The following is a 143358-nucleotide window of genomic DNA, read 5'->3' as shown; positions in this document are numbered from 1 at the left end:
TGCATAGGGCAATACAAAGCCTTGTGTTTCGTGTCTTTTAACATAAATGATGTCACCCATATTCTGCAACTTGGTTTTATCACAAAACAATGCATCTTGGGCTTCTTTCTTTATTCATCTCTGGGGCTTCCTAGGCCTGTTTAGTTGCAGGGTAGTATTCTACCTGTCTTAGTCATCTAGGGCCGCCAGAACAAAAATTATGATAAGTGGGTGGCTTTAAAGAACAGAAATGCATTTTTCTCCCAGGTCAGGAGGCTAGACGTCTAAATTCAGGGTGGGGCTGTAGACGGAGGTTTTTCTTTGTCTATTTCAGCTTCTAAGTAACCAAACCAAACCCCTTGCCATTGAGACAACTCCAACTCACTGTGACCCTACAGGACAGAGTAGAACTACCCCATAAAGTTTCCAAGGAATAGCTGGTGGATTCAAACTGCTGACCTTTTGGTTAGCAGCTGAGTGCTTAACTATTGTACCACCAGGGCTCCTTCTCATAGCTGCCAGCAATCCTGGGTGTTCCTGAGCTTCTAGGTGCATCCGCCATGTGTGTCTGTCTTCATATAGCATCTTGCCCTGTGTGTGTGTGTGTCTTAGTCACCTAGTGCTGCTATAACAGAAATACCACAAGCGGATAGCTTTAACAAACAGAAGTTTATTCTCTCACAGTCTAGGAGTCTGGAAGTTCGAATTCAGGGCATCAGCTCCAGGGGAAGCCTTTCTCTCTCTGTCGGCTCTGGAGGAAGGTCCTTGTCATCAATCTTGCCCTGGACTGGAAGCTTCTCAGCACAGGGACCCTGGGTCCAAAGGACTCATGCTCCTGGCTCTACTTTCTTCGTGGTATGAGGTCCCCCTGTCTCTCTGCCCGCTTTTCTCTTTTATATCTCAAAAGAGATTGGCTTAAGACACAATCTAATCTTGTAAATTGAGTCCTGCCTCATTAACATAACTGCCTCTAATCCTGCCCCATTAACATCATAGAGGCAGGATTTACAACACCTGTGAAAATCACATCAGATGACAAAACGGTGGACCATCACACAATACTGGGAATCATGTCCTAGCCAAGTTGACACACATTTTTTGGGGGGCAGGCACAATTCAATCTGTAACAGAGTCTCTTTGTCTATTCTGCTCTTTCTGTAACTCAGAAGTGATTAGCTTTAGGACCCACCTACTCTGGCATGAACTCATTAGCATAACAAAAGAAAAATCCCTATTTCCAAATAGGATCACATCCTCAGGTGCAGGGGTTAGGATTTCAGCACATATTTTGGGGGGACACAATTCAATCCCCAACACCAGCAGATGGCTGATCTGTGGATTTTCCATCTGGACTTGATGAGCATTTAGGCTTTCCCCCATTCTTCTCAGTCACCAATGATGTTACAGTGTAATATTCTAGTCATTTCATTTTCTTTCTCATGTGAGCACCTTCCTGATTCTCACTGGGACCCCAGATTATTGCTTATATCCCTCAGCCAACGCGTGCAGTGGAGGCCTAGGGCTGGCCATGCTGTTGGCCCCAGGACGGTCAGAATCTTCCAGTCTCTGGGGCCCAAAAGTCATTTAGCGCAACCCTTTTCTGAGGTTTGTTTCCCATTTATACAACACCCAAACAATTGCTCACTGAGTCATGGCTTAAATACCTTCAGTAATGAAGCACTTACCATGTCCAAGGGACAGTCACTAGTGGTAAGGAGGATAGGGTTTGCATTCAGACTCTCCTGGCCTGAGGCCCTTGGGAATTTGGAGTCTGACCCTCGGATTCCTCATCTATAGGTTGGGGTGGCAGCGCCTGCCTCCCAGGGGTGCTGTAAGGATCGGATGGGATGGAGAGTCAGTGTGCACTGCCAGCTCACTGTGGGGGCCTCGCTTATGTTATTAGCTCTTGTCTTAGTGACCTAGAGCTGCTCTAACAGAAAGTCCACAAGAGCGTGGCTTTAACAAACAAATTAATTTTCTCAGAGTTCTGGAGGCTGGAAGTCCTAATTCAGGGCACTGGCTCTAGGGCAAGGCTTTCTCTATCTGCTCTGGGGGAAAATCCTTGTCTCAGCTTCTCCCGGTTCCTCGGAGATCTCTACGTGGCATCTATCTTTCCCGCATTTGTGCTTCCTTTTCTGTGCCTCGTCACCTCTTTTTATATCTCAAAAGTGGTTAGGTTTAAGGCTACCCTACACTGATATGGAAACCCTGGTGGCGTAGTGGTTAAGAGCTATGGTTGCTAACAGAAAAGGTCAGCAGTTTGACTCCAGCAGGCGCTCCTTGGAGACTCTATGGGGCAGTTCTACTCTGTCCTATAGGGTCACTATGAGTTGGAATCGACTCAGTGGCAATGGGCTCGGTTTTTCTTTTCTTTTTTTTTTGGTACACTGATATGGCCTCATTAACATGACAAGGAAATTCTATTCAGAATGAGATTACCTCCACAGGTATACAAAAAAAGCCCCTCCATGCCGTCAAATCAATTCTGACTCATAGTGACCCTATAGGACAGAGTAGAACTGCCCCCATAGGGTTTCCATGGAGTGGCTGGTAGATTGAAACTGCCGTTAGCAGCTGAGCTCTTAACCACTGCACCACAGGACGCTCCACGGGTATAGGGTTTAGGATTTACAACTCATAGTTTTAAAGGACACTATTCAATCTATAAGGGCCTTGGTAGTGCAAATAGTTAAGTGCTCGGCTGCTAATCGAAAGGTTGGTGTTTTGAGCCCACCCAGCAGCTCCAAGTGAGAAAGAGCTGGCAATCTGCTATTGTAAAGATTACATCCTAGAAAGCCCTATGGGACAGTTCTACTCTGTCAGGAGTCAAAAATCAACTCAACAGCACCCAACAATAACAACAACATTCGATCCATAACAGTTATGGGGTTCCCACCAGCCCTTCTGAGGCTGCTGTTTGGATGCCAGGTTGGCCCCACCCAGAGCCCCCTCCTTCCTGTCCCATCCTGCTCCACCCACTTGTCCTCGTTTGTCCCTACTGATGGGAGGTTACAGCTGAGGAACATTTTCCTGGCATGTCTGCGAATCTGAACTTGGCATTTCCCTTATGTAATACAGGACTGGAAATTCACCTACTGCCAAAGTCGCTGATGGTCAGTGTTCCAGGATCCAGAAAGATTTGTATCAGGGCCAGCTCCTTCCCTCTAACTCCTCCTGGCGTAATCAAGCTGAGGTTGGAGGAAAAGAAGACAGATGAGCGCAGTGCAGACTTCCCACCCAGGGTCTCGGCTCCAAGGCAACACAAGGGATCCGAGCTGCACCAGGCCAACAGAGAAGCCCACAGTCCTCGGGTGTCAACTGAGTAACCATCCCCAGCCCAGAGTCACAGCAAGGAGGACCTGAGCTAGGGGAGCGTTTGGGAGATGGCCCTTCAGTAATACGGGGCACTTTCCTGCCAGTACCCTGCCCCCGAGGGGTTCATGGGCACCAGGGAGTGGTTGAACAGTGGACTTGGTGTTGGCTGACTTGACCTTCATTTATTTACTGTGTGATATTGAGGAAGTCGTTTACCCTCTGTGCCTTAGTTTTCATCTGTACAATGGGCACAGAACTGCTGTCTCAGGGTTGAGCAGCAGTGTGTGTGTATAAAAGTCCTTGGTGATGCTAACAAGATTCTAAAGCAACAGACAAATGCCAGGCCTTACTGTCAGGATACTCTCAGAGGGCAGAAACGGGCTCACACCCTGCTCAGAAGTTCAAGGTGAAGGAAGTGGGGGCCCAGACAGAAGGTAAGGACAAGGGCTATAGGGCATATACATGAGAGACAGGAGGGAAATGTATAGCTGGAACGGAACACAATAATGTTGTTTCAAGAGCCGATTTCCTCTTCTCTCCCTTTTTACTTATGGCCATATTATTCCTCAGCCCAATGTGGCCCAGACAGGCTGCGGGTGTTGCCTAAAACTCCGTGAGGCTCAGGCTCTCCCCATTCTGCAGCAGGCGGCCCCGAGGCTCCCACACTGCACTGGCCACCGGCACTTGGAAGAACACTCAGTGGCTGCGGCACTGTGATTCTCTGGCTCATAGACTCTTCCGGTGGAAAAGTTCCATCCGCTCGCCTTGATCTGACCCATAGGGCTCTGACCCGCCTCACGCTCCCAGTGACCTGGACCCTGGGAAAAGCTCTGGCTGCTAAAGGGAGGACCCCAGCCCGCCCTGGGCATCAGGCCAGCCTCTGTCCTGAGGAACAGAGGAATGAGAGAGACAGAAAGATAGAGAGACAGAGAGAGAGAAAGAAAGATAGATAGAGACAGAGAGGTGGGAAACAGAGAGAAAAGGATGGGGGAGAGAGACCAAGGCACAGAGAAAAACAAACAGAGATACACAGAGATCTAGAAAGTCAGAGATATGAAGAGGAAGCAATAAGAAACTCACATAGACCTAAAGGGAGACACGTGGACAGGGAAGGGTGGAGCCACACTGAGAGAGAGAGACCCCAGCATGAGATAGAGATTCAGGAAGAAAAAGTCAGAGACCTAGAAAGACAGAACTAGAGAGTGGGCCATGGCACAGAGCAGAATTCCCAACAACAAATTTGTTGAAGATTATTCCATGGGATGTTAGTAGGTGTTCTGGAAAAAAAGAAAAAAAGTTCTGTGGGTCAAATAACTAAGGTGCAAAGCACAGGGTTAAAAAACAAGAGCCAAAAAAAAAAAAAAAAAAAGTTTATTTTTCTACAGGACTTCACAGTGCTTTTAACAGGCTCATGTAGGTGCTGCCATCTCCAAGAGGGGGCGCTAGGCTTTCCGAAGGAATGTGACAGACCTCAACAATCTGGTATTTGCCCAACAAAAGACACTTTGAGATAGGCCGAAAAGGTGATTCAGAGGAAAACATGGACAGAGAGACAGAACCTTAGAGATAAGAGAGGGAAACCGACAGGACACAGACAGACAGAAGTGAAGAGAGCTGAGACTCGGGGTGGGGGCGGGGGGAACTGAGATGGAGAGACACAAACCGAGTAATCTAGAACTCAACGCAAAGACAGGGTGAAAAAACACAAAGGCAGACGCAGAAAGAGAAGAGCAGAGCTGCAGAGAGAGAGGAGTGATAAAATAGAGACAGAGATCCACACTACCAGGGCCATCCTGAGCTTAAATCCAGAGAAGTTCTTGCTTGTTATGAAGTGGAGAGGCCAGCAGACTCAGATCCTCCTGAAGTTGGCCCAGGTGCACCTCCCCTCTCAGTGGCAGCCTAGGGCCTGTCAGAGCCTGTGGACAAACTCCCTGGGGAAGAGTCTTCCTCTGCAACAAAACCAATTAAAGAAGGCCTGAAAAGTACAGCAACCCCACAGCTGACCAAAGGCCACAGAAGGCGTGAAGTTTCTGAAATGTTCCCTGCTTCTGGAAAACTGTGATCCTGCATTACCTGTCGCCACCACAGTCATGGCCCGGCTTCCGGAGGACAAGGCTGAAATTAAGCTCCGAGAGTTAATGAGCTGTTTTCAAATGATTTGTCATTAATTTTATGATTTTGTGAGAGCTTTCAAGACAAAGATCAACTGGGTGGCTTTGAGGCTGTATTTCACCAGCGTTAATGGTGACTCAACCCAATAGGCCACCCCTTTCTTTTAATGCCTTGGATTCTCATCTGCTCTGGCAATGAGTGGTTCTAAGGGACTTCTCTGGAACTGTCGAGTTGACACCTTGGTAGATTTATGTGTATCTTTGTCCCTTGCAACCCCGCCTGTCTCAATTTCTGCTCCGGAGAAAATGTTACAGAAGGTTCTGAGTCCTTCATTTGCTGCCTGGGGGTGTGGGGGGGGGGTAGTTCATGGTGGTCATACATCTACTCTCTTCTTCTTGGGGCTAGCCCTGCTCAATTCACTTTCTACAGGTCATTATCCAAGGAGATCTTTCCAAAGACTTCTCCCCTGCTCAAATGCCTTCTATGGCTCCCCTTTGCTACCCAGTCTACCTGGTCATCCTTCAGGCCTGAGGAGACATTTAAGCAGAATTCCTCACTGTCTTGACTGTGCCCTCTTGCATACTCATGACAACTGTTTCTCTTGCCTTCCCAATATTTTCTGAATATTTCTTCTGCACTGGCTTGGCCAACTCTGACCTATCACACCTGAGTTGTACTATACTCTGCACTGCACCTTATAATCTGTTTACTCTCGACATTTTACTCAACAGACTCTTGACATAAAATCATCTACAGCCCTGTTGTCCTGTTGGCCAATAGTGAGAGGCACATCTGGGAAGAGTCTATTGCATTCTGCTGCTCTCCTTTCCCCTCTCTGGGGACAATTCCCAAACCTCCAGCCACTAACTCTTCCCTGGGCTCCAGTCCCATTGAGGCACCTCCCTACCCACCAAGGTGTACTATGGGAACTTGCTTAAACTTTTTTGGTGTTAGTTGATTTTGAGTTATTGTGACCTTTTGTATAAAGAATGAAACCTTTCCCAGTCCTGCACCATCTTCAAGATCATTAGTATGTTTTAGTCCATTGCGTCAATTCATCTCGTTGAGGGTTTCCCTCATTTTCATTGTCCCTTGACTTTACCAAACATGATGTCCTTTTCTAGCAATTAGTCTTTTCTGATGACGTATTCAAAGTAAGCAAGTCCAAGTCTCACCATCCTCGCTTCTAAGGAACATTTTGGTTATATTTTTTCTAAGACTGATTTGTTCCTTCTTTTGGCACTCCATGGCATATTCAGTATTCTTTGCCAACACCACAGTTGGAACGTGTCAATTCTTCTGTCTTCCTTTTTCATTGTCCAACTTTTTGCATGCACACGAGGTGATTGGAAAGACCACGGCTTGGGTTAGAGGCACCTAAGTCATCAAAGTGACTTCTTTGCTTTTTAAAACTTAAAACTCGAACTTACTAGGCACAAAATCAAACTCATTATCTTCATTCCCTCCTACATTCTGCCCCTAGAATTCCCAATCTGGATGAATGGTATGAGCAGGTTCTCAGTCTTCCAATTTACAGAGCTCAAGTCTTCTGGTGTTCCTTCTCCCTCACTACCCACATGCTATAGGTCATCAACTCCAGTTCGTCTACTTCAGAAATTTATCTTATGCCTGTCCTCTTCTCCCCACTACCGTCTGCCACTCCCTAAGCTAGGGTCTCAACATCTTTTGCTTAGGCCACTGCAACAGCTTGAGTCTTTTCACCTCCTCTCTTTCCCCTCTCCCATCCATATTCCTGCCACTATAAAGCCGATTATGTCATTGTCTTGTTCAAAAACCTCAGTGACTGATAACATTTATACCCCTGAACTTGACCCACACCACCTTCATGATTTACCTTAGACTTGTCTCCCATCCCTTCCCTACTATATTTCCATACCATTTCTCAGACACGCTTGGCCCTTTTTCACCTTTGCACATGCTGTTCCCTCTGCCTGAGATGCCCTCACCACCCCCAATTCTGCTTCTGCCTCACTTTGCTCATACCTCCATGTTAGCACTAACAATATTACACTGTAATTTATTTGTGTGTTTCTCTCCACCAGCCTGGAAACCCCTTGAGATACTATCCCAGAGCCAAGTGCAGAGGCCATGCTCTATAAACATTTGTTGAGTGAATGGATGGATGGATGGATGGGTGGACAGACGGATGGACGGATGGATGGATGGACAGACAGACGGAAGGATGGATGGATGGATGAATGAATAGATGGGTGGAAGGGTGAATGGATAGATAGATGAATGGATGGGTAGATTGATGGGTGGATGGATGGAAGAATGAATGATGGACAGATGGACATGCAAGTAATTACCAGTCCCAGGCAGCATGGTGCAGCGTGCCAGATACTGCCATGGCCTGTCACCAGCCCATAGCTGCTCAGAGGAGGAAGGAACTGCAGTTGGGCTGCAATGCTCAGCTCCTGGCTCCCAGGGTGGACTCAGCTTCTTCCAGCTATTAACTCACTAAACAGAGGTTCTTAACCTGGGGTCTGTGGACCTCTAAGGGATCTATAGATAGAATCCAGGTGAACTTAGATGGGAAAAATTATATTGTAGCCAACAAACCACAGGAACATTATTAGTTCTTTAAAACCAAGAAAATCACAAATATTTTTGTATCACATTCTAGTTGCCGCAGATATCTCAAAATATCATTTATGCTGATCAGTACTTTGATTTTAGGATTATTATTAGACTTGCTGCTCAATCTTGTTATCAGCACACTGAAAAGGAAGCGCATATATCACTAATCACAAATTGATTTTCGCAATATTTTGAGTTTCATTTCAGCATCACTGCTGTCCTCTGTAATTCTATTTATTTTATGTTATGCATTTATAAGTGTTGTTCTGAGGAAGGGGGTCCATGGTACAGAGATGGTTACGAACACCCGCCCTGAAGAAGAAGTCAAGGGCACAGCCCAGAGTGTCTGGGGAGACCAGGAAGGGAGCTAAAACCTAGGGCTTAGAATGCCCTGGCTGGGCTGACAGCTTCTCACCCACTGTTCCCCTGAGTCTGGCAGCATAGCAGTCCAGTCTCACTTGGGGTGGGGGCCGGATGTGAAAGGAGAGCTGGAGCCAACCACTGAGAGCCAACAGAGCTGGGCCAGGCTTGCAGGAGATTTTCCATTCCCTCCTTAGCACCCCCACCCTGCTCCAGACAGTAGGCTCCAGCCAGTAAGCATTCTTTGAGTGGAAATTTTGAGACCTGACATTCAAAAGAGAGTTTTCTCCAAGGCCTAAAGCAGGGCCAGATTACCCAATAAGCAAGGTAAGCAAGGGCCCAATTGTGCCTTCCTACCAATCTGCAGTGCATAATTTCACCTGTCCTCCACCACCTCAAAGACATGGTGAAAGCCCTGTGAAATTGCTCACCACAGATTAGCAAGTAATTACAATTAAGCCCGTGCGTACTTTGCTCAGTGCAAACTGGCACATACCTCGCTTACTGGTTAATCCGCCCCTGCTCCAAAAGGATAATTCCTAGGCACTTAGTATCTCTTAGAGCTATTGATCAAAGCTTGCCACAGCTTAGCAGAAAGGAACATAAAGACAGAAAGGCCTGGAATTAGAGGAGCTAAGATGGTGTGAAATTTTTTTTTTTTTCAGATGGTGTAGTAGATGCTGTAGTGAGTCACCCAGATCCCCCCTGCAGGATCCGGGCACTCAGTCTCCCAGCTGCCAGGAGTGTGCTGTCTGCTGATGGCTCAGAGCTGAGTTCCTTCCCAGGAATCTCCTTCAGCTGAAGGGAGCTGCCTTACCCTAAGGCCACTCCCCATCTCCAGAAAGTCTGCCTGTGATAACCCAGCAGTGGGGAGGTATGAAGGTCCAAACCCCTTGCCTCAATGTGGATCACTCTGAGGGACCATCCCAGCTCCGGAGCCCCTGTGGGATGGAAACCTCTACAGCATCTCCATCATAACTCAACTTCCCTTTCTGCCCGATCCGGCTCCAAGACAATGGAGATAGAATTACTGAAGGGTCTCCGAGGCAAAATTAAAGATTTCATTATTAATGACAAGCACACAGTTTGTGATGCAGGAGGGTAGCAATAAACCGTGAACACCTGACTGGGGAAGCCTATAGGATCTTTCTCAGAATGTTTATAAAAACATGCAATAAAATACAGAGAATTACAATTTTAGCTTTGGGTAAGTAGCCAATAGATACATGTTAGTGCCCCCACATCACAGGAGACTGTGCCTGCTGGACTGGTGACAGTGGGTGTGCTAGATTAGGCACAAGTAAGACTTTGATGGAGACTGTCAACTGTCCCCAATATTTCCTCTTTACTTTTTTTTTTTTTTAATTTTTTGTAATAGAATCACCACTCACTCCCAATTTTAGTGGGGGAATGTGGCCACCAGGTTATAGTCTACATTTCCCAGCCTCCCTTGCAGCTAGGTGTGGCCATGTGACTAAGTCCAGTCCTATAAGATGTGCATATAAGTGCTGTGTTCAGCTTCTGGGTTAGTTCCCTTAAGACAAGTCAGGTGCCCAGGACCTCTTTGCGTTTCCTCATCCCAATGGCTGGGACTGCTGCCTTGGACACAGATAGGAGCCACACGTTAAGCTGACAGAGCTAACCGCTAACAGATAACTTCACGGAGCAGAGCTGTCTGCTCATCCTGGATTGTCACTGTAACAACAAAGTCTCTGTGGCACAGGACAACAAGCATTTATTTCACTCCTGTGTCTGCAGCCTGGCTGGGAGTTGGTGGATCTAGCTGGGATCAGTTGGGTGGCAAGAGCTGTAGTTTTGGTCTGGGTCTGCTCTACTTTTTCATTTTCCTTGGACCAGCAGGTTAGCTGGGGATTGTTCTTCTCATGACAAAAAGGACAAGAGGGGTAAGCAGAAACACAAAACGCCTTTTGCAGCCTAATTTCTCTGGAACATTGTCACTTCCACCCAAATTCCACTGGCTAAGGCGATCATACAACTGAACCTTAGTACATGGTGCGGGAAGTATATCGCACCTCTAGTAGACTCATGAAGCCTGTGATGGTTAAGACCGTGTGTCAACTTGGCTGGGCCATGATTCTCAGTGTTTGTCAGTTGTATAATGTTGTGGATCACTTCCCTGTTGAAATCTGATAAGCGATCACCCCCGTGATGGAATCTGTTAAGTGGTACCAGCATGGGGTGGGGCCTGTGGTGGCTCACCTCCCCCTCAGGCTTCATCTCTCCACCCTCTGCCACCTACTTCTTTCCTGCTCGCCTTGCCAATGTTTTTGGCTTGCTCTGGATCCTACAGCTGCCTCTTGTTCATCTAACTTCCAGTTCTTGGGACTTGAGCTTGGGACTAGCAGCTTACCTGCTGATCTTGGGATTCATCAATCTTTACAGCCTGTGAGTGAGAGCCCTGCTCTCCAACCTACTGATCTGGGGTTCACCAGCCGCTGTGGCTATGTGAATCACAGACTTGGCATGTTCTAGCCTCTACAATCACGTGACCTGTTTCCTTGATATAAATCTCTCTGTCTCTCTCTCTCTATATATATATTTATGCCCTTCACTGGTTTTGCTTCTCTAGAGAACCCAGGCTAAGACAGAGCCCCCATAGTGCCGTGGTTAAGAGCTCAGGCTGCTAACCAAAATGTTGGCAGTTTGAATCCACCAGCTGCTGCTTGGAAATCCTATGGGGTGGTTCTACTCTGTCCTATAGGGTCTCTATGAATCAGAATGGACTTGACGGCAATGGGTTAGTAGACACATGGCAAAGAGAACACATGTAGAAAGGGTGATGAGATGGGGCCAATCATTTGTCATGCCACGTACATTTAGGAACCTATGCGAGAGAGAAATAAGCCCCTAGCTTACATAAGCCACTGTATTTTAGGACTCAGTTATAGTAGCTCAGCTTTTGCCCTAATGTAAGACCAGCCCATGCAGTGCCAAAACAGACAGCAGCAGGGACAGTTCAATGCTGAGTCCAGAGCCAGAAAAGCTGTATTTCACTATCTTGTCCAAGGAGCAAGCTTGGGACCAGAATCAGAGGGCCAGGCTAAGAAGGTTGAACTCAAGGAATAGGCTTGTTTGTATTGAAAGTTAACTGTGTGTTTGTGTGTGTGGAGGAGGAATGAGGGGTCAGCCTGGTTATGGGCCCATCAGTGCAGAGAAGAGGGGTAAAAAAGGAGTCAGCACTGATCTGTGCATTCAGTAAATATGGAGCACTACTACTATAGGGTCACTGTGAGTTGGAGTCAACACCACGGGAATAGGTTACACTATGTGTCAGGCACTGTGCTAGGTGTCAGAGATAGAAAGGGCATAGTCCCTGCCATAAGGAACTTACAAAGCCATATAGGTAAAATGAGTCCTTGCCTCCAAGAGAATGGCCACTAACAACCACCTTCACATCTTGCAGAGAAGTAGTGGATGATGCTATCCTCAACCCCAGATGAGACAAAGGCAACCTCAGGTACACTGACATCTCTGAGCCTATAAGTACACATTGGAGGCAAACATTCACTTTCTTTTTGAGAGACACCTAAAAGTAACCTGGAAGTATATGAGGAGATTTTCTGTACTTATGTGTGTCTTGGAAATATTATTTAAAAGGAAACTCTAGAGGTTACAACACTGTCCATTCTTAAGGGTATTTTGACCCCAGGATGACTGGCCTCCTCCCCAGCCAATTACCCATATAAACTACGCTGCTTACAGGGGTGCAGTGGGGCTGTTAAGAACATGAATTTGAAGCCAGATTACCTGGTACAAATCCTAGCTCTGCCTTTTCCTAACTGGGTGACTTGAGTCAAGGTAGTTCATCTCTATTGTTCTTTTGTGTCCCAGTGTCTTCACAGGGTGATGTAAGAATTAAATGAGTGAATATATATGAGATGCTTAGAATATTGTCTGGTGCATAGTAAGTGTGATGGTTAAAGTTGTATGTCAAATTGGCTGGACCATGATTCTCAGTTGTTTGGCAGTTATGGCATAGTTTGGCAGTTATGTGATGATGTAATCACCTTCATAATGAGATCTGATATAATGCGATCACTTCCATGATGAGATCTGTTATAAGCAGCCAATCAGTTGAGATGGAGTTTCCTTGGGGGTGTGGCCTGCATCCAACATGAGTGGACTTTCTGGCAAAGCTCATTGGTTTTTGCTCACTTTAGATCCTGTAGCTGGCTCCTGTTCATCTGACCTCTGGTTCTTGGGACTTGAGGTAACCTCTTACTTGTTGATCTTTGGATTTGTCAGCCTCCGCAGCCTGTGAGCCAGAGGCCTGCTGTCTGACCTGCTGATCCTGGGTTCACCAGCCCCTGCAGGTATGTGAGTCAAGAGAAGCCTCCAGCCTGACCCACGGACTTGGGACTTTCCAGCCTCTACAACCATGTGAGTCATTTCCTTGATATAAATCTCTATGTATATTTATACGCTTCACAGGTTTTACTTCTCTAGAGAACCCAGCCTAAGATAGTAAGGGGTGCTGTTTCTATGCTATCTAACCTCTGAGCCTTTGTCCAGTTTGCACCCCCAAAGACAAACAGAACCTAGGAGGAAACACAAACAGAAAACATTTGGAATCTGAAAAGTTGATGGAAAAAGGTTAACACATTTAGCAGATTCAAGGAAGAGGAATCCTTAGTCAGCAGTGGGAAAGCCAAGAGACAACCCAATTTATACTAATAAACCTTTCAAAGACTAAAACATGGGCATCCAGAGTTACTTCAGGAAGCGGGGTGAAGATGGGGCTAAAAAAAAGAAGGTTTGGTTGAAAGTCTGCCCTGTCCCACCTCTGAAGAAAAAAAAAAAACCAAACCCACCACCATGGAGTCAATTCCAGCTCATAGCAACCAATAGGACAGAGTAGAACTGCCCCATGGGGTTTCCAAGGAGTGGCTGGTGGATTCAAACTGCCAACCTTTTGGTTAGCAGCCGAATGCTTAACCACTGTGCCACCAGGGTTCCCCTTTGAGGAAGGCTGGAGGTTTATTTTCTGAAGAAAAGAAAACAAGTTCGCTGAACTGGAGGGACACCAGGATCAGTATAGGGATGGATTAAGTAAAATTTGCATAGCAAAGCTTGATATCCCCAGATTTTACCCCCACTTGGCTTCCGGGGTCTGGCAAGCAACATTTACCTTCCACGTAGGATATAAGGAATCTGATGAGCCTGTGAGAAAACACCTGAAAATATGAGTATTAGGATTCCAGGGAAACAATCTGGCCGATCAAAGTGAAACCCACAGTGGACAGTCCCACCCCCAGGCACTGAGCCCAATTGGCTGGTTAGTGCCCCATTTGTAAGTGTGAGTGGTCAACCAGGGGTCACTAAACATTTGATTGAGGCCAAAAAAAAAAATGTAGTTTAGGGATACATTGTCGATAAGTACAGAAGTTGTGTGTCCTTGAGCAAGCCAGAAGCTCTCTAAGCCTAAGGTCTCCCCTTCTGTAAAATGGTCAGAGCTGGAGCAGATCATAGGGTGGGGTTGGGGGGTGCCGCACCTGTATGTCCCCTGTTCCAGGACAAGGGAAATTCTCAGACAGGTAGTTTCTCTGGTCCTCAGGGGTCCACAATGGCCGAATGATGGCTGCTGGCTGCCCCGTGGCTTCCTCCACGGTCACTCCAATGTGACACAATAGGGAAGAACGAGAGAAAGACCTGAATCTTGGAAATGGTGTCCTGGTTTGCCCTGATAACTTGGGGGGCGGGAATATGTCTTTGCCCTGGATTTCCCATGAAATGCAAGTATAGGCACCATCTGAGACCCAGTCTTTACAGAGAGGAAAACTCCAGAGCATTCTTCAAAGGACAATGCCTGGCCACCCTGAGAGAGAAAGTGTCCCTCCACCGCCCCCTGCCCCCAGCCACCTTGGGCTATCTTCAACTCCATGGGCCTTATCTGCTAATCTGGTAAAAATAGCCCTCAAATTGTATTGTCAATGGGAGTGTAAGCAAAGGCATCCTTTCTTTAGTCTTTCAGACTCCTGACAGAAAACTTGAATAACAGCAGACCTGGTGAAGTCTGGGAGAGAGGGTGAAGGGAGATCCCTTTGGTGTTTTGGCCCCTGAGACTCCCTCTAAATATAGTTTGCAACTATCTTACATCAATAAGGATGAATTTTGGCTGCAAGTAATAACTCCAACCCCCGACTCAACTAGCTAAACTGAGAACACATTTGTATCTTAAAGCAAGAAGCCCAGAGGTGTGTGGTTCCAGGGTTAGCAAATTTAGAAACCCAAAGACATCAACAAAAACCCCGTCCCTCCCCTGGGTCATTCTCATAGTTCAGGTTTGGTCCTCAAGCTGGCTGCCTTAGAGAACACAGACAGACGAAGCATAGGGAATGGATTCGAGTACCAACAGGAAAACGATGGGCCCAGGATAATTCCTGCACTTCACAGAAGCATAAACTGAAGCCCAGAGGGAGTAAGTAACATACTTACGGTCACACAGCAGAGCCAGGTCAGTCTTCTTGCAAAGTCCTCTCTCCGCTGGGTTATGCTGTATCCCACCTCCTACCAGCCCTTTCTCCAACCGAAGTTCCACCCCTCTCCCCATACCCAAACCGCAAAACCAAACCCACTGTCATCAAGTTGGTTCCAACTCATAGTGACACCACAGGGTTTCCAAGGCTGTAAATCTTTACAGAAGCAGACTGCCACATCTGTCTCCCTGGGACCAATAGAAACAAGACAAACACCTTATGGGTTGAGAAGCACCATAATCTTGTATCACATGACCATCATTTAACTCTGGATATTTTAGAACAAAACCCCTACAGCCCCTACCGCCTTTGCATCTGAGAAGGCGCTGAGCCCGAATAAGGCCCCAGTAGAAATTTGAGATGGGCTGGGTATCAGTCATATTACGGAATTATAGTTCATTTTGTTAGACATGTTGGTGACATTGAGGTTATGTAAGAAAATATCCACACCCCACCCCACCCCACCCCACCCTTTTTTGAGATGCAAACAAAAGTATTTATAGATGAAATAAAATGATGTCAAAACGTTGCTTGAAAATACCCCAGGAAAAAATAGGGGGTGGGGATGGGACACCCGTTGCTATAGAGTCAATTCCGACTCATAGCGACCCTGTAGGACAGAGTAGAACTGCCCCCCAGGGTTTCCAAGGCTGTAAATCTTTATGGAAGCAGACTGCCACATCCTTCTCCTGTGGAGCGGCTGGTGGGCTTGAACCACCAACCTTCTGGGTGGCAGAAGAGCACTTAACCACTAAGCCACAGCAAAGCTGAAGCTGGCTGCTGGACACATAGTAGGTCACTGTTCTCTCTGCCTTTGAATGTCGGAAAATTTCCATAATAAAAATTAAAAATCAATAACAAAATAAGCCCCAGAGTGGCTGCTTAAGGCTCTGAGGAGTTAGTCAATGGAAACACAGGGTGCTAAAAATAGCAAAGAGATTTATTTGGTTTTTCCACATGATATCTCTGATAATTTATCATCGATGCTCATGTTTTCTTGGTTTGTTCTCTAGATGTCCTGGATGAGGCTTGGCTTAGAGGAGAAAGGAATTCCCCCTCCCTCACTTGAAAAATGCCCTTCAACCTTCTATAGGAGCTTTGGAAGGACATGCTTCTTCCTGGTGCTGCTCCGTGGGCGTCAGTTTCTCCACAGAAGATAAAGCATGGTAATACCTGCTCTGACTCCCTCACAGGGCTCTTGTGAGGGTCAGAGAAAATGCTGGAACGGAAAGAATTGAAAAAAAATTTTTTTTGATTTTCTTATTCAAAAGCGAGACATGATCATTGCAGAAAATTTATAAGCAAAGATAAAAGAAAATAAAACTCACAATACAGCCCCCCACAATGCCTCCATGTTCAGTGAAGCCCATGAGAGCTGGAACTTGATGGTACTGCCTTGTTTTTCCAGGTTTCGTGTTTGCCACCCTTGGCCAGTGAAGTTTTACCACTTTTCTATCTCTCCCTCTTAGTGGGAAATATTTGAGTTTTCCTTCTCTGACAGGTTTCCGGCTTACACAGTTTCTGGCTTTCGCAGGTATTACTGTAACTAGTGCTCTTACTTTAGTATATTATCCTACAGGATTTTTTTGTTTTGTTTTCACTGTACATAGATTTAAAAAAAATTTACAAACATAGGCTCGTACTATGCAAAATTTTATTTTCTAAAAATACATTGTGAACATCTTTTCGTATTGTCACGAATTCTTCTCTAATATTATTTTACATTTTTAATTGCTGAGTTTTCTATTATTTGGCACTACAGTAATTGATTTAACCAAATCTTTTATTGGTGGACTTTTAGGTTGTTTTCATTTTTTTTGTTATTAATAAATAATGTCACAATTTTTTGATTACCCAAAATAAATTCCTAGAAGTAGGACTTCTATAAAAAGACAATATCAATTGGAGTTAGGCCAGGAAAAGAGAAATCATAGGTATTTCAAACAGGGAGGATTTAATATAGGGAATTGCTTACTCAAGTGTTGAGCGGATGAAAGAGCAAAAAGATGCTGAGCTAAGACAGAGATTAATAACTGCAGGAAGCAGCTACCATTTACAGGATTTGGGGAAAAAAAGGGAAGAGGCGGTATTACCAGAATTTAGCAGTGTGGAAGAGGAGCCACCATAAAGCTCACACTTGGACCCCTAAAAGATAGCACTCCTCCATCAGTGTTTGGCACTCTAAAGTGGGCACTCCCTAACCAATTCTCAGACCTCTAAGGGGGTGGCCCACAACTAGACCTCTGAGAGAACACGATGTGCCTGGTGCTGGCTGGTGTTCCAATCTACAGGAAGTAGAAATGGCCTGGCTGCTACTGGTGCTGCAGAAGGTGGTGGGCAAGGCTGAGGCTGGGAGTGCCAAAGAAGCTGGAGGCTGGAGCCAGACCTGTCTCCTCCTTCTGGAGGAATACAGATCTCAGCTGGAAGCCAAAAGAGAGTCCCTTCTTTCCTCTTCTCACCTTCCGGTTCCCACCATTGCCTCCCATTGGCAGAACAGGAAGCCAGCAAGGTGGCTAAAGAACGAGTTTGCAGACTTCCAGCCCCAGCATCAGGGAGCAGAGATGGAAGGTGGGAAAAGCACGGCAATAAGAGGCAACAGATAAATAACTGATATAAAGACTTTTGATATATATTATTCCATTGTCTTCCAGGAAGGTTGAATCAACCTACACTTCTACCAGCACGCTATGAAAACACCCAGTTCCCCAAAGCTCAATAACGCTTAACATTATCATTTAAAACTTTGTGGCCAATTTGATAGGAAAAATATTATACCTTATCTACCTTTCCATTTTTTTGACAGCTAGTGATGTTGAACATATTTCTTATGGTTTGGCTATTATGTTTATTACTTCTTTTGTGAATTATTGAAGTGTAAAGCCAAAGTAATTGAAATGTCATATTTTTATGTCCTTTGCTGATTTTTATTATAATATTTGTCTTTTTCTTATCAATTCATAGCAATACTTTATGTATTAAGGGTATTAATTCTTGTTCTACAATACGTCCCGTAAATAATACATTTGCACTGTGGCTTGACATTTCGTTGTATTTATAGTGTTTTTGATGTTTGGGTTTTCAATTTATATGTGACCAAATCTATTAATCTTTTCTTTTATATTTTTGCCTTTGGTTTCATGTGTAGAAAGCTCTTCCTCAGGCCAAAATTATATAAATATTTATATTTTTGTTGTTTCTTTTAATTCAAAATTTTTAACATTAATATATATATTTTTACATTTCAACCTTTATATGAATTTACTTGTAGATATAGAGTGTAAAATTAGAAATCATTGAATAATCAATTTTTCCTCTATAATTTGGAATGCCACCTCTATCCTCTATTAAATTCATAAATGGAGCCCTGGTAGTGCAGTGGTTAAGGGCTCAGCTGCTAACCAAATGTCAGCAGTTCAAATCACCAGCCGCTCCTTGGAAACCCTATGGGACAGTTCTACTCTGTTCTTTAAGTTTGCTATGAGTCAGAATTGACTTGACGGCAACAGACACACTGGTACACATAAAATCCAAACCTGTTGCTGTCGAGTTGATTCCAACTCCTAAGGACCCCGCGGGGTTTCCAAGGCTGTAAATTTTTACAGAAGTAGACTGCCCATATCTTTCTCCCTCAGAGCTGCTGTTGGTTTAAAACCACCGACTTTTTGGTTAACAGTCAGTTGCTTTACCCACTGTACCACTAGGGCTCCTTACTAATATATATCCACAGATATATAAGGAGCCGAGATGTATACATGAATATATAAGGAGCCCTGGGGAAACCCTGGTGGTGTAGTGGTTAAGACCTATGGCTACTAACCAAAAGGTCGGCAGTTCAAATCCACCAAGCACTCCTTGGAAGCCCTGTGGGGCAGTTCTACTCTGTCCTATAGGGTCGCTATGAGTCGGAATCAGCTTGACGGCAATGGGTTTTTAGAAGCCCTGGTAACACAGTGGTTAAGTGCTCAGCTACTAACTGAAAGGTTGGTGGTTCGAATCCACCGGCCACTCCTTGGGAGGAAAGTGTGGCAGTCTGCTTCTGTAAAGATTTACAGCCTTGGGAACTCTTTGGGGCAGTTCTACTCTGTCCTATAGGGTGACTATGAGTTGGAATCAGCTTGATAGCAACGGGTTTGGGTTTTATTTTATGTTGTTGTCAGGTGCCATTGAGTCAGTTCCAACTCACAGTGACCGTATGTACCACAGAACGAAACACTGCCCGGTCCCGCGCCATCCTTACAATCCCTGTTATGCTTGAGCCCGTTGTTGCAGCCACTGTGTCAATCCATCTGGTTGAGGGTCTTCCTCTTTTTTGCTGATCCTGTACTTTACCAAGCATGAGGTGCTTCTCCAGGGACTGATCCCTCCTGACAACACGTCCAAAGTATGTAAGACGCAGTCTCACCATCCCTGCTTCTAAGGAGCATTTTGGTTGTACTTCCTCCAAGACAGATTTGTCCGTTCTTTTGGCAGTCCATGGTATATTCAATATTCTTCGCCAACACCACAATTCAAAGGCGTCAACTCTTCTTCGGTCTTCCTTATTCATTGTCCAGCTTTCACATGCATATGATGCAATTGAAAATACCATGGCTTGGATCAGGCGCGCCTTAGTCTTCAAGGTGACATCTTTGCTTTTCAGCACTTTAAAGTGGTCCTTTGCAGCAGATTTGCCCAATGCAATGCATCTTTTGATTTCTTGACTGCAGCTTCCATGGCTGTTGATTGTGGATCCAAGTAAAATGAAATCCTTGACAACTTCAATCTTTTCTCGTTTATCATGATGTTGCTCATTGGTCCAGTTGTGAGGATTTTTGTTTTCTTTATGTTGAGGTGTAATCCATACTGAAGGCTGTGGTCTTTGATCTTTATCAGTAAGTGCTTCAAGTCCTCTTCACTTTCAGCAAGCAAGGTTGTGTCATCTGCATAACACAGGTTGTTAATGAGTCTTCCGCCTGACGCCCCGTTCTTCCTCATATAGTCCAGCTTCTCGGATTATTTGCTCAGCATACAGATTAAATGGGCATGGTGAAAGGATATAGCCTTGACCCACACCTTTCCTGACTTTAAATGGCATTAATGCTCCTGGCATGGATTCCAAGTCACCAGTTCCTGCTGCCCTCCTGCCCAGAGGGACTATATGAGGAAGAATGGGGCATCAGGATTGAAGGAAGACCTTCTAGGAGCTCTTGTGGTGCAGTGGTTAAGCACTAGTCTGCTAATCGAAAGGTTGGTGGTTCTAACCTACCAGCTGCTGCCTGGAAGAAAGATGTGGCAGTCTGCCTCTGTAAAGATTTAGAGCTTTGGTGTCTCTATATATCAGAATCAACTCAATGGCAACAGGTTTGGGTTGGTTTAGGGACCTTCTGACTTCCAGAGGTGGGCCTATATCTTTACTCCTTGAATCTAGGTTGGCTTGTGACTTTTCAACCAGCAGAGTATAGCAGAAGTGATGCCATGTGACTTCTGGGCTAAGTCATGAAACCATGTGGCTTCCCCTTGTCGCTGGGGCACCTGCTTTGGGAGCCTTGAGCCACCATTGCTTATAAACTGACTACAGTGAAGCCACAATGCGGGAGAGGCTACATGATGAGACTCTATGGAAAGAGCCCAGGTACCAGCCATGAGTGAAGAAACTTCCAGATGGCTTCAGCCCCCAGCCGTTCGAGTCACCCCCAGCCTTCAAGTCTTCCCAGCTAGGGCCCCAGCCATCCTGGAGACAAGCCATCCCCTTTGTCTTCTATCCAAACTGCTGACTCACTGAATCTGTGTGCACAACAAAATGGTGGAGATTTTATGTCACTAAGTTTTGTGTTGTTGTGTTACACAGTAATAGATAGTAACAACAGTAGTCTAGAAGGAATCTAGAAATAAAGGAAGCCAAAGAGGGAAGGTTTATCAGTATTTCTCCAGCAGCTTGTGGAAGCCCCCCACCAGGCAAGCCTAGTGGCACAGGGTTGGAAAAATTCACCAGGCTTTTCCATTGCCTCAGTGAAATACCCTCCAAGGATGCACAAACTTGTTTCTTCCACCTTTTTGCCTACTAAAAACTAATGGATGACTATCTCAGCCATGGTGGCCAGGAATATTCTGGGCCCTGGACAAGTTAGATCATGCTGTAAACCAATAACCCAGCTTTCTGATTTGTACATCAGTCTCTTGTCAATTTAATATGTGTGAGTCAGGTCCCACACTTCTGGACTGCTTCAGCAGTACAGTGGAAAGGCTGGATTGAATTTCAGCTCTGGGTCTATCACTTAATAGTTGTGTGACTTTGGGCAAGGCACTGGGCCTCTGTGAGTCTCAGTTTCCCTGTATGTAAATTGAATCAAGAATATCTCCTTTGTACAGTTGTTGTGAGGGTTAAATGAGATGGTATTTGTAATGGGTCTAGCACAGTGCCCACGGCTAATATTATTCTTCATTTCTCTCCCCACTTCCAGCAATGCTGGGGACAGATCTAGACTACAGTGATCCCCAACACTCCCTCCCCGGCTCCGGGGAGCTGAGCAGAGTTCCTCTCTGACCTCTCCAGTCCTGACCACTGTGAAGCCCACACAATTGGCAGCAGATGTCATGGCTATCGACACAAGGCTGCCTTCTCCACTGACCCACAGACATTGCTTGACTCTGCTCCTGCCCCCACAGGCTGTGGCTGAAGAAGCCGAGGAGGGAATCAAATAGGAGTGGACAGGGAGGCACTGCCAGGATGATGGAGTGCCGTCTCTGGAGGTAAACAGCCCTGTCCCATCAATCGCAGGAGGGGAGGGAAGCCAAGGGCTTGGGAAATTACAGCTCCATCAGGACGCCATCATCCCCTGCAGCTCATGAAAGTGATCAACAACCCTTTGGCTCTCATTTTAAAGATTAAACAGGAGGAAGGATGACTCGTCGGATTGCAGCCCAAGCTACTCGTGGCCCTGAATGCCAGAAAGCGTGATGGATTGAGTGCCTGAGACACAGGAAGAAAACATGGATCTCCATCTATCACTGAAGGAAACCTGAGTCAGGTCCAAGGCACACATGGTCCCTTTGCCTCCCAGCCCTAGGACAGGTCCTGGGGGCCCAGGCCCAGGCTCTGGAACAAGAGCTCTGGGAGTCTGATCTGTTCAGTACACATCAACCACTTAGTAAATATTAGTTAAGGAACCCTGGTGGCACAACGGTTAAGTTCTCAACTGCTGACCGAAAGGTAGGCAGTTCGAACCCACCCAGCATCTCTGTGGGCGAAAGACCTGCCAATCTGCTCCTTTAAAGATTACAGCCTAGAAAACCCTATGGGGCAGTTCTACTCTGTCACATGGGCTGACCATGAGTCAACAATAGACACCTAACAGTGACAACAAATATTAGTTGAATAAGTATATGAGTTAACAAATGGATGAATCCTTGTTCTATCACTTTCTAGCTATGAGGCTTTGGGCAAGTCACTGCACAAGTCTAGTGGCCTGGTTGGGCCGCGGTTTCCTCATCTGTAAAATGGGACCAGAATGTCTACCTCCCCAGGGCTGCTGTGAAGATGAAATGACATCGCATGAGGGGAGCATAGTGATTGGTCTATATTACAAGGTGCTCAGACAAGGGCGAGGCCAGGTAGGATCGCCAGGGCATGAACCAAAGTGCAGGAGGGTAGGACAGGAGCCAGAAATCCAGACAGGGTAGGGGGCAGCTCCATGTTGCACAGTCATGAGGCATTCGGGGCAAAGCCAGCTCAGCTCTGGCTCAGCTCTCTACCTGCTTCTACTGCCTGTATTTGCTCTGTTTAGTGAGTCCTGCATTCTCCGTGGCACAGGAGTGGTGCTCACAAAGGGTCTGGTGGGGCAGAGGGATCACTTTGTCAGCAGTGGCTCCGGAGGTGTCATAGAAAGTGGGGCATTTATACCATCTGTGACGGGGAGATGGGGTAGGGCTGGCAGAGTACCTTCTATGGAGCCTCCAAGAGGTCAGGCTGAGGACTTCATGTTTAATGGTAAAGGCAGCAGGGAGCTACGGAAGGTTCTGGAGCAGGACAGTGGCAATGCAAAAGAAATTCTCAGCTTTGTTAGACAATCGGTGTTTCAGCTCCTCCAAATAAGGGGTCAGCAGCACAACGTGAACCCCTGGAGCAGAAAAGAGAAAGAAAATAGCAGACCCGTGGCGGCAAGAGCACTGGCCCGGTGTCATGAGATCAGGGTTCAGGCCCAGGCTCTCCTATTCAAGGGAGTCACGTCACCTCTGGGAACCTCGGCCTTGTCTGTTAACGGGATATGGACAGTGGAAGGACCGTATGTGACAGCACCAGGACGGTCCCGACCAGTCTACGTGAATTTTATTAGTATCTGAGGTAAAATAGAGAAGGAGTGGAAAACCTGGTGAAATAAATTACTTTGAAAAGGGAAAAAAGAGCCTGGCAGGACCTCGAATTCAGGCTGCTGGACGTGGGCGTCACCAGCGTGCCCGTGGGAGGCGTTCTGCCAGCGGTGTCTCCTAAAATAACTGACCCTGGTGGGAGAGTAAGCTATTCTTTGCCACCAGGACTCTTCTCCTGCCCTCCGACTTCCCCAGGCACCCAATATGCCTGGTGGCTGAAAGCGGATGGATCAGGATTTCTTTTGTCAACTGGGAACAGGTTGGACGGTTGAAGCCTTGGGCTGCCTGCTTACAGATGCCGGCGGAGCAAAGAGTCCCTGGTGATGCGAGGAGCCAACATGGCATCAGGATCACAAAACCATTCTGTTCCGCACAGATGACAGGCAGACAGGGATGGGGTGAGGGCGAAGGGTCTGGGGCCTGGGCCCGTGACATAGTGTGCTGAATGAAATCCCAGGTCCAGAAGGCAAACTCTGCAGCCACTGGCCTTGGCAGTTGTCACATGTCCCCAGAGCCTGGCAGTTACTGCCTTTCTACTTCAATAGGCTGGGCCTTAGCAGAAGGAGTGGAGGGCCACAAGCCAGCATCCGCCTCTCAAACCCTAACTCAGCAGGCAATATTAAGCCCACAGGTCCTTCGCAGCAAGTGAGGTTGCTTAAAATAAACACAATGCGAAAAAAATCTAACTCATTACTCATGGCTTCTGCTTGGACCCCCTGCAACAGCCCCTGAGCTGCTCTTTCCTCCACCTGCAGACTCATTCCCCACCCCATCTGCTGCCCGAGCATGTGGCCAGATTTCTCTCCTGACTGCAGCTCTGTTCCAGCCATTCCCCAGCTCAAATCTCTGCCGTGACTCCCCAGTGCCTAGGAAATACCTGCACAAGGCCTTCTCTCCTTCAAGGCCAATCTCAAAAGCTGCATCCTCCAGGAAGCCTCTCCTGGTTTTTTTTTAAACAGTTTCTGACTGCTCTCTTGCAGGCCCCCGTCAGTCTTTACTTGTATCAGAGCCCACCCCCAGGCCTAGGGCTGGAGAACCACCTGGGGCAGGTCACAAAGCCAATCAAGAGAAGACACAGGAAAGAGAAAAAATAGTCTTCCTGTGGAGCCCACACACACCGCCATCTGCCAAGTAAAGAACACAATTACATGGAGAGTCACCTACCAAACCCAGAGGCCAGGAGGCCAAGTGCTGGGCAGCCTATGTGTGTGTGTGCCTGTGTAAGGGCAGCCTATGTGTGTGTACCTGTGTAAGGGCAGCCTATGTGTGTGTGTACCTGTGCAAGGGCAGCCCATGTGTGTGTGTACCTGTGTAAGGGCAGCACATGTGTGTGTGTACCTGTGTAAGGGCAGCCCAGAGGCTGGGGATGTTCTAGGTCTACAAATTATAAATCAAAATATAACTAAAACCAAGCAGTTGCTGTTGCGTTGAGTTGATTCTGGCCGGTGGTGACCCCATGTGTGTCAGAGTAGAGCTGGGTGTGCTCCGTAAGATTTTCAACTGTGACCTTTTAGAAGCAGATGATCAGGCCATCCTTCCAAGGTGCCTCTGGGTGGAGTCGAACTACCAACCTTTCAGTTAGTGGCAGAGCACTTAACTGTGTGTGCCACCCCTAAGCCAAAAGATAGGATGTTAAAATGAAAAGATGTCTCAGCTCATCTAGTCCAACCCTCTCTTACACACAAGGAAAGTGGGGCTCAGAGAGGGGGCGAGGGCAGATTTCCAGTTAGAGCTCACAGGCGTCACTACTTAATTCATCCAGTCCTTTGCTCCTTGGTTCTTTCAATCATTCAACAACCTCACTAAGCCGCTGTTGGATTCTGGGCACACGGAGCAGAAGAAGTGGTCCACCCTCCTTCCCCCATGGGACTGAGAGTAAGTCTGAGGTGCGTGGAAGCAGAGGAGGGAGAGGACACCCCACTGGGCATGACAAGGTGAGGTTGGCAAGAGGTGGTCTTGGAAGGCTTCCCAGAGGAGATGTCTGGTCTGGGGTCTGAGGAATGTGTAGGAGTTTGTTGGATGGTTGTGATGTAGTATGCTGAATGAAATCCTGAGAGTCTGTGGACTCTCAGTCCAGTGCTCTTCCCCGACCCTGTATTGCAGGACCCTAACATCTCAGAACTAATTGAAGGTAGTCAGAAGAAAAGGGCCTTCTGTCATGCTGGCTTGGCCCATCTTCTGTGGAACCGTAAGCCCAAGGCTATGATTATGAATTGGAAAGGCCGAGTGTGACTCGCAGAAAGGCACCCCTGGGAGCTCAAGTGAGACCAGTGGCCACTAGGGGGCAGACCTTGTGTTAAAGGCTTGACTCCCTTAATGGAAAAGCTTTTAGTCTTCAATGGGTCCATGTACATCATTTTACGGATGAGGAAACTGAGGCCCAGGCAAACAGATCCTCTTGTACAAGGCTACACAGAAAATTAATGGTAGGACAGGGACTTAAAACAAATTTCTCAACCCCCTGGCCAATGTGCTCCCCATGGGGTATCATCAATGAAAGCAGCAGAGTTGATTCCCTGTAGAAGCCTGGAAATATCAGATCCTTCATAAAACAACAAACAAAAAAGAGCAAGAGCCTGATGAGAAATATAGTCAAGAAGAAACACAGAGCTTAAGTGCTGAGCCTAGTCAATTTGTGAAGATGTGTTTCTGAGTGTGTACTGTATGAGATCCAGTAGATTCCCATCCCTCCAGGAAGCTTTCTCTGAATCTTCTCCAGTTGGACTGGGTGCCTCCTCCAAGCAACTTTGCTACCTTGTGTTATGTATCCTTATCTATACTTGCCCTTAGCCGACTGTACCATAATTCCCTGCCTCCTTGAACCTCTTCTCCATGGGACTATAAGGTCAACTACAGGAACGGTGTCTCATTCATTGCTGTGTTCCCAATTACCTAGCATATACTGGATGCTCAATGGACATTTGTTAAGTTAATGAATGCATACATAAAAGTGTGATGCCTCTTACCCTTAACTACCTTAACCTGTTGCCATTGAGTCAATTCTGACTTATAGCGGCCCTATAGGACAGAGTAGAACTGCCCCATAGGGTTTCCAAGGAGCAGCTGGTGGATTTGAACTGCCAACCTTTTTGGTTAGCAGCCAAAGCTCTTAACCACTGTGCCACCAGGGCAAAGACAAAGAAAACATAGCCTCTTCAATGAATTGAATCTCCATCTATCCATCCATCATTCATCCTTCCATCTCTCCATCTACCATTCATCATCCGTCCTTCCACCCATTCATCATCTATCCCTCCACCCATTCATCATCAACCCCTCCATCAATTCATCATACATCCCTCCATCCCTCCATCATCTTTCCATTCCTCCATCATCCATCCATCCCCCGTCCATTCATCATCCATCCATCATCCTTCCATCATCTTTCCATTCCTCCATCACCCATCCATTCATCATCCATTATCTTTCCATTTCTCCATCATCCATCCATCCCTCCATCCCTCCATCCATTCATCATCATCCCTCCATCCCTCCATCATCTTTCCATTCCTCCATCATCCATCCATCCCTCCGTCCATTCATCATCCATCCATCCATCATCTTTCCATTCCTTCATCATCCCTCCATCCATTCATCATCATTCCTCCATCATCCATCCATCATCCATCCATCATCTTTCCATTCCTCCATCATCCATCCATCCCTCCATCTATTCATCATCCATCCTTCTTCATCTATCTGCCTGTACATCCAGCAGCATTTCTTGAGCACCACTATTGGCAGGACCCTGAGTTAAACAAAGGGGAATGGAGCCCAGTCTCCAAAGTGAGAAGCTCTGTTTGCAGAGGCCTTCGCAGAAAACCATCATCAAGGTTTTGGAGAAGACAGCAGCGCAATTTAGGGACATAATTGAATCAATACTCCCTGATCTCTGAAATCTATGTCTGTTAAGGGACCAACAAAGGACGGTGGCCAGGGAAGTGCCGCTGACAGCCTAGAGAGAGAAAACTCAGTTTGACAGCTGATGCGGAATAAGCCTGCTGGGGTGGGGCTGCTGGAACCCCCAGGGACCTTTCCATTATAACGAATCACTGGAGTTGGGGCTCCTGACCATGAATGTGATCGTCTGCTCTGGAAGCTACGGTGCAAGCAGTAGGCGCCAATGATAACAGGTCTCAGCAGTATGATAAATTCTCCTTGCCGAAAGCCTGAACTCTAGCCTGCCTGCCATGGGGGCCGTTCCCACTTGAGACCCCTCCCCAACTTGACCGAGGGCAGCAATCATGACAACAGTCATACATTCTTTGCAGCAGGACACATTCTTTCCCCTTTTGAGCTTTTTGAAGACCCTGAACAAACTTATTACCATAGGGTCAATTCTGACTCATAGTGACCCTACAGGACAGAGTAGAACTGCCCCCTAAAATTTCCAAGGCTGTCATCTTTACAGAAGCAGGCTGCCACATCTTTCTCCCACAGGGCATCTGGTAGATTCGAACCACTGACCTTTTGGTTCGCAGCTGAGCACTTAACCACTGCACCACCAGGGCTCCAGACGACCCCGAGAGGGAGGCATTACTATTCTTCCCCTTTCTCAGGTAAGAAAGCAGAGGCTCCAGAGGGTGAACAGACTTGACCAACATCATACAGTTTGTAACTGTCAGCGGAAATGCCAACTTCGGTTCCTTCTCAAAGCCTTCTGGGGAAGTGACTCAATATCGGCCTAATTAAGGCATCTTCTAATTTAGACCCAGAGTGAAAACAGCTCGGTGCTGGCCAGGGAATGAGAACAGCATTAGAACTTAGAATCAAGGCACCACCCATCTGTGGTGTTTGAGGAACCTGGGCAGGAGGTGGGGGCCCTTGGACCTGCCTTTCTCACGCACACACTAGGAGGCTAATGGAGTCTTTCTTAGTCAGAGCTCTGTAGCATCCATTTCAAAGCAAAAAGGCATTCGCAAGGGCTGCCAGTTGTCATTTTTATAATGAAATTTGCTTTCAAATTCCAAGGCCGTACTAAAGACAAAATAAAGCAAACTCAGGGGGCGGAGGCTCAGACGCTGTGGCGAGGGAAGAGCTGGAAACCTCACAGCGGCCGTCGTGACTGAGATGCCTACACAGTGCACACATACCACGCACGTGTACACACATGTGCATGCACACACACACACACACAAGCACACGTGCACACATTTTCCCAGCTGACAACCTGAAGGGCTTAGCACGCTCGCTCAGTGCAGGCAAACTGGGATCTGATTCCAGCTCTGTCCCCGACACACTGAGTACCCTCGCCTCTCTGTACCTCAGTTTCCTCATCTGTAAAATGGGCATAATGGTAGTACTTATCCTCTAGGGTTGTTAGAACTATTCTTGGCCACAGTGATGCTATGTAAGTGTAAAATAAAATAAAATAATGAATCCCAGCTTTGCCACTAATCCACTAAGTGACCTTAGTGAATACCCGCTGAACTGCCTTCCTGGCCCTCACTTTTCTGAATTGTCGTCCTGGCCCTCACTTTTCTGGAAAAATTCCCCTTGCTCCCTTCCAAATGGTTGCCAAGTCTGTAGTATGGAGGGCAGACTAGGGTGACAGCTAAGAATGTGGGCTCTGAAGTCAGACTTGTTATTGTGTGCCATCAATTGGATTTCGATGCATAGCGACCCAATGTGACAGAGTAGAACTGCCCCATAGAGTCTTCTAAGCTGTACTCTTTATGGCAGCAGATTGCCAGGTCTTCCTCCTTTGGAGCTGCTGGGTGGGTTTGATCTACCAACCTTTTGGTTAGCAACCAGCTGCTTAACCATTGTGCTACCAAGGTTCCTTCTGAAGACTACCAGGTCCAAATCCCAGCCACATCCATCTCCTAGGTTGTGTCCTTGGATTAGTCACAGGAGCTCTCCAAGCCTCAGTTTCTTCACCTGTAAAATAGGGATAAGAATTGTACCTACCCCATGGGGTGGCTTATTGGGAGGATGTAATTGACACAAGTTTGTAAGGGGCTCAGCCCTGTGCCTAACATGATTCGGCTCAATCAATGTGAACTGCTAGAATTACATTTTCATTCCAAGTGACTCTTCACCCCTGGCCATGGTCGATTGGGCCTGGCGTGGGCACCTGACCAAAGCTAAGCCAATTAGCTTCCTCCCCAGGGAGCCGTGCTTGATGCTGAGGAGGAGTGCCCTCCACCTCTCCATGGTGAGCTGGGTGCAGTGGCTGCTGTCATGAGGGCTGAAGAGCCTGGGAGCTGGTCTGCAAAAGGGGAGGCAGAGCGAGAACCCTGGTTCTTGGGGCCAAGACATCATGAGGGAAGCCACCTTGCTGCTGAGGCAGCCCTGTGTCCTTAGGACGACCTCTCTTTTCACTTCAGCTGGTTCAAGCACGCTTTGGTTCCTCGTCCTGATCAGACCTCAGTTTCCTCAGCTGTCACATAAGTGAGTCAGGTCTGAGGCTGCTGAGCCATCGTCCAGCTCTGATGCCCTGGGCATGACCTTAGAAAGCTGCAAAACCAATGGACGGGATCGTGGTGCCTGCAACATTTACAGAAAGATTTCTTGCTGTAGACATCCCTGAAGTTAGCCCTGCTTGCTTTGGATTAAGAGCCCTGGTGGCGCTGTGGTTAAGTACTTGGTTGCTAATCCAAAGGCAGGCAGTGTGAACCCACCAGCCCTGGTGGCATAGTGGTTGACAGCTGCTAACCAAAAAGTCAGCGGTTCAAATCTACCAGCCACCCCTTGGAAATCTTATGGGGCAGTTCTACTCTGTCCTATAGCGTTGCTATGAGTCTGAATCGACTTGACTGTGACGGGTTTGGTGTGGGTCTTTGGCTGCTCCTCGGGAGAAAGGTGTGGCAGGCTGCTTTCATAAAGATTAGAGCCTTGGAAACACTGTGTAGCGGTTCTACTCTGTCCTATAGGGTCACTATGTGTTGGGATCAACTCGCCGGCAATGGAGTTTCTTTGGGTTATCTAGACTTTTTCTTTACTATTTTCTGGTTAGTGCTCAGTTAGTGGCTCACTCCACTTTTTGGGCCCCTTCTACGGGTAGGTCCAGTGGTGGTCACAGTGGGGGACCTTACAGACCAGGTCACTCCCACATAGATGCTGTGAGAGTGAGAATCAGGGCTTGTTTCTCAGGATCCCCTGATTGATGCCACCTCTAGACTTTGGACTTTACCTCTATCATTCATGGTCTTGCCTTTTTTTGGTGTCTGTTTCTCTCCCAGATGGTGAGCCCTTTGAGGACAGGGTCTGTGCCACTTTCTTGTCAATGTGATCATGTGTGGCAGGTGAATGGGATGAACGAATGAGGGATGTTAACAAAATGAGCCCTTCCCGAGAAGGAAAACAGGAAGGAGAAGGCTCTGGAAACCAAGAACATTGAGGAAAGGTCTTTGACCTGGAAGAGACTTCGGGGGCTCTTACGAACTGTAAATACCTGAAGGAACTGTGTGGGAAAGAAAGTGGAGTGAATCTGAACTATATTTACTGTTTCCTGAACACCTACTACACCTCACACCCTGCGCTAGGGGCCTCTCATCATTCACTCATAGCAAACACAAGAACGAGTCCTCCTTGCACCCATTTTACAGATGAAAAGGTGGAAGCTTGGAGAGGTGAGGCGTGCAGGTAAGGAATGGAGCTGGGAGTTAAAGGTAGCTCTGTCTTAACCTCGCACTACTCCATCTTCTTGGAGACCTGGTGGCGCAGTGGTTAAGAGCTAATGTGCGCTACAGCTGCTAATCGAAAGGTCAGCAGTTTGAATCCATCAGCAGCTCCTTGGAAACCCCATGGAGCAGTTCTGCTCACTCCTATAGGGTCACTATGAGTCCATCTTCTTGCATGTAAAAAATGATGATAAGATCAAACATAACAAATGAACATAATGAAAGAAAAGTGGCTCCCCAAGGCAGAATTGACCCTGTCAGGGGGAAGTCACAGAGAGGAAGACTCTGTCTCAATCTGTGAAAGAACTTCTAAATCCACGGCTGGATCCCAAGGGAATGAGTAGTGAGACTCTCGTTTCAGGAGGTATTCAAGAAGCAATAGAAGCTGCTCACTGGGGATGATCCAAGGGCCAGTTGGTTCCTATCTCTGAAGTTAGAGTTGTTTTTCAGACTCCACAGAGCACAGTCCCCACCTCTCGCTGACAAGCCCCACCCTATGGTGGCCCACATCCCACCTCCCAGCCCCCCAGGACTCGGGAGCAGCCGCGTGACAGCTCTGGCCCACACGGGCTCCCCATTCCAAGTGGGCGGGGAGGCGCCCTGGGGAGTTCCCACGCGGGACCAGAGCATGCGCTGAGTCGGGAACTGCCTGGCTGTCACCGCCACTGCAGCCCCACCCGTGGCAGGCGATGGTGGGGCTGTGGCGGGCAGAGTAACTGCCTCCTGCCCACACTTCCTGGTGTCACAGCCCCAGCCTCTTGCGCTCCACCTCCTTGGGAGGTGTGTCTTCTAGGCGGGAACTCTGGAGTGGGGTGACAAAGACACCTGGTTCCCTCCCTGAGATGGGAGGCACCACCTTTTGAGCATCTGCTGTGAGGGGGTCAAGAAGCTGACCTTGGCGTCCAGCAGCACATTTCCCGTCCAGCCTCCCCAGGACGACAGGCAGGTCCCCCAGCGTCCCCAGAATAACCTGCTGGCCGGGGATTTTGATGAGCTGATGGCCTGAAGGGCATAGAACCGTCGGCCCACCAGGGGCAGGGGCTACTATCACTTCACCTAACCCTCCTGACAGCTCAGTGCGATGGTAAAAGTGATCTTACTTTTATAAATGAGGAAACTGAGACTCCAAAAGACAAAATTACTCACCCAAAATCATATGGCTGGCAGTGACAGAGACTTGGATTCGAACCCAGGATGGCCTCACCCCAAGCCCAGCCTCCTCCTCCATTCCAACTCTGAGGGGCACAACCCAAAGCCTGGTGCTGCCTGAGCTCTATGCAGCAACACAGCCGAGTGGAGTGGGGGGCACACCCGTCTGCTAGGTGGGGGGAGGAGGGCAGGAGGTGGTCGCTAGGATCCATTGCTCACAGGTCTCCTTCCTGACCGAAGCCTGGAGGCAGGGCTCTCAAAGAAGTCAGTGAACAAGGTTTGGGCCCAAGTGACAGGCACAGAGAGCAGACCCTGGGGTAGCGGTACCAGGAGGGAGGGTCCCCGAAGGATGGGGAGACCAGGGAGAGCAGAGGCCTTTCCGGAAGGGGAAATCAAAAAAGCCAAACCCATTGCTGTGGACTAGATCCCACTCATAGCAACCCCATGTGTTACAGAGTAGAATTTCTCTGTAGAGTTTTCTTGGCTGGAAACCCTGGTAGCATAGTGGTTAAGAGCTAGGGCTACCAACCAAAAGGTTGGCAGTTTGAATCCACCAGGTGCTCCTTGGAAACTCTATGGGGCAGTTCTACTCTGTCCTACAGTGTCGCTATGAGTCATAATTGACTCGATGGCAGTGGGTTGTTTTTTTTTGTTTTCTTGGCTGTAACCTTTACAGAAGATGGCCAGGCCTTTCTTTCACAGTGCTGCTGGGTGGGTTCAAACTGCCCATGTTTAGGTTAGAGTCCAGCGGGAAAGGGCAGGGAAAATTGGGGGCAAAGAGCCTCAGGGAGGCTCAGCCAGAGAGAGGAGACAGCAACTGCCCCGTTCCGGCCAGGCTGAGGCCCCAGTGGGGGCTCGAGAGCAGGCAGATTCAGGTTTGACACAGGCCCAGGCCCAAGCAGAAACTGAGACGCTGGGGCCTGGAGCCTATGGGTCGCTGCCCGCGGCAACAGTGGGACTGAACCTAGTGGGGCTGTGAAGACATACCCTTGGGGACATCTGCCAGACCAGGGCTGAGGGTTCTCCTTGGCAGCAGGGTGCTGAAGGCTGTGCCTTTCCTGGGTGCACAGCTCACAGGTCCCCAGGAAAGCTCAGCCTGCAAGGCCCTAAGGGGCAGGTTATGAGGGAGTCTGGCTGGCAGAAAAGCAGTGCTGCCCAGGGGCAATGAGACACCAGTCTAGGATCAAATCCCCTTCATGGCATTTCTTATCTGTGGGGCCTTGAGGAAATCACTTCACAGCCGTTTCCTCATCAGTAGGATGATGGAATCAGACAGTGTACAGGAACAGCTGATGAAGTGAGTACCAGCTTCCAGCACACAGTAGGTGCCCCCTAAAGCAGTTGCTCCTACTAAGGTCCTGCAGACTCTAGACTCTTAAACTCTCAGACCAACAAGTCTCCTTCAGGCGATACAACCGTCAGAGCAGCCTGCAGACAGAAGGGGGTCTCCCAGCCTGAGTGGACAATTGTCCATAGGCTCACGGCTCACCCCAGGGCCTGTCTCCTCTGGATAGACGCCCCCTCCTCCCCTCTGGTGGTACAGTAACTTTCCTGGGGCCACTGTAACAAAGTACCACCTACTGGGTGGCTTAGAAGGAGCTCTGGTGGCGCAGTGGGTAAAGCGATCGACTGCTAACCAGAAGGTCGGCGGTTCGAAACCACCAGCGGCTCCGTGGGAGAAAGACGAGGCAGCCTGCTTTCTTAAAGATTTACAGCCTTAGAAGCCCAATGGGGTCACTATGAGTCAGAATTGACTTGATGGCAGTGGGTGGGGTGGCTTAAAAACAACAGGAGTTTATTATTCTCTCACTGTGCTGGAGGCTAGAAGTCTGAAACCAGGGTGTGGGCAAGGTTGGTTCCTTCTGGAGGCTCTCAGGGAGAATCTGTTCCGTGCTTCACTCCTAGCTTCCGGTGGTTACTGGCAATCCTTGGCGTTCCTTGGCTTGTAACTACGTTATTCCAATTCCTGCTTCCATCTTCACATGACCTCCATGCTTGTGTCTTCTGTGCCCAAATGTCCCCCTTCATACAAGAACACCAGTGGATTAGGGCACACACCTAGGTCCCTGATGTGGCACAAATGGTCAGGTGCTTGGCTATTAACCGAAAGGTTGGTGGTTCAAACCCACCAGAGGCACCTTGGAAGAAAGGCCTGGTGATCGACTTCACAGCTGTGAAAACCCTGTGGAGCACAGTTCTGTTCTGCAACACCTGGGGTCACCGTGAGTCAGACTCAACTCCACAGCAACCAGTTTGGGTGGTTTTATACAGTATGACCCATCTTAACTTGATTACGTGTGCAAAGGCTCTACTTCCACGTAAGGTCACGGTCACAGGTATTGGGGGTTAGGACTTCAACGTATCTTTTGGGGAGGGACAAGTCAACCCAGTACAGCTGGTTTTCTCTGCCTGCTGTTCCAGGGGAGCCCCTGAGGAGGAACAATGGCTTGGCTCCTGCGGCCTAAGTCTCAGGGCTTGCCGTCCTCCCCCTCTGCTGCTCCAGCCCCCAGAGCTCAGCCTCGCCAGGGAAGTTGTGACCCGTGAGTGCTTCGAGGACTCGCTCCATGGGTGCAGCGAGGAACCTGGGTGTCGGTGCACTAGGAAGTCCCAAATGGTGGGAGTCCCATTGCACTGGGAGGGAGCTGACCGTCTTGGGGGGTGAATACCCAGGCGTTGGTAATTAGGGCTCTATGTCTGATGGATGATGCAATTCTGACAGGTCTGTGTTCAAATCCCAGCTCAATGGCCTTGAGCAAACCGCCTCCTTTTCCAAGTTGACTTTTCCTCCTTTGTCAGACTGGGTAATGACGTCTAACTCACCGGGTCATTGGGGAGATTAATTGAGACCACGTGTAAAAGTCATTTGCACACAAAGTGCCCAGCATGATGGAGTCAGACAGTTGAGCCCAGATGCTGGCTCCTCCAGTTTCTAGCTGGTGACTTGGGATGAGACATTCCACCTGTCTAAACCACAGTTTCCTTCTTGTAAAATGGAGAGAGACGTATGTTTGCAGAGTTGTTGGCAAGACAGAAATGAGATGATGTATAGAAAGCGCCTCGCATGGGAGTGGTATACACAAGGCACTCAAGAACCAAGAGTTGAAATTACGAGTGGGACAAGCATAGCCCACAGGGTGATCAAAGGCACCATCCCTTGAACTTTGTTCAGTGGGGAGAACTTCTCCCGCCCCTGGACAGGCCCTTGGCTGTTCTGCTCCCCAATAGATAATTCATTCAACATTTGTGTTGGTAACATTTGTGGTATAATATTGTTTGAGTGTCTACCATATGAAAGGTGTTCACTAGCGGCAGCGCTGCTAAGTTGAGGCTATGAGGATAAATGAGCGAGATTCCTAGCCTCCAGAAGTGTCTATTGGGGAACATAAGTAGCTCAAATACAGCTGGCAGCATCTGCCACGAAAGAGGAACAGATAAAGTGTGATGAGCCTTCAGAAGATGGAAAGAACAATTCTGGCTGCAGGTGGGGAGGGGGCCAGGGTGATAGAGACCAGGGAAGAGCTCCAGCAGGAGGTGGCACTCGAGCTGGTCTTTGAGAGATGGCATCTGTATAAGAGAGATGGGCGAGGGGCTTTCAGGGGGGCAAGCACAGCCTGGGCAGAGGCACCGAGGCTGAAAGGGGAAGAGAGGCTGTGCTGGGAGCCTTTGCCCTAAGACAGCATGTAGATACTGTGAATTCTACCCAGGCTGCAAAGGCAGGGCTGGGTCGTGATGCTCACGTTGCGTTAGGCACACCACAGAGATTGTGGAATGGATGAAGACATGAGTCAATGTCCAACTTTTCTGAGTTTCTTCAACCTATATTCTATAACGCATAGCAAAGTGACTTACAAACTTAGTTTCTGAAAACCTGCTCTGGTTAGAGGCCTGCTGGTGACCTGTCAACCACATTAAACAGAGACCTGAATTCACCACCAATAGTGAGCCCTACTGTGTGGCAGGTACTGTGCTGAGGGGATTCCAGAATCATGCCTTTAAATCTTTACAGCATCCCTCGGTAGATTTCTCACTTGTGGGAGACCCAGGTTCAATTCCCAGCCAACGCGCCTCACGCATAACCACCAATTGCCTGTCATTGGAGGCTTGCTATGGGTATTGCTATGATGCTGAACAAGTTTCAACAGAGCTTCCAGACTAAGACAGAGTAGGAAGAAAGACCTGGCAATTTAGTTCCAAAAATCAGCCAATGAAACCCTACGGGTCACCACAGTCCAATCGGCAACTGTGAGAAAGTACTGTAGCCGGGGCTGGAGGGGAGGGGAGGGCTGCATCCTCGGGGCTTCCCGTGCTGGGCAAGGAGTCTGGATTCTGACCCAAGTGCAGTGGGCAGTGTTGGAGGGAGTTTACGGATATGACTCCCACTGTTTAAAGATCAAGGAGCCCTCATGGCATAGTGGTTAAGTGCTTGGCTGCCAACCAAAAGGCCAGTGGTTTAAACCCACCAGCTGTTCCACAGGAGAAAGATGTGGCAGTCTGCCTCTGTGAAGATTTACAGTCTTGGCAATGCTATGGGGCAGTTCTACTCTGTCCTATGGGGTCGCTGTGAGTCGGTATTCAGCTCGATGGCAGTGGGTTTGGCTTGGTTTAAAGACGGCACCGGCTGCTGCATGAGGATTGGCTGCAAACGGCAGGAGTGGGAGCCGGGGGCTGAGGCAGGAGGTTGTGGCCGTGGTCCAGGTGAGAGTGGTGACAGTGACAGTGGAGACGGAGGGACGTGGTTGTATTGGGATTCACTGCGTTTGGAGGTGAAGTTAATGGCTTCTTCTAACAGAGGAGACAGGGGACCAGGGTGTGGGGGCAGGGGCAAAGGGGAATCTAAGGTAATTTCTAGATGTTTTGCTTAAGCAATAGGTCCCTGGGTGGTGCAAATGCTTTGTTCGACTACTAGTCTAAAGGTTGGTGGTTCGAACCCACCCAGCGGCACCACAAAAGAAAGGCCTGGCGATCTGCTTCTGTAAAGATTACAGCCAAGAAAACCTGATGGAACAGTTCTAGTCTGTAACACATGGGGTTGCCCCGAGTAGAAACTGACTCAACAGCAACAAGTTGCTTAAGCAACAGGGTGGACGGTGGAGCCATCGTAGGTACAACAGAATTTGGGGAGGGGATCCTGGTCAGAAGGGCTGCTTTGGCCGTGTTAAGCTGGGGATGCCTGCTCAACATCATTCTGGAAATTCTGGGCAGTAGAGACATAATGCCTGGAGCTCTGGGATCCATCCAGGTAGAGATGTCCATTTGGGTGTCTCTGGCACGTGGGTGGTGCTTAAGGCTGTGAGCCTGGGTGGGGTCACCTCAGGAGTGAGGGGAGTTAGAAGAGGAAGGGGGCCCTGGTGTACAGAGCTAAACGAGAACACTGGGACCGAGATGCCGTGGAGAGGCTGCTCAGAATCAGGGGCTGAGCAGGAGTGGCCATGGAAGTTGGAAGAGCGTCAGAAGGGGGAAACAGCCAGGTGTGGTCACTTGATGAATCTCAGGGAAATGTTAGGCATAGGCTTTGTTCCAGGGAATTGGGGCCTCGGGGGTCGGGGGAGGTACGGAGTAAAAATTAGAAAAAAAAACAAAAACAAAAACAGTTGTCTTTGAAAATGTCCACCTCGAGAGCAAAGAGGAGTGTAGTCAGATTTGGGGGCTATGTTGAGGCACCAAGGAGCCCTGATGGGGCAGTGGTTAAGTGCTCAGCTGCTAATCAAAAGGTCGGCGGTTCAAATGCATCAGCAGTTCCTTGAGAGAAAAGACCTGGCAATCTGCTCCTGTAAAAATTACAGCCTATGAGAGAAACCCTGCGGGGCAGTTCTGCTCTGTTATACAGGCCTCTGGGAGTCGGAATGGACTCGGCAGCACACAGCAACAATGACATACCTGTGGATATAATCCCATTTGGGAACAGGGTTTTCTTTGTTAGGTTAGAGGGGCCATCTCAGTGTGTCTTAAACCAATCACTGTTGAGACATAAAAAGGTCACATTAGGTACAGAAGCAAGAAAGTCTGAATGGGGGAGAGAAGGATGTCACGTGGAGACCTCCAAGCATGGCAGAGAAAGAACTCTAGAGAAGCTGAGACCAGGATTTCCCCCAGGGCAGACGGAGAGGGCCTTCCCCTAGTGCAGGTACCCTGGATTCAGACTGCTAACCTCCTAAACTGTGAGAAAATAAATTTTTGTTTGTCAAAGCCACCCACTTGTGGCATTTCTGTTACAGCTGCGCTAGGAGATCAAGACAGAGGGTTCTCGTCTTGCGGCACCATCACCAGAGTGCTGTCGTGATTTTTTTTTTTTTGGAAAACTTTCCTAATAGGCAAAGAGAAGTATTTCATCGTGTGCTTACAGCATTTCCATTTCTTTGATTAATGTTGGCGTGAAACGTTTCTCCCTAAGCTCTCTTGGCTGTCTGTCTGTTCTCGTATTGTAGCTTGTCCTCTGTGGCGTATTTACAGAGCCTCTGAGGTGGAGCTCTGTGAAGTGATGGGCACGGAGCCCATGGGGAGGGAAGCAGAGGAGCCGGGGGAGCGCGATTTGTTTTCCTGATGGTCGCAGAGGTGTGAAGAAACAAAAGACCAGGAAACTGAGTCAAGGGCCTGTGCAGCATAGTTGAAAGCTGATTTAAAACGAGGTCTCGTTTAAGCTGTCAGGGACCTCCCTCTCTCTCTCTCTCTCTCTCATACACACAGACATATACACACGGACACCGATAACACCCAGGAATTATTTACAGAGGTCTATCCCGGCTGAGGCTTTTGTGAGACTTTTATCAATTATTGAGTAACTTGATAAATAATTCAAGATTTTCCTGCTGGTTTTTTTTTTTTTAAGCATCATCAAAAACACAAGACAGCAATTCAAGCCAACACATGGCCTTCCTGAAGCTGGAATAAATCCTGATTGTATTTCCACGTATGCGTGAATGAGGGTGACAGGAGCATGTTCGTGTGTGTGTGCGTGTGTACAGGTGCATGTGTGTGTGCGCGCACACCTGTGTGCTTGCCAATGAGTGTGGATGCCTGTGTGAACAAGTGCGCAAGTGATTGCACGCATGTGGAACATGAGTGTGTGTTGAACACGTGTGCATGCATGCGCATGGAGGCATATATTCTGGGTAAGAGTGAGCTGAGAAGGAATTTCTCTGGTGGCCTTGGATTCTGCGGTTTGTTATAATTTCTTTGGTCTCTGGTGCTGGGAGCAGTAGTTCTTTCTTCATTGTGTATGTAAAGCCTTCTTAATAAAAACATCCAGAGCCTAGGTAGAGGAAATTGAAAAAAAAAAAAAAAATATATATATATATATGCCTGCATTGAGGAGCAGTGAGATGAGCAAGCAGTGGGGGGTAGTGGGGAGGTTGGAAAAAAGCAGGGATATCACCTCCTCCAGGAAGCCTTCCCTAATTCCCCAAGCTGTGCGTCTTAGCACCGTGTCTGGCACATAATAGTTACTGGGCCAAGTAATTAAAGAACAAAAAAGATTAAGAAGAAAGAGAAGTTCTTTTAAATAAAAAGACCAAACACCTACCTCACCAGCATGCTTTCTACGGTGAGTCCTTCAGAGAAGGGAGCATGGCCCAGCCTAAGGATGCGGCGGGAGATGCCTAAGGCAGCCACTTTGAGTACTCTATGTCCTGTGCCTGTTAGCTTCTTACGTTTCTGGGCTTCTGCCTAGAAGACCTTTATACTACATTCCTGCCCCACGACCTCGGGGGGTCTTGGAAGAGCTTTGAGGAGAATTGAGCAGTATGTGCCCAGGGTCCCAGGGTGTCTTAACTGTCTAGTGCTGCTATAACAGAAATACCACAAGTAGGTGGCTTTGACAAACAGAAATTTATTTTCTCATATTTAGGAGGCTGGAAGTCTGAATTCAGGGCGCCACCTCTGGGGATGGCTTTCTCTCTCTGTCAGCTCTTGGGGGAGGTCCTTATCTCTTCAGCTTCTGTTCCTTGGCTGCTTGGCAATCTTCATGTGGGGTGACATCTATCTCCTTCCCATCTCTGCTTGCTTGCTTAGTTGCTTGCTCGGTATGCTCTTTCTATATCTCAAAAGAGATTAATTAAGACACTCTACAAGAATACTGCCTCATTAACATAAGAAAGAAAACCCATTCCCAAATGGGATTATAACCGCAGGTAAAGGGGTTAGGATTTACAATGCATATTTTGGGGGGACACAATTCAATCCATAACCCAGGGCGTCATGGGGAGTGGAAAGAACATGAGACAAGGGACAGATCTTGGTTCCTGTCTGGTCTGTGTCACTCCCTGGCTGTACAGCCAGAGGCCAGCTGCCTGGTTTCTCCTAAGCTCAGTTTCCTCAAGTGAAAAATGGCACGCTCTTAGCTATGAGACAGGAGCAAATGAATACCGCAGGGTGGCGGTGAGAATTAAGTGGGCTAACCCCAGCACAGTGCCCGGCCCAAAGCCAGGGCAGGATAATAGTTCATTCATTCCATGCTCACCCCAAGGGGCAGCTTCTGGGCATTCCCCAGGCCCTCCGGTGCCATGGATTTTTGTCCAGTTCTAATACCAGTTACTGCGAAACAACTGTTAAAATCTCCAACTGTGATTGTGGGTGTGTCTCTTTCTTCGTTTGGTTTGGTCAGCTTTTGCTTTATGCCTTTCGAAGCTCTGTTATTATGAGCCAACATATTTATGTTAGTTGTGCCTTTCTGTTGAATAGCCTCCTGTATCATGAAATACAGACTAATAAGCAACATCATGATAAATGAAGAAAAGAGTGAAGTCAAGTATTTCATTTGACTTGGATCCACAATCAATGCCCATGGAAAGTAACAGTCAGGAAATCAAACGATGTATTATATTGAGTAAATCTGCTACAAAAGACTTCTTTAAAGTTTTAAAAATCAAAGATGTCACTTTGAGGTCTAAGGTGCGCCCAGCCCAAGCCACGATAATTTTCAGTTGCCTCATAGGCACGCAAACACTGGACGACGAATAAGGAAGACTGAGGAAGAATTGATGCTTTTGAATTAGGGTGTCGGCGAAGAATATTGAATATCCCGTGGGCTGCCAGAAGAACGAACAAGTCCTTCCTGGAAGAAATACATCCAGAGTGCTCCTTGGAAGCCAGAGTGGCAAGACTTTGTCTCACCTGCTTTGGGCATGTTGTCAGGAGGAACCAGTCCCTTAGAAGGACATCATGTTTGGTAAAGTAGAGGGTCGGCAAAAAAGAGGAAGACCCTCAACAGATGGATTGACACAGTGGTTGCAATACTAGGTTCAAACGTAACAATTGTGAGGTTGGCACAGGACCAGGCAATATTTCGTTCTGTTGTACATAGGGTTGCTCTGAGTCGGAACCGAATTGACAGCACCGAACACCAAGTCATGAAATACCCCTATTTCTCCTAATAGTATTCTTTGTTTTGAAGTCCACCGTGTCGAACATTAATACGGCCACACCGGCTTTCTTTGGCTTAGTGTTTCCATGGTATGTCTTTTCTCATCCTTTTTCTTGTAACCTGTCGATGTCTTTATACTGCAAGTCCATCTTTGGTAGATAGGCCTTGCTGTTTTATCCAATCGGACAATTCTTTGCTTTTTAATTGGACTCTTCATTTACCTTTAATGTAATTGTCATCATGGTTGGCTTTAAACATACAACCTCGCCACTTTTTTCTATTTATTCCATTTTTTTTTCTATTTCTCTTGTCCTGTTTCTTTCGCATTAATTGAACTGAAATTTTTTTAGTATTCCATTTTATTTCCTCTGTTGCAGCTGTAGCTATACTTTAAAAAATTCTTTTTATTATTTTTAGTGGTTATTCTGGGGATTCTAGTATACATCCTTAACTTATCACAATCCATTTAGAATTAACATCATTCCCCTTCACATTTCACTCTTCACACTTCTCAAATTTAAGAACCTTACAAAAATCCAACTACATTTATCTTCTTATCCTTTGCGATATTGTTGTCATCTATATTTGCTTCTACGTACATCATAAACCTGATACTGCAATGATAATTTTGCTTTAAACTGCTATTTGTCTTTTAAAGAAATTAAGAAAAGAAAGTAAAAGCTAATCTTTTATGTTTGCTCACAGCTGTGCCATTTTGGTGCTCAGCATTCCTACTATCCGATTGGAATTTCCATGCAGCGGGGTGCAGAATCCAACATCTCCCAGCACTGTGTCATGTCCAGAACCCCCATTCCTCTGAAGTCCTCTCTGCAAGGCCTCGTGGAGTCTTGCCCAGCCTTCCACCGAAGATCCGTGAGCACACCCACCCAGACTTCTGTGCGCCACCCCCACTGCTGTTGGATCCATCTCCTCCTCTCTGGTACCCTACTCATTCGGTTCTAGCTGCTTCAGAGCCTAGAAGTTTGATCTTGGCTTCCTCAGCTTAGCGGGACTAATATGATCTGCCTCTGCAGGTGCTCCACAGATGTTAGACTGAGTTAGCAACTGAGCGAGTGAATGAATGAATGGAAGTATGAATTCCGCTCCATCACGGTCTGCCCTTTCCTACTTAACATTCCAAAGGACAAGTATACATCACAGTTTCCCACCACTGAGCCTTTTCTTGTGCTGTTTCCTCTGCCTGGAATGTTCTTCCCCTGACCCCATCTGACCAGCAACTACTTACTCGTCAGAGACAAGTAGACAGGACTTGCTATTGGAGTCAGATACACATGAGATCAAATCCCAGCCCTTCCACTTTCTACCTGTGTGACCTTCGGCAGATTAACATCTCTTGGCATAGTTCCCCTTCTGTCTTCTTGGCCTACTCCCCCTGCTACCCTGCAGGATGGTGGTGGGGTTCAAACAAGGTAATGACCATGAAGATCCTGGCACATAGTACACGCTCAGCAAAAGGTGGCTATTATTGGCCTTCAAGGCTAGCCTCTGAGACATCTCTCCCACAAGAAGCCCTTCTGAAGACTCTATCCAGAGCTGGTTGCTGCTTCTCTCTGTCCCTTCCTGGGCGTACCCCTCAACCCCACATTATTGTGGGGTTGTCGTTGTTAGTTGCAGTCTAGTTGACTCCGACTCATGGTGTCCCCATGTGTGCAGAGTAGAACCACTTCATGGGGTTTTCAAGGGTGTGATCTTTCAGAAGCAGATCTCCAGGCCTGTCTTCCAAGGCACCTCTGGGTGGGTTTGAATCACCAACCTTTCAGCTAGTAGACGAGCACTTAACCATTTGCACTACCTGCTTAGGCCCAGTCTCCCCTGCTAGACTATGAGTCCTCCAGAGCCAGGACGGGCTATTCATCTGTGCGTCCCTGCCTGGCTCGCAGTGGGTCCCCCACGCACGCTTTCTGGCTTGGCTGAAGAGGCTATCGTCTCAGGAGCCGACTACACGGACAGCGTGGCTTATTATGGTCTGTAACATGCAGTAGAGAATTGTGTGGTTCAGGAACACCCCGCAGGTCAGCAAACCTGGGTCCCCCGCGCTTCCAGCCTTGGAAAACTCTAACTGAAGACACACGCTGCACTAAGCATTGCTTGTTCAGGGCTGGTGGAAATCCAGTACATTGCGCTTTGCCTCTAATAAGCTACTGACATTTCATTTCATAGCGTCAGCGTCTCATTATTACTCACTGCTCCTGCCATGAGAACATCAGTACCTTGTACGTGCATTAGGCTTTTGTCTTCAGCAGTGCTCTCCTGTCTGAAATTGTTCTCAGTCCGCCCCCTCCCCTTCACTGAGGTACCTGACTCCTGGTCCACTGCTCTTTCCAATGAACTTGTGAGGCACACATCGGTGATGGCGGTGACGAACATGATGATGGCGACAAAAACTCACATCTGTTGAGTGATTCATACGTTGCAGACACTATGCACATTATCTCATTTAGTCCTTATCGACCCTGAAAGATAGGTGCACAGGAGGAAATGAAGGCTCAGGAAGACGATAGTGAGAAGAATCCCTGTCTCCCTGACACCTTGTCCAGTGCTCATTCCAGCTGGCTCTTCACGGGCTCAGCTCTGCTCCTTTCTGCCTCCGAGAGCAGGGGTGCCTGGCTGGCCCCACCTGTCACATCCACGTTTCCACAGCTCTTAGAGCTCGAGGATGTGACTGTCTGGGTCAGAGTGACCGTGCCATACGCTGGACAGGTAGGGCGAGTGGGGTGGCAGGTCAGATCTGGGAGGGGTGAGGGCTGGTCCATACAACTGCGATGACACTTGTCACTAGGTGAGGGCCAGTTGGAGCCAGAGCAGACACAAGGTTTCAGTTCCCCCTTCCCTTCACAGAAGTTATCCTGAGACTCATTCTGCACCCTTCCTCCGGAGTCCTAAGCTGCCCACCGTGGTAACCAGCTCACTACAGCCCTCGTTACCGCCTTTCTCTCCTTTCCTGTCTTCCTCCCGCTGTTCACTCACCTACAGAGTAAACTCCCATCACCAGCTCCTGGCCTTAGTCTCTGCTTCCCATGGAGCCCAAAGTAAGGCGATAAGTTTCACTTCGTATTCCATGGAGTCCCATTTTCTAGATTCGTAATCTCTGTTTCTTTTATTCAACAGACGTTTTCTGAGCGCTTGCTGTGCGGCAGCCCCGGGAAGCAGCGGTGAGGCAGACATGATCTCAGGCCATCCGCCTTGGCATGGCCACCCCAGACGAAGGCACCGGCAACCGGAGCACACTGATGAGGCGACGGGAGCCCAGAGAGGGGTCTCTAAGTCAGATGGAGGTCTGGGAAGTCTTTGCAGATGGTTTGTGCCTGAGCTGAGAGGCACAAAGGGTGAAAAATCACGAATGAGAGAAATCAAGGGGCAAAGGTTGGTTTGGGCCGTTCTAGGCCAAGAGAGGTACGTGAGAGAAATAAAATGGAATGACATTGTCAAGAAACCATTGCTAATTTTTTTAACATTTCTGGAAAGCTTTTCCAAGCACCCAGCCCTGCGCTAAGTGCCTCACATAGATTAGTTCACGTAATGCTCACAACCACCTTACGTGCTAGGCACAATTACTCCCATTTTACAGATGAAGAGATGGAGGTGAGAAGTTAGGTAATTTGCCTGTGTTTACACAGCTAGTAAACGACAGAACTGTAGTTCAAACACAGGCCAATCTGATTCCAGACCCCAAAGTCTTGACCCCCAGAATGCATTTCCTTCTACGGAGCTCATGGAGAGTGGTAGGGACACAGCTGGGAGGGCAGGCAGGGACTAGATCACAGAGAGGAGTCCCTGGGTGGTGCAAAGGGTTAACACACTCAGCTGCTAACCAAAAGGTTGGAAGAAAGGCCTGGAGATCTACTTCCTAAAACATCAACCACTGAAAACCCCGTGGAGCACAGCTCTACTCTGACACACGTGGGTCATCAGGAGTTGGAGTCGACTCAGTGGCAAATGGTTAAATGATCACAGAGCTGCAAATTAGGAGTTTAACGAAAAGAAAGACCAGACTTCCTGGCCTGACAGAGACTGGTGAAACCCTGAGGAGCATGGCTCCCAGACACTCTTTCAGCTCAGTAATGAAGTCACTCCTGCGGTTCGCCCTTCAGCCAAAGATTGCACAGGCTCATAAAACCAAACAAGATTAAAGGAGGACACCAGCCCCCGGGGCAAAGGCTAGAAGGCAGGAGAGAACAGGAAAGCTGGTAATAGGGAACCCAAGGTCAAGAAGGGAGAGGGTTGACATGTCATGGGGCTGTTAACCAATGTCATAAAACAATATGTGTACTAACCGTTTAATGAAAAATGTGTTTGTCCCGTAAACCTTCATCTAAAGTACAATAAAAAAAAAATTACAAGTTTAAACGAGAGAGTGACAAGCTCAGATATTTTATTTTCAAAAGATAATTCTGGACATTGTTAGGACATTCCCTTCTGTGTTCAGGGTATGAGAAAGGGTCTTGTCCGTACTGAGCCATAGACTAAAGGACAAGGAGCATCCCTGTGAGGCCGGAGTGGGAGTGACAGCAATCATTAACGTGGTCCCCCTCCCAAGCAATGGTGACTTTCTCCCAGCAAGGTCCAGCGGTGCTTCCCCACTCAGAAATTGCCCTCCAATGCTAACCTTCCGGGGATTTTATTCAAGAAAGTGACATTTTCTTTCAGCTTTATCCCTCTCAAAAAGCCTAATAAGCATCACCTAATGACCAGCATGCAATGATATACACTATGACTATTTTTTACTAACGCTGCTCTATTCCAGAACAATCTTAATTAAGTGGAAGGTGCCAGGGGCTCTAAAAGAATTTACCAATGCCTCTCAAAGTAACTTTGATTAATAGCAGAGGCACAAATGTGTTGCCATAACTGGGTCACATGACATAATACAAATGACTATCTGTTGCTATTTTTAAGTAATGTTTATTAGAATCTCTTGGCGCGTAATAAATTTAATTTACAGCTGCTTGCAGCCTGTCTTACACATGGCCTCCTGTGGCTTAGCTCATTAACACACTCAGGGAAGAAATGAGTTTTCTCCTTAATTCTCCCATTCCATTTCTCCTTTCTAATGAGGCCAGATTGTGAAACTCTTCAAAAGAGAATTTCTCCATCGTCTCCAGTACAAATTGTCTTAAACGCTCACATTTTTTAATTATCACAGAGGCATGCAGCATAAATTCATGTTAGAGAGCTTGAGGCAGAGTGGAGAAGGAAACAGTGAGTCATCCATGTTCACGTGAACAAGAGCCCTCAGAAGGAAAGACAAGATGGACCGTTAGATACCAAGAACATTCCAGTTGGAGATTTGGAGGCCTCTCAACAAATCAAGCCAGTTTTGAAGGAAGTAGACCCAGAAAGTTCCTTAGAAGAGAGGACGGCAAGATTTTGTCTTACTTTGGACCAATCCAAAGAAAGCAATGGAGAGGGACAAACCACTAGTAAAGGACATCATGTTTGGTGAAGTACAGAGTTAATGAAAACGAGCAAAGCACTCAGTGAGGTAGACTGGCACAATAGCTGCGACAATGGGCTCAAACGTACCAACAATCATGAAGATGGCACCAAACTGGGCAACGTTTCGTTTTGTTATACATAAGGTGGCCATGTGTTGGAGCTGACTCGATAGCTACTAGCAACAACGACAAACTATCACTGACCTCTCGGAGAGATGCAGAAGAGCTCTAGACTAGGAGAACAGAGACCTGGGGTCTAATTCTGCTTCTCAAGTTAGCTTGGAAGAACTTTGAGGGACTTTCAAGCTCTCAGCAGTCTGACTCCATTTCTTGGGCTGAGGACCAAATTCAAAGACCAAACATCTCAATAGAACTATCTCGTAGAACAGAGCTCAGCAAACTTGTTCTGTAATGGGTCAGATAATAAATATTTTAGGCTTTACAAGCCAAGAGGCAAACTCAAGAATACTGTGTAGATATTTACATAACAAGAGAGAACAAATATCCACAAATTATTATTGATGCTATTCAAAATACAATATTATAATTGAGTACACTAGTTTATAGTACTACTAGTGACAAAGATTAAATTCTTTTTTCTGGGAGAGCTTTTTGTTTAATTTGGGTTCAAAGTTAATGTTCCCTGTCATCAAATTGATTGCAAATGCCCATTGCTATCAACCACTTTCGTGGGCTGTACAAAAGCAGGTGGTGGCTTAGATTTGACCTGTGGACCACAGTTTGCTGACCCCTCATATAGAATATTACCTAAGAGTGCAGGCTCTGCCGTTGACTAAAAAACAAACCAAACTCGTTGCCATCTAGTCAGTTCCAACTCATAGCGACCCTATAGGACAGAGCAGAACTGCCCCATAGGGTTTCCAAGGAGCAGCTGGTGGATTTGAACTGCTAACCTTTTGGTTGGCAGCCGAGCTCTTAACCACTGAACCACCAGGGCCCCTGGGTTCAAATACTGGCTGTATTTGTAACTATTAGCTGAAAAGTTATATAATGTCTGTGTCAGCTATCTATTGTCATAATGTTGTTATTGTTGTCAGGTGCCATTGAGTCAGTTCCGACTCATAGTGACCCTATGTACTATAGAACGAAACACTGCCCGGTCCTGCGCCGTCCTTACAATCCCTGTTATGCTTGAGCCCATTGTTGCAGCCACTGTGTCAATCCATCTGATTGAGGGCCTTCCTCTTTCTCGCTGACCCTCTACTCTACCAAGCATTATGTCCTTCTCCAGGGACTGATCCCTCCTGATAACTTGTCCAAAGTCTGTAAGATGTAGTCTCGCCATCCTTGCTTCTAGGGAGCATTCTGGTTGTACTTCTTCCAAGACAGATTTGTTCGTTTTTTGGCGTCCATGGTATATTCAATATTCTTCGCCAACACCACAACTCAAAGGCATCAACTCTTCTTTTGTCATCCTTATTCATTGTCCAGCTTTCACATGCACATAATGCAATTGAAAATACCATGGCTTGGGTCAGGCGCACCTTAGTCTTCAAGGTGACAACTTTGCCTTTCAACACTTTAAAGAGGTCTTTTGCAGCAGATCTGCCCAAGGCAATGCATCTTTTGATTTCTTGCCTGCTGCTGCCATGGGTGTTGATAGTGGATCCAAGTAAAATGAAATCCTTGACAACTTCAATCTTTCCTCCATTTATCATGATGTCCCTTATTGGTCCAGTTGTGAGGGTTTTTGTTTTCTTTATGATCTTTTTTTTAATGTTGTTAAACCAAAAACCAAACCCAGTTCTGTTGAGTCGATTCCGACTCATAGCAACCCTACAGGACAGAGTAGAACTGCCCCATAGTGTTTCCAAGGAGCACTTGGCCCACTGCACCACCAGAGTTTCCATGTTGTTGTTAGCTGCCATCAAGTCAGCTGCGACTCATGGTGACTTCATGTATAATTGAACAAAATGCTGCCTGGTCCTGTGCCATCTTCAAGATCACTGGTATGTTTGAGGCCATTGTTGTGGCAGCTGCGTCAAGCCATCTCATCGAGGATTTCCCTTGCCTTTGCTGGTGCTCCACTTTACAGGCATGATGTCCTTCTCTAGCAAGCACTCCCTCCTGACGATGCATCCAAAGTAAGCAAGTCGAAGTCTCGGACAGTATCCCGTAATCCACAGGGTTTTCATTGGCTAATTTTTGGAAGTAGCTCACCGGGCCTTTCTTCGTAGTCTGTCTTAGCCCAGCTGCTCTGCTGAAACCCGTCCACCATGGGTGACCCTGATGGCATTTGAAATACAAGCAGCATAGTTTTCGGCATCATAGCACCACACAAGCCACCACAGTGTGGCAAATGGACAGAAAATGGTGGCTAACAGATGGATGCTGTCACAATGATGTTGCAAAACTTCAGTGGTACACAGCAAGAAACGTTTATTTAGCCCATGGATCTGCAGGATCCCATTGATCTGGCCTGGGCTCAGCTGATCTGGGCGGCTCGCTCACATACATGCAGTCAGTTACAGGTTAGCTAAGCAGCTTTGCGGATGTTGGCTGGGCTTGCCCACTGTCCGGAGGTTCTGCTGGCTGTTGGCTGATCTACGGTGGCCTCGGCTGTGGCGACTGGCACGACTTGGCTCTGCTCCACATGTCCTTCATTGCTGGCAGGCTAGCCAGGGCACATTCTTCACCTTCACATGGCACAGGCAGAGAGGCAAAAGCAAGCCAACCCAGTTATACAGCATTCAACATCCCATTGGGCCAAAGCAGGCCAACAAGGCCCAGAGTCAGAGTGGGAGGGCAGAACCAGGTTACATGGCAAAGGGGGTGGACGAAGCAAGGCCACCAATGCAGCCAGTCTGACTCACTTCCTTCTGTCTCTTTCCTTATCTAGAAAATGCTGATGATCCTAGTAGCTACCTCATTCGGTTATCGTGAGGACTTAAGGAGTTAATACTGTGGTATCCTTAGAACAGGGCCTGGCAGTTAGTAAACACTCAATAAATGGTATCCATTCCTGCCACCTGGTTTACCCACTCTGGATACCGGTACTGGTAGGAGTTATGCATTCCAAGGGTCTATAGATAAAAATCTAAAGGAGTCTCTGGGTAGCACAAACAATGAATGTGCTTGGCTACTAACAGAAAGGTTGGAGCTTCGAATCCACCCAGAAGCACCTCAGAAAATCTAAAGGAGTCTCTGGGTAGCACAAACAATGAATGTGCTTGGCTACTAACAGAAAGGTTGGAGCTTCGAATCCACCCAGAAGCACCTCAGAAGAAAGGTTTGGAGATCTACATATAAAAGGTCACAGTCATTGAAAACCTTATGGAGCACAGTTCTACTCTGACACACATGAGGTCACCATGAGTCACAACTGACTTGATGGTAATTTGTTTTCTTTTTTTAATATGTAAAAGTACCTGGAAAGAATTCTTTACCCTGGGGCTATTTAAAGGGTTTTTTTTCTCTCTCTCTCTGATCAGTTAGGCAGGGATCATGGGTATCAGGGTTACCTAGTTCTACCCACTGAGGAACTGCAGAGAGCCTGCTGTGAAAAGGGGCCCTTGTGTGTCCTGAGTCATCTGTGTGTCCCACACCATCTGCATGGGAGGGCCGCTCCCTGCTACAGAGCCCTCTTCATCACATTCAAAGCTCAGTGGCTTTGCTGATTGGCTGGTATGAAGGCTTTGCTTCACTCCCCAGGTTCTGCCCGGCCGGGTGCTGTGTAGGGCACTCAGCCCCTGCCCCTCTGAGCTGAGCTCAGGGAGGCTGGTCTCTCTCCTTGTGCAGCCTGACTGTGTCAACAGAAGGGGGCTTTCCAAGCCTCCCCTAAGGAAGTAAGTGTCTCTTTCTGCTTGGAGTATGACCTCAAAAAGGGTCTCTGTTATTGGAAAAAAAAGGGATAACTTGGAGCCTCTTGTGTAACTTAAGTAAGCGTCCTTTCTCCCACACGGGCTTGGGGATTGCTGTTCAACTACTTCCTGTCTGAAGTCTTATGGGTTACTTATATTCCTCTTTAAGATAGTCAACATGTGAAACTCTGCAGTGCAAATCATTAAAAGTTATGACAGAGACTGCTCCCTCCAATGGAATCCCCGATTTTAAGCAGAGCAGGTGGCTGCCCTGAATAAGGACTGTATTTCCCAGCCTTCCTTGCAACTAGGCGTGGCCACGTGATTGTGTACAGACCAATGGGATGTTTGAGACTTCCAAAAAATGTTCTTAAAGAGGAATTACCCTTCTTTCTCTCTTTCTTTTTCCTGCTGGCTGCGATGTAGACGATGTAGACGTGAAGGCTGAGTTCAAGCAGACATCTTGGACCATTAGGTGAAAAGAAGCCTACTTGAGAATGGAGGATCAACAAGCTAGAAGGAGTCTGGGCCCTGCTCTGTGGAGCATCATACAAGCCCAGACTTTCTTTTATCAGACAGAGAAATAAACTTCTTCCTTCTTTAAAAAAAAAAAAAATTAAGCCTCTGTTAATTTGGAATTTCCGCAACTCTTGGCTGAACCTAATCTTAACTAATCCAGTGTCACTGTTGTTAGGTGTCAGCCGAGTCTCTTCCGACTCATAGAGACACTATGTACAACAGAACAAAACACTGCTCAGTCCTGTGCCATCCTCACAATCCTTGTTATGCTTGAGCTCATTTTTGTACTCACTGTGTCAATCTCTTTGAGGATCTTCCTCTTTTTCACTGACCCTTTACTTTACCAAGCATGATGTCCTTCTCTAGGGACTGATCCTTCCTGACAACATGTTCAAAGTATGTGAGGCATAGTCTCGCCATCTTTGCTTCTAAGGAGCATTTGAGTTGTACTTCTTCCAAGACAGATTTGTTCATTCTTTTGGCAGCCTGTGGTATATTCAATATTCTTCACCAACATCACAGTTCAAAGGTGTCAATTCTTCTTCAGTTTTCCTTATCCATCGTCCAGCTTTCACATGGATATGAGGTGATTGAAAATATCATGGCTTGGGTCAGGTGTACCTTAGTCCTCAAGGTGACATCTTTGCTTTTTAACACTTTGAAGAGGTCTTTTGCAGCAGATTTGCCCAATGCAATGAATCATTGATTTCTTGACTGTTGTTTTCATAAGTGTCAATTGTGAATCCAAGTAAAATGAAATCGTTGGCAACTAATCCATAGTCTTCTTTAAATGCTGAATTTTCTTATTGCACTTAAAATTTCATATGATTTACAGAAAGTTGGTGAATGATTTTAATGAGTTCAGGGGCTCTATAAATGAAGTTAAGATCAAAGATGTGAACTTAGACGATTTGTTTACCTTCTCCAGGCATCACTGATCATACAGGGTGTTAGCATGGTATTTATTACTTATACTCTCTTAAAATCTTCTCAGGCAAGGCAAGCACTACTATTATTATTCCCTTTTTACAGTTGAGGAAACTGAGGCTCCAGAAGTTTAAATAACTGTTTGAGATCACACAGTTAGATAGAAACTGTTATTCTGGACTCTAGGTCTAGACTTTCAGCCAGCTCTTGGCTCATCTGCCTTCCATCTGTCCACAGCCCCTTCATTGCATCCCTCTTCCCCACTGCTGCCAGCATGGTCTTTATACATCACCCACGTGCAATGCCACGCTCTTGCTTCAAACCGCCCAATGCCTCCCCACTGCCCCCAGAATGATTTCCAAGTGTGCCGGCATGGCCCAAGGGGCCCACCAGGGTGGAGTCTTCTTACCTGCACTCTTACTTCTCTACCCCCAACTCTCTCCTCCTGCCATGCCCAAATACACAGAGCCAGGAAATAGCAGACCTGGGATTCAAACCCGGCTCCGCCTGATACCAAGTCAATATATTTAACTCTTAAATCATAATCCCCTCCAATTACTCATTACTTTTGTAATCACACTGGTAGGTAAAATGGCAACTATGTAAGTCCCCATAGCACAGACTACAGACAGCGCAGAGGGGACAGGGCTAGGTTGGCGGGGTGTTGGGACTGGGGAAAAGATTCTTCCAGGGCAAGGTAATGGGAGCTGGGTTTCTGGACTTTGCCAGAAAGGCAGAGGGGACAACATTCCAGGGAAAGGAAGGCACACGTGAAATGGCAGGGAGCTGTCAACAGCAAAGCGTGTTCAGGAAACCAGGGTTCAGTCAACCTAAAGCAGAAAGTACAATTGTGCCAAGATGTGGAAAGCACCAGATTCTTTCTGTTCGTAGCCTGCGCTTACCTCCATCGCTGCCCTTCTCATGCCGTATTTATAAGCATCTCTTTACTCTCCCTCTTTCCCACCTGATGGGACCTCTTGGAGGGAGGGCAGGGACTCTGTCCCCCACAGTTCTTATCCCTAGTACCCAAGCCCTGGCACATAATTTGCATTCAATAAATGTTTGCTGAGTGTCTAAATGAGCAACCATACCGGGGGACTGTTGTTGTTAGGTGCCATTGAGGCAGTTCCAAGTCACAGCAACCCTATGCACAACAGAATGAAACACTGACCGGTCCTTGCGCCATCCCCACAGTCATTGCTGTTTCAGCCACTGTGTCAATCCATCTTTTTGAGAGTCTTCCTCTTTTCCGCTGACCCTCTGCTTTGCCCGAGACTGTCTGGTCAAATGAGTTCTTGCAAAATCATACTTTGAGTTCCTGGGTGGTGCAAAAGGTTAAGTGCTTGGCTGCTAACTGAAAGACTGGCACTTTGAACACACCCAGAGGTGCCTGAGAAGAAAGACCTGGAGATCTACTTCTGAAAAATCCTAGGGAGCACAGTTCTACTCTGACATACACGGGGTCACCATGAGTCAGAATCGACTTGACAGCAGCTGGTTCACATCAATCTCTGAGAAAGGTGTGCTCTTTGAAAAGTTACACAGAATAGCTGGGTGCTAGCCTGGCCAACCCTGGTGTTAGCAGTAGGCCTTCAGGATCCCGGATGCTTCTGACATTTCTGACTAAAGTAAACGGCAAAATCCTCCTTCCCAGAAAAATCTACAAAGCTCAAAGAGAGGCAGGTCTCCAGGCAAAGCCATTCAGTGAAAATCCAACTGCAAACAAGAAGACAGGGTTGAGCAAGTCCTCCATGTGATAAAAAGTCATCCAAACATTTATTTATAAAAAAGGAAAAAAACCATACTCATTGCCGTCGAGTCAATTCCAACTCATAGCAACCCTATGGACAGAGAAGAACTGCCCCGTAGGATTTCCAAGGAGCAGCTGGTGGATTTGAACTGCCAACCTTTTGGTAGCAGCTGAGCTCTTAACCACCGCTCAGCCAGGGCTTCATTTATTCATAAGGCAAGACACAAATTGTAAAACTTGGCAAATTGTCTCTGTTCATTCATCCGTTCAACAAATACGTCCTGGGCCAACATATGGCAAATGCCGTTCTTGGCTCCTGGAATAAGGTGGCCGGTTGATTTCAGTGCTCCAGAAAGCAGAGCATGAGACAAGGTGTTGGTACAGGTGATTTAATTGGGAGGTGGTTCCAGGAGCAGGTGGGAGGGAGCTGGGGGAACTGAGACAGGGCAGGAAGGGAAGCCAGCTAAGGTTGTGTTATGGAGTCAGGTACTACAGTGGGCTATTGGGCATGATGATCCGCTGGGGACCCCCAGGAACTGCGGAGACTGAGCCTCAGGCTGTCCCTGCAAAAATGAGGAAGCTGGGGCCAGTCTCCCAGAACTCACCCTGTTTCCTGCTCAGGTTGCCCTGGAGCTTGTGACTGGGATGGGGCGTGGGGGAGACACGACCCCAGCATCCACAGGAACTATCTACCACGGCTGTGCCTGAAACTTGAGGTAGGCCTAGGGAATGCAACACCTCCAGGCAGGGGACAAACTCTGCCCTCTTGGAGCTTACATTCTAGCGAAGGGAGACCCACAGGAAACAAAAGAAGCAAGCAAAATAGGCGATGTGTTAGAAGTGGTTAAGCACTACGTAGAAAACACAGCAAGGAGAATGGGAGAGTGGGTGGGTGGGCTGCAGCGTTCAACGGGGTGGCCAGGTGGGTGTCATGGGCTGAATTGTGTCCCCCCAAAATATCTGCAACTTGGCTAGGTCATGATTCCTTGTATGACTGTCTACCATTTTATGTTCTGATGTGATTTCCCTATATGTTGTAAATCCTATCACTGTGATGTCATGAGGTGGATTAGCGGCAGCTATACTGATGAGGTCTACAGGATTAGGTAGTGTCTGAAGCCAATCTTTTTTGAGGTATAAAAGAGAGAAGAAAGCAGTGCTGGGAGCAGAAAGTGTCCTTTGAAACTGAGGTTCCTGTGCTGAGATGCTCCCAGACCAAGGGAAGACTGATGACAAGGACCTTCCTCTAGAGCCGACAGAGGGAAAAAGCCTTCCCCTGAAGCCGGCACCCTGATTTCGGACTTCTAGCCTACTGGACTGTGAGAGAATAAACTTCTCTTCGTTAAAGCCATCCACTTGTGGTATTTCTGTTATAGCAGCACTAGATGACTAAGACAGTGGGTCTTGTTGAAAGGTGACAGCTGAGCAAAGACCTAGAAGAGGTGAGCCCTGCTTATGTCTGGAGAAGAGTGTTCCAGGCAGAGGTCACAGCAGGGCCAAAGCCCCGAGGCAGGAGAGGGCCTAAGGGTTTGAGACATAGCAAGGAGGCCAGAGGAGGAGCGACAGAAGATGGGGAGAAGGTAAGGTTGGTCAGGGGAGGAAGGAGCGACCTTTCCCCATAGGCCAGAAGCCCTTGGTTTGTCCACTTAATAACGCCCTATCAGTAACTCTCAAACAGTTATGGAGCTTCCGGTACATGTTGAGAAGCTCTGGTGGTGCAGTGGTTAAGCGCTCAGCTGCTAACCGAAAAGTTGGTGGTTTGAACCTACCAGCTGCTCGCGGGAGAAAGGTGTGGCAGTCTGCTTCTGTAAAGATAAAACATGTAGCCGTCGGGTTGATTGTAACTCATAGAGACCATGCTGGACAGAGTAGAACTGCCCCATAGCGTTTCCAAAGAGCAGCTGGTGGATTCGAGCTGCCAACCTCAGTTAGCAACCGAGCTCTTAATCACTGAGCCACCAGGGCTCCTGTAAAGATTACAGCCTTGGAAACTCTATGGGGCATGCCCACTCTGTCCTACAGGGTCGCTTTGAGTCGGAATCGACTCAAAGCAGTGGATTTTTCAGTACACGTTGGACACTGCCAGGCACCTGAATTCAAAGGCGATTCACACAAGAGTCCCTGCCTCCAAGGCACTCACGGTTAGTGGAGAAACTTCTCTGCTGAGCTGAAATGGACCTGGTTTCTCATGGGCTCCCTCTGTGAAGGCCCTGGGCTGACAGCTTTGCTTTCGTTCTTTCTAACATCCTCCACGACAGCCCAGCAAGGTGAATGTAAAACCAGTTGCCATCAAGTCAATTCGGACTCATGGTGACCCCGGTGTGTGTCAGAGTAGAACTCTGCTCTACAGGGTTTTCAACGTCTAATGTTTCAAAAGTAGATTGCCAAGCCTTTCTTCTGAGGAGTCTCTGGGTGGACTCGAACCTCCAACCTTTCAGTTAGCAGCTGACTGTGTTGAGTGTTTTCACTGCCAGGGATTCTAAGGTGAATGTAGTATCCCTGTTTTACAGTCGAGAAGCTGAGGCTCAGCGAGGTTAAGGGAACTTCCCAAATTCAAGCGATCAAAGTCAGAGCTCTTTGCAGTAACCCCACAACCTGCTGCCTCCCTGGCTACACAGACCCTCATAATTACAGTCCAGAGTGAGAGGTGCCACGGTGGGATGGGGGAGTGTGTGAGGTCAGAGCAGGGAGAGCAGGCAGTGAGTGACTGAATAGGAATTGGCCAAGGTGACAGGAGGAGAAGGATTTTCCACAGAGGAAAAGAAAGAGTGTGAGGAAGGCAAGAAGATGGGAAGCAGTCAGGTGCTTGCTGGGAACCACAGAAGCACAGAGTCAAAAGTATAAGTGAGTTGGGGGGCTGGGAGGCGGAGGAAGGGAGGAGGAAGGGAGGGCTTGGGCTGGGGAGAAGTGCTTGTGTGCCTTGCTAGGTTAAGGAATCTTCCTGGGAGTTTTAAGCAGAGAATAGAAATGGCCATATTTGCAGTTTAGGGTGTATGTATGTTTCTCCTCCCTCTATTAGAATGTGAGATGTCGGGTAATAGGACCTGTCTCCTTCCTCCTGAGTCTCCTGCTTGGCCCAGCTCATATGGGTGCTGAGCTGAATCAAGGAGCTGGCTCTCCCAGCTGGGCTGGCATCACTTCCTGGCGAAGGCCTGGGCCTTTGGATTTGACCGACCTGGCCAAAGGAGTGACCAGAATGTTCTCTTGGATCATAATCTGGTTGGACTCTTCTGTGAAGTAGAAAAATGGCAGAGGGTCAGACTGTGACACCGGGCATGCCCAGTGCAAAAAACTTTTTCCGAATACTGGTCCTCTCTTAGAGTTTAAGAGAGGAAGACAAGGGACGGAAGACAGGGATGGTTTTAAAGTAAAATTAAAAATACAGGCTTCTTCCTGACTCCCCCATGTCCAAACATTCAGCTACAGAGGGATTTGGACCAAAGCTTTCTTGGGGAAAGCGCTGACTCAGAATTTAGGGCAGAGGGAATATGCTCACATGTAAGGAAACCCACATAAGGATACTGCTCAGCTCCTTGATTATCTGCCATGGCGTGGGACAAACTTCAGAAGATTTGCCAAGTGATGTCTTGTGCAAAGCCCAGAAGAGACTTGGGGTTACCCCTCCCCCACACCTGATCAATCAGGGAAACGTCCTTTCTGGACAGATTCACAGCCGATATAAAGGGTAACGTTGACTGTTACATATTTAATTCAAGCTGAGGTCATAAACGATTTGGATAACAATGTTCGTTTAAATAACTATATATTTGCAACATTTCCAAACATAATTAGCCAGGACAATTTCATGGTTTGACAAGGAGTGCCCCCTTACTGGTCAAAAGCATTTCCTTTGTTGTTTGTGTGTGTGTGTCTGCTTTGTGTGTCTGTGTGTGCACATTGCTCAAAAAAACATCACTGATGCCCTTTAGCACCTTTACAAAAAAGCTGCATTTTTGTCCATCTCACCAGCCATCCGCTGGAAACCGTATGGGGCAGTTCTACTCTATCGGTTGCCATGAGTCGGAGTTGACTCGACAGCAATGGGTTTTTTTTTTTTTTTTTTTTGGTTTTTATCCTTCAAACCACCACCTGTCTGACAGTTTGCAGTACTATGGTGGCTTGCGTGTTGCTGTGATGCTGGAAGCTATGCCACTAGTATTTCAAATATCAGCAAAGTCGCCCATGGTGGACAGGTTTCAGTGGAGTTTCTAAACTAAGGCAGACTAGGAAGAAAGGCCTGGCAATCTACTTCTGAAAATCAGCCAATGCAGACCTTATGGATCACAACAGAACATAGTCCAACTCGCTTGCTTTCGACAAGTCATCAGGAGGGACCAATCACTGGAGGAGGACATGATATGTGGTAAAGCAGAAGGCCAGCGAGGGTGAAGGAGACTGCCAGTGAGTTGGGCTGGCATGATAGCTACAATGATGGATCGGAGCATGCCAGCAATCGTGAGGAGCAGGCAGAACAGGGCAATGTTTCATTCTGTTGTACATAAGGTTGCCATGAGTGGGAGCTGACTCCATGGCAGCTCATGAGCCTTCCCAAAAAAATTAGAGGTAGCGTTTTCCATTTCTTTTTCTTTTGGAGCAGTTACTCTGTGACATGCTAAGTGTTTATATGAATTCCCTCAGTTAATCCTTCCAAGAACTCTGTGATCTAAGTGTTATAATCCCTGATAGACAGAGGAAGGAATCAGGCTTCAAAGGCTTAGGAAACTCACCAAAGATGACACAGCTAGTGAGAATCAAGCAGTCTGACTCAAGAGCTGATGTTCTTGACCAGCGCGAAACTCTTCCCAGCTAAACTTAACCTGCACTTAAAGAAAAACGGTGACCAGAGGAAAACAAACTATCAGGATCCTTTCAAGTCTCCATAGCTATACAGGTGTTTCAGATTAAAAAAAAAAAAAAAATACCCTGGTGGCCATGGTTTTCTGCTTTATTTTACGCATGTGGCCACAACCTCTGAAGCTGTCTTAGTCTGCATTTCCTAGAAAAAGAGAGCCTGGAGCAAAGCCTAGGCAGTAACACGTGTTGGGGGAGATGCAATCCCAGGTTAGCAAGAGTGAGGGAAAACGGGAAGGAAGGCAGAGAAGGACGGAAAGCAAACCAAACGGGGTGCTTTACTGAGCTGGCTACAGCTTCACCAGGGAACACAGCCAGTTGCTCAGTCACACAAGACATATTTAAATAGTCCGTATGGAACCACGTATGGAGAAAGGGAGAAGAATAATCTATAGGATCTTGCTGGATCCTTGTCTCTCACTTATCAAAATTCATGGCAAGGCAGATAACACTTTGCAGTATTCCTCGACTTTCCTGAGAACTACCAGGAAAGCCACATCCCACTCCCCATGGTGTGAGGCTTCATCTGAGTCTGGGATTGGTGATAGGAGCCCAAACCTCCATGAACCTGGTCAGGCTAGGCTTGGGCCCACAGCAGCTGTGGCCCCTGCCAAGGCGGGGAAGATGGAGGCTGTGTCAAAGCTCAGCTCTCACCCTGGAGGAGGCTGAGACAGCTAGTAGTATAAGGAGACTGGGCAACGGGTTTGATGGCTGCCCTCTCCATGGAGCAGCACCCATGGGCTGAGGAGGTAGGTATGACCAAGCAAATTTGGGGAGGTGCATAAATTGCGTCCAATACAGTCCACCCCTTGCATCATTCTGAGTTGCTGACATCTTCCTATGATATTTGGATCTAATTTCAGATAAAAATATCATTAATATGAGAGGGAAGCTGCAAATCCAATTGTTCAGGGTCGTGGCCCATTATAACCACCTAAAAAGACACAAAAGGGTTACTATACCATGTTATAGTTCCACAGCTGCCGCTGGTCCTAGTTCCGTGATTGATATTCATAATCCCCCACCGGGACCACCACTGCTTTCCATTCTAGATTCCTCTCACCTATGGCCCGTTCTTCAGCTGGTCTGGGGTTCTTAACTGGAGAGTCTGCGGATGTTTCAATTGCCCATTCATGGTTATCTCTGAGCAGAGAAGTCCTAGTGAACCCTAGAGTACCAGACATACTCTTCCTTGTACTCACTGTGTAATAGCAATCCTACCTCCTCATGGTGATCAAGGATGATTACTGTGTCCATATAGAGCTCTTCCCTTTCACCGCTGGTTCACTTGCATGAAAGACCCAAGGTACTCAGCTAGTAATTACAGATCCAGTGCAGTGGAACCTTTGCTGTGTTTGCTGGTGAAAGTTGCACCCAATAGAAGCCAGGACCTCTAACCCTTCTAAGTTTGCAGGAGTAAGCAATACAGGTTCTGCAGGTATCTCGCTGGCAGTTGGGCTCAGAGGGGCCTATCCTACTTCCAGTCCTTGGCTCCCAGGCCCACATATTCTAGCTATTGGAAAAACATCACCATCTATCCATTCATACTACATCCTGGAGAACAACCCTCTAATTCCACAGGTTGTTGTCTCTAAGCGGATGCCATTAACTGAGTTTCAAAAGGCCATTCCATTAAATTGACAACAGCAACTTGAAAGATTAGATAGGAACCTAAGGGGGCAGTAAGTTTATGTTAATGAGGGAGGAATGACTCAGAGAAGGAGGGTGAGAATGGGTACACAACTCGAAGAATGTAATCAATGTCACAAAATTGTACATGTAGGAACTGTTGAATTGGTGTATGTTTTGCTGTGTGTATTCTCAACGACTACAACAACAGCAAAATAAACCAAATTTAGGGGAAAAAAAAAAAAAGACCATCCTGTCATTCAGATAAGTACTATTATGGCCATGGAGAGAGGCTGGTTGATTTTCACAGGATGAGTCCTCTTGTCCACCTGGTTGTCTCAACAATGGCAATGGATGCTCTCTGGGAACTATTAAATATGAGACAGAAAGATCCATATCCTTTGTGCCGACTCTCATGAGTTCATCCATTTATTGGATGAGGGGGGCATCCATGTTCCTGAATTTTCAGTCTTGTTCTTTCCATGTCCCTGAACAATTAGCCAACCCATTGACCCATGCACGGGAGTCAGTGTATGCCTGTACCTCCGGCCATCTTTCCTTCCACCCTTAAGTGGGAATGTAATGCAAGAGGTGTCTGTTTCCAACTAGCACCAATATGTTATGTTGACCTGGTGTGAATGAGCCTCCTGTTCTTTCTTTCTCCCTCAGACTTTCATGGAGAATTCCCCTTTGAGGCTATAGGTGTAAGTTAAGGAGGTGTTGGCGCAACAGAAGTAAGTGACAGGAGAATCTGGGTCACTTCTGTTATATGTTGGATTGCTGCTGCTCTTGACTGACCTTATGACTCAGTGACATTGTATGGTTCTTCATCAAAGGAACCCAGCCTCCCCTTTAATCAGTGGGTTCTGGGCTATGAACAAGCTGAGGTAATTTTCCATTAGTATCTGATGATGCTCTTAGATTCTTGATTTTTTTTTCTTAATTTATACAAATCAAACAACACTCTTATCAACTCTTCACCTACCTTGGCCCTAGGTACACCACAATGTCTATTATGGTTAGTGCCTATTATAGCTAATGTCTTTTACCCATTGACACAGATTTCTATGGCTCAAGGTACCCAGATCATCACTCCAGCCTTGCTGCCCATTATGGTAAGTGTACCTACTTTGTCATTCATAGTTTAGTATGCCATCTGGCCTTTGCCATTACGTTGACTCCCATTGATACTAAAAACCCAAAACCAAACCCATTGCCATCCAGTTCATTCCGACTCATAGTGATCCTATAGGACAGAGTAGAACTGCCCCAATGGATTTCCAAAACTGTAATCTTTACAGAAGCAGACTGTCACATCTTTCTTCCGCAGAGCAGCTGGTGGGTTCTGACTGCTGACCCTTCGGTTAGCAACCAAGTGTTTAACCATTGCTCCAACGTGGCCCCTTCCCACTGATACTAGGGAGTCAATTTTCTCACCATCTCCCATCACCAATGCTGCCCTTCAAAGGATAGCCACCGGTGAACTTCTCAAAGATGCCAGTCCTCCCTCACCAGTGCATTTCTTTCCGCCTCAGTGAAGGGAATGTTCTCTGGGCCATCCTGGGAAGCATAGTTAGATAGTGGGTTCTCAGGTTTTATGATTCTAATATCCGCACCTCCCTGAGCCTTCTGATTCTTTCCTCAATATTGTGCCAAAGAAGTTGACATCTCCACTTCATTTACTGTAGGCTGTTATCATGAGAACAGGCACCTTCTTGTGACGTACCTGACTCAACGACATCATTGCTTGGTGTGATGGTTAAGATTGTGTATCAACTTGGCTGGGCCAGGATTCTCAGTGTTTATATGTGATCACTCCGATGATGCAATCTGCTGTGAATAACCAATCAGTTGAAGGGGAGTTTCCTTGGGGGCGTGGCCTGCATTCGAATATAAGCAGACATTCTGGCTTTTTGCTTGCTCTGGATCCTGTGGCCGCCTTCTGTTCATCTGACCTCTGGTTCTTGAGACTTGAGCTAACAGCTTATCTGCTGATCTTGGGATTCATTGATCTTCACTGCCTGTGAGCAGGATCCCTGCCCTCTGACCTGCCAATCACTGTGACTGTGAATGGGGAGAAGCCTCTATCCTAATCCACTGACTTCAGACGTTCCAGCCTCTACAATTGCATGAGCCGTTTCCTCGATATAAATCTCTCTCTGTATATATTTATATGTTTTACTGATTTTGTTCCTCTAGAGAACCCAGACACTTGGTCTCCAGGCAAAACAAAACTTTTCTATTCTGACAAGGAGAAAAGAGTTGCTTCTACCAGCCATGGGATTCAGGGAGACTTGGGGCTCCAAGTTTTTCAAGTTTGTGCACTCAAATGTCTCTATTCCAGATCACAGGGTCCAACTCTTTCCCTATCAGAGCCCTGTCTTGGACATACGACACTTGAGTGGCTGTGCATTTAGTCTTCTTTTTAGCTCTGCCACTCTTACAATCAGATCCTAGGCCTGATATTCAGTAGTCTGTCTTGTGGATATTAAGAGATGAGAAAGTGTGTAAAGCTTTTCACAAAGCATGCCCTAAGTTGGCAGTTAGCTACTTTGAGCCTATCATTTTCTTTTTGTAGGACCTCCAGTACTGTATGAAGAAGCTACCTAACCCCACAATCCTTATGATTATCATTTCACTCACACTGATCAAATGCAGCAGCCACCTGCACCTCATTCCAATTAGCCACAGGTTAAAGCTCTAGTAGTCGTGATGTCAGGGTATGCCGGGTATGACCCTGCTTACCACCAGCAATGGGGTCCATGTTGCTTTCACGTAGATGAGAACTGTAGCTCCAGAGCCCCATCCTGAAGGTCTGCTTCCTAGGGCCACACGTGTGGTAGTAATCATCTGAGCCCTGGTTCTCTAGGAGAGAGAGCATCTGGCAATGCTTTTTCACTAGTTGTTTATTGAGGGATGCAATCTTAAAATGAGAGGAATTGAAGTGAAGCAGGAAAGGAGAGAAGTAAATAGAAGGTTGTGCATTGTTGAGTTGGCCACATCTTCAGATGAAAACATTGCCAGTTTCTCAGCCACACCTACTGGGTATCTCCTGATGGCCCAAATGGGACCTCTGCATTCCATATGCTGGACCATGCCCAGGTTTTGTCTTTCGTGGTCAAAATTTGCACCTACAAGGTTTTAACCCCTTGTATTTCATTGTGGAGTTCCCTGGCCCCTCTAGGTAGATCTGACAAGCCGAGATGTAAAGTGCTATCTGAATTCAGAAGGGGTGAAAGGAGCCAGAGCCTCCCTAGGCCCTGCCAGTACAGAGCCTGGCCCTCACCCTAAGGAAGGCTGCAATAATCATGGTGTTAGGAGGACACAGGAGGTGAGGGCAGGTGACTCTCAGGAGGTGCACAGGTTGGGTTCAATACAGAAATACTGAAGACGAAACGAATAATGCAGGCTTAGCAACACGCAAAAGGGCAGAGAGTCCATAAGTATTGAACCTTGAGTCAGGGTCAATACTTCTGAGTCCCAGGTGCCCAGCTGTGTGGTCCTGGGTAAGTCACAACATCTCTAAAGCTGTTAAATGGGATAATTACATTTACCTCACAGAGTCGTGAGAATGGAAGTAAAATACGATGTAAAGAACTATGTTAAGTGGTAAAGAGTTCTGCGTAAAAATAGCAGAGATTGTTGTCATAGCTACAAATTGCAGTTGCGTATGCGGGCACTAGAAACCCCAGTGGCGTAGTGGTTAAGTGCTACGGCTGCTAACCAAAAGGTTGGCAGTTCGAATTGGCCAGGTGCTCCCTGGAAACTCTATGGGGCAGTTCTACTCTGTCCTATAGGGTCGCTATGAGTCGGAATCAACTGGATAGAAGTGGGTTTTGTTTTTTTGGTTTACGTGGGCATTGAGCTGCAAAGGCATTAAACTATCCAGTGTTACTTTGACCTCAGCTGACCAACAGTGGCTCAATTTCTTGCCTCACTCCCCTCCTTCAAACTATTTGGTGAGAGAAAGTCACGTAGGGAGCCCCCCCAATCATTTTCTCCCCATCCTTCCTCCCCCAACAGTAGGCCCCTTAAGGGCAGTGGCAATATCTAATATGCGATTGTCCACTGTTCTGTTCGATTGTCCCCTGTTTTATACCCAGCCTGGGGGGCTCTGTTTGGCCTTTAGTAGGTGCTCATAGACACTATGTATGAAATGAATGAGTGAATGAATAATGTTCTCCCACCTCTAGTAGGTCACCTCTTCATGGAAACCTTTACTCCCCCTCCCTCCACACCCCATCCCTCTGACCTGCCACTCCAGTAAAAACCAGTTGCCTTCCAGTGAACTCCAGCTACGACTCATGGCGGCCCCCTGTGTGTCAGAGTAGAACTGTGCTCCACAGGGTTTTCAATGGCTGATTGTTCAGAAGGAGATCACCAGGCCTTTCTTCCGAGGCACGCTTGAGTGGACTTGAACCTTCAGTCTATCAGTTAGCAGCCAAGCACCTCTGCAACCAGTTAATGTGCTCAGCTGCTAACAAAAAGGTTGGGGAGTCCCACCACAGTGCAGGCCCCTTTCTCACACTACACCTCGCAGTGGGATGTCAGTGCACAGTGGGACGGCTGAGTTTAACATCTGTCCCCGACCAGACCCCGAGCTCTGGGAGGGAAGGAACAGGCTTATCCACGTTGTTCCTCAGCCTTGTGCTGGGTCGGATGCGGATCTGCAGAGCTCCCATGGGGAAGACCCTGGGGGCAGTGCTCTGTTGGGAAAGGGAGGTTTGTCTGAAAACTGGCTTGCAGAGTTTGTCGTTAGTTGCCATTGAGTTTGCTCTGATTCCTGGCGACCCTATGTAGAACAGAACGAAACATTTTCCTGTCCTGCACCATCTTCATGATCTTTGAGATGCTTGAGCCCATTTTTGAGGCTACTATGTCCACCCATCTCACCGAGGGTTTCTCTCATTTTCACTGACCATCTACTTTAGCAAACATGATGTCCTTTTCTAGCAAGGTTTGCAAAGCAAATAGTTTTTGAGTGTGTGTTTTTTTGGGGTTACTTGAGGGTGCCCACAGGCACTGTGGAAAGGTACTCAGAAAATGTTTCTTCGGTGAATGAGCTATGGTGTCTGACTCTCTCTGTGTCTTGAGCCCCTGGTGCGGCTGGCTCAACCTAAAAATAGAATTGCCCAGGCCTTGGGAACCTTCTGGAAAGCCATCCTATCAGTCAAGCGCTTGCCAAGTGCTTCCATTGGATGCTCAGGACCTGAGATACTGCCGGCGAAGCCAGCGGCAGCTGGTTTGTGAAAAAAAAAAAAAGGTAACCTGGCTACTTCCCGGGGAACCGACTTGTTGATAATCTTGCCTCAAACAGAAGAGTTTGCAGTTGGTTGAGGGAAAGCAGCGGAGAGGTCCTCTCCAGGGCTGTGGGCAGGCAGCTCCTTCCAAGCTGAATGGTGAAGGAGAGGTCGGGGGCCAGGGCTAGACAGAGGACCAGGCGCGCGGCCCCGGGGCAGGGGAGGTGGCTGCATCCTCCGGCCTCTGCACTGTAAGAGCCAGTGGAGCGCGCTAAAGGGGGTCTCCCCAAGTCAGTCCTCGCCCCCTTCCCGCCGCCTCGGGAGAAACTCAGGGAGGCAGCCAGGGTGAACAAGGAGCAATCCCCCGGGAGTTGAGGGTCCTCACCCTCCAGGGCGAGTAAAGAAAACTCAAGCGCCCACTACACAATAGCCTCGCTAGATGGAGACGCGGAATCACTGCAGCGGCGCCGGCGGCGGCGGCGGCGGGAGCGCGGGCGGGAGCGCAGCCCGGGCGGGAGGTGGCGAGGGTTGGCGCGGCTCACGTCTGTTTTCCTTTTTCGTGCAGTGTTGATTTCGCCTCCGCCCGCGGCCCTGCTGCCCGCGCCGGCGCTCCGGCCCGGCGCCTCCCGCCGCGCCTCTCGCGGGCCGGCGTGACGGGCGCGGAGAGCGGGCACCCCCGAGTCCCGGGCAGCCGCGCGGCGCCACCGGGCAGGGCGGGGACCCGGGGCGGCCTCAGCGCGGCCAGCTCGCGGCGCCTGGGAGGAGTCTCCCCGCCTCCGCCCGGCCTCGGCCCGGGCTCGGGGTGCCGCCCTCCCGGCCCGCGCGCGGCCAGGCGCCGCCCGGAGCTCTCGCGCCCCGTGCGAGCGCGCCGCGCCCGGGCCCCGGCTCTGCGCCCTGGAGGCCCCAGCCGCGCGCAAAGTTTTGCTCCAGTGCCCCGCGCTCCTCTCGGCATGTGAAACCCCCCGGCCCCTGCGCCGCTCCAGGGTGAGCACCGAGGCCCCGCCTAGAGGGCGGGGGACTGGGGAGGTGGCGGGCTTTAAATGGGGGCTGTCCGGCGGCTCCGGAGCAGAGCTGCCGCGGAGGGAGGCGGACCGCCCTTCCCGGCGCCGAGAAGCCGCTGGGGCGCTGCCAAGCAAGGTGGCATGAGACACTGGAGGGGTGCTGGTGGAGCTGGAGGCGGGCTGCGGGGGGGGCGCGAGGGAAAACGGGGGTGTGCACGGAGGTGCCTATGTTGCAGTGTACGCAGGGAGAGCCGGCGGGGCAGAGAGAGTGCACGTAGCATGTGATCTCGGGGCGGTGTGCCTGCAGGGTCAGGGAGTGTGCAGACATGAGTCGTTGAGTGTGCACGGCTGGTTCTGTGGGTGTGCACGCGGGGTGAGTGGTGCCCCGCCGGGTTTGAAGGGTGGGAGTGAGTTGTGCATGGCTGTTTCTGGGGGTGTGCACGGGGCCAAGATGTGCACGCAGGATTCTGGGGGTGTGCACGGGGCCAAGCTAAGGTGTGCACTCAGGGCTGTGGAGGTATGCACCGGGTTAGGGTGTGAGTTCTGGGCTGTAGGCTTCAGTGAGTCAGGGTCAGTGGGTGGGCAGGCTTCACTGAAGATGTCCCAGGGTGCGGGGCGTGCCCGCCCGGTCGGGCTGGTATGTGTGCAGGTGGGCGTCGGGTGTGGTGCCTGCGCGACCGCGCGTCTGACCCCATCCTTGCTCTCCTGACAGTTCGCCCGGCGAGCGGGCGCACCGGGCCGAGATGCTGCTCCGGGACCTGGTGCTGCGCGGAGGCTGCTGCTGGCCCTCGCTGCTGCTGCACTGCGCGCTCCACCCGCTCTGGGGCTTCGTGCAGGTGAGCCGGGCGTCGCCTGGGCTCAGGCTGGGTGCCGGCTAAGCGCCGGCTGCTAAGCCTCCAGCGCAAGGTGTCTGGGGTAGTGTCACTTCATGCCCATTCGCTGCCTCTGATTGGTCCCGGAGAAAACTTCAAACCCATTGCTGTCTAGTCTATTCCAACTCATAGCGACCCTGTAGGACAGAGTAGAACTGCCCCCAAAGAGTTTCCAAGGCTGTAAATCTTTTCCGAAGCAGACTGCCACATCTTTCTCCCCGGAGCGGCTGGTGGGTTTGAACTGCCGACCTTTCGGCAGGCAGTAGTGCTCTTACCAAGGGCTTAGGGAAAGAAAAGATGCTAGGGTCCCTCATACTCTGACCCTGAAAAGATTGCAAAACAAAACAAAACAAAAACACAAAACTGGAGAGAGGCTTCAGCTGTGGCCTGGTAAGGCCTTAGAACAGACAGGGGGTTAGAGAACGCTGTGAGGATAGCAGACTGTTGCAGAAATGTGGGAAAAGAAGCCTTGAGGGTTTTTTCAAACTTAAAAAAAAAAGACCAAAGAAGTCTCAGGAATATACATTCTTTATTTTTCCACCGGAACCATCGGTAAACTTCAAATTAGCCTTCTTAAATTGCCCTTCCACACAAGAGAGGGCTGTGTTGACTGTAGGTAGCGGAGTTGGAGTGTGGGCAGATTTTGTGTGTGGCCACTCATGGGGAACATAAGAAGGAACTTTCCATCCATAAGGACTGCCTGAGGATAAAAGCCCTCACCCTGGATCCCCAGACCCCAAGGCAGAGGCCAGGCAACCACCAGCTAGAGTTACTTCTCTCCAGGCCAGAGAGAGAGACAGACCAGATGGTTCCTTGCGCCTCCCAGAGTGCTTCTAGTCAGTGGTACAATGAAGTGGTAAAGAGGTGAACTTTGGTGTTGTCTCAGAATTTTCCATCCCAGCTCTGCCCCTTGCCAGCTGCCAGACTTTGGGCAACCCACTTAACTTCTCAGCCTCTCTTTCTACTTCCCCACTGTGCTGTTGTAAAGTATTTCATGGGATAAAGCAAGTAAAGACCAGAGTGCAGTGTTTGGAACCTAATAACCCCTAAATGCTGGCTGCTGCCTTTGGGAATATTAGTGATGGTAACGCTGCCCTTACATCTGGCTTCCAGGTGCTCTGTCGGGCATTTTTGAATTGCTAGTGATTTAGCAGGCTCTGGAGGACATTTTTCCCATTTTGACCACTGAGGAACCCACTCTGGAGTATTTGCAGCTTCATGGTGTCCTGATGGCACTTGGGGAGCTGGGGACTGTTCAGATGGCTGCCCTGAGTAGGGGGTGACAGGATAAAGAAAGGATGGGGCAATTTGCCAGTCTGTTGTGATCCATGTCCTGTCCCAAATGATGGGGCCCTGCTGGGAACCAGCTCTGTCCAGCCTGCTCAGATGGCAGCTTGGGTGACACTCAGAGAGAGTCAGGGGCTGTGACGCTGGGACAAGCATGCCAGCCAAGTGTGCGAGGCGGCCAGCGCACACCCCCCTCACAGCAGCTTCTGCTCTCTTCTCTGGCTTGCCTCTGTCTCACTCACATTTGTTTTCCTTTCGGAAGTGACAGCTTTGTTCAATGTGTGAAACACCAGTTATTAAACTCAGCTGTACCTCCGCAGGATTCAGGGTTTTGGCACTTCTAAACACTTGGGCGGTTTGGGACTGACTTCCCCTGTTGTTCAGCTTTGAGCTGAACTACTAATGTTAAGTTCATATATTTTTGATGTTCATTTGTTTATAGTTTTTCTTTCTTCTGTGAGAGTTTTTGGCCAGTATGGAGAGAAACTTGACGGTGTTGTCTGTCTCCAAGACTAGAATTCTGCTGCGTGAACTGTTGTTGTTGTTGTTAGGTGCCCTCGAGTGGGTCCTGACTCATAGCAACCCCTCGTGTAACAGAAGGAAACACGGTCCAGTCCTGTGCCATCCTCACAATTATTGCTACATTGGAGCCGGTTGTTGCAGCCACTGTGTCAGTCCGTCTTGTTGAGGGTCTTCCTCTTTTTCACCAATGCTCTACTTTACCAGGCATGACGTCCTTCTCCAGGAACTGGTCCCTCCTGATAACATGTCCAAAGTATGTGAGGCGAAGTAACTGGGTCGCAGCAACACCCACTAGCCTCTACTACCGCCACCTAAGGAAAGAATTACGTGAAAGCAACTTAGTTTTTAAGGCAGCGTCTTTCACCCAGGCAGTACTTAGACAAGGCATTGTGTGTGTGTGTGTGTGTGTGTCAGATGCTGTTACTGAATTCAAATCAATTTTCATGGAAATCGATTAGAACAGGGATCCTTCAGACAAGTGGAATGGTAGCATCTTGACTTCAGGTTTTGGAAAAATTAATTGACAAATGATGTGGACTGGAAACCCAGGGAAAGGGGCCTTTGGAATGAACAGGTCTGGTCTTTCAGCGGAAGAGCTGAAACCAAGGGAACACGGAGAAGAGGAGAAACAGAAGTGCACAAAGTGACGTGTTTCCCTGTAAGCAAAGGGGATAAAATCGGTTTCATCGTAGGGGGTTCTCAAATATAAAGAACTCAGAGCTAACCACGCTTTCATGAGCATTTTTCCAGAAAAATCCCCCGAAGTGGTAAACATTCGGAAGGGCGAGTCAACATCACAAAGTCTGAGAATTAGCGGGGTAATTGATGAGGCAAGAGACCTGTGGCTCCCCAAAGCACCAGGTGCCTACGTTGGAATCAGCCCAGGGTCTCTAACTGCTGTCCAGATGCTAAGAAACTTAATCATTAAAGTCAGATGGCATTTAAATTGCCAGACAAGTTGGTGGGGGGCATGTCTCAGCCTTTCCTCTTTTTTCTTTAATGTGTCTAGAATTGCGCTTTTGTGATTTAGGGTTCTTCTAAGTTCACTTCCACATGATTCCATCCTTTGCAAGTGAAGAGGATGACAGGCTGGGAAATTTATTAGGTGTGACAGCAGTGTGTCTCATCAAGTTACTGTGGTGCTGGACTGTCTTCATAAAAGATGCCAGAAGCAGTCCTCACTGTGGTTGCCCTCCTAAAGCACTCATCAGGGAGACAGGCTCTGAGCAGGGGGCGCGGAATCTCTGCGTGCTGAGGAGTAGCTACCCCAGATTCGAGAGTTGCTGAACTCCTCCTCGAGCCAGCCACTGCAGCTTCATTATTCAGCAGAACTTGCAGGGCACCTACTGTATGCCAAGTCTGTGTCAAGTATAAGTGACGGAGGGAGTCTCTGCCCTCATGGGATGGATAGTTTGGTGGTGGAGAGATAAACAAACAAGTAATTATAGGCAAGAGACCTCAGTGGAAGCCCACAGCCAGAAGACAGGACCTGGCTGAGGAGCCAGCGATGCCTTGAAGATGTAGCTCTTAAGCTGAGACCTGAAGGATGAGGAGGCAGGATGCGAAGCGAGAGTGAAGAGTCCTGGCTGAGGGAACAGTCCTGAGGCCTGAGGAGAAAATGGGGAAATGGAGAAGCTGAGAGCAGGAAAGCACCAAGTAAGGCCACTATTGTAAGCCAACTGACATAGCGTCTTGCAGTTTGAACTTGATCCTGAGGGTTATGGGGGCTGTTGAGGGTTTTAAGCAAGAGATGACAGGATCTCAGACGGAGATTTTAGAAAGCTCCAGCACAAAGGGTGGATTCAAGGAGGGAAGCAAGGCAAGGAGCAGAGGGGCTGCCATATTTAGCAAAAAAAAAATACAGGATGTCTACCTAAATCTGAACATCAGATAAACATGGAATTTTTTTTTTTTTTTTAGCATAAGTATATCCCATACTCGATTTTCAAGGGCAAGTTTCAGAGTGTCTTCTGACATCCATTTTGGTCTTTTCTTTCTTTCCTGTGTTTTTAATGACCTCTTTCTTTCTTTGTGTATGATGTCCTTGATGTCATTACACAACTCTTCTGGTCTTTGGTCATCGGTGTTCAATGTGTCAAATCTGTTCTTGAGATGGCCTCTAAATTCAGGTGGGATATACTCCAGGTCATACTTCGGCTTTCGTGGGCTTGTTCTAATTTTCTTCAGTTTTGACTTGAACTTGTAACTGATGGTCTGTTCCACAGCCGGCCCCTGGCCTTGTTCTGACTGGTGATATTGAGCTTTTCCATTGTCTCTTTCTACAGATGTAGTCGATTTGATTCCTGTGTATTCCATCTGGTGAGGTCCATGTGTATAGTCACTGTTTATGTTGGTGAAAAAAGGTATTTGCAATGAAGAAGTCATTGGTCTTGCAAAATTCTAACCTGTGATCTCCAGCATTGCTTCTATCACCAGGCCATATTTTCCAATTACCAATCCTTCTTCTTTGTTTCCAAATTTATTTAGCATTCCAATCACCAGTTATTATCAAGCCATTCTAATTGCATGTTCGATCAATTTCAGATTGCAAAAGTTGATAAAAATCTTCAATTTCTTCATCTTCGACCTTAGTGGTTGGTGCATAAATTTGAATAATTGTTGTATTAACTGGTTTTCCTTGTAGGTGTATGGATATTATCCTATCACTGACAGGGATGTACTCAGGATAGATCTAGAAAAGTTTTTGCTGAAGATCATTCAAAAGTGGTTGCAGCAGTATATCAACAGAGAACTTCTAGAAATTCAGGCCAGATTCAGAAGAGGACGTGGAACCAGGGATATCATTGCTGATGTCAGATGGATCTTGGCTGAAAGCAGAGAATACCAGAAGGATGTTTATCTGTGTTTTATCGACTATGCAAAGGCATTTGACTGTGTGGATCATAACAAATTATGGATAACATTGCAAGAATGGGAATTCTAGGACACTTCGTTGTGCTCATGAGAAACCTGTACATAGATCAAGAGGCAGTTGTTCACACAGAACATGGGCTACTACATGGTTTAAAGTCAGGAAAGGTGTGTGTCAGGATTGTATCCATTCACCATACCTATTCATTCTGTATCCTGAGCAAATAATCCTAGAGGCTAGACCGTATGAAGAAGAACAGGGTATCAGGATTGGAGGAAGACTCATTAACAACCTGCATTGTACAGATGACACAGCCTTGCCTGCTGAAAGTGAAGAGGACTTGAAGCACTTACTGATGAAGATCAAAGACCACAGCCTTCAGTATGGATTACACCTCAACATAAAGAAAACAAAAATCCTCACAACTGGACCAATAAGCAACAACATGATAAATGGAGAAAAGATTGAAGTTGTCAAGGCTTTCATTTTACTTGGATCCACAATCAACAGCCATGGAAGCAGCTGTTGAGAAATCAAAAGATGCATTGCATTGGGCAAATCTGCTGCAAAAGACCTCTGTAAAGTGTTGAAAAGCAAAGATGCCACCTTGTAGACTAAGATGTGCCTGACCCAAGCCATGGTATTTTCAATCGCATTATATGCATGCAAAAGCTGGACAGTGAATAATGAAGACAGAAGAATTGATGCCTTCGCATTGTGGTGTTGACGAAGAATACTGAATATACCATGGACTGCCAAAAGAATGAACAAATCTGTCTTGGAAGAAGTACAGATAGAATGCTCCATAGAAGCAAGAATGGCGAGACTATGTCTTACATACTTTGGACGTTGTCTTAGTTTTCTACTACTACTATAACAGAAATACCACAAGTGGGTGGCTTTAACAAACAGAAATTTATTTTCTCACAGTCCAGTAGCCTAGGAGTTCAAATTCAGGGCACCAGCTCCAGGGAAAGGCTTTCTCTCTGTGTCAGCTTTGGAGGAAGGTCCTCGTCATCAGTCTTCCCTTGGTCTGGGAGCATCTTAGCACAGGAACCTCAGGTCCAAAGGATGCCTCTGCTTCCAGCAGTGCCTTCTTGGTGGTATGAAGTCCCCATGTCTCTCTGCTCACTTCTCTCTTTTATATCTCAAACGAGATCGGCTTAAGGCTCTACCTAATCTTGTAGACTTTATCTATATGACTGCCAATAATCCATCTTATTATATCACAGTAATAGGATTTACAACATATAGGGAAATCACATCATGAGATAAAATGGTAGACAATCATACAATTATACAAGGGAATCATGACCTAGCCAAGTTAACAGATATCTTTGGGGGACACAATTCAATCCATGACAGACATGTTGTCAGGAGAGATCAGTCCCTGGAGAAGGACATCATGCTTGGTAAAGTAGAAGGTCATTGAAAAAGAGGAAGACCCTCAACGACATGGATTGACACAGTGGCTGCAACAATGGGCTTGAGCATAACAACAATTGTGGTCTGGCACAGGGCCGGGCAGTGCTTCTTTCTCTTGTGCACAGGGTCTCTGTGAGTCAGAATCGACTTGACAGCACCTGAACGACAACAACAAAACCTTCCATACAACACTTGGGATATACTAAAAAAAAAAAAAAAAAAAAAAATCCATGTTTTTGTGACATTCAAATTTAACAGGGTGTCTTATATTTTATCTGACAGCCCTTCGTAGGGGATTTCCTGCCTGGGGAGATAGGTGGTGGCCTAGTTTAGGGTGGTGGCAATGAGGGATAAATGGATGAATTCAAAGACTACGTAGGAGGCAATATCCATGGAGGGCAGAAAGCTGCACTAATTGGCCAGCTGTGGGACGGAGAGCGGAGAAGGGGGCACTGATGCTGCGAACTGGCAGATGTGGGGCACCATGCCATCTGAGTTCCCTGTATCCTCCAAGTCAGAAAGTTTCTGGGGATGGAGGGGCACATGCTAGACACTTTGAGGCACCTCTGGTCTCTCCTCAGCCATTCCTGCAGCCAGGTGGCAGAGTCATAGCGGAGAGGTGAGTTCTGTTTTCTTTTACAGCTACTTTTCACAGGTGCTAAATTTAGGTGACTGCAGGACCTACCTGTGACTACCTGGAGAACCTATCTCTCTGTGACTCTAGCCTTGACAGGATCCTGGCCCCACAAGAATGCCGCAGAGAAGGGGCAGGAAGGCAGGCAAGGGTAAAACTACAATAGAAGTGGTCACCAGAAGGAATGATAGCAGCTTTTGTTCTGTGCACTTAAGGCACGTCACTTACCTCCCTGGGCCTCTGCTTCTTCTTAGGTGAGTCCAGCTTAGAGCAGGTGACTTCAGGGTTCAAGTTTCTTCCCTGTGGAACTCACCAAGAAGGACACAGCCAGGAGCTGAAACAAAGTTTATACCTTAAAATGGAGCCAGAGTTGGGGGACAGGATATAGCCTGTATTTCTCCACTTACAGGCACACCGACCCGTCACTGCCTTTTTATGGATCACCAAATGAACCCCACTTTGGGTACCTTACTTAGTCACCCTGAGCATGTTGTCCCAGCCATTAAGTGTGGATTCTAATACCCACCTCTCCCGGTTATTCTCAGAGTGAAAGGGAAGCATGTTTCACATGTTTGACACATAGTAGGGAGAAGTAAAGACATAGACCTGCCTGCCTGCCCCTCAAGACACTCACGATCAATTGTGAGGAGACGGACATTACAAAACTAGGGAAAGTGCTAAAAAGAGAAGGGTTTCCAAGTAGCAACAGGCAGGTGGGTCTAGTCCTGGGGGCACGGGGTTTGGGGTTGCTTGCCCACGGAAGTTGTGCGACAGCTGAGTGTGAAGAATGGCTTGAAGTTGGCAAGTGGATGTTGTTAGCTGCCGTCCAGTTGGCCCCCAACTCGTGGTGACCCCGTGCACAGCAGACACAACGCTGCCCAATCCTGCACCATCCCCACGATAGGTTGCAGATCAGACCGTTGTAATCCATGGGGTATTTATTGGCCGATTTTCAAGAAGGAGATCTTTCTTCCTAATCTATCTTAGTCTGGAAACACCTCTGAAACCTGTTCAACATCATAACAACGTGAAAGCCTCCACTCGACAGACAGGTGGTGGGAGAACATGACGTACATTGGCCAGGAATCAAACCCGGGGCTCCTGCATGGAAGGCGAGAATTCTGCCGTGGAACCACAGTTGCCTCATGGCATGTGGATACGGCGTCCGAATAACCAGGGGTCCAGTTGAGTGAGGTTTGGCAGCTATAGGCTTGCATTGGATCAGACTGCCTGGAAACCCTGGTGCGATGCCCCAGCTGGAGCCCGTCCCTCAGGGAGAAGGACAGCTAGACCAGACTTCATGCTTTTGTGGTAACTGGGAAGCAGTCGTGACTCTTTCTGATTCAGTGGGGCTTTTATTCCTAGAGAGCAGAAACTGCAGGTGTTTACCACACAGTGGACTCCCTCGCTTCCTCCTCCTTCAGCCTGGCATCTTGACTATGATCTCCTCGAGTTCGACACTCTTCTACGTCTGTGCCCTTACAGTGTCTCACAGAAAATAGGTCATTGTGTTGGGCCAGGTTAAGCAAGCGTGCTCCTCATGAACCCTCGCGCATAAATTGCACCTTGGAGAGTGGAGAGTAATTACTTTGGCAATGGCATTGCTTGAAGTTCACACACTTTGTGGAATTCAGCAGAGATTCGGTATCAGAGGCCAGCCACTGGGAGCTTTCGGGCAACCCCCACGGCTTAGAAGGTCGGAATCCAGAGGACAGGCTCACTGGTGGGAGTTCAACCACCACACCAGGGGAGGAGTCGGTGGTTTGGGCCCTGGCATGTAAGGAGTTAATCGGCTCTGTGAAATAATTGCAAACCGCTCACCATCCCCGGGGCTACTCCATCCAGTGGGAGATTAGAGTGCCTTCTGGTTCTACACTCGGCAGTGGTCCTTTAAAAACACTAAAAGGCGGTCAGCAGGAGCCTCTTGGCCTCGTAGATATTAAGGTGGACTGTAAATCAACCCACCTCCTGCCGCCTTCCCCACGGCCGTGGCGCAAGCCTGTTTGCCCCTCCAGCGGTGGGGGGCTGGGCTTTTGCTACCAGGCCCGGGACACGAACAGCAAAGGGGTGATATTACCCTTCAAACCAGTTGCTGTCAAGTCAACTCTGAGCCACAGTGCTCCCAAGTGTGTCAGAGCAGAACTGTGGTCCATGGGGTTTTCAATGGCTGCTTGTTTGGAAATAGATCGCCAGGCCTTTCTTCCCAGGCACCCCTGGATGTACTTGAACTCCCAACCCTTCGGTTGGCAGCTGAGCATGTTAACTGTTTGCACTACCCAGGGACTCTGCCTTGGCCTCCGAGGGCAGGGACATTGGAGTTTCTGGGTTTGCACGCACCCAGAGATGACAGCCAGAGAGATTAATCACGGCCATCATTGGGAGAGGGCGTATGCCGGGTGGCGGGGAGGGGGGATGTGACCACCAGCTCTTTCCTTCCTGCCTTTAAATCACCTTGTTCCCTGGAAAAGATGGCATTCTGGTGTTGGGAGGGATCTTGGCAGTCACCCTAAACCAGTGGATCTCACCTGAGCTGTACATGAGAAGCTTAACCAGGAAGCTTAAGCAAAATACCAATGCCCAGTTCAACGGGCAGAAAATCTGCACTGGTCAGGGGAGGGGCTGAGTCAGGGGAAGGTTTTGTGAAGCTGCCCGGGAGATCCTAACTTGCAGCCAGGGTTGGGAACTGCTGGTCCAGCACGACGCACTCCTGCTACCCTGACCGGTTTTCAGAGGAGGAAACTGAAATGGAGATGGACAGAAAACACCAGATCAGGGCTTAAAGGGCATGGCTTCTGGTCTGGTTTTTAAATTTCAGTCTTTCATTCACCAAATATTTATTGAGGCCAGGCATTCCCATGCGTTGTAATTGTTGTCAGGTGCCACTGAGTCAATTTCGACTCATAGCGACCCTGTGTGTTACGGAGTAGAATTGCCCCATAGGGTTTTCTTGGCTGTGATCTTTATGGGAGCTGAGCGCAAGATCTTTCTCCTGCAAAGCAGCTGGTAGATTTGAACTGACAACCTTTCAGTTAACTGTTGAGCACTTAACTGTTAAAGGAGCCTCATGGCATAGTGGAGCCCTGTTGGTGCAGTGGTTAAAAGTTTGACTGCTAACCAAAATGTTGGCAGTTTGAATCTACCAGTTGCTCTTTGGAAACTCTATAAGGCGGTTGCTATGAGTCAGGATTAACTCTATGGCAACAGGTTTGATTTTTTTTTTTTTTTGATTTGATGGTGCAGTGGTAAAAGGACTTGCATGGTAACCAAAAAGTCAGTGGTTCAAACCCACCAGCCGCTTCTCAGGAGAAAGATGTGACAGTGTGCTTTTGTAAAGATTACGGGCTTGGAAACCCTGTGGGGTAGTTCTGCTCCATCCTATAGGATCACTAGGAGGCGGAATTGACTTTACAGCAACAGGCTTTAACCATTGCACCACCAGGGCTCCTGTGGGTTATAATAGTGAGAGTGAAAACAAACAAAAAAAAGGCCTGGTCCCTGTCCTCTAAAGAGCTTCAGTCCAATGGTGAAGACAGGTATGGATCAGGTAGTCACCTAAATGTCACTTTCCGTCTCTGAGTGTGGAACCTGGTGCCAGGAGAGCCTTAAAAGGAGGTCGGATTTGGCCGGAGAGGTCAGAGATGCTGCCCTAAGGAGGTGCTCACCGAGCTGGGTAGGGGCAGCAGGGGGAGGGTGGGAGACATCTGGCCCATGGGCACAGCATGTACAAAGGCTGTGTAGTGGGAGGGAGCTCGGCCAGGGTCCAGGAACTGAAAGAAGGACAGCAAGGGCAGGGCAGGTGGCAGGAGTATGGGACGAGGTGGGGCTGGAGGCATTGTCTGGGACCATAGCCTGCAGGGCCTGCGGGACCACGAGATCCCATGAGAACTGGGAAGGCGTTCCAGGGTTGTTGGGGGTGGAGGTGGTTTTGTTGGGTGTGTTTTGTGTGGAGAATACACTAAGCATTGGGCAGGTTGCTCCTATCCCCTAGGTCACAGGGACAACGGAGCAGAGGCCTGGCTGGATGAAGTTCCTCCTCCCACATGGTGGCTTTGCCTTAACAGCCCCCAGAGTAGATGCAGGGTGGCCATCTCAAGACACAGTGGGAGAGAAGACAATGGCTAAGCATAGTGCAGAAGCAAGGAAGATGGGAGAAGTGGTGGGCTCAGGTTCCTATCCTGCCACCATCTGGGTGTGAGAACCCTGGGCAGAGACTTCTCCTCTCCACCCTGGACCTCAGTTTCCACAGTTGTGCAATGGGGAGATCATGCCAGTTAACTTCAAGTTCTTGTGCGCCGCTCATCATATCCAGTTGACTTGCCATAGCTGGTCCTTGGCAGAGCTGGAAAGAAATCCTGCTTTCCAAACCTCCCACAACGTCTTCTCCTTTGAACCAACAACCCCAACTTCCTACCCATTCTCCTTGCCATGGTCTTGGGGGGTAAATGCAGTTACAGGCTGGCCAGAGGGTGGGTGGGCCCATTTCAACACCCGGTTGCCTCATTGTCTTCTCTGTCTCTCGGGCCTGTGTGCCCACGTCCACAGGTGACTCACGGTGAGCCCCAGAAGTCCTGCTCCAAGGTGACTGACAGCTGCCAGCACATCTGCCAGTGCCGACCACCTCCCCCTCTGCCCCCACCGCCCCCGCCCCCACCGCCTCCCAGACTCCTCTCGGCCCCACGTAAGTAAAGGCTCACTCCATTTTCGAATTTCTCTGTGCGTTTTCCCGGGCCGAGGGCAGCCCTGCTTCCTTTGTAATTTTCCACTGGCCGAGCAGGAGGGAAGCCAAGGGCCAACTTTTCCCTGCAGTCTGCAAAACGCCTTTCCCTAGAATGTTCCTGCGAGTTGGAGAAGGACGCTGCACCGTCTGTTAATCAGATAAGAGTCAATCTCCATCTGATGAGTGGCTCTGCCCGGACTGTTCCGAAGGCCAGACACTTCAAGGGGCAGCCACTGAGTGCTGGTTTGAAATACCCCACCCGCCCACTTTCACATTTTGATTTTAAATCACGTTTAAGGAGGCAATTAGTGTAGAACTGAAGTCGAGGCTCCGAGAGCAGTTACACTGATGCCTTTTGACCATTTGCAGCTAATTCTGCTACAAACCCTCTTTGACTTGTTTGCCTTGGACGATTTCATCTCTGAACAATTTGATCGCCTGGTCATTCAAACAAAGAAGGGTTTCTTTAGCCAGAAATGGCCTCAGCCCTGACCTCGACTTGCTTAAACTCCCTGCTTACAATTGTTGGTTGATAAGGTCTCTAAATGGAGGGTCTGTACTTGAGGCTGATCGCTCGCGTTTCCGCCTGGAGAATGCCCATGATCGTGCCTGCAACTACCTCATTAAACACACCGCCATTGGATTTATTTGGGGTGTATTTTTAAATGACCTTGATCAGCTTGTTCTCCTGAAGGCTGTTCCTAGTCTCTTGGTATCCAGTCGGGGTGCAGTGCTCAGGGGATCCTTGAAGTTTATATGAATTTCTGAATGTATCTTTGAGGCCCGCACCTGTTTCTCCATCCTTACCTGCCCCCCTGGGGCCCAGTGCTTCTCAAAGGGCAGCCCTCAAACTACCCACATGGCCTGAGATACTTGTTGTTAAGTGCAGGCTCAAACTTCGTTTCAAACCCACTGAGTTTAATTCTTTGGGGTGGGGCTTGGACATTGTCACCATAACAAGTTCTGAGGTGATTTCAAATGCAAGTTAAAGTTGAGAACCTAGGCCTCGCAGGCTGTTCCAGGCCCCACAGGAATCCTGCCTCTGAAGAATCCTTCTATGCCAGGACGCTCGCTGTCTTAGTTTCTTGTCGTTGTTGGGTGCCATCAAGTCTACTCTGGCTCATACCAAAAAAAAAAAAAAACCAGACCCACTGCCGTCGAGTTGATTCCGACTCATAGCAACCCTACAGGACAGAGTAGAACTGCCCCATAGAGTTTCCAACGAACGCCTGGTGGATTTGAACTGCCGACCTCTTGGTTAGCAGCCATAGCACTTAACCACTACACCACCAGGGTTTCCCTCTGGCTCATAGCAACCCCTTTAACAGAGTAGAACTGCCCTGTAGGGTTCTCTAAGCTGTAATCTTTACCAAAGCAGATTGCCAGGTGTCTTAGTTATCTAGTGCTGCTATAACAGAAGTACCCCAAGTGAATGGTTTTAACAAACAGAAATTTATTTTCTCACAGTTTGGGAGGCTAGAAGTCTGAATTCAGGGTGCAGGCTATAGGGGAAGGCTTTCTCTGTTGACTCTTTAACTTCTGCTTCCAGGTTCCTTGGAGATTTCCATGCGTCTTGGCATCTATCTTATCCCATCTCTGCTTCCTTAATCTGTTCCTTTTATGTTTTGTAAGAGATTGACTCAAGACACACCCTGCACTAATCCTGTCTCATTAAGATAACAAAGACAACTTATTCCCAAATGGAATTATAACCACAGATGTAAAACAAACCCATTGCTGTCAAGTTGATTCTGACTCATAGCAACCTATAGGACAGAGTAGAACTGCCCAGTAGGGTTTCCAAGAAGCAGTTGGTGGACTCGAACTGCTGACCTTTTGGTTAGCAGCTGAGTTCTTAACCACTGTGCCACCAGAACTCCAACTGTGGGCATAGAGCTTAGGATTTACAACACTATTTTGGGGGGACACAATCCATAACATTCCACCCTTTGGCTTTCCAAAATTCATGTCCTTGCCACATGTAAAACACACTCACCGTATCATATCGTCCCCAGTCTTAAATTCACACCAAGTCCAAAATCTCATCTTCTGAATGACCTAAATCAAATATGGGTGAGACTTTAGGTGTATTCCATCCTGGGGCAAAATTTCTCTTCACCTGTGAGCCTGTGCAATCTAGACTACAGGTTATTTGTTTCCAAAGTACAATGGTGGAACAGGCACAAGGTAGACATTTTCATTACAAATGAGAGAAATTGGAAGGAAAGAAAGGATAATAGGTGCCAAGCAAGTCCAGAACCGAGCAGAACAATTTACATTAGCTCTCAAGCCTTGAAACTATCTGGGCAACGTCTGCCTTCCAGGCTCTGAGTGTCGGCTAAAAACCCAGAAAAGACTACACCCTCTAAATTCTGGGTGGAGGTCCCTCAGCCCTGGGCTTCAGCTCCACCTTCCAGGCACACTGGGATGGCAACTCTGCTCCCTTGGCTTTGAGCAATCCCATTCTCCTAGTCCATCTGAGTGGTGATCCCACCCCTTCAGCCCTAGCAGTCCCCATTCTTCTGCCCCTTGGGCACGGCATCCCCACTCCTTCAGCTTTGGGTGGTGGCCCCGTCCCCTAGCACACCTTAACGGCAACCCCACGCTCCAGAACAGAGCTGGTGAAGCTCTGACTGTCTGAAACATAGGAAGCTGTGGCCCTACCCGTTGAGATCCAGGAAACAGTGGCCCCACCCTTTGAAACCAAGAAGGTTCTGCTTCTCGTGCTATCTCCAACAGTTCTATTGACCTCCAAGCTACTCCAGTGATAGTTCTTTTCTTGGAGGACTACAGATGTAGCTCCTTTGGTCTGTTTCCTGCCTGTAGAATTCCAAGAGGCAGACAGTGTTTTCTCCTTCCATTCTTTTTCTGTCCATTCAGTCTAAACCGATGAGTTTTCTGCTGTGGTAGTTGGTTAAATCCATCAGTCAGGCTTAATCTCTTCAACAAAATATTGTGTAGCCGCATCCCTGGTGAACATTCTAGGACATATGTCCTTAGTTCGTACAATAGAATTTTCAAATCTGTAAGTTATGTTTTCATTTTGTACAGTTCATTTTTAAGTCCATCTCTTTCCTGTCCCATTTTACTATAAGTGTCAAGGAGAAACCCTGTGGCCCCTTTAAGATCTTGCTTAGAAATCTCATCAGCCAGATATCTATGTTCATCATTTATAATTTCTACCTTCCACCAAACATTTGAACATAATTCAGACAAGTTCTTTGCCACTCCATAAAAGGCATTGCCCTTCCTCCATTGTTCAGTCACGTGTTCATCATTTTCTTTTAAAGCCTCACCAGAAACACATTTGATGCCCACTTTTCTAGTGACATTCTGTTGCTGGCTCCATACATATCCTCTAAGATGACAGAGACTTTCTGTATAGCTCTGCTCACTTCCTTCTGAGTCCTTACCAGAATTAACTTTGATGTCCATAATTCTACCAACAGTCTCTTCAAGGCACTGTAGGCTTTTACTATTAAAAAAAAAATAGTAAGCACCTTAAAACTCTTCCATTCTCTACTCATTACCAAATTCCAAAACCACTTCCACATTGTAGTTATTTTTTAGAGCAGCACCCTGACTTCTTGGTACCAAATTCTGTCTTAGTTATCTAGTGCTGCTATGACAGAAATACCACAAGTGGATGGCTTTAACAAACAGAGATTTATTTTCTTACAGTTTAGGAGGTAGAAGTCCGAATTCAGGGTCCTGGCTCTAGGGGAAAGCTTTCTCTCTCGGTCAACTCTGAAGGAAGGTTCTTGTCTCTTTAGCTTCTGTTTCCTGGTTCCTTGAAGCTCTCCATGTGTCTTGGCCTCTATTTTATCCTCTCTGCTTCCCTAATCTGTTGCTTTTATATTTTGTAAGAGATTGACTCAAGATACACCCTACTCTAATCCTGTCTTATTAACATAGCAGAGACAACTCATTCCCAAATAGGATTATAACCGCAGGCATAGAGGTGAGGATTTACAACACATATTTTGGGGGACACGATTCAATCCATAACACCAGGTCTTTCTCCTGTGGAGCTCCTGGGTGGGTTCTAACTGCCAACCTTTGGTTAGCAGTCAAGAACTTAACTATTTGTTGTGCTAAAGCAGAAATATCACAAGTGGGCGGCTTTAACAAGCCGAAATTAATTTTCTCGCAGTTTAGGAGTCTAGAAGTTGGAATTCGGGACACCGGTTATAGGGGAAGGTTCTTTCTCTGTCTGCTCTGGGGGAAAATCCTTGTCTCAGCTTCTCTAGCTGGCAATTCTTGGAGTTCTTGGGCTTGTAGACTGGTCAGCCTCCATTGTCTTTAGATAGTGCCAGCCTTCACCTGTGTCTACTTTCTCTGGTGCCTAATCTGCTCTTTCATATCTTAAAAATGATTGATTTAAGTCACATCCTACATGCTATGGCCTCATTAACACAACAAAGAAACTCCTATTCGCAAATGAAATTACATCCGCAGGTATAGAGGTTAGGATTCCAACACATATTTTGTGGGGGGCACAATTCAATTCTTAACACTTGCCCTCTTCCTCTTTCCTAAAGGAACCCCTGGGCTTGTACTGTGGGGCTGGCCTCAGGCACCTGTCCCCAAAATCACTCCCTTCCCTTTTTTTTTGGAATTCATCTCCTACTCCTCAGGCTCCAGGCCTGTGCTATCTGCAGGTGTGCTTATAACTAATGGGTCCATACACCTTGCTAGAGTCCTTTCAGTTCATCTCATGTGTCCAGAGTACCTGGAGGCCCAGAAGTGAAAGACTGCCTGGTCTTCTGGGATCTTTCCGATTCACAGGGAAAGGCCTCCTGTTGGTAACCCACACGGTGTGTTCTGAGAAAACACTGCAATTGTTCACAGGTAGAATGGAAATCCCCGAGTTGTTGGGCAAAACTAGAACCACAGTACATGATAAGTTTGACTTGGGTCTTAAAGAATAAGTGGGATCCTTCTGGGTTCATGAGGAAGTGGTGGAAAAAGGGCATCCAAGCAGAAGGAACATTGGAGGGATGACTAGTGGGTTTAAGGGATAATATGTGGACGGGGTAGGCTTTGAGGCTGGAGCAGTGATCAAGGGGAGGACTGTAAAGGGCTGTGTGTGTGTCTGAGTAGTAGCGCACACCTCCCCCTGTAGGTAATCATCTGCCTAACGCCATCCGCCATATCTATGTACCACCTCTTATTTGCTTTCTTTCTTTCTTTAAATAGACTCATTTTAAGTGTTCATACAAATTAGTTTTCAAAGAATCTTTTCTATAGCTACCATAAATGAAAAGCCAATATTACTTGCCACAAATAGACGGTGACCAAAAAAAAAAAAAAAAGCAATTTTTTGAAACACTAAAGATTAAAACATGAGAACAAACCAGTGTTCTAAAATTCCAATCTACTCTGAAAGGTACCGAGCATGAGGCCTTCTCTCTTTTTGTTAAAAAGGGAGAGAAGCAGTGATAGAGGCGTCAGAACCATAGTGGCACCATGCTGAGCCTTTTTCCCTCAAAAAACTAGAAGGCTCGCAAGAGAATTAAAAAGGCCAGTGTTCCTTGTTATATGTCTCACCGTTTCTGAGTGCTGTGTCCATGTAGCATCTAAAACCATCTCACCTAACTGCAGAGACCTGCACTCATCCTTTAGGAAACTCTGCTATGGACAGGGATGAACCCCCAAGGTGTTAAGCAAAGGAGGAACTTGATCCAGCATCCTCTGCTTCAGAAAGATGAACTCTCAACTCTTTCAGCAGTGTGGAAGGTAGACTGGGGGTGAGCTACCAGGCTGGAGTCAAGTAGAAGATTCTTGAGATAATTCAGGCCCTAGAGTACCCACAAGGGTGTGGCCACAGAGGGGAGGGCTACAGGAAGTACCCTGTGAGGGTGGAGGGACAAGGCTCCATGCTGAGCTTTGGGCCTGAGGGGGCTTCTGGGTGAGAAGAGAGTAAGTGGTTTGATACTCTAACAGGATTTTTCCAGTTACAGCAGCAGAAACCCATCTTGAAGTGGCTTAGCAATACAAAAGAAAAGGGGGTGATGGGATGGGGAGGGAGGTGTTTGGTTTTGGCTCATGTAATAGAACATTCAGGCAACGGATCTGCTAGATTCACCATCTCAAATGATTATTAGCTCATTCTCTTTCTCTCTCTCCTGATTTCTCCTGGGTTGCCTTTTCTCCCAGGCTGGCCTGGAGCCTGCGGCTCCAGGGTTCCATCAGTCCTACATTTAGCAACCTCCCTGCGAAGAGAGCCTCTTTTTTCCAGTGTTCTAACAGAAGTCCTGGGGCTGACTTTCATTGGACCAGCTTAGGTCCCATGTCCATCCTTGGGCCAGTCATGGTGGCCTACAGGATGATACGTGCTGATTGGTCAGGCCTGGGCCGTGTGCCCACCCCTGGAGTTGGGGTATGGAGAAGAGTCAGTTCCCATTTGAAGTGTAAGGACAGTGTAAAGAAGTGGTGGTTCTCCACAGGAAGATCGGGGTGGAGGGCTATAACCCAAGGATAAAGGCAGGGACACTGGGCAGGAAGGACGCCAGATGAACATCACAGCCATGGCGTGCCTGGAGGGTGGGAGGCACATGAGCCCAGTGGCCAAGAATGTGTGTTACACATTCTCTTGGTCCACCTAGCACTCAGCCCAGGACCCTGCACACAAAAAGTGCCCAATAAATGTCAGGCAGAGCTGTGGCTGTGTGAGCAACTTCTGGCAGCCTTAAAGTATGGGTTTCTGTCCTATAATCCCAAATGAGTTATGTTCTCCCAGATGGCTCGAGGCATCAGGGCCGTGAAGCCTCTGGTGTCATTTAGCAGGTGCACCTTGAGCTCACCAGGTGCTGGGCTGTGCTGGGGGCCGGGCAGCCAGCGGAGCTCACAGTTCAGCACCTAGCCGTCTACAGAAGGCATCCACAGGAGGGTCTAGGGTCCTTTCCCTAAAAAGAGAGGCCCAATTCCCAAAGTTGGTGGGCTAGCTCTGCCGCTTCCTCTTTGTGATTTTAAAGGGCCAGTCAGTGTAAGCCTCAGTTCCTTCTGTAAAAATGGGCTTGAGGACCGTACCTGTCCCATGGGATTGATTTAGGATTGAAAATCTGAACGGCGAAAAGTGCTTTTGGAAAGTGGATGGGTGTCTATCGCTGCTCACCATCCTGTGAAAACCATTCTGATAAGGAGCAGCCTGGGAGCTCTAGGCTTGGGGAACACAGGCTGCTACTGGGAAAATACCACTGGTTGCTGTGAAGTCTCACAGTGTTCACTGCCAGTTGCTGCCAGTCAATTCTGACTCACGGCGACCCCGTGTGCGTCAGAGTAGAACTGCGCTCCATAGGGTTTGCAATGGCCAATTTTTTGGAGGTAGATCACCAGGCCTTTCTTCCAAGGTACCTCTGGGTGAACTTGCACCTAAATTGTATCACCCAGGGACCCGACTGGGGAGAGGATATTTAATTCCAAAGTGGATGAAGGAAGGGAGGACCTGAGAAGGAATGAGGGAATTCCCAGGTCGACATTCGATTGGCAGAAGTGGAGGAGGCTGGACAGGCCATGGAAGAGAGGGCGAGTCAAAGCAAAGACCCAGAATTAGGAGCCCAGGGATCAGGGAAGCGTCTCATGACTTAGGAAGGATGAACTGCAGGCATGTGGGATACAGCGTGTACGTTTGGGACTGAGGAAGAAAGAAGCAAGAAAGAAACATCTGTGTTCATACAGACCTGTTGTGAACCAGCTTCTTCTGGTTTTTCCTTCCAATTGATCATCTTTCCTGGTAGTAATGGCTGGAAATATCCACCAGAATTATTGGGTGTCCTCCTTCCTCATCCAAACAGAACCCTGCATTGCCCTCTTGCTCGGGGTGACCAACTTGTCCCCGTTTGCCTAGGACATTCCTGGTTTTAGCCCTGAAAGTCCTGTGTTCCGGGAAACCACTCAGGCCTGGGCGAAATGGGACAAAGTCAAAGACAATGTGCTTTTTAATTTTGTTTTTTGTTATATTTGGTGTATTTTTTGTTTGTTTTGTTTTGCCGTAAGATTTTCATGAGCCCTGGCTCCCAAAACTGTACCTGGAATTTCTTGCTCTGTGGGGCCCAGCCCTGTGTTGCCCTTCTCAGCTACCCTGGGAAGACTGCTAAGACTGCTGCCCTGCTCTGAGCTCTGCCTGCCATCCAGACGGAGGAGGGAAAGGACTTGTGTGGTGGGGAAGATTCCCAAGAGCACCTCCACGTTCTGCCCCTTGCTTGTCAAGCTCTGCCCACAACCCTTCACTCTTATGCAGAGGTGGCGTCTGCCTAGGGAAGCTGCCTTTTGGTAAACTTGTGCAAGCTATGTATACCCAGAGGTCTTCAACCCTGAGTGTGCATCAGAACCCCCCAGAGAGCTTGTTAAAACACAGATGGCTGGAGGCCACCCGTAGTATTCCTGGTTCAGCAGGCCTGAGGTGCCAGTTGCCACCGAGTCATTTCCAACTCACGGAATCCCACGCGTATCAGAGTAGAACTGTGCTCTGTATGGTTTTCAGTGGCCGATTTTTCAGAAGTAAATCTCTGGGCCATTCTACAAGGTTTCCTCTGGGTGGACTGGAACCTCCAACCTTTCAGTTAGCAGTCAAGCGTGTTAACTGTTTGTATCACCCAGGGATGCCAGGTCTGAGGTGGGCCTGAAAATTTGCATTTCTAAGAAAACTTCAGGGGATGCTGGTGCTGCTGTCTGGGAAGCATACTTTGAGAACCAGCACCCTAGAGAATGACAGGTTCAAGGGCTTTGGAGTCAGACCCAGCCTGTCCACTCCTGGCTTTGTGACACTGGGCACATCGCATCCTTCTCAGGGCCTCAGTTTCCTCATCTGTTAAATGGGGCTGATGATAGCTCCCCAAGGACAGATTACTGTGAAAATGGGAAATAATACGGGCTGTACTGGGCAGATACTATGTGCTCACAGTGTCTCAGAGCCCGGCTTTCTGCCCTCCAGCCCTGGGCTGACATTTGCTGGTTAGCTAAGTGATTTGGGCAAGGTATCTGTAACTGCTCAGAGCTTCAGTGTCCACATCTGTGAAATGGGTGCCTACTCCATAGGGTTGTTGTGAGGGTTCAATGTGTGAAGCACACAGCACAGGGTCTGGAACTCAAGTAACACTCAACAAATGGCAGCTAATAACTAACAACTACAGTAACAATGATAGATCGCTAACCTTCATTTTTTTTTTTTTAACCTTCAATGGAGCTCCTGGGTGGTAGAAACGGTTAAGGCAATTGGCTGCTAACTGAAAGGTTAGAGGTTTTAGTCTACCCAGAGGCATCTAGGAAAAAAGGTCTGGAGATCAACTTCCAAAAACTCAGCCCTTGAAAACCTGTGGGGCACAGCTCTACTCTGACCCACACAGAGTCTCCATGAGTCGGAATCAACTCGAGGGCAACCAGTTAACCTTCAGATGGGGAATTGCTTAAAAGTGGTTCTGGGCAGTGTCTGCGGAGAAATCAGAGTCGAAACTCTAGGGAGAAATGGGTTGTTAGGGGTGTGCCAAAGTACAGCCAGAATGTTCCTTAGAAGCAAGGATGGCGAGACTACGTCTCACCGTACTTTGGACATGCTATCAGGAGGGACCAGTCCCTGGAGAAGGACATCAGGCTTGGTAAAGTGGAGGGTCAGTGAAAGAGTGGAAGGCCCTCAGCGAGATGGATTGACACAGTGGCTGCAACAATGGGACCGAGAATAACAATGATTGTGGGGACCGGGCAGTGTTTCACAGAGTCACTATGAGTTGGAACCGACTCAGCAGCACCTAACAACAACAGACTCCCCTAGGTCTTCAATAGACAAAAATAAAAAAAAGGTTTGCAGAGAGTTCCACTGGGTTCTCCTGGGGCAGCCCTTTCCAGGCACGTAGTCCTCAAAGTTGAACGGGGTCCCCAGGCAAATGTACTTCTGGCAAGTTGGGGTGGGGGTGAACCCTGGCAAAGGCAGAGGCTTGTGCCAGGGTCTGACTGAAAAGCCCTCAGCAGCCTGCAGCACTCAGGGCCCGGGCTTGCTCTGTAAATGTCAGCCATGGCCTCCTCATTCCCGCCCATGACTCAGACAGCTGGGGCCGGAAAGGAGACGTGCACCAGCCCTCAAGGAAAAGCGCACACACCCCCTCTGAGAGAACTGCTTCAGAGGCAGATAGAGCCCATAATAGCTGCAGAGAACAGAGGCGTGAACCTGCATCCACAGTACCTGATTTGAGGAGTTCAAAGCCCAGCTATAGATTTTGTTTGTGTGTATTTTATTCTTAGAAAAATTAAGAGAGAGGTTAGATGACTCCCCAGAGGTCACCCAGCAGGGCTGGGGCTAGAAATGGCACCACCCAGCTCCCCTCCCATGTGACAAGGGCCAAGTTTTAACAGAGAAAGAAGCAATCAGACTGGAAGTTCTAGTAAGTTTTTTTTCACTCACCCAGAAAACTAGGAAAAAAAAAAACAAACCCATTGCTGTCGAGTCGCTTCTGACTCGTAGTGACCCTATAGGACAGGGTAGAACTACCCCATAGGGTTTCCAAAGCTGTAATCTACTTTGTCCTACAGGGTCACTATGCGTCGGAATTGATTCAGCAGCAGTTTGAAGGAAGGAATCTTTACGCAAGCAGACTGCCACATCTTTCTTACGCAGAGCAGCTGGTGGGTTCAAACTGCTGACCTTTCGGTTAGAAGCCAAACGCTTAACCTCTGCACCAGCAGGGCTCCTTAGAAAACTAGAACACTGCTACTGAGGCAGAAATTCTGCTTTCCTCATCTCATTTAATCCTCAGCCCCCCTTGGTAGTACGTGGTGGATGTTGTAGTTGGGTGCCATTGAGTCAATTCTGACTCATACTGACCCAGTATAATAAAACAGAACTGCCCTAGAGCGTTTTCTAGGCTATAATCTTTACAGGAGTGGATACACTGGTTTGGTTCGAACCACCAGACTTTAGGTTAGCCTCTGAGCACTCCTTAACCATTGCACCACCAGCGCTCTTTGTAGTAGATGGTATTGTCCCCAATTTCTATGAGGAGCTTAGGGCTCAGAGAGGGTAAATTATGTGCTCCAAGCTGCCCAGCTAGTAAGGAGGAGAGGTGAGGTAAGTCAAGACCATTCCATTCCAAAGCCTGGCTTCTTCCTTCTATCTCCAGCCGAACCCTCCCCCTATCTCTGAGAGTCAGCTTCAGGGGCCCCCTTTCCTTTCCTCAAAGGGACCTTGCTTTTTCCTGCTCAGAGCCTTTGCACGTACAAGTCATTCTGTCTGTAGGGCTCCCCTCAAAGTAGCTTGCTTCTACTCCAGTGGGTTTCAGCTCAAATATGCTTTTTCAGGAAAATCTTCCGTGATTGTCACAGAGAGCGTACCACCCCCCGTCCTGGTTATCTATGGCACGGAACACACCACCCCCAAAGTTAGTGGTAAAATAAACACAGAAGGTAGTACTATAACCTCTCATGGTTCTGGGGCAATTGACTGGGCTCAACTAAGAGGTTTTGCTTGAGGTCATCCATGGCATTGTAATCCATCAGCTGGAGCTGGAGTCGTCATAAAGCTTCCCTTGTGGTTGATGCTGGCTGTAGTTTGGGTCCTCAGCTGGGTCTCTCGACTGAAACACCTATTTGGGATGCCTCCATGTGGCCTGGGCTTCCTCACAGCATGGCGGCTGGGCCCCCAGGTTGAGGGCAGAGGAAGCTTTATCACTCTTTCTGAGCTAGCTAAGGAAGCCATACAGCATCACTTCCACTGCATTCCAGTCCTCAGAATTCCATGACCACGACTGGCTTCTAGTCATGGCGGGGAGCTAGACACCGCCTCCTGATAGAGGTGTGTTGTCTTGGTTTCCAGGGGCTGCCATGACAAAATACCATGGGCGAGTGACTTATAAGACCAGAAAGTTATTGTCTCACAGTTCTGGAGGCTGGGAGTCTGAGATCAGGGTATCAGCCATGTTGATTTCTTCTGAGGTTCTGAGGGAGAATTGGTTCCATGCGTCTCTCCCAGCTTCTGGTGGCTTCAGGCATTCCTTGGCTTGTAGCTGCATCACATGGCATCCTTTCTCTGTCTCTGTGCCTCTTCTCTTTTATAAGGACACCAGTTATATAGGATTAGGAACCACCATACCCCAGTATGACTTCATGTTAACCTAACTGATAACATCTCCACAGACCCTATTTCCAAACAAGGTCATATTCACAGGTACAGGTGTTAGGACTTCAGCTTATCTTTTTGGAGGACACAAGTCAATCCATAACTCGTATCAAAGAATTTGTGTACATGTTAAAACCACACCAGCGTTCATCAGTGCACACACTCACACACACACTCTGAACTTCTTTTCCTCTGTAAAAAACCACCCCACCTTTTAAGTTTGTAGTTAACTGTTTGATTAAAGCCTGAACGCCTTGCTACATTTAGACAGTTTCTGTATACCTATCGTATCCACAGTTACAGCCCCAGCTCCTTAGCGTATGCCTGGTGCATCATAGGTGATGGTGTTGTTAGGTGCCAGCAAGCCAATTTTGACTCATAGCAACCCCATGTAGCAGAGTAGAACTGCCCCATAGAGTTTCCAAGGCTGTAATCTTTACAGAAGCAGGCTCTGCCGCATCTTTCTCCCAAGGAGTGACCGGTGGGTTTGAACCACGAACCTTTTGGTTAGTAGCTGAGAATTTAGCCACTGTGCCATCAAGGCTCTTTTCTCTTATTATTAAAAAAAAAAAAAAAAAAAAAACCTGTTGCCATTGAGTTGATTCCAACTCATAGCAACTCATACAGAGTAGAACTGCCCCATAGGGTTTTCAAGGAGTTCTTGGTGGATTCGAACTGCAGACCTTTTGGTTGGCAGCCGTAGCTCTTAACCACTACACCACCAGGTTTTCCTCTCTTATTATAGGGATACCTGATTTATATACTTAAAGAGCAGTAAATCACTCACAAATATTTACTCACTCACCAAATATTTATAGAGCACTGCAGGTGCCAAGCACCACATTGTGGTCACAGGCCAAGGATGATGCAGAGGACCAGACCGGGTGAACTGATAGGGAGAGTTCGTGGGGAAAGATTGGGACTCCGTTTTCTCTCACATGGAGTTTGAGTTGTGTATGACATCAGGGGAGGCAGGGCACATGGAAATTGCAGTACAGAACCCCCAGGGAGTCAGCCGAGAGGTGGGGCATCTAACCCAGGCAGTGCAGAGATCAGAGAATGTGCCATGGAGTTGGCGATGGCTAAGCTGAGATGCAGGCTGGGAGTAGAGGTGGGGAAGAGGTGTGCTCCTGGCAAAGGGAACAGCAGGTGCAAAGGACTGGAGACCCCGGAGAGCCTGGTGCATCCAGGGGTTGAGAGTGTGTGGGGAGAAATGTCCTAGGGGAGTAAGGGCAAGGCAAGGCCTGGTGACATGCAGGAAATTTTGGACCTTGTCCCCTGGGAAATGTGGAATCCCTGAGGGTCTTAGTGGAGAGGTAGGATGAAAGTTGCCTTTAGAAAGCACTGGCTGGTGGCTCGATAACAGGAGATGGAAGGCAAGGAGAGCTGGAGTCCCAGGGAAAGAGTGTTGGCCTGGGTCATGCAGTGCCTGTGGACGTTGAGGGGGAATGCGGGTCAAAAACCTTCAGGGCTCAATGACTACCCAGCTGTGGGGAGTCAGGGCAAAGGAGGACTCTGAGTGCTATGTCTGATCACATAGGGTGACGGCGACACAGGAGGGAGAGCGTGAAGAGCAGGAGGTCATGCGTCCCAGCTTTTGTCTGGTGGCCTTGGAGGGGCCTGGGACAGTGGGGGAGGGGTCAGCCACATGGGTCTGGAGTTCAGGGGAGCAGCCTGGGCTGGTCCACTAGCAGCAATGGTGCCAAAGCCACCAGAGACCACCGAGGAAGAGTGTGGGGAAGAACAGATGAGGATAGAGCTGAAGTTCATGAGCAAGAGGATTCTGTCTTAGAGGAGCCTGAGAAGGGGCAACCAGAGGGGAGGAGGACACCAGAGGACATGCCAGAAGCCTGGGACTGAGGGATAGAGCTGAGCACTGGGACATGCTCACTGGATTAACAACTAGATTCTCCTGGCTGAACCCTCATGACTGACCTCATTCCACCTGGCAGTCATGGCTCTTGCTGCCAGCTGCTGCGTGGAGAAGAATGAAGGAGGAGGTGGCATTAAGAGCTCCACATGTAGGAACCATAGCAGCTCTGGAAGGTGGGTGGTGATGAACACTAGTATAATCCAGGGGGGCTTCAGGGAGAAGGTGGAGCTCACTGTGGGCCTGGAACGTGAGAGATCTGCTGGGCTTTAGGAAGGTGAGCAGCCCCCCAGAGTGGGGAGTGGCATAAGCAAATCAGGAAGCACACATGGGCATGACTGGGGCAGCTGAGGGTCCCCCACCAGAAGGTCTGGTCAGCACTGTCACAGGCATGAGTGGAGATGGGAGCATCCATAGCAGAGTCACCAGGATGCTGGGAACTGAGGCTTGGAGAGGCAGTGCTGGGGCTGGCATTTTTAAGTGTCCGACACTGTTCTAGGAGCTTGGGATATGCCACTGAACAAAAAAGATAAGCTCTGCCCGTGCAGAGGTGACGTTCTGGCAGGGATTGGGGCGGTGGGGTTGGGGGGGAGCGGGTGGCGGTGAGACCAGAACACAATACCCGTGATAAACTAGGTGAGCTGTATGTTATTGTTGTTGTTAGCTGTCAGGGCGTCAGTTCCAACTCATGGCGGTTTTGGCTAGCAGAAAAAAACGTTGCCCAGTCCTACACCATCTTCATGATCATTGGTGTGTTTGAGTCCATTGTTTCAGCTACTGTGTCGATATATCTAATTGGGGGCCTCCTTTGCCTTCACCGACCCTCCACTTTACCAACCACGACGTCCTTTTATAGTGATTGGTCTTTCCTGATGACGTGCCTGATGTAAGTGAGTCGAAGTCTCACCATCCTTGCTTCTAAAGAGCGTTCTGGTTGTATTTCTTCTAAGACTGATTTGTTCATTCTTCTGGCAGTCCACGGTGTATTAAATATTCTTCGCTGACACCACAGTTCTAATGTGTCAATTCTGCTGCCTTCCTTTTTCATAGTTCAGCTTTTGCATGCGTATGAAAAGATTGAAAAGGCCATGACTTGGGTCAGATGTACCTTAGTCATCAAAGTGACATCTTTGCCTTTTAATACTTTAAAGAGGTCTTTTACAGCAGATTTTCCCAGTCCAATATGTCATTTGATTTCCTGAGTTCTGCTTCCATGGACATTGATTGTTGATTGAAGTAGAAGGAAATAGTTGACAACTTCAATTTTTTCTCCATAGGTTGTTAGAAATGTTTAGTGCTGTGGAAAAGGGAAAAGCAAGGTAGGGCAAGGGGGAGTCAGGCCAGGTCACAATCTGCACTTGGGCGTTCGGGGTGGAAGCTGATCTTTGAGCGAAGGCTTGGAGAAGGTGAGGGAGTGAGCCAGGCCAAGTTTTGGGGAATATGTCCCAGATTGGGAGAACAGCTAGTGCTAAGGCCCTGGGATGGGAGCGTGGCTAATGCAGCTAAGGAACAGCAAGGGGGGTGGAGTGGACAGAGTGGGAGGAGAGTAGCTGGGGAGGACACAAGGATGAGGAGGGGCAGATGGAGTGGGCGTCCAGGCCTGCTGTGAAGGTGATTTTTACTAAGTGAAATGGGGAGTCCAGGCAGGGCTTGGAGGAGAAGAGGGACATGATCTGATTGCTCATAACAGAGTCACTCTGGCTACTGTGTTGAGATTAACCCATAGGAAGTCAAGGGCAGGAGCAGGGAGACCAGTTAGGAGCCAGCTGCAGTAATCCAGGGGAAAGGTGTTGGACTCTCCGACCTGGCAGGGGGTGAAAATGGCAGGATTCAGAAGGGAAGCCCATTTGACTTCTGAATAACCTGGCTGCTGATGGATGGTATTCTGGGGACCAGAATAGGGGGCAGAGGGTTCAGCTGGACTCTGCAGTTACTCCAAAGCAAACAGCAGCAGTATTTTCCCCAGAGTGGCCCCAGGGATGGTAGGGATGGGGCTGTGCTGGATCCAGGACAAAACCATCTGATTTCATCTCCCAAGCAGCCTGATTCCAATAAGGCTTTGATGAAGTGGCCTCTTAAATGGCCTGGTACTGGTATAATTAAAAAGGAGAAGTGATTTCTGCATCTGTTGTCACACTAGTGCTTTGGCTGTGTGGCCAAGAATGCTTCTTCACTGTCCTTAAGTGCTGCAGTTGGGCCATGAAGCCTGGGTCTGCCAATCTGCGTCCTCACTCGGCCCTGGGACAGGTCTTCCTGAGGCCGCCTCACAGGTCCTCCATGCTATGTCCATCTCATTAGGGCAGAGGCCTATCTGACTATTGTGAGAGGGCCATGTCTTTGGAGACCAGGAGACAGTCAGACTATGTAAGAAACATGGTACTAGTTTTCTATGAAGTAAATGAACGTTGACAAATGCAAACAAAAATAACAATACATAGGCTAAGTATGCTCAAGAGCAAGAAGCCAAAAAGTTCACAACCCAAAGCTCTGGTAATTTTCTTAGTCAAGAACCAAATGAAACTAGAGTTCAGATGCCCAGTGGGAGATCATTTCAGGTGTTCAAGGGACATTCACTCATTCATTCATTCCACAGACATCTGTTGAGTACCTACTCTCGGCCAGATGCTGTAGCTGGGGCTGGGGATAGAGTGGTGACTACAGGGGAAGAAATGCAGGCTACAGAGAGGGTGCTACCTTTGATAGAGTGGCCAGGGGAGGCCTCTCTGAACTGGCTGATAAATGAAGGAGAAGAAAGAACTAGCCCTGTGAAGAATATGGGGGTAGGGGAGCAGCCTTGAAAGAAGAACTAGCACATACAAAGGCCCTGTGGTAGGACAACTATCGTGGCTTGAGAAACCCAAAGAAGATCGTGTTGCAGGGGTATAGCATTTGAGGTGGAGAGTGTCATAAAATGAGGTTGAAGAGGTTAGTATCAAATCATGCAGACCCTTGTAAACCATTAGTTTACATAGCACAAAACTGGATTTTCTTCCAAGTGCCATCAGAAGCCATTAAAGAGGTATTGGCCATGGAAGTCACACTAACCAATTTGCTCTTTAAGGCAATCATTGGCAGCTGAGTGGAGGAGAATGGGTTGGAGGGGCCAGTGGGCTGGGGGAGACCAGTTAGGAGCCTACTATAGTTGTGATGAAGATGGTGGTCTGGATTGGAATGGTGGCTGTGGAGAAAGAGAGATGAACAGATCCCAGATGCAGTTTGGAGACAGAGCCAGCAGGATGGGATGAAGGAAGATGGAGAGTGAGAGGTAGGGAAAGAGTGGAGCTACGTAGGTGAGAAGTTGATGCCAACTAGTCTGCCAAGAGTTTGGTGGTCTGGGGCCATCTGCTGAGTAGGGGCATTGACTTATTCAGCTCATGGATATCAGAATGCCTCCTATGTGCTGGACACTGGTGTCACAAACCCAGAGATGAGTAAAAACTGTGCCCTGCCAGGGCAAGGAGCTCATGGGCCAGGGCCCAGGGGAGAGGGGATGCGAAGAGGGCACAAGCTTCTATCCAGCAGAGAGTGTAATGGATACAAAGTGCTGCAGGAGCACAGAGGGAGCGAGCCCTTCCCTGAGCCATCCGGGGTGGCTGCTTGGAGGAGGTAGCATTGAAGTGGGTCTCAACGAGCAGTCAGGATTTTGAAGAACAGTTGCAGGGAGGGGTATCAGGGTTGGTGGAGGAAGCACTCCAGGTGGAAGTAACAGCATAAGCGAAGGTGGGAGTCAGAGAACATCGAGGCCTTTTAGGAGCCCGAGTATGACAGCATTTATCAGGCGTGTGGGATGCCGGGGGGGGGGGGGGGCGGGTAATGGGCGTGGAAACTGCATCTCAGGGTGGGTGGGCCGAGGAGTTTATATGTGATTCTGGAGGCGCTGAAGGTTTTTGAGCCATTGAGTTAACCATCAAAGTGGTGCTTTAAGACCATTAATCTGAGAGATGGGAAGGAGGCCGAGTCGCCTGCGCATTTGCGTGTCTGTGTTCAGCTCCTTGCTGTGGCAACCATCTCTCTCTCTAAGATTGCGCCAAGATGTTGGCCTTGTTTTGTTCCCCTTTCCAGTCCAGTTTATGGGGACTTGATTTATGCTGCCTTTCCATCCCATTCCTCCCTCTAAATATGGTTAGGCTGCAAATGGAGACAGTGTCTGCTGGCCTTGCAGTGTTAGCCACGCAGCTGGTCAGTTTATCAAGACTGGCTGTACCTGGCCATCAGTTGGCCCCTGCAGCAGGAGCCCAGGAAAGGTTCAATTCTCTTGAACCAGACTGTCTAGGAAGCTTCTGGACTGTGATGTTTGCAGTGCTGCCAAGGTCCAGGACAGGGTGGTGAATACCATGTCTTTCTTGGAAGTTCCTATTCTGGGGGGGCCTCCCCCTCCCCGAGGTCTGCAGCTGAGATTTTATGAACACGATGCTCAAGCTGGTTTATGGGGCTGCCAGCCGCAGGGCGGCTGCTTTCCTTCCCACTCCACCAGGAGAATTGCTGGCTTGAGAGATTTTAAAATCTGGGCTGAAATGCAAAGTCACCTAGAATACTCTTTTTCCTTCTGCTCCCTTCCATTTCAAGCCCTCTCATACTCTGTTTTTTCCACGTTTGCACTTGAATACACACACACACAAACACAGTCAGTACCCATGCCCTCTGTCACTTTCTTTCCCTTGAGCTAACTTTTATCCTACCGGTGGTACTCAATCAGGGCAAAAACACCTGGTGGCACAGTGGTTAAGAGACTGGCTGCTAACGAAAAGGTCAGCAGTTTGAACCCACCAGCCGCTCCTTGGAACCCCTGTGGGGCAGCTCTGCTCTCTCCTCTAGGGTTGCTATGAGTTGGAATAGACTTGATGGTAATGGGTTTTTAGGGTGCATTTAAGGAGCCTGAGGGCACAATGGTTAAAGTGCTCAGCTGCTAACCCAAAGGTTGGTAGTTCAAACCCACCAGCTGCCCTGAGGGGGAAAAGACCTGGCAATATGCTCCCATAAGGATTACAGCCTGGGAAACTGTATGGGGCAGTTACGCTGTCCTACAGGGTCGCTATGAGTTGACATGGGCTCGACAGCACACAACAACGGGTGCATTTGGAAATGCAGGAGTGTTCGTTTCCTGGTTGTCACAGTGCCGCCTGGGGAGTGAGTGCCACTGATATTCAGAGGGCAGGGGCCAGGAATGCTGCCTTGCAGTACAAGGGACCGTTTTACACAACAGACAACTGTCTGTCCCCAGGATGCCAATAGGGACCCCGCTGAGAAACTGCCAGGCCATCAAGCCTTGTTTCAATTCCTAACCTGGTGCCCCACAGAGAGTTGCTGCTTTCCACTTTGGAGAAGCTCCTGACCTGCCTGGCTCCTGTGGAAGACAATTAGTGTCTCTTTTGATCATTTTTTTCTCACTGCTGTATGATACCTTTGGGCTAGTCCGGATTCATTTATCAACCACTTCTTCAACACCTGCTGCTTGCCAGCAACAGAGGGGTACAACATATGCGAGACCTGGTCCTGGTCCTCCGAGAACTTGAGGTTAGCATCGCTGAATGACCTCCAGTGGCCTTTGATGACCCCACTTACTTGCGGACCCTTGGAAGGCAGAGAATGAGTCCAATTCACCCCAGAATCCACACCCACAGAGCCCATTTTTGCACAGTGCCCTTATCACCAGGGTGTACTAAATGAATTTGTGGTACATTGAATTGGCTGTTGACATTCAGGTTGGCTAGAGGACAGGGCTCGCTGTGTCCTTCACCTGGGCGCTCGTTCTGCTCTGTACTTGTGGATGTTGGTACGTAAAACTGAACTTTTGCACATAGTCTTAGGTGGTCATGTACCTGTAGTAGGCTGTCTTAAAAGACTTAATACTTTTTGTGATTTTCGCTAGTCTGCCTGTCTTATGTCGGTCCTCTAGAAGCAGAGCCTGAGACGGGGATCCAGGGGTGTTATTTGTTGAGTCTGTGCTCTCAGAAGGAATCGATAGGGAAGTGAGGGAAGCAGGGCAGGAACAGGGAAGGAACTGAGCACGAACTCAGTTTCAGCAGGAATCCAGCTTCAGCCTGGCCCCCCAGGGAGCTGGGAGTCCTAGCACCGCAGAGCAAGTTCTGCCTTGAGGCAAGGGACCCAGGCTTTTATACCTCCTTATCAGCAAGTCATTGGCTACCCCAGCCAAGGCACCCTGGGGGGACATCAACGGCAGCTACTGCACATTCCTCTTAGAAGTGAAGAGATAGTCCAACAAGCTAAAGATTGCACCAAGCCCAACCCCCCTGCTGTCAAGTCAGTTCCCACTCATGGTGACCCCAGGTATTACAGAGAACTAGTCTTTAGGGTTTTCTTGGCAATAATCTTTTTTTTTTTTTTAAATAATATTTTATTGTGTTTTCGGTGAAAGTTTACACAGAAAATTAGGCTCCCATTTGAGAATTTCTACATAAACTGTTTGGTGACATTAGTTACATTTTTCATAATGTGCCAACACTCTCTTTAATTGCCTTCTGGCTGTTCTGTCTTGGCTATCATCTTTATGGACGCAGATTGCCAGGCTTTCCTTCTGTGGTGCCACTCAGTGAGTTCAAACTGCCATCCTTTAGGTGAGTCATTGGGTGCAAACTGTTTGCGTCACCCAAGGACCTTAAAGACTGTACGGTGTACTCTAAATTTCTTGGCTTAAAGGTGGTGGGATCCAATAGCGTCGAGACCTCCTAAATTGTACCTTACTACTTTTGAGAGTTTTAAATGTTTCTCTCAGATTTTCCCTCTTTTCATTTCCTTTTTCCTCATTCCTACTGAGCTTCTATTCCCACCAACACAGAGTCCACTGCTTTGAAACGGCCAGTTCACCTCAGAGACTTGGAACGCTCCAATGGCTCCACAAGGCCTAAAGCCACAGATGATCCGATGAGCAAAGCCCTGTCCCTCCAGGTCCACCCCCAGGCTGGAATCCTACCTTCCATCACAGTCAGAAATACACAAAGGATTTTCTTCTCATCTCTGAAGACATCCTGGGCCTTATGACCAGCAAAGCAGTTTATCTCTTTATTCAACTCTGAGATGCTTTCTGCAGGTCACGTAAAGCCCTGGGGATTAGCCTGCTCTGGCATTTTTACCAAATTGCTCTTCATTGGAGGGATGATAGCGAGAGTGTGAGGAGGATCTGGCGGCTGGCTGGCTGGCGTTTGTAAGTGCTGCTTGTCTTGGAGGTGCAGCCATTAGGTAATAGGACTAATTCCTTTTTTTTTTTAAGCAACATCCCACAACTAATCCACCTCCCGTTGGAAGTTACCACACTGTGTGCTGGTTCCAGCAATTCTGTCGTTGCTCAGAAACTTCCTGTATTCTTCCTTACAAGGGTTGGAACCTGCATGAGCAAAAGAGGTCAAAGACCATGATGAAAAGATTGGGTTTTATTCTACATTGGGTAAGAAGTCTTTGAAGGGTTTTGATCAGGAGGGTAAAATGATCTGATTTGCATTTTACAAAGAAGCCTCAGGAAGCCGTGTGGTGAATACAGGGGAGGGGGGTGGGAGAGGGAGCCGAGAGACCAGTTAGGAAGTTGTTGTGACTGGTGCAGGTCACTTGGGAAGGGAGGGAGAGAGGCAGACAAATTTGAAGGAAGAACTGGTGGAGCTTGCTGATGGATTGAAAGGGAGTGGGCTCGGAGGGACAGGCGTTGTTAGGAAAGACACCCACTTTTCTGAACTGAGCAGCTGGTGAATGGACTATTGGTGGAGGAGCAGGTTGAAGGGTGAAACATCAAGCATTCAGTTTTGAACATGCAACATCTGAGCTGAGCTGCTCTACCAGCCACTCGAGTGAGGCTGCTGAGTCGCAGCTGGACATGTAAGTCAGGAGCGTGGGGCAGATACTGGGGCTGAAGCTGTGGATTTGGGAACTGTTGGAATTTGCTGGTATTTGAAGCCATAGGCCTGGATGAGATGTACTGGGATGAGAGTGTAATAGAGAAGGGGGGCAGGATCAGCAGCTGCCAGGCCTTTCTACCCACCCACCCTTCCGTAAGCAGGCAAGGCGGGCCAGGGAGAGGCTGAAATCCACCCCGTCATAGAGGCCTAAGAATATTGCACTCGTTTTTCTTTCAGTTTTTCAAGAAGGAAAGTTTCCTTTCCCTCATCTGTTCCCAAGGAAATAGATTATAACTGGCTGATCCATCGCTGAGGTCACCGCCCAGGCTGCTGCCCCGCAGAACTATGGGAATGGTGGCCATTTTAGATGCTATACCAAGGGGCTGTGGCCTAACACAGCCCACAGAGTTATATTTACCCCACCCAATGCTAGAAAGGAAGAAAGAAAGAGAGAGAGACTACTTAATAATCAAAGATAGTTCACATATAAAGATTCTGAATTTTATATTCTCTTTTAAAAAATCAGTGGTCTCACAGTGCTGTTGAATGGGAAGTGTGGGCTGAGGCTCAAAGCTGAGCTCCTCAAGGTGACAAGGGGAGGGAAAGGACAAGAGAGAAGGTGGCTGCTTGTGGTGAGAACTCTGGCTGGGGAAATAGCAGGGAGCTTAGAGGGGTTGGCGTCACTGTCTGCTGTCTGCAATGCTCCTGGGCCCTTCCTCACCTCTCCAAGAAATCTTCCTAAAACATTGGTTTCTTTTTATCGCCCCATAGAGTTGGCTGGGAAAGGCGAGTGTGGAAGGGCTGCTGAGTCGGCCTTAGCATGGATTTGGGGCAAGCACCAAGGCCCGGGGAGCCCAGACATGGTTACCACATCTCCATGTTACAGAAGCAGGAACAAGGTCCATAATCGTAATCAGAAACCTGAGCCTGGAGGTGTTTCAGAAATGAGAATGCTTCAGATTTTAGAAAAAGTCATAATGCAACAGGCAGTGCTAACCCAAAGATTGGAGGTTCAAGTTCACCCAGAGGTACCTCGGAAGAAAAGCCTGGTGATCTACTTCTGAAAGTCAGCCATTGAAAGCCCTATGGTTCTACTCTGACACACAGAGGGTTGCCACGAGTTGGAATCATCTCAGTGGCAACTGGTTATTTAATATTATGGGCTGTAATCTAAGAACCATCGCTGGGCTGTCCAGTGATATTTCTGTGGTGAAATGTGAGACATTCTCACTCTGTCAGCCAAATCCAGATCTTCAATAACCTCATTTCCACTCAGGTCAGGCCTTGCTACCAAATTAGTTTGGGCACCAAATTACCTTTGGGGGTTAGAAATTACAAACAAATGGATGAGGTCCTGTATTTGAAGACTAAATTGTGGTACAGCCATTATGTGGAATACCATCCAGCTCTTAAGAAAAGGCAACTTTACTCAACTGATGGGAAACCATTGTCAAAACACGTTAAGTAGAATATGTATTATATCTCCCAAATGATAGCATCCCAGTGTGAGTACAGGGTGCCTCTCTCTGGGGCATAGATAAATATACATCATCTCTGGAAGGATCTGTAAGACACCGATTGCAGCAGGGGCTGCCTCTGGGGAGGGGAACTGGGTGCCTGGACTAACCCATAGGCTTCTTGTTTCCTTTTTCCAGCCAGTGTCTGGATGCCTCTAGAACCTTCGGGGTTAATGATTGTATTTTATGGTTCAGGAGATTCCAGAATTGGGAAATGTCAGAGCCAAAAGAGTTTTCAGGGCCCTACCTCATTTCCAGGTAAGGGGGCCGAGGCTACAGTGGGCAGTTCCTTGCCTCAGGCCTTGGCTGCAATGGCATTTCTTTCTGGTACCTTCCATTTGCTCAGGCAAGGTGGACGTGGCTGGTTTCTGCAGTGCCACCCTGCCTGTATGAGGTAGTCCTAGCCTCTAAGGCTCCATTAATGTCCCTGTCAAAGGAAGACAAGGGAGCAGTTGATTATGGTGACCTGTGTGGCCAGCTGTCATGGAAAATAAAGAGCAGGCAGGCAGTGACTGCATTCTTGAGGTGCTCAATTTCTGTTGGTTTTTAGAATGATGTGTTCAGAGAGATCATGATTATAAAAAATTAAAGGAGGAGAATTCATTCTGAAAATGCTATTAAAAATTACTCCTGATTTCTCCCTTGCTGAGAATTGTGTTTCCCTTCTTCCTCATTCTGGGGTCCAAGGTGTGCAAGAAGTAAGGTCTTGCTCTCAAACCTTCAGTGGAGTAAGCTGAGTAAGTCGTGCACTTGGGACGAGTGAATGAAGAGCTGGGAGTGTGGTAGGGGCCACTCCTGGTGGTACCCAGAGGAGTGAGGTGAGCGCATCCCCAGGCAATGGTAAAATCCATTCTCCAGGAGTTCCTGGGTGGTACAAATGGTTTGCACTCAACTAATCTAAAGGTTGGTGGTTCGAACCCCCCCTAGTGGTACTGCGAAAGATAGGTCTGGCAGTCTGCTCCCATTAAGACTGCAGCAAGAAAACCCTTGGAGCAATCCTACTGTGTAACACATGGGGTCTCTATGAGTCAGAATCAACTCAACAGCAGCTAACAACAATTAACTGAAAGGTTGGCAGTTTGAATCCACCCCGAGGTGCCTTGGAAGAAAGGCCTGGAAATCTACTTCAAAAAGTTCACAGCCATTGGGTTGAAAAAATCTGTTCTTCAATCTGGACCAAAGCACTCTGCTGCTAAAATCAAGTAACAGTGGTCTTTGCCTAATTCTCATTAGGACGTAGTAGCTGGAGATGGACTTTGGGATAAGAACGCCCTGGGCTGGAATCCTGGCTCCGCCATTCGCCTCTCCCCTTTGAGCTTGTTTGTCTAGAAGTGGCTTTAATGACTTCCACATCTCCAGATGGAGCAGGAGACTTAAAGCGAATGCAGAGTCCAGTGGTGCTTGACAGGGACATAGCTGGGGGTTGGGGGAGGGGTGGCTACTGTTAATATCATTTTATTTTTATTAAGCTAATGGGAAAAATTTTCTAAATTTAGTTTCCTCCATAAAATTTTCTCAAACCCCAGGCACTTCCTCAGCTTCCAGCAGATGACAGGTAGTAAATAAATGTTAACCAAGCCTCAGGCACAGTCTGGCAGGGCTCAGTCCCCTGGTTTGGGGTTTTGCAGGACATAAGTGATAGCAGCCATGATTTTGTGTAGGTGGCGATCATAGCGTCTTTTTACGATGGGAAATGGTTCCTAGCTCACATCATGACATTTCATGCATCCTGGGTTTGGCACCCCGTACCCTGCTGGCCTGGGTCACTCTGCCTTCCGTTTATCAAGGGAGTCCTGTTTGGAAAGAGGCCAGCGTCATTGGCAAGGGCCAGTCTCCAGTGGCCTTTGAGAAGAAGCCCTATTTGGGGGCCTTCCGCCTGGAAAAGGCCACTGGTGGGGACAGACAATGAGGATCTGCCAGTCGGGTCAGGGCAGAGCATCCGTTGGTTTGCGTACCCTTCCTCCCCCTGAGAAAAACAAGGCAATCTGAGTGCTGCCTGTTCCCAGATCCCAAGTTTCCCTGTCATCCTAGCCAGCAATCAGGGATGGCCAGAGGCCACCAGTTTCTGGAAGAGACGTTGGCCTGCCCCCTGCCCCTCCACAGAGTGAATGGGATCCTTGTTTTCGGATTTAGAATGAACTGGACTGTGGGTGGCAAAGGCGCATTGTCTGCTGCCTTGGCAGAGAGAATTGTGGATGCCTCGGACAATAACGTGCTACCCTCTTCTTGGACCCTGTTGCGGAGAGTTCTGCTGTGCAGCCTCTGAGTAGCCAGGGGTCATCCTGATGGCAATTGGCTTGGAATCTTAGAAGGTTCCAGCTGGAAGGCCATCAAGTTTAATTCCTTTGATTGGCTGTGATTGGTGCAGTGCGTTCAGGAGGCCAAGTGTATCACACCACATTGTTCACTAGACCCGAACATCAGCCTTGGGCAGTTGGCTGTGCTGTGTTGGAGGCCATCTGTGTCTGGAGCAAACGTGGGAGCCAGGAAAGAGCCCTGGAGGCCCTCTAGCCTCGTGGTTCTCAACCAGGGCAATCTTGTTCTCCAGGGGACATCTGGCAGAGTCTGGAGACATTTGTGGTTGTCACAGTTGGGAGGGAGGTGCTGCAGGCGTCTAATGGGTAGAGGCCCAGGATGCTGCTAAATATCCTACAATGCACAGGTCAGCCCCTCTCTGCCCCCATCATGAAATTGTCCAGCCCAAATGCCAGCAGTGTTGGGGTTGAGGAGCCTGCTATAGCCCAAGGTCACCATTCCTGTTTGGAAGGTGGCACTTGAGGTCCAAAGAGATGAAGTGAGGTCCAAAGTTCAAGGGGTTTGTGAGCCAGGTTGTGTGACATAAACCTTTAGAATGAACTCCATGTCCAGAAGGAGAATGAAATTCCTAGGGTGGGAGCTATTTGCCAAGTCGAGATCTGCCTGGTCTTAACTGGCGTGTCCTTCAGACACAGGGGTCATTGTGGGTGCTGTGGTGGCAGGGTCCTCGTGGGCCTGGCCCTGGCCTGCTCCACTGTGATGGCACAACTGCCCATCATAGAGGGCGAGGCCATGGGCAGCCCTCTGCTTTGCTGTTGTCGCAAAGACACAGTGACCAGTCTTTGAGATCACAGGTGCTTTGCACACCAAACCTTGTGGCTAGTAAAAGATAGAGTGTGTGTGTGTGCTGAGCGAGGGTATTAGAATAGCCCTGGCACACTTAACTGCTCGCCAGATGGTTGACCTGTTGGGAGGAGGGCCCTCTCCACCGCTGTTCCCATTGCCTTGGATTATCCCAAAGGAGGCAGCAGAAGCCTTATGGCTCAGACACCCCAGGTTTCAGCCCTGACTGTCACTTTCCAATCAGCTCTGTGACTTTGCCTTTTTGACCCTTAGGACCCTCAATTTCCTTATCTATAAAATGGGACCAGTAATTCCTGCCTGGCCTATTCTGGGGGCAGGCACATATGAGAATGAAATAAAAGAATCTAAGAAAAGTGCTTTGACATTAGCCCTGTTGGCACACCTGTGGCTGTCTCAGTGCAGTAAGAAAGCCACCTTTGGCTGCTGTTTTTGAAAGGCAAGCAGAACATCCCACTGGCCCTAACTCTGGGCCAGCACTGTCCAATAGAACTTCCTGTGATGATGGAGATGTTCTCTATCTGTGCCGTCCAGCAGGGTTAGCCACTGGCCACATGTAACTAGTGTGACTCAGGAAACAAGTTTTACATTTTATTTGATTTTAATTAAATAATTTAAATTTATGTAGCCATATGTGACTGTGGCTACTGATTAGGGTCCCTGGGTGGTCTGAACAGTTATGCACTTGGCTGCTAACTGAAAGGTTGGAGGTTCAAGTCCACTCAGAGACACCTCAAAAGAAAGGCCTGGCAATCTCCTTCCAAGAAGTCAGCCACTGAAAACACTATGGAGTGCAGTTCTACTCTGGCACTCCTAGCGTCGCCATGAGTCAGAGCCGACTAGATGGCAGCTGGGTTTTTTTTTAATAGTGGGCAGGACAGCTTTGAATCATCAGTGGGGGTTTTTCTCCCCACTCTTTAAACTGTGAAAACCCTGGTGACATAGTGGTTCAGAGCTACGGCTGCTAACCAAAACGTCAGCAGTTCAAATCCACCAGGCACTCCTTGGAAACTCTATGGGGCAGTTCTACTCTGTCCTGTAGGGTTGCTATGAGTCGGAATTGTCTCAACGCCAACAGGTTTGGTTTAATACTATGATTTTCTCCCAAAGCCACAGACATTTCAGATTTTTTAATAAATACCCACTGAGCTGCAGGGATCTTTCTCAGCTGTGTCACCAGACCTTTGTGGCCCCGACTTGGACAAAAATTCTCCCCAGGTTAACCCAAACAGAGATGTTTTAAACAGGACGTAGGCTCTGTCCAGAGAACTAGCGAAGCGTGGTTCTTGGAAGAAATCATCAGGAACGGAGAAAGGTCAGGTGAATCTCTTGGGGACAGAGTCCATTTCTGCTTGATGCTTTATGAGGCAGGTCGGTACCTCTCAGCGTCTCAACGACCCCACGTCTGAGCCTCCCCTGAAGCAGACTCTGAGACAAGAATTTCTTCCTTCCCCATTGGCTATTTGTTTTTTAAAGTTTTTTTATTGTGGTGAAAAGATACACAACAATACATCCACTAATTCAACAATTTCTCGTGTATAATTCAGTGACATGGACTGCATTCGACAAGCCTAGCACTCATTCCTACTATCCTTTCCCAAATTGCTCCACCACCGTTAACATAAACCCCCTCCCTCCAGTTCCTGGTAACGGCGAATTGTCTATGGTTTCTATATATTTATTTCATGTAAGTGAGATCATACAGTATTTGTCCTTTTTGTGACTGACTTGTTTTGCTCAGTGTGATGTTTTCAAGGTTCGGCCGTGTTGTGGCATGCATCGGGACTCCATTTCTCTTTATGGCTGGGTAGTATTCCATTGTGTGTATATACCACGTTTTGTTGATCTGTTCATCCATTGATGGACATTTTGGTTGTTTCCATTTTCTTTTGTATTTTTTTTTATTGTACTTAAATGAAGGTTTATAGAACAAACTAGCTTCCCATTAAACAGTTAGTACACATATTGTTTTATGACATTGGTTAACAACCCCAAGACATGTCAACACTCTCCCTTCTCGATCTTGGGTTCCCTATTACCAGCTTTCCTATCCCCTCCTGCCTTCTAGTCCTCGCCCCTGGGCTGGTGTGCCCTTTTAGTCTCGTTTTGTTTTATGGGCCTGTCCAGTCTTTGGCTGAAGGGTGAACCTCAGGAGTGACTTCATTACTGAGCTGAAAGGGTGTCCAGGGGCCATACTCTCAGGATTTCTCCAGACTCTGTCTGGTCAGCAAGTCTGGTCTTTCTTTTTGAGTTAGAATTTTGCTCTACATTTTTCTCCAGCTCTGTCTGGGACCCTCTCTTGTGATCCCTGTCAGAGCAGTCAGTGGTGGTAATCAGGTACCATCTAGTTGTCCTGGGCTCAGTCTGGTGGAGGCCGTGGTAGATGTGGTCCATTAGTCCTTTGGACTAATCTTTCCCTTTAATCTTTAGTTTTCTTCATTCTTCCTTGCTCCTGAAGGGGTGAAGCCAATGGAGTATCCTAGATGGCCGCTCACAGGCGTTTAAGACCCAGACGCTACACGCCAAAGTAGAGTGTAGAACATTTTCTTCATAAACCGTGTTATGCCAATTGAGCTAGATGTTCCCTGAGACCCTGGTCCCCACAGCCCTCAGCCCAGCAATTTGATCCCTCAGGGAGTTTGGATGTATCTATGGAGCTTCCATGACCTTGCCTTGGACAAGTTATGCTGGCTTCCCCAGTATTGTGTACTGTCTTACTCTTCATCAAAGTTACCACTTATTTATTGTCTATTTAGTGTTTTTCCATTCCTACCCCTCCCCTCCCTCATTACCCTTAAAGATTATTTCTTTTTGTGTGTAAACCTTTTCATGAGCTTTTACAGTAGTGGTCTCATACAATATTTGTCCTTTTGTGATTGACTTATTTCACTCAGCATAATGCCCTCCAGGTTCATCCATGTTGTGAGCTGCTTCACAGATTCTTCGTTGTTCTTTATCGTTGTGTAATACTCCATTGTGTGTATGTACCACGGTTTGTTTATCCATTCGTCTGTTGTTGGGCATCTAGGTTGTTTCCATCTTTTTGCTATCGTGAACAAAGCTGCAATGTTTCCCTTTTTGACTATTGTGAAAAGTGCTGCAGTGAACGCTGGTGTACAGGCAAGAATTTTTTAAAAAGAGTTCCCAGGGGAGACTTTGGTAAGGCAGTGGGGAGGTGGGATGGTGGGAGGGAGGAAGCCAAGGGAGAGGCTCAGGCCAAGTCATCTCTGCCTGATCCTTAGGGGGCTCTGGAGGGCTGGTGAGCCCTCAGAATTGTCCTGTCCAGCAGCAGGACTGCACATTCACACTCGGCATGCATCAGTCACTGGTCAAGGACTCTGGGAGCATTGGGAATACGTCCCCTGTTCTCTGCCTGGTGCAGAGCCGCTCCAGGAACCCAGGGTGGTCTTTCAAAAGAAGGGGTGCAGGTGCCCAAAAGTCAGATGTGCTGTTTCAGTTGAAACCTTTCGGCATCCAAAGCAGAGTCCTCTGAGCTCAGCCGGCAGGTGGGTAGCAACAGTCCTATTCCAATGCCAAACAAACAGAAAGATCCAAGAGGCACCCAGAGGGGACATTGGCGGGGGTAGGGAGGGAGTAGAGCAACAGCCCTCTTGTATTCTTAAAACGTCAAGGAGGACTGGAACAAGCTGAGAGTATTGCCTTTCACCAGATTGGGAGCCAGGAAGAGCCCTGGCGCTTCGCTTGCTCATCAAGGTGGCGGGTGTCACGGCCCAAGGAATTGGCCGGTTCCATTGTCGGGCAGTTATGGAATGTAGGCAGTTCTTACCGATGTCAGCCCTAGATCTGCCCAAACCCCATTGTCTGTCCTCGAATTCTAGCTGTGTCCCTGGATGTGTCATCGAGGTCACTCCACCCTTTATTGATTGCCCCTGCATGCAGGGCTCCAGGGCAGTGCTGGACATGTCACCTCAGTTGAGCCTCCCCACCAACCTGCAAGGGGAGTTGTCACCCTTTCAGCTGATGAGGAAGCAAGGCTTGTTAAACTGAGTGCTTTGTCTGGGGTCACTTAGCAGGTGTGGCCAAGCCAGGATCCAAACTCAGTCCTGTCCCACCACATTGTCACCGTCAGAATGTCCAGTCAGGACCAAGCCCCATGCCACGTGGCTAGAAACCTCCCACCAGGGCGTTGGTTAACGTTTGGAGTAAAGTGCCTTTCTGAGAATAAAATGGAAGGAGTGTAATGTTTATTTTTAAAATACCAATTTGGATTATAATTTCAGAGTGCTCTTAGACAAGTCTTCTAAGCCTGCCTACACATCTCAGGTTAAGACCCCTCTAAGTGAAGGGTTGCTATGAGTCGGAATCGACTCGATGGCAACGAGTTTGGTTTGGTTTTTAAGTTAAGGGTCATGGTGTTCCAGTGGTAGACTTCTCGCCTTCCATGTGGGAGACCCAGGTTCAATTCCAGGCTAATGCACCCCGTGCACAACCACCACCCAGAGGCTTCTGTGTTGCTAGGATGCTGAATAGGTTTCAGCAGAGCTTCCAGACTAAGACAAAGAAGAAAGGCCTGGTGATCTACTTCTGAAAATCAGCCCATGAAAACCCTGTGGATCACAACAGTCCATGCTGCACTCAATCATTGGGGGTAGTGCAGGACTGGGCAGCATTTCAATCTGTTGTGCGTGGGGTCGCCATGAGTCAGTGGCCGACTTGATGGCAGCTAACAAGAACAAAGTTAGGGACTGACAAACTTTCTCTGTAAGAGACCAGATAGTAAACATTTTAGACTTTGCAGGCCGTACAGTCTCTGTCACAACCACTCAACTCTGCCGATGTACCATTAAAGCAGCCATATAATATATAACAAATGGGTGTGGCTGTGTGCCAATAAAACTTTATCAAAACAGGCAGTGGGCTAGATTTGACCCATGGGCTGTAGTTTGCCAGCCACGGGCTCGAGTTGACCCTGAACCCCTCTGCGAAATGATCACAGCTGTTTGGACAGAACTGATTCCATCCAGCGGGGTGTTCTTTCTTTTTAAATTGTGCTTTAAGTGAAAGTTTACAAATCAAGTCAGTCTCTCATACAAAAATTTATATATACCTTGCTATGTACTCCTAGATGCTCTCTCCCTAATGAGACAGCACACTCGTCCTCTCTACCCTGTATTTCCCTTGTCCATTCAGCCAGCTCCTGTCCCCATCTGCCTTCTCATCTCCCCTCCAGACAGGAGCTGCCCACATAGTCTCATGTGTCTACTTGAGCCAAGAAGCTCACTCCTCACCAGTATCATTTTCTGTCTTGTAGTCCAGTCCAATCCCTGTCTAAAGAGTTGGCTTTGGGAATGGTTCCTGTCTTGGGCTAACAGAAGGTCTGGGGACCATGATCTCTGGGATCATTCTAGCCTCAGTCAGACCATTAAGTTTGGTCTTTTTATGAGAATTCGAGGTCTGCGTTCCACTGTCCTCCTGCTCCATCAGGGATTCTCTGTTGTGTTCCCTTTCAGGGCAGTCGTCAGTTGTAGCCGGGCACCATCTAGTTCTTCAGGCCTCAGGCTGATGTTGTCTCATATTTATGTGGCCCTTTCTGTCTCTTGGGCTCATAATTACCTTGTGTCTTTGTGTTCTTCATTCTCCTTTGCTCCGGGTAGGTTGAAACCAATTGATGCCTCTTAGATGGCCACTTGGAAACCCTGGTGGCGTAGTAGTTAAGTGCTACGGCTGCTAACCAAAGGGTTGGCGGTTCGAATCCGTCAGGCGCTCCTTGGAAACTCTATGGGGCAGTTCTACTCTGTCCTATAGGGTAGTTCTACTCTGTCCTATAGGGTCACTATGAGTTGGAATCAACTCGACGGCACTGGGTTTTAGATGGCCACTTGCTAGTGTTTAAGATCCCAGACACCACTCACCAAAGTGGGATGCAGAATGTTTTCTTAATAGATTTTGTTATTCCAGTTGACCTAGATGTCCCCCCAGCAGGGCATTCTTCCCTTAGGGAGAAAGCCTCCATGCCTTTTTGTGGCTTGGTGGTCCTTTTTTCCACTGAATAATACTCCATTGTACGGAGAAAGCCTCCAACTTGAGCATCAACCAGGTGCTGGGCTCTGCTGGGGGGGTTAATATTCACCGTCTGCAGTGTCTTCCTGGCCCAGGTCTTGACCTTTCACAAAGAAATGGAGCTCATCATTGTCCAGTGAACTCACACCGGCTCCCCGTGTCCCGGGCATCATTTTTGGGATTTGTGTGTGTTTTGTTGTTTTATTAATAGACTTTAGGTTTACAGAGAAATTGCACTGAAAATTCCCACATATCCTCTCTCCCCTGCACAGTTTCTCCGATACTAATACTTGCGTTGGTATGGGACATTTGTTACAATTGATGAGCTGATATTGATAATGCTGTTATTAACTAGAGTCCATGGTTTACCTTAGAGCTCATTCTCTGTCTTGGGACCTGACAAATGCATGTCCTGTGTCCACCACTACAGCATCATACAGAATAGTGGCTCCACCTTAAAAATGCCCTGCGCTTTACCCACTCCCCTCCCCCTGAGGCCCTGGAGACCACGATCTTTTCAGTGTCTCTATAGTTTTCCTTTTCCAGAATGCCTTCTAGTTGGGTTCATACGATATGTAGCCCTTTCAGACTGGCTTCTTTGACTCCGCGTATGCACTTAAGGTGTCTCCATGTCTTTTGGTGGCTTGATAGCTCATTTCTTTTTGTTGCTGAGTAGTACCCCATTGTTTGGCTGTACCACAGCTTGTTTATCCATTTACCCATTGAAGGACATCTTGGTTGCCTCCAAGTTCTGGCAATTATGGGTAGAGCTGCTGTAAACATCCATGTGCAGGTTTCTGTGTGACGTTATTGCTTTTTGTTTTATAGTTTTCTGTTGTTTGTACCTAAGACACATGTGTGGTAAGTGTCTCATCGAGGTAGGGCTAACAAGGATGCCTTTACTTGGTGGTATTTTGATTACTGTCCATTCTCCAGTAGACTGTAACTGTCATGAGGGCAGGGTCCCTGCCTGTTTTGCCGGCCATTATATCCTCCATACCTAGCACAGCGCCTGACACACAGTAGGTGCAATAGATACGTATTTAGTGGTTGGACTGGCAGTTGAACACTGTGGTGTCAGTTTAGCGAGTATGGACTCAGGGGTCGCCCAGAGCTTTCCAGACGTGGCACCATCATATTACTTCTCGACAATGCAGACCTCCTGGATGACACTGCGTCTGCAGCCCCGGGTGGTAACGAAAGGCCTGACGCTTCTCCACAGGTCACAAAGGGGGAGGGACAGCAAAGGGTGGGCCGTGACCGCTAAAGAGAGTTGATTCTGAGGAGTGAGGAGCCCTTGCATGAAGAAGCCAAACAAAGAGGCCTGTTTGGGTGCAGAACAAGGGAAGATGTATTCGGCCCTCGCCACCAGAAGCCTAATTAATGACACCAGGCAGCGACCTGCTGTTCTCGGCTTCTGCCCCGGCCTCCATCCAGATCTTTCCCTCGTGTCAGGAAAAGCCAGAGCTGCCCTGCCATAAAGACATGCACCCGATTCATAATTGCCCTTTCCTAATTAGGCGCAGGAATGATGGAGACAGTTAGTAATGATGTATTGATTTTTCAAACGCCCCCTCAGGAATGTCTGAGAACGGCGTCCTTGATGATAAGCAGCCACGCCGCCACCACACTGGGCTCCGAGCCCAGAACGCCTGGAGGAATGAATAAGTCAGGAGCGAGTGTCCCCTGCAGTGTGGCTGGGAGTCACTGATGGAAGGGCCCGGGGCCCCTCGCCCAGGGCTTTGGGGGAGGCCTGGTCGCCAGCGTGGGGAGCAGAGAGAGGCTAGAGGTGCCTGGGCCCCCATCCCTTCCCTTGTAGCTGAGGCCAGCCCTGATAGGACCTCTTCACAGGGTGCCCCACCATCCTATAGAGCTCAGCTTAAACGTCATCTCCTCAGAGGGGCTTCTCCAGAGCCCAGAGGGGCTGCTGAAACCAATTTCCACAGACAGTGTTGTTCTTTCTCATTCCACCCTGTATCGTTTTCTCCACACTGCTTCTTCCGGCTGTTTTTAGTTGTGCAGGTATCTGCTTGCTTCTCATTTCTGTCTGTCTGTACAGCGGTTACAGGTGGGCCCTGGAGCCAGACTGTCTGGGTTTGAATGGCAGCTCCACTCCTGAAGAGCTGGGCACCTTCACTTCACTTTTTTGTGTGCCTCAGTTTCCTCATCTTTAAAACAGGGGTGCACATCTATGACTCCCTCGCCTTGCACTCACTTCGTTGTAAGTGCTGGGAAGACCAGCCTTGGCTTATACCTGCCCACACCTGCCTGCCCAGCAGCTGACGTGGCTGGAGCAAAATGGCCCACCTGAGCGGCTAGACTCACTTGAGCTCCCAGGGTCCTTTATCCTCCTCCTCCCCCATCCGTTCACTCGCCCACCCTCCTAGACAACTGGTTCTCTCCCTGTCCCCTCCCCTCAAACACCCATGCTTGCCCATCCTCACTTTCAGCTGCTGGCCTGGCTTCCCTGTCACTGAGACAATTGACATCCCCCTCCTCCACCCCCTCCAGCCTCTTTACCCACAGGCTCTCCCTCCTGCCCTCACTATGCCTCTCACAGGCGCCATCTAAAGACCTGTGCTCTGGGTCCCTCCCAGGGGCCTTGCCCAGGGGCCTTGCTCCAGTGTGTCTCCCCATCTCTCCTGGGTCACCCCATTGACTCACACACACACACACACTCTCTCTCTCTCTGTTTCTCTCATCTTAAAACACCTTCACTTTTCCCTTCTCCAGCCAGCTCAGCTCCATGTTGCTGCCCCCCATTACAACAAAACTCCACCAACGAATTGTGTCTACTGGCTGTTTCCATTTCCTCTCCCCACTCTCTCCTTAAACTGCCTCCAACCAGGCTTCTTCCCACTGTCCCTGCGAAACTGCTTTTGTGATGGTCAGTGTGATGCTATGTTGCTCCCTCCACTATCTTGCCCCACCTCACTGTCTTGCCCCCCTTCATCACCATCTTGCCCCCACCCGCCATGTTGCTCCACCCGGTGGATGGTTCTCAGACCTCATCATACTGGTCCTGTCAGCTACATTGGACCCAGTTGATCTCCCATCTCCTTGAGGTCTCTTCTTGACTTGCCAAGGGACTCCCCATGGCCTTGGGCCCCCTCCCTTGCTGGCTCCTCTCTGCTCCTCAGCCTCTTCATGTGCAGACGTCGAGGTTCAGGCCTTGACCCTCTTCTCTTCTTTGTCTTTGCCCTGCCTTGATGATCTCATCCAGTCTTGGGACTGGGTGCTGACAACTCTCAGATTGATGCTGCAGCCCAGGCCTCCCTTCTGAACTTGCGATCTAGCTCCAGCTGCCTGCTCATCATCGCCTTTGATAAGTAATAGGCATTTCAAACTTGCCTCCTCACCCCCAAGCCTGCTTCTGCCCCCCAGCACTTGCTCAGCGCAGAGTCCTCGGGGGCATCCTGAAATCTTCTCTGACTCTCACTCCCACAGTCAATCTTTTGGCAGATGCCACTGGCTCTAAGAATCTGGCCTTTTCTCACCCCCTCCACCACTAACACTCCCATCTGAGCCACTGTCATCTCTTCCTGAGTTGCTGGCCTCCCAGTAGGCCTCCCCTGCACTTCCCCCACCCCCACCGCACACATACAGCATGATAGATCACACCGCTCCTCTCTCAAGGCCCTCCAGTGGTATCTGGTTTCTCAGTGTGAAAGCCAAAGTCCCTCTCATGGCCTTCTCCCGACCTCTGAGCCCGACATGAGCGCTACTTCATCTCCCCTCCCGTTCGTCCCTGCCCCACGGGCCTCCTTGCTGTTCCTCAGACATGACAGGCTCATTCCCACCCAGCTCAGGCCTTGGCTCTAGCTGTTCCTTCGACCCAAACATCCTTCCCCCAGATGTCTGCATGATGGACTCCTCATCTCTTTCCAGTCTTTGCTCAAATGTCACCCTCTAGAGATGTACCTGGACCGTGCTGCTTCACATTGTGATCCACCCACCCCACACCTCAGCAGCCTCAGCCCCCTTAAGATGCTCTGTTTTGGGGTGAAGAGGACAGTAGTGTCCAGGAGGACAGACCTGCCTCTTCCTGTGTGTAAGAGCAAGGAGACCATTCTGGAAGCCCCGGCAGACTTTTCCTCTCATGTCATAGGCTGGTGCTAGATCATGTGCCACCCTAAACCAGATAGTATAGAAGGCCTGGAGAACCCACCTCCTGGGCTGGACCAGCCTCCCCAAAGCCTAGGCCCTGTGGAGAGTGGGGGGACACAGGAGGAGAATCAGGGTTCTTCTAGTGAGCAAGGAAAGGGTGTGGTGGGGAGCCAAGGCTGTCTGCTGTAAGCTGTCTGACTGTGTCCCTCGTTTCACCCTTTCCTCAGCCCTGGGGGAGAGGTACTATTGCTTTCTCCAATTTATAATGGAACAAACAGATTAGATTAGAGAGATTAAGTGATTTGCCCAAGGTCAGAATCTGGATTTTAACTCCACATCCTTCCGATCCAAAGCCACGGGGGACAACTGTGCTGAACTGGAGTTGTCGAGGGAGGAGGGACTAGCGGGTGGGGAGGTGACCGGGTAACCTGGCAAGAGCCAGGAAGGCCTGGAGGCAGGGAGAGGAGCGAGCTGAGTGGAAGGGCAGGTGGAGGGGGCCCAAGGGAATGGCCCCAGGTTTGGCAGCTGATAGCCCTGCTGCAGGGCTCGGGGAGGGCAGAGGGAATGCTGGCTGGCTGGGCATGGGCCCTGGGAAGAGGGCAGTGCCCCTGCTGGAAGAGAACTGGGAAGAGGGTGGCGTTGAAGAGAGTGGGCAGGGTGGCTTAGCTCACTGCTGGATGCTTCCAGCACAGGGAGCCGGCCAGCCTGGGGGTGCAGGTGAGATGAGACTGAGGGCACGAACACAGTTTGGGGGTATGGACGACACCATGGAATGAGCCGGGCCAATTCCCTTGCGTCCAGCGAGGTGGCCATGGTGGCCAGCCCTTGCAGCTCAGCACCTCTGGATCCCTGAGGGTCCTGGTGATGTGCCGGATGACGACCAAGGCCTCATGTACTTCCACAGACCAACAGTTTCCACAGACAAAGGATGAAAGCAGCTAATGCTGGCCGAGGCCCCTTCCCCGGCCACAGCGGCCCCGCAGACTCCCACTGACTGGAGCAGGCAGGGACACCCGGATGGAGTTTTGGAGGCCAGTGAGACTCCCACGGGACTGCAGGAGGGATGGTGGGCAGGAGACAGGTCACCCCAAAAGGTCAACTGCTTCATCATTCCCCTGGCACAGCACCCCTTCTCCAGGGCTGGAGGCCGGGACCCCCACCCTGTTTAAGCCATAACGTTTGCAACCTGCTTCCTTACTGCAGAGTGGGGGAGGGTGTGCCCCTTGTTTCCGGAAAAGACAAGCTGCTGAGGCTCCCCCAGGACTAAACTTGCCCTCTGGTCTTTCTGCTAAGTGTAGGTGTGCAGGGAACTCACACTCTGGCCCGCGGTTGTTGTGCAGCCAGGGGCCGCCTGCTGTGGGAATCGTCTGGCTTGGGGAAGAAATCTGGGAAGACATCAAAGAGGGTCTTTGCACTGGACTCAGAAGCCTAAGCCAGAGCCTCATGGCGGATGGGGTGGAAGGGTCCCCAAGACGAGAGCAGATGAGTGACACTTTCATCTGCAGCAATTCCAAAGGAGACCTCTTACTTCTCTCTAGAAATGGTGACTTATTTCAGAGGTTTGCATAAAATAGCAGGTTCTGAGTTCATATTTGTGGTTTTAAAGTCCAGCCCACATACTCAGACACCTGTTGGGTTAGAAATGAGCGAGTCGCCCCATACCCGGGCTGGCCCTCCTGAGGCTCCCCCAGCCCACATAGGAGGGTGGATGCCCTGGCACGGACCTCCCCATTGGTGCCTGTGCCCTTGAATGCACAGCGGCTGGCAGGAGAGCCAGTCCCTTGTCTGTGGGAGACAATGGGGCTCTGTGTGGAGGTGGAGCTGGGCAAGGCGGTCCTGCCCCCACTCACTCCCTCCTTACAGTGTGGACGGAGGGTCTGTGTCATGCAACCCGACAGGAGCAAGGCTGGGGGGACAGCAAGGCAAAGAAAGGAAAAGGAAAAGTCTGGTATTATGGGTTCAATTGTGTCCCCCCCCAAATATGTGTTGGAATCCTAACCCCTGTACCTATGGATGGAGCCCTGATGGCACAGTGGTTAAGCACTCGGCTGTTAAACAAAAGGTTGGCAGTTTGAACCCACCAGTCCCTCCGTGGGAGAAAGATGTGGCAGTCTGCTTCCGTGAAGATTAAAACCATTGCTGTGGAGTTGATTCCAACTCGTAGCAGCCCTATAGGACAGAGTAGGACAGTCCCACAGGGTTTTCAAGGAGCATGTGGTGGATTTGAACTGCTGACTTTTTGGTTAGCAGCTGAGCTCTTAACAGCCTTGGAAACCCTATGGGGCAGTTCTACTCTGTCCAGTAGCGTCACTATGAGTAGGAATCGACCAGACAGCAGTGGGTTTGAGATAACTAAGACAAAGAGCAAGCATGTTCTGAAACACCCCGAGACATTTAGCCGCCTTCCTGTGTGAGCTCTGAGTCCCAAGTCTGCCTGCCTCTCTCGTGAACATGCTGGCCGACTTCCCCAAAGCCCCTTCCTGTGAGCGGGAGCGGGCGGGCCAGGAGGGAGCCTACAGACCCTAAGGACCAACTGCCATTAGGCTGTTTCACAGAGCAGGGGCAGTATGATTCGCTTTGCCTGTTCTTCAATCCCAGGTGCAATGCCTGAGACACAATAATATCAGATACTTGGGAGTGTCCTGTACTCCTAGACAAACAAACGACTCCCAGCCCAGGCCAGCTGCTGATGTCAGTCCCCCACAGTAAAGGCCAAGGTTGTGCTTTCGGTTGTGGGAAGCACGTTCACTAGCTCACTGAAGGAGTCTGATTTGCACCACTCAGGAGCCTGGACGAGCCTCCCCTCGGGATGAGCTGGGCTCTGTTGTCAGAGGTTGTCATCCCCGGTGGCCTGGCGGCTGGGCTGCTGAGGACGCAGGAAGCAGAGAGAGCAACCGCCTCTGAAAATGCGGGGCACCTCCTCACCCGACAATAATTAAGAACAATTAGTACGCATCAGTTCTAGTTCCTGGGGGTCAGCCAGGAGACCACTCAGGCAGCGTGGGCGTGAGTTGCCAAAACTTTGGAATTCGGAGAACTCTAGTCAAGCCCCCAAAGGTTCTTCAGGCCACAGCACGCCCACCGGGTCAGCAGCAGTGCCTGGCGCTCAAGAAATGGGGGCCATGTGAGCAAACGGCTGGTCTCTGGAGGTGGCCTGTGACACCTGGGGTCAAGAGACCAAGCTGTGCATGAAGCTGGAGTTTCTGTGTCAAATAGAAGAGTGATTTTAAAACCTAGAACATGGCTATCACCCCCTCCTTCTAAGAACCAGACGCTATGCCAAAACAGAGATTATTTCCAGCCTTCTCCTCCCGTTCCTTTGACTCATTCATCCCTCGATCGGCCCCCTCCTGTCAGTCAAACATTTCCTGGGCACAGCTTCCCTGGCACAGCTGCCTCTGATGGGGAGAGGGAAGTGGCAGGTTGCCCGGGTCCTATATAAACATGTGATGGGTACTGTCACAAGAGAGCCCTGGTGGCATGGTGTTTAAGAGCTCTGCTGCTAACCAAAGGGCCAGCAGTTTGAATCCACCAGCTGCTCCTTGGAAACCCTATGGGGCAGTTCTATTCTGTCTTATAGGGTCACTGTGGGTCAGAATCAACTCGACGACAATGGGGTTTTTTTTGTTTTTGACTGTCGCAAGGCACACCTGGATTTAAATTCTGACAGGCTCTGTGGCTTCAGTTTTCCCACTTATTAAAGGGACTATTTTTTTATGACTCGGCCACGCACCGCTGTGCCTGGTAGAGTGCCTGGAAGTAGTTGTTGCATAAAGGATAGCTGCTCCTCCCAGTACCCACAAGAACGTCATCTCTTATCTTATTTGATATTCACATTCACAAACAAAAACAAAAACAAAAACAAAAAACCCTGTGAGAAATATAGGGGAGGCGTTTGCCACTGAGAACAGCTGGGGGCTTACCTGACCACACAGTTCTTCTGTGGTGGTGGACTGAGAGCAGATTGACCAGTCGCCCATAGAACTCCATCTCTTTGGTCTGCTCATCCTTGAATACTGGTTCAGATGGGTGCATCTGAGGTTGCCCTTACACTGGCTCCAACATGCCTTTTTCTCAGATCTTTGTGGAGGTATCTTAACCTCTTCATTCTTTCTTTCTTTCTTAGCACTTGCCACAATGTATAATTATATACTTGTTTGCTATCAGCTTCTTCCACTCTTCTCAAAGTTCCGTTGGGGAGGAACCATATCTGTCTTGGTCACCTCCAGTGCCCCTGTTCCAGCACATAAAGTAACCAAAAATTAAACCCATTGCCGTTGAGTCTTCCGACTTGTAGCCACCCCATAGAGTTTCCAAGGAGCACCTGGTGGATTCAAACTGCTGACCTTTTGGTTAGCAGCCGTAGCTCTTAACCACTATGCCACCAGGGTATCCCAGCACATAGGAGCTGCTGGCAATTGTTTGTTGAATGAGTGCCTTACTTTTTAAACCTCCATTGAAACAGTGCAGAGCAGAGTTTTGGGACCACGTGAGTGCTTGGTGATTAATTCTTTCAGCTTAAAAAGCCTTTATTTTACCATCATTTTTGAAAGATTTTTTGTTGGGTATAAAATTCTAGGTTAACAGATTTGTTTCCTTTCAGTACTTTAGAGATTTTGTTCCACTGTCTTCTCCGTTGCATTGTCTGCACTGAGAAATCTGTTTGATTCCTTCTGTTTGTTCCTCTGCATATGATGTACCTGATTCTGGTGGGGGGAGGTTGGCTGATTTTACAATTTTATTTTCATCATTGGTTTTGAGTCATTTGATTGCAATGTGTCTTGGTGTATTTTTCTTCTTGCATTTCATGATTAGGGTTTGTAGGACTTCTTGAATTGATGGGTTTATTTTTTCACTCGAATTTGAAGTTTTTGCCATTATTTCTTAAAATATCTTTTCTGTCTCCCCCCCTCGACTCCCCCCCCGCCCCGCCACACCCCTTCTCATTCAGGAACTCCAAGTCTCCAGTTACACATGTATTAGGCCACTTGAAGTTGTCCCACAGCTCATTGATGGTCTGTTTATTTTTCTTCACTTTTCCTCTCTGCATTTCATTTTGAGTAGTTACTATTGCTGTCTTCAAGTTCATTAATCTTTTTATCTGCAGTATCTAATCTGCATTGCCTAATCCCTTCAAGTGTATTTTCCATCTCACGGATCATAGTTTTCATTTCTAGAAATTCAGTTTGGTCACTGTCTTAGTTACCTCGTGCGGCAATAACAGAAATATCACAAGTGGATGGCTTTAACAAACAGATTTATTCTCTCACAGTCTAGAAGGCTAGAAGTCCAAATTCAGGGTGCCAACTCCAGGAGAAGATTTTCTCACTCTGTCGGTTCTGGGGGAAGGTCCTTGTCATCAGCCTTCCTCAATCGAGGAGCTTCTCAACATAGGGATCCTGAGTCCAAGGGACGTGCTATTCTCTGGTTCTCGTTTCTTGGTGGTGTGAGGTCCCTTGTCTTTCTGCTCATTTCTCTCTTTTATATCTCAAAAAAGATTGACTCAAGATTCAACCTAATCTGTAGATTGAGTCCTGACTCATTAACATAACTGCCTCTAATCCTGCCTCATTACCATCATAGAGGTAAGATTTACAACACACAGAAAAATCATATCAAATGACAAAATGCTGGACAGTCACACATACCGGGAATCATGGCCTAGCCAAGTTGACACACATTTTTGGAGGACACAGCTCAATCCACAACTGTCATTTTTATATATCCCACATGTCTACTTAACTTTTTAAAAAATAAAATTTTTATTTTGGAGATTTTAGATTTACAGTAAAGTTGTTAAGATAGTCCAGTCTCTTTATACCCCTGTCTCAGTTTTCGCCCTTTCTAACATCTTACATTAACATGGGTCATTTGTCAAAACTAAAAAAACTGGCATTGGTACATTACTACTAACTAAATTCCAGGCTTTATTTAAATTTCACTGATTTTTTTTTTTTTCCATTACTATCCTCTCTCTGTCCCAGGAACCAGTCCAGAGCACCACATTGCCTTTAATTTTTATACCTCCCTAGCTCTGGTCTATAATAGTTTCTCAGTCTTTCCTTGTTTTTCATAACCTTGAAAGTCTTGAGGAATACTGATCAGGTGTCCTATAAGAATACTGCCTGTCATGGATTGAATTGCGTCCCCCAAAAATACCTGTCACCTTGGCTGGGTCATGATTCCCAGCATGTATGATTGTCCACCATTTTGTCATCTGATGTGGTTTCCCTACGTGCTGTAAATCCTATCACTATGATGTAATGAGATGGATTAGTGGCAGTTATATTGATGAGGTCTACAAGATTAGTGTCTTAAGCCAATCTCTTTTGAGATATAAAAGAGAAAAGCAAGCAGAGAGACATGGAGACCTTATACCACCAAGAAGGCAGTGCCAGGAGCAGAACACATCCTTTTGACCTGGCATTCCCGTGCAGAGAATCTCCTAGTCCAGGGGAAGACTGATGACATGGACCTTCCTCCAGAGCCACTAGAAAAAGCCTTCCCCTTCAGATGACGCTCTGAGTTTGGACTCGTAGCCTACTAGACTGTGAGAAAATAAATTTCTCTTTGTTAAAGCCGTCCACTTGTGGTATTTTTGTTATAGCAGCACTGAGACACCCCCCAGTCTGGTTTTGTCCGATGTTTTTCTCAAAATTAGACTAGGATTATTAGTTGTTTGGAAAGAACACAGCAGAGGTGAAGTGCCCTTCTCATCTCATCACATCCAGGGATAGGTGATGTGCGATGACGTCACTGGTGCCGTTACCCTCATTACTTGGCTAATGTAGCCTTTGCCAGGTTTCTCCTCAGTAAAGTGATTATTTTTCTCTACTCCATTTTTTGGAAATGAGTCACTAACTCTAGCCCACCCTCAAGTGGCTGAGGGGACGCAGAATTAAGCTCCACATTCTGGGATTCTTTTGTAAGGAAAATCTGTCTCCTCTCCTCCATTTATTGTATTCACTCAATTATTTATAGCCTCGTGTGATTTATTTTATTGCTCAAATTGTTCCAGCTTTGGCCATTGGGAGCTCTCTCAGGTTAGCTCCTGTGTCCCTTTGACATGCCCCCATCCTTTTGGGTCTTGAGCACGTCCTTACCTTCTGGTACACAAGCTCATCTTGTATTTTCCCTGCCTCAGCCCTACAGCCAGACATTTCTTCAACAGTGCGTCTTCTTTTAATTCCAGTATGGTATTTAGAAACCAAGATCTGGGAGCTGAGTTTGTACTTAACTTTTGAACATATGGAATACAGTTATAACTTTTAATAGCCCCATCTACTAATTTTAACGTCTGTGTCAGTTCCAGTCGGCTGTGATTTATCTCCTCGTTATGGATCATATTTCCCTTCCTTTTTGCGTGCCTGGTAGTTTTTTATTCTATGGCAGACGTTGTGGATTTTATCTTGTTGGTAGCTAGGTATTTTTATATTCCTAGAAATAGTTTTGACCTTTGTTCTGGGTCATAGCTAAGTTACTTGGAAACAATTTGACCATTTTAGGTGTTCCTTGTCAGATTTGTTAGGCAGGATTGGAGCAGTTGTGTCAAGTTAATTCTGAGTCCTGGCAACCTCCTATGTTTCAGAATAGAACTTTTCTATAGGATGTTGTCAATGGCTGTGATCCTTCAGAAGTAGATCCAAGTCACCCCTGGGTTGGATTCGAACCACCAACCTTTCAGTTAGTAGCAGAGTGCTTAACTGTTTCCACCACTCAGGAACTCCATACTCAGGCTAGGGCTCATTATTCCCCACTACTGAGGCAAGACCTTTCTGTGTAGTCTAATGCCCCATGAATTTTGAGGCTGGTCATTCTGGCTAACGGGAGCAGGTACTCTCCCTGGCCCTGTGTGAGCAGCAGTCACTGTTCCCTCTGATCCTTTCAGGTGGTTCTTTCCCCTGCCTTGGGTAGTTTCTTCATACCTGTGTGCTGATCAGTAAGTACTCTGCAGAAAAGTTACGGGGAACCCTATGCAGATCTCCAGGGTTCTCTCTGTATACAGCCCTCTTCTCTGCTATTCTGCAAACTCCAGCTGCTTTGATCTCCCAGACTCTCAGTTCCATCTCCCCAACTTAGCTGGTCTGCTGGGCCCTATTTGGCCTCTCCTTCCCTGCACCACTGTTTGGAAACTCTCTGAAGGCAGTAAGCTGGAGCAGTCTTAAGACTCACCTCATTTGTTTCTTGTCTCTCGGGGATCACTCTCTTTCATTGCCTGATATCCACCGTTTTGAAAACCATTATTTTTGTATATTTTGTGTTTTTTGGATATGTCAAGTGGGAGGGCAAATCGGGTCCCTGTTACCCTATCTTGGCCAGAAGCAGAAGTCCCACATGTAAGCTGTGAATGACGTATTTCTTAATTGGAAAGGATGGAGCTCCTTTGATAAAGCAACACTGAGCCTGAGTAGTTCTAAATTGTTCTCTCTGGTTGCCAGTCTCCTCGTCTTTACAAGCATCATGAGTGTTTAATGAATACAACGGACAAAACCTCACTGAGTCTCAGAAGAGAGGGGGTTGCGACCCCTGTGATGTCATACAGCGCCTGCCCTTCTGCCGTGTTTGCAGAGTCTCGGCTGTGAGCAAGGAGGAGTGAGCAAGGAGGCCGAGCTTCAGCAGCCTCATTCCGGGACTTGACATCCTCTGGGTTGCCTGAGCCTTCTCCATCTGACCACCTGCCTCTCACAAGCCACCGCCCGGACCTCTGAACCACCTTGGCACTCCATAGCTTCCTCTCTGATGGCACAAATGACTTTTCGCCTTGTATGTAGCAATGTGTGCCTGTCTCAGCTCCTCTCGGAGACTGCTGGCTTTGTGATAAAGCCGTCAGGTCCTGATCAGCTTTGGAATTACCCCTGGTGTATCTGGCACCAGGCTTGGTAATGGCACAGTTTATGTCTGATTCATCTTTGTATTCCAGCCCTAGTCAGAGGTGTAGCTAAGGTATGGCAGGGACGGCATGTGACCTGGGCACCACTTGAAGGGGAGGAGGCCACCTCTGAGCAGTTCTATTAACCATCGCAGTTTCCATCGCCAGCTGTGAGAGATTGTTCAGCAAGTTAAGACTAATATTTGAGAGCTTCCATGACTCAAGGCAGAGTATGCAATCTTGTTCTGCTGAGTGTAGAAGGAGAAGAAACGGACAAAATGACTCTGAGCACATCACAGACCAGTTTTCATCAGTGAAAGCAAGGAGGGTGCCATTGTAATTTTCATGTAGTGCCGTAATGTGTTAAGTAAAAGATTAATGATCTTGATTTGTATTTTTGAGCTGATATTATGGTAAAGTTATCTAAAACGTGGGTGCCAGATATTAGGACAGGATGCTTGCCATAGGAGCCATTTTTCTGTAGCTACGCCTTTGCAGCCCTGAGCACAGAACTTGCACACAGGGTCCTCGGTAGCTATGTAATGGATGAATGAATGAATGAGCACCTTCATGATGTTATCTTCTCACATATGATCTACTGTTCTGCCCACATGGCAAGCTGTCTTATCACATCTGAAGAGAAGTTCTGGCCATGTCCAGTGGGAGGGAGCTAGAGGTCCAGGCAGCAGCAGACCTGGCTGGCAGCCCAAAGACGGGTCCCAACCCCGGTCCTTGGGAAAGTTGCTTCTTGATGTTGAGCCTCAGTATTTATGATCCGAGGCTTCCTCCAACCCCAGTAGCCTCTGATTCTTCTTGCTATGAAACAACTCAAGCAAGGATGAATAAGGATGCATTATTTGAACGCGATAGCTGTTTTCTTAGCAAAACCCAAGATTTATGCCTCAGACCAGATTTCACAAAATGCCTCTCTCTTTATATATCTGTTAGAAGCAAATGGAAAGACGCTCTCAAACACCATCTCCCTGCTTTCAGTATCAATTGTGTTTTGAAAAAATAATCGCAAAAAGAGAATGTGCACCTCATTAACCGAAAACACGTAAAGAAAAGATCCTTGAAAAGAGGCAAGTGTGAAATTTGGTGTCAAATTCCAAGTGAAGCTTAGAATCAGCCCTTCCGTTTTACACTGATGGAATGCCTCCACAGGGGCCCTGTTGTGGTTTTTGGTAGAGGGACAGTTCTACCTTGGGTGTGAGGACCCAGATCCTTGTGGGATATCATCCATGGCCACCGGACTCACTCATTGTGGCAACCAACAGCCATACCCCATTCCCAGGTGTCCACTGGAGGGTGCGGCTGGCCCTTGTTGAGAACCATGGGCTGGTCGATTTATTCCCCAGGATAAACAGAGCATTGGGTAACCTTCCCTGGGCCATTGGTGGGCAGGTAAGAGGTTCCTGTTGGCCGCAGGCCTGGCCGTGGGGGACTTGCCTGGAGCTGTTACAACCTGAGGTGGAGTCGGCAGAATCCAAAATTGCTGCTCAATGAGAGGGAGGCAAACCCTCTGGGGTTTGGGGGCCAGTGCGTGGGACCCCTGCTGTAGGGAAGGCTGGTCCTGGACCTGCGTTGACGCACCATGGGCAGATTCAGGCAAACCAGAGTACCCCAAAATGAGGAATTAGATGGAAGGATTTTGTGTTTGATATTGATAGCGCTGAAGAAGGTCATCATAGGGGAAAATGAGAATCCCTTTGGGCCTCCTTTTATTTATTTTAGAGTTTATCCCTGTTTTGAATTACATAGAGTATGTCTTTTTAGTGCGGGGGTGGGGGTTCTAAAGGCTGATCCCCCGCTGGCTGGGATCAGATCAGCGGCATCCTTGTGCCAGCCATGTCTCTGGAAGCATGTCTGTATATGACTGGTTTCTGTAATGACCTGAGGCCTGCCCTCAGGACCTTGCATTTGTTAATTTGATGGTGCAAAAGGTTAACATTCTCGGCTGCTAACTGAAAGTTTGGAGGTTCAAATCCCCCCAGAGGCACCTGGGAAGAAAGGCCTGGCAATCTATTTCCAAAAAAATCAACCATTAAAAACTCCATGGAACACAGTTCTAGTCTGACACACATGGGGTCACCAAGAGTCTGAATCAACTTGATGGTAACTGGTTTCCCTCAGAAGCACGTAATAGCTTCCTTGATCTCCTGATCCAGCAGCAACAATTCAGGAACCACTCACTTCTTCCCATCTCTCCTCTCCTCCCTGTATTCCACATGGGAGTGGATAAGAGTACAAACACTTTGGAGAACCAGGTTGGCAGTTCCTTTAAAGTTAATCATATACATACCCTGTGACCCAGCAATCCCACTTTGGGATGTTTACCCAAGATAAATATAACAATTTGTCTCTACAAAGTCTTGTACCCAAATGTTTATGGTAGCTTTATCCACAATAGTCAAAACCAGGAAACAGCCCAGGTGCCCATCAACAGGTGACTGGACAAGCAAATGGTGGTAGACTCATACCATGCATGGCATGCTACTCAGCCATAAAGAGGAATTGTTGAAGTCTGCAGCAACTTGGATGAAGCTCAAAGACGCTAAAGGAAGCAGAAGAGCACACATAGTATGATTCCATTTAAGTGAATGTCAAGAATAAGTGAATCTCATCTGTGATTTTAGGAATCAGAATAGTGGTTGCCCCCAGGGTAGGGACTGGCCAGAAGGAGGCCCTGGGGAGCTTTCTGAAGTGACAGAAATGCTCTGTATCATGACAGAGGTAAGGTTTACACTTCCCCCTCTCTCCCTCCTTTTCTCGTTCTCTCCTTTCCCGCCTCTCTCCCTCCTTCCCTCTCCTTCCATCCCTCCCAGTCCTTTTGCAGTTCTGAGCACTTCTTTCCTGTTGTGTCTGGGTCTTCCCAGAGCCTCTGGGCTACAGCTGTGTGCTGGGAGGTGTTGGTCCGTGCTTTGCTCAGAGGCAAGTGTTGTGAGCCTCATCTACACCTGTGTCGCAGGTGCCCTATCCCCAACCTGCGCCAGGTAGGGCAGGCAGGTTCTCTCAGGACTCCATTGACTGAGTAGTGGCAGAGGCCTATGGCACCCAGTATCAGTGACCTTGTCAGAGACAGATGGTTAGCGTCTCGGAGCTGCTGGAAGAAAGTGCCACCTGGGCGGCTTCGAACAACAGGTCTTTCTTCTCTCTCAGCTCTGGAGGCTGGAACCCGGAATTCAGGCTGTCAGAGAGCCATGTTCTCCCTGAAGTCTCTATTGCAGGGCCCGTCCTTGTCTCTTCCAGCTTCTGGTCGCCCCAGGCATCCCCCAGTTTGTAGCTGCATCACTCTAATCTCTTTTTTGAGACACTGCTCATAAAGGATTAGGATCTACCTTACCCAGCAAGACTCATCTTAACAGATAACATCTTCAAAGACCCTATTTCCGAACAAGGTCACATTCAAAGGTACTGGGGGTTAGGACTTCAATGTATTTTTTGAGGGGGGACACAATTCAATGCCTTACAGCGACTTTTTCAAATTTTAGCCACCCCATACAAACTGAGACAGCCAAAATCCTGCAGGGAGAGCCTGTCTCTTACAAGCAATTAGCTTAAGAACCTGGCATTGGCGGGCCTCCCTCTCTCTTGCTCCTTCCTCCCTCCCCCAGCATCCCCTGTGAGTCCTGTCCCTGCCCCCACCTCCAGAGGACGCGGATTTAATGCCTCAGCTGAGAGAATGAGATGTTCTGTTATTTTTCATGGGAAATTAAGCCTGACCCTGCTGTCAGTTAGCTCATGCCCAGAGAGGATGGATGGTGGGGGTGCAGCGCTTAACCTCTGCTCTGGGACAACCAGGGCCAGGGTGGAGGCACATGGGGGCCAGCCTGGCTGGAAGCCAGCCATGATGTCACCGCCCCTCTCCCCAGGGTGGGGGTGGGGAAGCCAGGAGAGGCCAGAGAGCCTTCATCCTGGTGATAGATGGCTGGGAGGCCCAAAACTGGGGTCACCAGGCAGTCCTGCTCTGATGTGCCACAGTTGCTGGTCCAGGGGACTCAGCTACTCCCATCTCTTTCAGCTCCCAATTCCACCTCGTGTCCCGCCGAGGAGAGCTGGTGGTCGGGGCTGGTGGTCATCATCGCAGTATGCTGTGCCTCCTTGGTGTTCCTGACTGTGCTTGTCATCATCTGCTACAAAGCCATCAAAAGGTGAGTGCCCGTCCAGTCCCCGCGTGACCCCAGCTGGGCTCGGCGCTCCTCCACCCACCCCCATCATATATGTTTTTAAATTATTAAAATGGTTAGACATACTAGAAGCAGAAGGAACGTACAGCAAACTGCCATCTACTCTCGCCCTGATTCCACAGTTGTCAGCGTTCGGCTGTATTTACTACACCTGTTTCCTTTCTCTCCCCTTTCTCTTTTTCTTCACTGGAATGTTTGAAAGGGGGCTGTAGACATGACACACCTGTCATTTTTAGGGAGTTTGGTTCAGCAAACATTTAACGAGCACCAGTCATATGTCAGGCCAAGTGCAATACAAGGTGAGCTGTAAGGGGCAAGCCCTGCCGTGGGGAGCTTGCTCAGGGCCTGGGGATATGGGAATCATCCTCACAGGTCCGGGTGATGGAGTCACCAGTGGGAGGCACCATGCTGGCTTGGAGTTAGATCTGAATTCAGACCCCAGTTCAAGCTGTGTGACCAGGAGGAAATCACTTCCCCTCTCTGGGTCTGTTTCCCTATCTGTAAACCGGAAATAGAATAGCTACATCATACTGTTCTGAGGGTGGGAGTCGGTGGTGGGTCAGGGGAAGAATTCTTGCCATCCATGGGGGAGATTCGGTAGGAGACCCAGCTTCCGTTCCCAGCCAATGAATCTCATGTGCGGCCACCTCCCAGCTGTCACTGGAGGGTTGTGTCTTGCTATGATGCTGAACAGGTTTCAGCAGAAGCTTCCAGACTAAGACTAGGAAGAAAGGCCTGGCAATCTACTTCCAAACAATCAGCCAATGAAAACCCTGTTGATCACAACAGTCCAATCCTATTGTACATGGGGTGATCATGAGTCGGGGACAGACTCAATAGCAGCGAACAACAGCTATTCTGAGGGGTAGTGAGATGCCCTCTGTAAATAATATGCCCAGTATGTATACTGCACAGTGCCTGGTGTACAGTAAGTGCTCGCCGAGTACCGAACCAGCCTCCATTGTTTCAACAGAGTCGCAGGTATGAGGAAGAGGCATGGCAGGTGGAAGTGATGGTTCTCCTGGGGAATAGGGAAGGTTGAGATGCCTGAGGGAGAGTTTTCAGTGGATGTGACTCCTGAGCTGGGTTTTGAAGGATGAATAGGAGTGTTTCAGTCGAGTTTTGAATGATCCAAAGAGCAAACTATCTTTTACTAACACTAGTCATTTCTGTATCTACCATCTCTGCCTTAAAAAAAAAAAAAGTTTACCGGGCACCACCCCATTGTTGGCATCTAGGAGAGTTGGAGTTGGGGTGTGCAGTGCAGTATGGCTGTTGCTGAGCCTGTGGAGGCTTGGGCTGCGTCCAGTGCCTCGAGTACGGTGGATAGGCCACGGTGTGAATGGCACAGCCTGGAGTGCACAGCACAGCAGCTCTGGCGAGGCCCCTTCATTTCCGGTCTTTAGCAACACCCTCCAGAACACCGTATCTAGCTCACAGGGACCTTGAAGGAAGACAGAGTCAAAACACAAAAATGTTACAAAACACCAGAGACGAATAAAGAAAAAAAACAGCCAACCCAGTTGCCATAGAGTCAATGCGACTCATGGCGACCCCATGTGTGTCAGGGTAAAACTGTGCTCCACAGGGTTTTCAGTGGCTGGTTTTTTGGAAGTAGATAAGCAGACCTTTCTTCCTAGGCACCTCTGGGTGGATTCAAACCTCCAACTTTTTGGTTAGTAGCCGAGTGCTTAACCATTTGTGCCACCGGGCAGCCTTAAAGGGTAATAAACAAACCCATTGCCTTTGAGTCGGTTGTTAATAATATAATAAATTTCAAAAAAAGTTTAAAAAAATTTCCCTGAGGCCCAAAGTTAGAGGATCTACATTAAAAAAAATCGTAGCATGTAAAACATTTCATTTAACTCTTTTAGCCGGTTGTTTTATGCGATTTCACTTTATAATTCAAAAGCAGGAGTCAAATATAAAGTTACAAGTCTTAAAACCCACTTAAATGAGTGCACAGTTGGCGTATAGGCTGAAGGGCCATGCAGAGCCACACCTGGGCAGAGCCGGAGGGGCTGTGGTCCTGGCATCTCCCTCCAGCCAGCGAGACCCTACCTCTGCCCCAGTGCTCTTGCTGCCAGGCAGTCTCCAAACGATAATAACAAGGGAATAGCTACGTTCACGTGTCTCAGGCCAGGCAGTGATCGTCTCTTCTCCAACATTCTATGAGTTCATCTTCGCCACCATCTTTTCCCAATTGGCTCCATTTTACAGATGTGGAATCTGAGGTTCCAAGGGGTGAGGGAGCAACCCAGGATGGTACAACCAGGGAGCAGTGGAGTCAGAATTTGAACCTAGGACCAGCTGGCCCAAACCATGGCGCCATGTGGCCGCTGCTACCGAGAGTTTCACTCCAGTGTTGGGCTGAGAGTAGCCCTCACATTCCTGTGTGCTCTTCCTCGGGGGTGCCCAGAAGAGGGGTTGTTGGGGTGTGGGGGGCATGTCTGTGCCCCTCTGAAGCCACAGGATGGACAGACAGAAAGGCCCTGAGGCCCCGAGACCCTGTAACTCAGGGTGGGACACACCCAGGTGAGACCCAGGCCGTGGGAGGTCTTGGCAGCCTTTGTGGGTGCTCCGAGAAGTCACGGCTCCTTCTGACTGGGATGACGCAGCACCTGAGCTGAGGGCTGCTGGAATGGGAGGAGGTTTTCAGAAGCAGAGCCAGGAAGGCATTCCAGGCGAAGGCACTTGTGTGAGCAAAAACATGAATATCCCAGAGCACCAGGAACCCCCTTCGACGTGGGAGATGAGGCTGGAGAGAGCCGTGAGCCTGATGGAGGACCTTTTGTTGAGTGGTTTGCTGTGACTCCGGGCACTGCGAGCTACTGAAGGTTCTTGAGGAAGAGTGAAAACCAGCAGGGACTCCTCCCCGCCTTCCCTCAGGGTGCTCAGCATAATCTTTTTAATAAGCTGACCCAAAAAACAAAACCAAACCTAGTGCCGTCGAGTTGATTCCGACTCATAGTGACCCCATAGAACAGAGTAGAACTGCCCCATAGAGTTTCCAAGGAGCACCTGGTGGATTCAAACTGCTGACCCTTTGGTTAGCAGCCCTAGTGCTTAACCACTATGCCACCAGGGTTTCCTAATAAGCTGAAGCTCTTAACAAAAGACAAACAGTCCCACTGAGCTGTTTCTGCCTCCCTCTCTGTTCCAACCTCCCCTGGAGTAAACTGTACCCGCTTCGAGGAGGGGGAAAGGGGAGTACTGTTGACCAGCCATGGCTGTGCTCTGCTGTCTCAGTGGGGCTGGGTCTCCCAGGAGGAAGGTCTGGGGGGCACCATTCCTGACTCTTCTCAGAGCAGCCCCAGGGGTCTCCTTCCTGGCCTCTGTCCCCTCCCACCGGTTCTGAGCTCTTGGTTCCTGGAAAGAACCAGATGGTTCAGGTGACCAGTCTTTGATAACAAGGATCCTTACAGGGGTGTGGCCCGGTCAGGGTCAGGGGAGTAACTGGGGCTGGGGAGGCACTCAGGGACCAGCCACAGTAGGAGCTGTCCCCACCCTAGGGTGACAAAGCATGGGCAAGTAGAAATGGTGCCCCTCAGCCAGAGAGCCAGAGCTTTGCAAGAGGGGCCGCCCAGGAGAATCTGTGGCTGGAATTGCTAGAGTCACACCCCCAAACCTGGAGAGAGAAGCGGGGGAAACGCCCCGAACTCTCCATGCTCTCTGGGCTCCTGTAGAGTCCTCTCATTGGTCAAACCCAAGCTGGGGGGTGGGGGAAGTTGGGAAGTGGGGGTGAGAGATGGGGGAGTAGCAGTTAGCCTCCCCAGGTACAGGGCAGGGAGAGAGGGCAGAATGGATGGTGGGGGTTGGGGGCTGGGGGTGGCGGATGGTGAGAAGGGCAGTGGGGGCTCGGGTCGAGTTAGAGGAAGGACGGGGGTTGGGAGGTGGGGGAAATGGAGTCCAGCATCTCAGCCCCTTTCTGCCCAGCCACCATGTCCTATACCCTCCTCTGGGCCGAGACTGCGGCACATGGGATGGTAAGACCCAGCCCTCTGCTGTTAAGATGCTCCTAATCCAGAGAGGTGTCCCAGGCACACGGCCACAAATACTCAGCAACTGGAGGGCTCTCTGCCTGCTCAGTGTGCCCAGGGCCTGCCTGGAGGGAGGCCTTAAGACAGGGTGGGGCAGGGGGTGGGGTGGGGACAGGGTTACCTTGCTGGGGGAGGGAGAGGGAGGCAGAGAAGTTAGGACCCCACCCAGCAGGTGTAGAAGGCCAAGTGGCCCCCACCGCCGGGCTGGCCTCAGCTGGGCAGTGACAGTGGGCTGCGCGGAGCTTCTGTTAGCCTCTCTCCCCTGAGGAAACCGGTTCCTTGCTCACGGCCAAATCTTTTTGGTCAATGAATCATCTGAAACCAGCCTTTTCTTTCAGTAAACGAAGGCATTCTGTGCTGCTGTTAACCTGTGGAGAGGAGAATTCAGGGATGAGCCCTACTTCGTTTGCTTTTGTTTGTTTTCTTTTTTAAACTCTCATGGCCTCAAGTCCCAGGGAATGGTTCCTGGAAGATCTTTGTTAGTGCCCCCAACACAGCCTTTCAGAACCTTTCTGGATGGTTCTAGCTGGAACAGGGAGGGGGAAATTCCGGAGATGACGGCTCAGCATCTGAGGGGTGTCCACCGTGGGACCCCAGGCCTTGGAGGGGGTTGGGGGAGGAAGACTGAGAAGGGCACCTGTCACTCATCCATGTACCTGACCACAGAGTCCCACTGAAAAGGGCCCCACTGGTGGGAGTGAATCAGAGCCTCGTGCTGTGACTCAGTAAGCATCCCCCAGATCCAGCTCTGCCGGGGGCTCCTGTGATCAGGGGCACAGCGGCTGTGCGGCCCAGAGGAGGGGCGCCTCGCCTAGATGGAGGGCCGGGAAGGTTTCCCGGTGACATGGTGGTGGCTGGGCATCAGCCAGGACAAGGGTCTGAGGAGAGTGTCGCTGTCGTTGGAGCTAGCCTGTGCAGTGGTCCTGAAGTTCCGGCCAACTACCCCAAACTCTGGCAGATTTCCCAGCCCCCGGAGCCCATGCAGCTTGCACTTTTGTGGTCCCCCTGCCCTGAGCTTATGGAGAACAAGCTTCTGTATCCAGAGCCCCAGGATGATCCGGAGCCCTTGTGCCCCCCACCCAGGCCCCCTTCCCAACCCTAGGCCAGGTGTGCTCATGTTCTTCATAGCAGGACAGCCTGGAATTGTTCAAGGACCTACAGCGGGACTCAGGACCCCTGGGGTCTGTTCCCAGCTCTGCAGCCTCACTTGCTGGGCCCCAGCTTTCCTCGTCTGTAGAATGAGGGTCCTCCAAGTCTCCCCCTAGCTCCCCGAGCCTGCATTTCCGGGGATCTTGGTGGGCTGCCAACACTAGGGCACTCTTCCTGGAATGCCTGCCCAAGGCCTGGCTGTGCTTGGTGCCCAGACTATGGTGGTGGGCACCCAGGCATGGTCCCTTAATCAGACGTCCCCGAAAGACCACATATTACAGTCTGAGAGGAGGATCTGAAGGGAAGATCAAGGCAAGAGCCAGCGAGGTGATGTCCAGGGCGCCCACTGCTCAGGTAGGAGGGCTGCTTCTCTGGCTGGGTGGTGCAGAGAGCCCCACAGGCCCCCCAGGCTTCACTCCTGGACTGCCCTGGACACCTTCTCTAATGGCCACACCCTCCAGCGTTCCCCTGGCCCAGTCACCCCCACCTCCTGGTCCCAATAAGAACATTCCCTGGTGCAGGTCCCCACTTTCTGCCATCGATTTTCCATTAAGCAGCTTGACAGCCACTTTCTTCTAATTTACAAGGTATTGGCTACAAGACCAATTAAAGGCTGCAGAACGTTTTGGCCTACCGTTAACTGCAGACAATAAACAAGTATGCAGCCTCCTGGGCGTGCGCCTGAGTGTGGCTGTGCAGGCGCCTTATTGCTCGGCTCTGGGACTCATCAGCTCCTTCTGATTGAGCCACTTCAGCAGAACGAGCACTTTTGAAAGCCCACATCTCTGGTAGCGCACCGGGCTGCTCAGGGGGTCAGCATTGGTCCACAAATACTTACTGAGCACCTACCTAATTTCCACTGAGTCTACGATTCAGGGAAAACTAGGCTAGGTGCTGGGGATATAGAGATTAGCAAGGCCTAGTCCCTGCCCTCCCTCGGCTAGTGGCGGGAGCAGGTCAAACACACCATCACCCAGCCAAACCAGTTGCCATTGAGTCGACTCTGACCCCTGGCGAGCCCATGTGTTGCAGAGTAGAACTATGCTCCGCAGGGTTTTCATGACTGTGACCTTGCCGAAGCAGATTGTCAGGACTTTTTTCCAAGGTACCTCTAGGTGGGATCGAACTGCCAACCTTTTGGTTAGTAGCCAAGCACTTAACTGTTTGCACCACCCAGGGCCTCTGATCAAACACACACATACTAACAAATTAACAAATGGAGTGATTTAAGAGGCTGAAAAGAACGCTAGAAAGGGAAAAACAAAATGAAAACAAGGATAATGGGAGAGAGAAAGAGAAGGGTTGCTTCCCGGACCCGAAGAGTAAGGACAGCGGTGCAGGCTTTTTGAGGGCAGGTGGAAGCCATGGAGACTGTTGTGATTAGAAAGTGTGGCCAGGGTTTCGTACATTCATTATCACCTTTTAATTTAATTTTAATTTTTATCAAAGTAATATATGCACATAGTTTAAAATGTCAGATGTACCACAAAGCTTTTAAGAAAAACAGCAGCCCCCTGACTTTCCCCTCCTCTCCTTCATGTCTCATTCTTGAGAGCAGCCACCTTTAACTGCCAACTGTCCCTTCTGCCATTTTCTCCCATACTCTAAGTGGTGTGGATCCTGCTATTTAATTTTATTTTTTCATTTGTAAACATTATCTATCGACTTTCTACCATGGCAGATGCAAGATTCAGAGCCCTTACCCTGCCTACACACATGTAAGACATTTCCCTTCTTCCCATCCTCACCTATGGTGTTTTTGGTTGCCATGGAGTCACTTCCAACTCGTGATGATGTCATGTGTGCAGAGTAGAACTCCTCCATCAAATTTTCAAGGCTGTGACCTTTTGGAAGCAGATCACCAGGCCTGCCTTCCAAGGTACCACTGGATGGATTCGAACTGACAGCCGTTTGGCTGGTAGCCAAGCACTTCAGCATTTGCACCTCCCAGGGACGACTCCTCTACCTGTAGGTATGTCCAGTGTGGGACCTGATGACTACTCAGTGTTAACTTCATGACGATGGAATTGTTCACAGCTGAGCCACGTAGTATACTATGATTTGCTTCCTTTCCTGGAGTCAGCAATGCCTCCTCTCAATGTGGTCAAATACATCAGGTAATCAATCTGTCAGCCCCGTTTTTGTCTTGGAGACAGCCTCCCCAAGACTTCCTCCTCCTTTCCACATGGACTGGTGGCTCTGGGTCTGTTGCACAGTTGAGCTGCAATTCTCGTCTCCAACAACCTCCAGGCTGGGTGAGCCTAGCAGGCTCCCCGGGGGAGCCTGCCGCACTCAGCTCCCTCTCTTTCCCTCCAGTCCTTCATCCCTTTAGTTTCACCCCATCATGGAATTTTCCCAACATCTCTTCTGCATCATGACTCAATAGAAAATTACTCAGTGAAATTAGTTTCCCTTTTAGAATTTTCATGAGTTTCCTATGGTGTCCAAGCAAGAAGGCTGCCTCCTGGTCATGGGTCAGCCCCTTGTTTTAGAGAGGAGGAAACAGAAGCCTGGACGGGGACAAGAAGTGGCTTAGGTCACCCAGGTTTCTAGCCCAGGCCCCGCTGGTTGGCCTCCTCCCTGTGTGGTCATTGAGTCCTCTAGGAGCTCGCGCTGGCCAGGGCCCTGCCCCTCACCCCTTCACTTGAGTCCTTATGGCTCGTCCCTCAAGACCCAACTCAAACACCACCACCTCTGAGATGTCATCCTAGACAGGGGAGCTCTCTCCCTTCCCTGCTCAAGTGCTGGAGCTGGAGCTCTCCCCACGTGGACATTTCTGCTTCCTGCTGTACTCAGGTGTAATGTTGGTGTTCACATGTATATGCACATGTGTGTATGTGTGTGTGTGTGTAGCAGTCATCTTGACTTACTCGTCTGCCTCCCCACAGCGCCTGGCACGGCACCTGGCATGTAGTAGCTGTTCAGTGATGGTCTGTGTGGAGTGAATGGAGGCTTGTTTATGTAGACTTGCCAGATTCTACCTTTTAAATTTATAAACTCTATTTGGAATTTCAGTAAGCTCATATTTTTTTATGTTTCCATCTGGGTGAGTGAAGTAAAATCTACTTTTAGGATAAATAACATGTGCCCAATTTTAAATGCCTAACCCAACCCCTTCACTCATTTCTGCTTCCTCCGCCCTCTGCCATCTTGGCTCTGCTCCCTCCACGCCCCTGTCACCTCTGCCTTCTTCTCCATACACAAACTTGACAACACACATGTTGACTCAGCAGCCCTCCTCCCTGCCTCTGAGCAGCATGGCCTCCCTCCCACCTGTGCATGACACATACTCAGGATGGGACTGCCTCAAAGGAGCCCTTACCATCTGCCCCCAGGACATACTACTGTGCTGTGGATAGACCAGCCCTCTTCCCCTGCTGTGGTCTCCAGCTGAACCATAGAGTCATGGCCAACAGAGGGGCAAGAAGAAGAGAAGGTCAGTTGAGTCAGTGGTCAGCAGAGAGAAACAAGGGTCAGGACATGGGTGGAACCTCTTCATCCATCCCCAACTCACCAAGAACTTCCAGAACCAAGAACTTCAACTTGGGTGCATCTTGGATTGCTAGGATGTGAAAACTGGGTTTCTGTCATGGTCCAAACCCTTTTTAGCCAGGTTGGGGCCCAATGCTGTGACAGGATGCTCAAGACCCAGCTACTCCCATCCATCACTTCTCCTCACTACCCTGTAATACCACCCCCACATGCACCCAAACCCAGTATCTCCAGATCCCCAAGTCTGGTTGTGCTGTGACTCAAGTAAGCGTTGGTATCACCCAAGGAAGGACGTCTTTTGGTCAAGTGCTGGACATTGGTACATGAACTTGGCTGCTCCGAGACTACCTTACTTCCTCCTGGACCTTGACTGTATTTGTAGGGGAGGGTGCTAATTCTTACACTTTGTTGCAGAATGAAGTCTCAATCTTCTAAGTCCTGGTCTAGGGCTCTTTCTCCCTGGGCCTCCCTGCCATCTTCCAGGCTCCCTGGGTTGGATTTTTCCCCTGGGGATAGCCTCGAGGTGGGAGACCCGCTCCTACAGGCAGAAGTCCTGAGCACATCTGTGAAGTCAACCTCTGAACATGGCTAAGAAGCTCATTTACATTTCTCTTGGTTTTAGGAACCAGGCCATTTAGGGAGCCAGTTGTAGCCATCTCTTCCGGGACGAAGGTGGAAATGCCCCTCCTTGTGTTAGCGAGACCTCTCCTTAACATTCCCAGAGCCCCATGGGAGCACAGTAGGTAGGAAGTCCGTGCAGACGGGACAACGCTGGCTGCTGCTGGCCAACTGCAGCTCCCCACTGACACCTTTCCAATAGCAATACTGCTATCTTACACTTACTGAGCACTTACTGTATGCCAGACACTAAGTACTGGACACATATTAACATATTTAATCCTTACGACAACTCTATGAAATGGACATCATTGTTGTGTTCATTTATAGACAATGAAACTGAGGCATAGAGAAATTAGTAACTTGCCCAAGGTGATACAGCTAGAAAGTGGTGGAGCCAGTGTTTGCTGAGCTGTGACATCTGTCCCCTGGTTCTTCTGCTGTGCCACCCCAAGTGCTGTGCTTAGAAAAGAGCAGGTATGGGGCAGGGAAGTGCAAAGACAACGCCATCTTCTGCTCTAGGTAAAAACCAATGTCCATGGCGCTCCACTGAGTCCCAGAAAGGCTCTGGGAGGGAGTTCAGGCAGCACGCGGGCATCAGAGTGGTTTGGGGTCAGCTCCGGGGGGGGGGGCAGGAGGGGAGCAGACCAAGACCACGTCTCAGGAAGGCCTCCTGGACAGCCACCCTCTCCCCTTACCAGGCTTAGGCTCTGGAATGCTCCAGTCTGGGGGCGGGACCAGCCAAAGGGGCCTGCTTTGTTGGGTGGGACCCTGCCCAGACTCCCTGCCTCCATTCCTTCTTGGTTCCCTATAGCTGGTCTCCTGCTTGGCCTTCTGAGTTTCCACTACCCCCCGGGTCCCAGGAGCACCAGGCATCTCACAGCCAGCAGCTGGCTGTAGAAATCTATCTCGCCTCTTCTCCTGCAAGAGAAATCCTGCCGTCTTCCCACGGCCACGTTAGAAAGGGGGAACCCTGGTGCCCTCCGGGCTGCCCATTTCCTTGGGAGCTCCAGACCCCTTTCTTTGCTTTGTTGATGGCCTGCCCTTGAAAGCCCTTAAGCCATGTCTCCCATGACCTGGGCCTGTTATGGTTGATTTTTTTAAACCTAAACCCAAGATTTAATACATATTAAGGAGAAATGCAGTGTGGATTTAGGCCCAGAGTGTTTGACTGTGTGTATTTTCCAGACCCCTGAATCTGATGTCCATTCTCCCCCTCGTATATTGAAGATAAATTTAAGAATCCCACTTCAGTCCCTCAGTGGCCTCATGGGGGACAGCACTTGAGTGTAATAAAGAACTACCAAACCCCACCCCACCCCCATTCCCCAACGTCAAGTTTTCCAGGTCATACAGACTCCCTGAGTCAGAAGTTAAGGCCACCCAGCAACATCAGAGCTGCTTCCAGCACCCCGGAGGAGGGTGGGAGGGCCAGGAAGGGAGATGGCGGAAACAGGAGGTAGAGCAGATCAAGGCCCAGGGGCAGAGACAGGTGCAGCAGACACTGCCCACGAGCCCAGGGGCTCTTCTCAGAAGCCCTGTTTCAACCAAGGCAGCAGGTGTGAGCCCAACAAACCCGGAGGTTCCAGAAGGTATAAGTGAGCATCTATGTAAACGAGTTCCTCAAGCCCCACAAGGTTGGAATGTACTGGCTTCTAAGCCAGAATGAGGCAGGGTCCTTGGGGGACTTTTCAGAACTTTTGTGACTCTCCCAGAGGAGGGCAAGGCAGGCTTTCCCAAGCTGGTCTGGCTACGGAGCCCGTTTTCAGGGGAACGCCCTCTGGGAAGGCTGATTTCACGAACAGCCTTGTGGACTAGGAGATGGCAGCAGCGGGCGGTGGTACAGGCACCACCACAAACCAGCTGGGGGTCCTTGGGCAAGTTACAGCTCTCCTTAAGCCTCAGTTTCCCCCATGAAATGAATCTCTTAACTCCAGGCCTAGCTTCTTCAGGGAACCATGGTGAGAAGGGACTCGAAAATACCAGTCCTTTCTACAAAGCATAATCCTCTATGGAAGGAAGTGTTGGTTTGTGCCTTGCGTTTCTAGAAGAAGGTATAGTGGCTGGGCTTGGCCACCTCACACGAAGTGCGTTTGGGTTTCTTTGCTTATTTTTGTGAGCTCTTTCTCCTGCAAAAGGGGGCCATTTCTAGATTTGATCTCAGTGTGTTGTCTCTGAACAGGCTTGTGGCCTGGTAATCCCACCCCATGAACCTACTGATAACGACCTCACAGATCCTCCCTGCCCTAAACTAATTCAGAAAGGCCTTTACCCCGTAGGCATCAAACTAGTCACCAAATATGAGTCCTTCTCATGCTGGGTTTGGGGAGGCTCTGAGAACAATTGAGAAGAGAGCAGCAATCAGTCCCCAGGCTTCAGACAATGACCATAAATGTTCAATTAGAGAGCAGACAACAAGGGCTAGTTCAGACTCAGCCTGTGGTCACTGGGGACACAAGAGGTACCTGAGCAGTGGCCCTGTGGGGCTCAGATCCACCAGGAGACAGCAGTATTGGGGCGTGGAACTGGGCTATATATAATATGCTGCCAAGACCAGGAAGGCCGAAGCCTCCCAGGCCTAGAGCTAGAGGCCAAGGCCCTCCTGGAAGATTCAAGGTAGCAGGTAGGATTTGAGCCCAGCCAGAAAGTGGTATTGTGAATTCAGAACCTCAGCAAGTGTGCCAGGGTCTTCTCAAAGCCTCCCTCCCAGGCCTTCCTGACCTTCTTTCTGCATAGGGGAATGGCTTTTGAGTTAAGTGGCCTCTGGCCATCTGGCTCGGATCATTGTCATTGTCACCATCACCATCACCATCATCACCATCAATCCCATCATCATCATCACCACCGTCATCAGACACCACCACAATCGCCACCTCCAGCATCATTACCGGCACGCTCATCACTATACTGCTATTACCATCATCAACACCAATACCGCCACCACCACTACTTCCCCACCACTGCCATTACCACCACCGTCAGCCCTACCATCACCACTGTCGTCACAACCACTAATGCCACAGCCACCACCATCACTGTCATCGCTGCCACCATTGCTACCGTCACCACCCCTTATTGCCATCTCCATTACCATCACTACAACCACTGCCACCAGCATCACCATTATTGCCGTCGCCTTCATCACATCTTTCATTTGCCTTGACCACACCGAAGCTAGACTGCAAAATTCAGCCACTAGCGTCTCTCCTGTATTAACTGTCTGCACCACCCAAATATTCATTTTCATGTCTGTACACTCATAATCAAAGCGATCGGTCAAAGCCCTAACGCTGGGCTGCCCATACTTTCTAATTCATCCAGAATAGTCCCTATGTATGCATGTTATCCCTGCTTCATTATTAATGGCTCCCCCCTTTCACTCTTAACTGCACCCTGACTTGCATACAAATTATATGGTCACCCTAGCTAAGACCGCATCCAGCTTCTGACTGACCCTACGAGGACCAGCAGTCCCAGGATGCCAACCCAGAACAGTCTGGTGGGCTTCCTGCTGGGAGTCTCACAGCTGCTAACTGGGAGGCAAGATATTCTCCACGCTCGCTCGTTGGTAACTAATGGCTGTCCTGCCCGTTCCACTCACTTCCAGGAAACCACTGAGAAAAGACGAAAACGGCACGAGTGTCGCTGAGTACCCCATGACCTCCTCCCAGAGCAACAAAGGGGTGGATGTGAACAACGCGGTGGTGTGAGTCTGCAGCCCTGGACCCACTGGCCAGAGGGATACCTTGGTGGCACAATGGACATGTGAAAGCAGGGGGACATGAGCAGACCCTGGGCTTGCCCAGGACTTCACAGCCTTGCAGGCCTTGCATCTCCCAAAGAGGAAACCATCCACTTCCCAGCCCTGCCGCGTCAGCCCACCGGCCTGGGCAGCGCAGACACAGGCCCGAGCCAGGGACCCTGCATGCAGCCTGCGGAGGCATCCCTGCCTGTGGCTCTTCCTAAGCCTCTTCCCTGTCTTGTGCGTGATCCACTGGCCATCCCCCAGCACTATCTAAAGCACGTGCTCATACAGAAAGGCGGGAGGGCAGGGGTAATCTGTCTATCTGTCTGCTGTGACAGGGAAACATCCCTTTTAGTTAAAAGAAAGGCAGCCCAGAGTCCACCTCCAGCTGAGACCCTCCCCTCTGCCAGGAAGCCCACCTGCTTCTCTGCTGACCCTGCAGCTCCCTTCAGAAGCCACTGGCACAGCCCTGAGACCCCTTCAAAGGTGCTTCCACACATCTGCCATCCCCTTCCCTTGCCCTTCCCCATCCACACTGTCCTCAGCGCCTGCCTTCCCCTCTGCTCCTACCAACGCCTGAGCTGGGCCTGCCTGCCCACCACCGAGGGCTGTCGGCCCCATGACCAACCCACTCTGGGGCAGTAAAGCTCGTTTACACTCGGGGTGGTGTCTGACCTCCTGGGGCAATAGTGACTCCAAGCCCTAGGCCCAGGGCCACCAGGAAGGACACCTGTTCTTAGACACATGCCTAGACCCACATCGTGGAAACTGATGCATCCCTGTGAGCCAGGCCCTGCCTTCGCTCAGCAGAGCCCACCAATGTGCCCATCCCTTGCAGGTGGCACTCAGGCCCTCCTGATAGACCCTGGCCCCTGCCTCGTCGAGAAGGAGGGGGTGTCCCCAGTGTCTCCCTATAACAGTCTCTCTGTGGTCATATGTTCTGAAATTGCTGAGCAGTCTGGACTGGGTGGCAGATGGAAGGCAGAAAAGCGGGGAGGGAAGAATGGACCCCCCAGTCTTGGTCACCCCGCCTGGCTGGCCTGGTCCCCAGGGCCTGCCTGCCCCGAGGGGCACATTGCTAGGCCCAAGAAGCCAGCAGCCTTGTGACTTTGTGTCCCCTTGTGCACTGAGAGGACACTTGTGATCCCATGAGTCCCCTCCCCTCCCCCCACACTTGCCCAGAAGGAACCAGACACATTTAATGGGGCCACTATGGCCACGTAGGGATTTACCTGGGTGGACCCATTTGTCCCCCAGACCCCCATGGAAACCAGTGTGGTTCTCTGGCCACAGAAATTGTCACCCTCTCCAACCCAGGTGAGGCTACACCCACTACAACCCGGGTGAGGTTACACCTTTGCCAATCCAGGTGAGGTTACACCCTCTCCATCCCAGGCGAGGCTGACACCCTTGCCAATCCAAGTGAGGCTGACAAACTTGAAAGCCAATCTCCACATGGGGGAACCTCAAAAGGCCCATTGTGCCAGAGACTTGTGCCTGTGCAGCTATCTGGGTGTCATCGTCAAGGAGAATTTGCTGTGACTGTAACCCACAGCCTGCCCCGGCCAGTGGTGCAGGCTGAGACCTGCCAGGGCACTCCCTCCCGTAAAGCTTTTTCCTTTTCTGCTTTCCATCTGCTTGAGGAATTGAAGACTTGGGTTTGGATTTGAGTTCTGCTTTTACATGCTGCCAATGGTCTCCATCCTTACTCCCCCACCTAGTGAGCACTTCACAGTGAGCACACTTGGTGGACAACCTTGGTGACCCCGGAGAATGCAAACTCCAATGACAAGGGGCTAAGAGATGTGGGT

General features: G+C 48.8%; 1 protein-coding gene across 1 annotated transcript; it reads left to right on the top strand.

Annotated features, from left to right (window-relative positions):
• The first annotated feature begins 67279 nt into the window (after positions 1–67279).
• Positions 67280–143138, top strand: PRIMA1 (proline rich membrane anchor 1). The gene is made up of 4 exons (XM_064292908.1): positions 67280–67372; positions 78691–78826; positions 128338–128467; positions 141410–143138. Exons 1-4 carry the CDS (start codon positions 67280–67282, stop codon positions 141510–141512), a joined length of 462 nt encoding a protein of 153 aa, XP_064148978.1. The 3' UTR covers positions 141513–143138.
• Positions 143139–143358: the final 220 nt, after the last annotated feature.

This window comes from Loxodonta africana, chromosome 10 (assembly GCF_030014295.1).
Source record: "Loxodonta africana isolate mLoxAfr1 chromosome 10, mLoxAfr1.hap2, whole genome shotgun sequence".
In the NCBI taxonomy this organism is placed as follows: Eukaryota; Metazoa; Chordata; class Mammalia; order Proboscidea; family Elephantidae; genus Loxodonta; species Loxodonta africana.
Note: the sequence above shows the minus strand (reverse complement) of the source record. Positions and strands in the feature narration are given on the sequence as shown.

What these genes read in the sequence shown, in the direction of transcription:
- PRIMA1 (XM_064292908.1), top strand. Translation starts at nt 67,280, where the DNA reads ATGCTGCTCCGGGACCTGGTGCTGCGCGGAGGCTGCTGCTGGCCCTCG. An exon ending in CAGACTCCTCTCGGCCCCAC is followed by an intron (nt 78,827 to 128,337) that starts GTAAGTAAAGGC and finishes CATCTCTTTCAG; the next exon opens with CTCCCAATTCCACCTCGTGT. An exon ending in TGCTACAAAGCCATCAAAAG is followed by an intron (nt 128,468 to 141,409) that starts GTGAGTGCCCGT and finishes ACTCACTTCCAG; the next exon opens with GAAACCACTGAGAAAAGACG.